Below are 144,179 nucleotides of genomic sequence, written 5' to 3'. Positions count from 1 at the left end.
TGTGTGTATATATATACATATATATAATACTGGAGTGGGTAGCCATTCCCTTCTCCAGGGGATCTTCCCAACCCAGGGATTGAACCCAGGTCTCCTGCATTGCAGGCAGATTCTTTACCAGCTAAGCCACCCGGGAAGCCCCAGAATACTGGAGTGGGTAGCCTATCCCTTCTCCAGCAGATCTTCCAGACTCAGGAATCAAACTGGGGTCTCCTGCATTGCAGGCAGATTCTTTACTCTGGTAGCAGAGCTACCCAGAGAAGCCCAGATATATATATAATGGAATATTACTCAAGTATAAAAAAGACAAAATAATGCCATTTGCAGCAATATGGAGGGACGTAGAGATTATCCCACTAAATGAAGTAAATTGGACAAATACAAATATATGAGATCACTTATATAATGGAATCTACAAAAATGATACAAATGAACTTGCTTACATAACAGAAAGAGACTCACAGACATAGAACACAAACTTATTTTTACCAAACAGGAGAGGCAGGTAGGAGGAAGGATAATCTAGGAGGCTGAGATAAACATATACATACTACTATACATAAAATAGACAATCAACAGAAAAAGAAAGTGAAAGTTGCTTAGTCTTGTCCCACTCTTTGTGACCCCATGAACTGTAGCATGCCAGGCTTCCCTGTCCTTCACCAACTCTCAGAGCTTGCTCAAACTCATGTCCATCGAGTCAGTGATGCCATACATCAGTTTCATCCTGCTGTCCCCTTCTCCTCCTGCCTTCAGTCTTTCCCAGTATAAGGTATAGTTCAGGCTGAGGCAGAAAAGAAGGAGAGATGACCTCAACGGAGGTAGGTTACCCATATTCAGGCAACGAGGGGTGACAGTCAGCCTAACGACCAGGCTGAGCATGAGAGGGATCAGGGAGGCTTCATGTTTAAAGGGACGTGTGTGGAAGTGATAAGGGAAACAGTAGTCAGGCGGGATGTTTGGGGTAATCTTTAGTTGTGATGGCATTTGTAGTTGAACAGGAGGTGGGAGGTTTTGGGCAGGGGGTGATAAGTCCTCTGGGCAGGGGGTGATAAGCCCCAGGTAGATGCAACAGGCCCAGAGCATCAGGGTGGGACTTAAATTTCGTTGTTTTTTTTTCCCCTCAGAAGTTAGATGATTCAGCAAGGGCCTTTGAGACCATTGTTTTCTTTTCTAGGCCCAAAGACTCCTTCACCAAGCATCAGGGTCTTTTATAATGAGTCAGTTCTTTGCATCAGGTGGCCAAAGTATTGGAGTTTCAGCTTCAGCATCAGTCCTTCCAATGAATATTCAGGACTGATTTCCTTTAGGATGGACTGGTTGGATGTCCTTGCAGTCCAAGGGAATCTCCAGAGTCTTCATACCACAGTTCAAAAGCATCAATTCTTTTGTGCTCGGCTTTCTTTATAGTCCAACTATACCGTCCATGGGAGAAGGCGATGGCACCCCACTCCAGTACTCTTGCCTGGAAAATCCCATGGATGGAGGAGCCTGGTAGGCTGCAGTCCATGGGGTTGCTAAGAGTCAGACACGACTGAGCAACTTCACTTTCACTTTTCACTTTCATGCACTGGAGAAGGAAATGGCAACCCACTCCAGTGTTCTTGCCTGGAGAAGCCCAGGGACAGGGGATCGTGGTGGGCTGCCGTCTATGGGGTCACACAGAGTCGGACACGACTGAAGCGACTTAGCAACAGCAGCAGCATACTGTCCATGAAGTTCTCCAGGCCAGAACACTGGAGTGGTAGCCTTTCCCTTATCCAGGGGATTCTTCCCAACCAGGGAGCGAATCCAGGTCTCCTGCATTGCAGGCAGATTCTTTACCAGCTGAGTCACAAGGAAAGCCCAAGAAAACTGGAGTGGATAGCCTGTCCCTTCTCCAGCAGATCTTCCTGACCCAGGAATCAAAGTGGGGTCTTTTGAATTGCAGGCTGATTCTTTACCAACTGAGCTATCAGGAAAGCCCAACTAGGACCTACTTTATAGCATGAGGAGCTCTACTTAGTATTTTGCAATAACCTATGTGGGAAAAGAATCTGAAAAGAAATATGTATTATATATAACTGAATCGCTGTGCTATATACACTAAAATTGACACAATATTGTAAATCAACTATACTTCAGTTAAAAAATATTTTTAATCTGAATTTTTGCAAAAGTCATTTTTAAAAAAGAAGAGACATGAATTTTCAGGTTGAAACTATTTATTATGTTCTTAGAAAAGTACAGAAAGATTACCAACATGAGTCATATCAGTAGAAAACTTTACCACCTTAGCTGTAAACGGAAGGATGTAAACATCTCCAGAGAGGGGGGAAAAAAAATGAGTCATTGAAAAAGATTGAATACAAGGATAGCCCCAAACTTCTAAACAGCAGCATAGAGAGCTAGAAAGCAAGGAGGGGGTGCTTTCCAAATTCCAGCGGAAAATTATTTCAACATTTGAATTTCATGACCAGTCAAACCATTAATCAATTATGAGTGAAAATAAGAGCTGAAAGATCAAACAAAGTACCTCCCTTACACTCTTGCTAGGAATACTACCGAGAGGATTCCAGACAAAAAAGGAATCAGTGAAAACGAGACATCTGACGCAGGAAGTGGGAGGTGGGGGACTCCAGGGGGAGCGGGGGAAGGCCCGGGGCAGTTGTGCAGCCTCGGGAGGCAGCAGGATGGGTCTGCTTCCAGAGAGCAGAACAGCGGGGGAGCGGTGTGCGGGAAACAGGCAAACCACAGCAAAACAAGCCCTGGCTCCTGGCATTTCCCATCACTGCACTGGGCAGTTTCTCATGATGCTGCTATCAGGCTCCCAGAACTTTGGCTTTGGTGCTCTTGAGTCGCTGAGTGGTGTCTGACATTTTTGCAACCCTATAAACTGTAGCCCACCAGACCCCTCAGTGCATGGGACCTCTCAGGCAAGCATACTGGAGTGAGCTGTCATTTCCTGACTCAGTGACTAAACAACAACAACCTTGGCTTACAAAACTCCTAACATTCCTGAATATTTAATCATTAGCTCTCTCAGCTGCTAGAAGCTGGTACCAGCACATTGCTGAACTGATAAATCACCAGTTTGTAATTGTGTGGAAAATAGTATGCAGAGGCATTAGACTGTCCTGTCAGATAGAACAGAATGAACTCAGTACAGAACTACAGAGAGTAAAGTGAAGTGAAAAATAAGCAATTATTAATTCCAAGAAATTTTATATATATATATATATATTTTTTTTAACTAGAGGATAATTGCTTTACAATATTGCCATGGTTTTTGCCATACCCCGTGTGAATCAGCAGTAGGTGTACATATGTCCCCTCCCTATTGAACTCCCCTTCTGCCTCCCTCCCCATCCCACTGCGCTAGGATTTCACAGAGCACTGGCAACGCTTTTTAAGTTATACAAGAGGAATGGTGCTTCCTTAGGAGCGCAGTGGGCTCAGTGTTCACAACAGAATGTTAACAGTAAAATAAGATCGAACAGAAATGACAACAGATAGGAAGAATGGGAGCAAGACGGCTATATATGCTACGTGCGTGTTTCCTGTCAGGCAACGGTTGGATAATGCTTTGTTGTTGCTGCTGTTTAGTCACTAAGTCGTGTCTGACTCTTTTGCAACCCCATGGACCATTGACCACCAGGCTCCTCTGTCCATGGGATTTTCCAGGCAAGAATACTAGAGTGGGTTGTCATATGCTTCTCCTGGGGATCTTTGCAACCCAAGGATTGACCCTGCATCTCTTGCATTGGCAGGCAGACTCCTTACCACTGAGCCACCTGGGAGGCCCTGGATAATGCTTAGAGGAATAAATAAATAGCAATGTAGCAATGTAAGCATTTTTATTGGTTCAGAGAAACAGTGTTGAAAGTGGTTACATTTGCAGAGTCCAATCTCACTTCCCTGGTGGCTCAGACGGTAAACCGTCTTCTTACAACGTGGGAGACCCAGGTTCGATCCCTGGGTTGGGAAGATCCTGGAGAAAGAAATGGCAACCCACTCCAGTATTCTTGCCTGGAGAATCCCATGGACAGAGGAGACTGGTGGGCTGTAGTTCATGGGGTTGCAAAGAGTCGGACATGACTGAGTGACTTCACTAACCTCATGTAGACAGGGAGGCTTTCTTAAAACCTCCTGCTTTTAAGCACTATTCACAGTAGCCAAGATGTGAAAACAGCCATATCTTTTATGTTCATTGACAGATGAATGGATAAAGAAGATGTGATATATATATATAGAATATTACTCATAAGGAGTAATAAGGAATGTTACTCAAGAAGGAGAAGTTTCCTTTGTGTACATATATAGAAGATGTGGTACAGACAAAGGAAGTGGTACAAAACCACTAGGCCAGACGGGTACGACTTAAATCAAATCCTTTATGAATATACAGTGGACGTGATGAATAGATTCAAAGGATTAGTTCTAGTTCTAGTAAAAAGCATGTCTGAAGAACTATGGACAGAGGTTCATAATATTGTGTAGCAGGCAGCAAACAAAGCCATCCCAAAGAAAAAGAAATACAAGAAGGCAGAGAAGTTGTCTGAGGAGGCTTTGCAAATAGCTAAGGAAAGAAGAGAAGTGAAAAGCAAGAGAGAAAGGGAAAGGTACCTCAATTAAATGCAGAGTTTCAGAGAATAGCAAGGAGAGACAAGACAATAAACAAAGCAAAGAAACAGGAGAAAAACAGAAAGGGTAAGAGATCTTGAAGAGATCTGTTCAAGAAAATTGGAAATATCAAAGGAACGCTTCATCCCAAGATGGGCACAATAAAGGACAGAAGTGCTAAAGACTTAACAGAAGCAGAAGAGATCAAGAAGGGATGGAAAGGATACACAGAAGAACTGTACAAAAAAAGATCTTAATGAGCAGGATAACCACGAGGGTGTAGTCTCTCACTCTGAGCCAGACATTCTGGAGTGTGAAGTCAAGGGGGCCTTAGGAAGTACTGCTGCCAATAAAGCTATCGGAGGTGATGGAATTCCAGCAGAGCTATTTAAAATCTTAAAAGATGATGCTATTAAAGTGCTACACTCACTATGTCAGCAAACTTGGAAAACCAGCAGTGGCCACACAACTGGAAAAGGTCAGTCCTCATCCCAATTCCCAAGAAGGGCGGTACTAAAGAATGCTCACAGCACTGAACAACTGCACTCATCTCCCAGGCTAGCGGGCTTCCCAGCTAGTGCTAGTGGTAAAGAACCTGCCTACCAATGCAGGAGACATAAGAGATACATGTTTGATCCCCGGGTCAGGAAGATCCCCTGAAAGAGGACATGGCCACCCACTCCAGTATTCTTGCTTAGCGAAGCCCACAGACAGAGGATCCTGGCAGTCCATAGGATCGAAAAAAGTAGGACACAACTGAGGCAACTTTGCATGCATCCATGCACATGCTAATAAAGTTATGTTCAAAATCCTCCAAGCTAGGCTTCAGCATTATGTAAACCAAGAAATTCCAGATATTCAAGTTGAGTTTAGAAAAGGCAGAGGAACCAGAAATCAAATTGCCAACATTCACTATATCATAGAGAAATCAAGGGAATTCCAGAAAAACATCTACCTCTGTTTCATTGACTATGCTAAAACCTTTGATTGTGTGGATCATAACGAACTGTGGGAAACTCTTAAAGAGATGGGAATACCAGACCATCTTACCTGTCTCCTGAGAAACCTGTATGTGGGTCAAGAAGCAACAGTTAGGAGATCCAAGATGGCAGAGGAGTAGGCAGATGTGCAGCACATCTCTCTCCACGGATGCATCAGGAATACACCTCCAGACACAGAAGATCTTGCAGAACACCATCTGAGAGCGGACAAGAGGACTTGACCATCAGAAAAGAGAATACAAAACCATGCAAAACTTGGCAAGACAAAGGAATGAGGACAAAGAAGAGGAGAGTGAGTAGGACTGGATCTGCACCTGTTGGGGGAGGTGAAGCAGGGGTCAGATCCCCACATTGGGGCATCTGTTTGGGATACAGGTGGAGCATTTGAGGCTGTTGGAGCATCAAGCAGCTGATCTGTGACAGTCTGAATGGAATCACACACTCAGTCTTAGCCGCAGCTATACATACCCTGGACAGGGACATGACTCCCCTAGAAAACTCAGTGGCTGGGAGTTGGAGCATAGAGATTAGAGAGCAATCCCGGGCAAGTTCTGCTGTTGACTGTGGGGAGATGGCCTGAGGGAGGCGACAGCAGTGGGAAATGCTTGTGAAGGAAAGCCAGGCAGCATGGAGGCAGGGCGATTCTGCTGAGTCACACACTGTGGGGGGGCCAGCACTCTAGTCTCTCTCTCCCCACGCGTCAGCACCTGGCAGCCAAAAGACCCCAGAGAGGGAGGTCCTTTAAGCACCTGAAGGGCCAAGCAATAGAGAAGAACTCCAGCCAGGGTGGACCTTTAAGTGTTTGATGTGCTGAACAAAAGAGGACCCCAGCTAGGGGGCCCTGTAAGTGCCTGAACAGGCCAAGCAACAGAGAAGGACCAGCCAAAGAGGCCCTCTGATTGCCAGCTTCCAGAGTCTAGTGGGTAAGCTGGTAAAGAATCTGTCTGCAATGCGGAAGAATTGGGTTTGATCCCTGGATGGGGAAGATCCCCTGGAGAAGGGAATGGCTACCCACTCCGGTATTCTGGCCTAGAGAATTCCATGGATGGTATAGTCCATGGGGTTGCAAAGAGTCAGATATGACTGAGCAACCTTCACAGAGGCTAGAAAAAGACTCAAATAGCTCCTGTGGCTGAGGCAGTTGGTGTCCCTGCACACTTGTCACCCTAGGGTAACTATGATCCAAGAAGCTCTGCCACCTTTATGCTCAGTCCTGCCTGGGGCAGAGCTGCCAGAAGCTAGAAAAAAACCATAATAGCACCATACCTAGTGTAACAATAGCCACCAGCATCCCTGTATATCTGGCATTGCCAGGGTCCCATGATCCGAGCTCCTATGACACCTCCATACTTGATCCCCCCTGAGATAGAGCAGCCAGAGGCTAGAAAAAACCCTAAGAGGATAATATCTCCTACTATCCTAGCCGCCAGCTCCCCTGAGTACCTGGTGCTGCCAGGACCCCTTTGATCCAAGCAGCTTCACCACCTTCACGCCTGGTCCTCCCAGGCACAAACCCAAGTCCTCCAGGGCAGCCTCAGGAGCAATCCCCTGTTGATGACTCACACATAGAAGTGGCAGTAAAACTACAGTTGATACCCAGGGGCAGTGTGACTAAGGAAGACAACCCAAAATATTTGAATAGTGGTACAGTTCAGTTCAGTTCAGTTGCTCAGTCATGTCTAACTCTGTGTGACCCTATGAACCACAGCACGCCAGGCCTCCCTGTCCATCACCAACTGTCGGAGTCCACCCAAACCCATGTCCATTGAATCGATGATGCCATCCAACCATCTCATCCTCTGTTGTCCCCTTCTCCTCCTGCCCTCAATCTTTCCCAGCTTCAGAGTCTTTCCAAATGAGTCAGCTCTTTGCATCAGGTGGCCAAAATATTGGAGTTTCAGCCTCAACATCAGTCCTTCCAATGAATACCCAGGACTGATCTCTTTTAGGATGGATTGGTTGGATTTCCTTGCAGTCCAAGACTCTCAAGAATCTTCTCCAACACCACAGTTCAAAAGCATCAATTCTTCAGCTCTCAGCCTTCTTCACAGTCCAACCCTCACATCCATACATGACCACAGGAAAAACCATAGCCTTGATTAGACGGACCTTTGTAGGCAAAGTAATGTCTCTGCTTTTTAATACGCTATTTAGGTTGGTCATAACTTTCCTACCAAGGAGTAAGCGTCTTTGAATTTCATGGCAGCAGTTGCCATCTGCAGTGATTTTGGAGCCCAGAAATATAAAGTCAGCCACTGTTTCCACTGTTTTCCCATCTATCTGCCATGAAGTGATGGGACCAGAGCCATGATCTTAGTTTTCTGAATGTTGAGCTTTAAGCCAACTTTTTCACTCTCCTCTTTCACTTTCATCAAGAGGCTCATGAGTTCTTCACTTTCTGCCATAAGGATGGTGTCATCTGCATATCTGAGGTTATTTATATTTCTCCTGGCAATCTTGATTCCAGCTTGTGCTTCGTCCAGCCCAGCGTGTCTCATGATGTACTCTGCATAGAAGTTAAATAAGCAGAGTGACAATATACAGCCTTGTTGTACTCCTTTTCCTATTTGGAACCAGTCTGTTGTTCCATGTCCAGTTCTAACTGTTGCTTCCTGACCTACATACAGGTTTCTCAAGAGGCAGGTCAGGTGGTCTGGTATTCCCATCACTTTCAGAATTTTCCACAGTCTGTTGTAATCCACACAGTCAAAGGCTTTGGCATAGTCATTAAAACAGAAATAGATATTTTTCTGGAACTCTCTTGGTTTTTCAATGGTCCATCAGATGTTGGCAATTTGATCTCTGGTTCCTCTGCCTTTTCTAAAACCAGCTTGAACATCTGGAAGTTCACGGTTCACATATTGCTGAAGTCTGGCTTGGAGAATGTTAAGCATTACTTTAGTAGGGTGTGAGACAAGTGCAATTGTGTGGTAGTTTGAGCATTCTTTGGCATTGCCTTTCTTTGGGATTGGATTGAAAACTGACCTTTTCCAGTCCTGTGGCCACTGCTGAGTTTTCCAAATTGGCTGGCATATTGAGTGCAGCACTTTCACAGCATCATCTTTCAGGATTTGAAAGAGCTCAACTGAAATTCTATCACCTCTACTAGCTTTGTTTGTAGTGATGCTTCTTAAGGCCCACTTGACTTCACATTCCAGGATGTCTGGCTCTAGGTGAGTGATCACACCATCATGATTATCTAGGTCGTGAGGATCTTTTTTATACAGTTCTTCTGTGTATTCTTGCCACCTCTTCTTAATATCGTCTGCTTCTGTTAGATCCCTACCATTTCTATCCTTTATTGAGCCTATCTTTGCATGAAATGTTCCCTTGGTATCTCTTATTTTCTTGAAGAGATCTCTAGTCTTTCCCATTCTATTGTTTTCCTCTATTTCTTTGCATTCATCTCTGAGGAAGGCTTTCTTATCTCTCCTTGCTATTCTTTGGAACTCTGCATTCAGATGCTTATATCTTTCCTTTTCTCCTTTGTTTTTTTCTTCCCTTCTTTTCACAGCTATTTGTAAGTCCTCCTCAGAGAGCCATTTGGCTTTTTTGCGTTTCTTTTCCATGGGGATGGTCTTGACCCCTGTCTCGTGTACAATGTCACAAACCTCTGTCCATAGTTCATCAGGCACTCTGTCTATCAGATCTAGTCCCTTAAATCTGTTTCTCACTTCCACTATATAGTCATAAGGGATTTGATTTAGGTCATACCTGAATGGTCTAGTGGTTTTCCCTACTTTCTTCAATTTCAGTCTGAATTTGGCAATTAGGAGTTCATGATCTGAGCCACAGTTAGCTCCCAGTCTTGTTTTTGATGACTGTATAGAGCTTCTCCATCCTTGGCTGCAAAAAATATAATCAATTTGATTTCAGTGTTGACCATCTGGTGATGTCCATGTGTAGAGTCTTCTCTACACATAGTTGGAAGAGGGTGGTTGCTATGACCAGTTTGTTCTCTTGGCAGAACTCTATTAGCCTTTGCCCTGGTTCATTCTTTACTCCAAGGCCAAATTTGCCTGTTACTCCAGGTGTTTCTTGACTTCCTGTTTTTGCATTCCAGTCCCCTATGATGAAAAGGACATCTTTTTTGGTTGTTAGCTCTAGAATATCTTGTAGGTCTTCATAGAACTGTTAAACTTCAGCTTCTTCAGCATTACTGGTCGGGACATAGACTTGAGTTACTGTGATATTGAATGGTTTGCCTTGGAAATGAACAGAGATCATTCTTTCGTTTTTGAGATTGCATCCAAGTACTGCATTTCCGACTCTTTTGTTGACTATAATGGCTATTTCATTTCTTCTAAGGGATTCCTGCCCGCAGTAGTAGACATAATGGTCATCTGAGTTAAATTCACCCATTCCAGTCCATCTTAGTTCTCAGATTCCTAGAATGTGGATGTTCACTCTTGCCATCTCTTGTTTGACCACTTCCAATTTGCCTTGATTCATGGACCTAACATTTCTGGTTCCTATGCAATATTGCTCTTTATAGCATTGAATCTTGCTTAGATTTGATGGTACAAATTGCAGATTAAATCCACACAATAATCTAGGCAGACTTTCTATCTATGGAATATGTAAAAAGATAATGAGAGTTCTGGAAAAAGAAAATGAACTAGCACTGGCAGATGTGGACATTAAAGGCAAGAATAAGCAGAAGTCAGTTCAGTTCAGTCACTCAGTCGTGTCCGACTATTTGCAATCTCATGGACTGCAACACAGCAGGCCTCTCTGTCCATCACCAACTCCCAGAGCTTGCTCAAACTCATGGCCATCAAGACAGTGATGCCATTCAACTATCTGACCCTTTGTTGTCCCCTTCTCCTCCTGCCTTTTATCTTTCCCAGCATCAGGGTCTTTGCCAATGAGTCAGTTCTTCCCATCAAGTGACCAAAGTATTGGAGTTTCAGCTTCAACATTAGTCCTTCCACTAAATATTCAGGATTGCTTTCCTTTAGGATTGACTGGTTTGATCTCTTTGCAGTCCAAGGGACTCTCAAGAGTCTTCTCCAACACCACAGTTCAAAAGCAACAATTCTTCAGCGCTCAGCTTTCTTTAAAGTCCAACCCTCACATCCATATATGGCTACTGGAAAAACCATAAGCTTGACTAGACGGACATTTGTTGGCAAAGTAATGTCTCTGGTTTTAAATATGCTGTCTAGGTTGACCATAGCTTTTCTTCCAAGGAGTAAGTGTCTTTTAATTTCATGGCTGCAGTCACCATCGGCAGTGATTTTGGAGCTCAAGAAAGTAAAGCGTCTCACTGTTTCCATTGTTTCCCCATCGATTCGCCATGAAGTGATGGGACGGGTTGCCACAATCTTAGTTTTCTGAATGCTGAGTTTTAAGCCAACATTTTCATTCTCCTCTTTCACTTTCATCAAGAGGCTCTTTAGTTCTTCTTCAGTTTTTGCCATAAGGGTGGTGTGATCTGCATATCCGAGGTTACTGATATTTCCCCTGGCAATCCTGATTCAGCTTGTGCTTCATCCAGTCCACCATTTCTCATGATGTACTCTGCATATAAGTTAAATAAGCAGGTTGACAATATACGGCCTTAACATACTTCTTTCCGATTTGGAACCATTCCATTGTTCCATGTCCCATTCTAACTGTTGCTTCTTGACCTGCATACAGATCTCTCAGGAGGCAGGTAAGGTGTTCTAGTATTCCTTTATCTTTCAGAATTTTCCAGTTTGTTGTGATCCACACAGTCAAAGGCCTTGGCATAGTCAATAAAGCAAAAGTAGATGTTTTTCTAGAATTCTCTTGCTTTTTTTGCTGATCCAATGAATGTTGTCAATTTGATCTCTGGTTCCTCTGCCTTTTCTAAATCCAGTTTGAACATCTGGAAGTTCACAGTTCATGTACTGTTGAAGCCTGGTTGGAGAATTTTGAGCATTACTTTACTAGCATGTGAGATGAGTGTAATTGTGTGGCAGTTTGAGCATTTTTTGGCATTGCCTCTCTTTGGGATTGGATTGAAAACTGACCTTTTCCAGTTCTGTGGCCACTGCTGAGTTTTCCAAATTTGCTGGAATATTAGGTGCAGCACTCTAACATCATCTTTTAGGCTTTGAAATAGCTCAGCTGGAATTCCATCACCTCCACTGGCTTTGTTCATAGTGATGCTTCCTAAGGCCCACTCACTTGACTTCACATTCCAGGATGTCTGGCTCTAGGTGAGTGATCACACCATCATGATTATCTGGATCATGAAGATTTTTTTGTCCAGTTCTTCTGTGTATTCATGCCACCTCTTCTTAATATCTTCTGCTTCTGTTAGGTCCCTACCATTTCTGTCCTTTATTGAGCTCATCTTTGCCTGACATGTTCCTTGGTATCTCTAATTTTCTTGAAGAGATCTCTAGTCTTTCCCATTCTATTGTTTTCCTCTATTTCTTTACACTGATCGCCGAGGAAAGCTTTCTTCTCTCTCCTTGCTATTCTTTGGAACACTGCATTCCAATGGATATATCTTTCTCTTTCTCCTTTGTCTTTAGCTTCTCTTCTTTTCTCAGGTATTTGCAAGGTCTCCCTAAGTCTTCATTCATTTTACCTTTTTCCAGTTTTTTTTACTTGGGGATGGTCTTGATCACTGCCTCCTGTACAATGTCATGAACCTCTCTGTCCATAGTTCTTCAGGCACTCTATCAGACCTAATTCCTTGAATCTATTTGTCACTTCTACTGTATAATCATATGGGATCTGATAAGGTCATACCTGAATTGCTTAGTGGTTTCCCCTACTTTCTTCAGTTTAAGTCTGAATTTTACAAGGAACTCATGATCTGAGCCACAGTCAGTTCCTGGTCTTGTTTTTGCTGACTGTATAGAGCTTCTCCATCTGAGGCTACAAAGAATATAATCAATCTGATTTCAGTATTGACCATCTGGTGATATCCATGTGCAAAATCGCCTCTTATGTTGTTGGAAGAGTTTTTTTTTTTTTTGACTAGTGCATTCTCTTGGTAAAACTCTGTTAGCTTTTTCCCTGCTTCATTTTGTACTCCAAGAGCAAATTTGCTGTTTCTCCAGATATCTCTTAAACTTCCCACTTTTGCATTCCAGTCCCCTATGATGAAAAGGACATCATTTTTCTTTTCTTTTCTTTTATGGTATTAGTTATATAATGTCTTGTAGGTCTTCATAGAACTGTTCAACTTCAGCTTCTCGAACATTAGTAGTTGGGGCATAGATTTGGATTACTGTGATATTGAATGTTTTGCCTTGGAAACTAACAGATCGTTCTGTCATTTTTGCGGTTGAACTAAAGCATTTTATTTTTGACTCTTTTGTTGACCGTGAGGGCTACTCCATTTCTTCTAAGGGATTCTTGCCCATAGTAGTAGATATAATGGTCATCTGAATTAGATTTGTCTGCTCACGTCCATTTTAGTTCACTGATTCCTAAAATATTGATGTTCACTCCTGAAAGTGACAGTCACTCAGTTATGTCTGACTCTTTGCGACTGCATGGACTATACAATCCAGGGAATGCTCCAGGGCATTCCCACTGGAGTGGGTAGACTTTCCTTTCTCTAGTGGATCTTCCCAACCCAGGAATTGAACCAGGTCTCCCTCATTGCAGGCTATCCATCTGAGCTATCCATCTCCTATTTGACCACTTTCAATTTACCTTGATTCATGGACCTAACATTCCTGGTTCCTATGCAATATCGTTCTTTACAGCATCAGACTTTACTTCCGTCACCAGTCATATCCACAACTGGGCACTGTTTTTGCTTTGGTTCCATCTCTTCATTCTTTGTGGAGCTATTTCTCTACTCTTCTCCAGTAGCATATTGGGCACCTACCGACCTGGAAAGTTTATCTTTCAGTGTCATATCTTTTGCCTTTTCATACTGTTCATGGGGTTCTCAGGGCTTCCCAGGTGGCCCAGTAGTAAAAAAGAATCCGCCTGCCAATGGAGGAGGCACAAGAGATACTGGTTCGATCCCTGGGTCCAGAAGATACCCTGGAGAAGGAAATGGCAACCCACTCCAATATTCTTGTCTAGAAAATTCCATGGACAGAGGAGCCTAGTGGGCTACACAAAAGAGTAAAACTCTTTTGGAGGAGTTCTACTCCTTGCAAAGAGTCAAACACGACTGAGTGACTGAGCACGCACATGGGGTTCTCAAGGCAAGAATGCTGACGTGGTTTTCCATTCCTTTCTCCAGCGGACCATATTTTGTCAGAATTCTCCACCATCTTGGGTGGCCCTATATGGCATAACTCATAGTTTCATTGGGTTAGACAAGGCTGTGATCCATGTGATCAGTTTGGTTAGTTTTCTGTGATTGTGGTTTTCATTCTGTCTGTCCTCTGATGGATAAGGATAAGAGGCTTGTGGAAGCTTCCTGATGGGAGGAACTGGCTGCGGGGGAATCTGGGTCTTGTTCTAATGGATGGGGCCATGTTCAGTAAATCTTTAATCCAGTTTCTGTTGATGGATGGGGCTCTGTTCCTTCCCTGTTGTTTGGCCTGGGGATGAACTATGGCAGGGGTAATGGCAACCTCCTTCTAAAGGGCTTATGCCAGCACTGCTGTAGTCGGTGCCCCTGACCCTGCGGCAGGCCACTGTCAACCCACGCCTCTGCCAGAGACTCCTGGACACTCACAGGCAAGTCTGGCTCAGTCTCTTGTGGGTTCACTGCTCCTTTCTCCTGGGTCCTGTTTCCCATAAGGTTTTGTTTGTGCCCTCCAGAAGACCGTTTCCTAGTCCTGTGGAAGTTCTGTAATCAAATCCTAGTGGCCTCCAAGGTCAAATTCCCTGGGGGTTCTCAGACCCTTTGCTGGATCCTCTGGTTGGGAAATCTGTTGTGGGTCCTAGAAATTTGAAAACATTCCAAGAACTTCTTTGGTATAATTGTGCTCCAATTTGTGGGTTGTGTGCTCGGTGGCTCTAATGTGGGGCTGATGGCAACCTCCTCCAAGAGGACTTACACCACACCCTGAGCCTCCCAGGTCTGCTGCAGCCACTGCTGACCCATGCCAATGTAGGAGACACTCAAACACTCAAAGGCAGGTCTGGCTCAGTCTCTGTGGGGTCTCTGGGTCCTGGTGTGCACAAGGTTTTGTTTGAGCCCTCTCAGCATCTCTGGCAGGTATGATGTTTGATTCTAAATGCAATTTCACCCCTCCTAGCCCCATCTTAATGGGGCTTCTCTTTTACCCTTGGATGTGGGGTATCTTTTTTTGGTGGGATCCAACGTTCTCCTGTTGATGGTTGTTCAGCAGCAAGTTGCAGTTTTGGAGTTCTTACAGGAGAAGATGAGCACACAACCTTCTACTTGGCCATTACTCCTCTACAGGGATGTGGGTCCCCTAGAAAGTGCAGTGGCTGGGAGCTGGAGTGTAGGGATTGTGGAGGAATCCTGGGGCAAGGGCTGCTGTTGACTGTGGAGAGATGGACGAAAGTGATGTGAGGGAAGAGATTGTGGTGGGAAATGCCTGTGGAGGAAATCCTGGCAGCATGGAAGCAAGGAGATACTGCTGAGTCATGTGTGGGGGATGGAGCCATCTCCATAATTAACAAGATAATGTCAATCATGGAGGGATGCTCAACATCACTAATCACTAGGGAAATGCAAATCAAAACCACAATGAGATATCATGACATACCCCCTATGAAGGCTAGTATCAAAATAAAGCATAAAACAATAGTTATTGGCAAGGATGTGTAAAAACTGAAATGTTTGTGCACTAATGTAGGAATGTAAAATGCTACAGCCAACGTGGAAAATAGTATGACGATTTCTAAAAAAAAAACAAAAAACACAAAAAAACTAACCGTAATTATACCCAAAACGGTTGAAAACAGGGACTCAAACAGGTATTTATGCACTCATGTTCATAGCAGCATTATTCACAATAGTCAAAAGGTGGAAGCAACCCAAGTGTCCATCAGTAACATCAAAAGATGAATGGATAAGCAAAATATACAATGGAATATTTAGTTCGGTTCAGTTCAGCTGCTAGTCGTGTCTGACTCTTTGAGACCCCATGGACTGTAGCACACCAGGCTTCCCTGTCCATCACCAACTCCCAGAGCTTGTTCAAACTTATGTCCATTGACTTGGTGATGCCATCCAACCATATTATCCTCTGTTGTCCCTTTCTACTTCTGCCTTCAATCTTTCCCAGCATCAGCATCTTTTCCAAGGAGACAGTTCTTCACATAAGGTGCCCAAAGTATTGGAGTTTCAGCTTCAGAGTCAGTCCTTCCAATGAATACTCAGGACTGATTTCCTTTAGGATGGACTGGTTTGACCTCCATGCAGTCCATGAATGGAATATTATTCAGCCTTAAAATAGAAGGAAATTCTGATGCATTCCTTATATTATGGATAAATTTTGTAGTCATTATGCTAGGTGAGATAAGCCAGACACAAAAGGACAAATACCTTATGGTCCCAGTTATGTGAGGTACTTAAGAGTAGTCAAATTCATAGAGACAGAAAGTAAGAGAAGCACTACTGCGGGAGGGGAGAAAGGGCAGTTATCTAATGGGTGCAGAGTTTCAGCTCAGGATGATAAAAATGTCCTGTAACACTATGTTTCATAGTTAACTGAAGATGATTTTTTATAATAGGCAAATATCATTTTGATCTTTGACATCAGAACATCAGCATCATCTCACACCAGGAAGCATAGCTATGTCCCTGAGGTTTTTACCACATTTTTAAAAGTAAGGGCACACATCCACTGGCTTCCTGGTGATAAAAATGCTAGCTTTTTTAAACATGTGCAATTTGATCAAGCATTTACAGGCAGATTCAGTAAAAGGATCTCCATGTGTGGAATACCTTGAAAATTTCAATATTTTTAGAGATTGCCCAAAATTCTCTTCTTTGGCCTCTTCTGATTGAATCACACCTTGGGAGTAAGGCTGAAAAGAACATATTAAAAAAAATTCTTTTTATTGTATTTTATTTTATTTTTTAACTTTACAATATTGTATTGGTTTTGCCAAATATCAACATGAATCCACCACAGGTATACACGTGTTCCCCATCCTGAACCCTCCTCCCTCCTCCCTCCCAATACCATCCCTCTGGGTCGTCCCAGTGCACCAGCCCCAAGCATCCAGTATCGTGCATCGAACCTGGACTGGCGACTCGCTTCATATATGATATTATACATGTTTCAATGCCATTCTCCCAAATCATCCCACCCTCTCCCTCTCCCACAGAGTTCAAAAGACTGTTCTATACATCGGTGTCTCTTTTGCTGTCTCGTATACAGGGTTATTGTTACCATCTTTCTAAATTCCATATATATGCGTTAGTATACTGTATTGGTGTTTTTCTTTCTGGCTTACTTCACTCTGTATAATAGGCTCCAGTTTCATCCACCTCATTAGAACTGATTCAAATGTATTCTTTTTAATGGCTGAGTAATACTCCATTGTGTATATGTACCACAGCTTTCTTATCCATTCATCTGCTGATGGGCATCTAGGTTGCTTCCATGTCCTGGCTATTATAAACAGTGCTGCGATGAACATTGGGGTACACGTGTCTCTTTCAATTCTGGTTTCCTCAGTGTGTATGCCCAGCAAAGAACATATATATTTTTTTTTTAAAGGAAGTATAACTTTACATTCCACCGTGTGAAAAGAGGGGTGTGATACTTGGCTACACGTAAAAAATGCAGTTTCATGTTTATCCCTTTAAAGGTGCGTTCTTAAACATGACCTGCTGAAGGTGCCTGTGTGTGCTCTGCCTGACCTGGAGAGACCAGCCTGCAGCCTTAGTCCCTGCACCCTGGCCTTCCACCCTGCACATTCCAGATCCACTGGAAGGCACTGGAGTTGAATAGAAAACCCTGGCATTCAGTGTTTTCTCAAGTGCCAGTCAGAATAAACCAAATTCCCTGATATACAACATTTCTTCTGGGCTGTGCACAGGGCACTCCTAAACCTCTCAGTCCCCTGGGTGAAAACTCCCGCCTGAATGAGAAGCACGGACTACTGTGAGCCTGGATGTCTCATGAGGAGCCTTTCTGCTTCTCTGTGCAACCTCTCCGCTAGCCATCCTGCAAAGGAGTCAGGGTAACTGCCCCCTCTTGGGTGGCCCCCTTGTTCCTTCCTTCTGCTCTGAGGGGTCCCCAAAAGTGGCCAGGTACAAAAATCAGAGACCCAACCTGACGCTGTAGAAAGATTTCTTTAAATAAGGATGTACTCCTTAAGTTAATAGTCCCATATTTTTGTGGGAAAAAAGTGTTTACAGATATGCTGTGTATGCTTACAGGTATTATAATCACCTTTTATAAATTATTTCCATACATTCTCAATCTATTATGTACTGCAGAATACTAAGCATGTTTCAGGAAAGTAATGGGGAGGGAATATACCTGGGGAGGTTTTTATTAATTCTCCCCCATACACCTCTCCCACACACACACAGCAGTGAGAGCGCTATAGTGTGATTTTAATTCCACTGTTTAAATGGCAATGGTGTTTATTTGATTCTCTTGAGACACGGGCCTAAAAGTCTGTGAGTTTTCATAGTTTTCACTCTGGTTTTCATAGTTAAGTGTAAGTGAGAAGCAACCCTCTGTATTCCCAGCACTAAGTATATTTTACACACATTTTTCATTTCTATCGAATCTCTAAAGCTTTGGAGGCAGTGACTGGTTGTGGGGTAGGGGTAGGGACCCAGGTCCATTAGATCAGTCACGTCAGGTGACACCTACACATTTCAAAACTAAGTTAGGTAACATCCTCAAATACTGCTTATAAAGTAGATATCTATCTAACTGGTTTCTATAGATGGACTACCTTATCTCTCACAAAAGACTGTGAAGTATATTCTGATTTTTTTTCCTTTTCTAGATGAGGAAAATTGAGGCCAGAGGAAGGTTATCAACAACAGCAGGTGGGAGAGCTGGGATCTGAGCCCAGGAGATAGACTATGGTATTCTGGCTGAGGAAAAGCTGGAAAAATATTAACTAATTTCCACTTAGAAGTTAAGCATGCTACTTTTATTTGTACATAGACAAACCAAGTTAACTCTCCAAAGTGGATTTGTTGTTGTTGTTCAGCCGCTCAGTCGTGTCTGACTCTTTTCGACCCCATGGACTTCCCTGGGTTCACCAGGGACAAGAGGCTTCCCTGTCCATCACCAACTCCCAGAGCTTGCTCAAACTCATGTCCATTGAGTCGGTGATGCCATCCAACCATTTCACCCTCTGTCGTCCCCTTCTCCTCCTGCCTTCAATCTTTTCCAGCATCAGAGTCTTTTCCAATGAGTCAGCTCTTTACATGATGTGGCCAAAGTACTGGAGTTTCAGCCTCAGAATCAGTCCTTCCAATGAATATTCAAGATTGATTTCCTTTAGGATGGACTGGGTGGATCTCCTTGCTGTCCAAGGGACTCTCAAGAGTCTCCTCCAACACCACAGTTCAAATGCATCAATTCTTCAGTGCTCAGCCTTCTTTATGGTCCAACTCTCACATCCATACATAACTACTGGAAACACCATAGCTTTGACTAGACACCTTTGCCAGCAAAATAATGTCTCTGCTTTTCAATACACTGTCTAGGTTTGCCATAGCTTTTCTTCCAAGGAATAAGCGTCTTTTAATTTCATGGTCAAAGTCACCATCTGCAGACCCTCCAGAGATGCTTGGAGGATGCAAACAAAACCTTGTGTGTACTAGGACCAAGGGAAAGGAGCAGTGACTGCCACAAGAGGCTAAGCCAGACCTGCCTGAGAGTGTTTTGAGTGTCTCCTGTGGAGGGACGAGTCAGCGGTGACCTGCACGGGGACAGGGGCTCTGGCTGCAGCAGACCAGGGAGGCGTGGCGTGTGGCATCAGTCCTCTTGAAGGAGGTCACTACTAGCTCCACCATAGAGCCTCCGAGCAGACAACCCACAAACGGGGGAATGATTTTACCAAAGAAGTTCATACACTGTTGTAAAAGTTCTAGGGCCCACAACAGATTTCCTAACCTGGGAATCCAGCAAAAGGACTCAGAACTCCCAGGGAAACAGACTCTTGGAGGGCACAGCAAAGCCTTGTGAGCACCAGGACCCAGAAAAAAAGGAGCAGTGACCCCACAAGAGACTGAGCCATACTTGCCTGAGCATCCAGGAGTCTCTGGCAGAGGTGTGGGTCAACAGTGGCCTGCTGTGGGGTCAGGGGAACTGACTACAACAGTCCTGGGAGCCTTGGCATGCTGGCATGAGGCCTTTTGAAGGAGGTTGACATTATTGCTGTTACCCCACCACAGTTTGGCCTCAGGTCAAACTACAGGGAGTGAACACAGCTCTCCCATTAGCAGAAAATTGGATTAAAGATTTACTGAGCATGGGCCTGACCACAGAGCAACACCCAGTTTTACCCACAGCCAGTCCCTCCCACCAGGAAGCTTTCACAATCCTCTTACCCTCACCCATCAGAGGGCAGACAGAATGAAAACCACAATCACAGAAAACTAACCAAACTGGTCATATGGACCACAACCTTGTCTAACCGAATGAAACTCTGAGCCATGCCGTGTAAGGGCACCAAGATGGATGGGTCATGGAGGAGAATTCTGACAAAATTGGTCCTCTGGAGAAGTGAATGGCAAAGCACTTTAGTATCCTTGCCTTGAAAACCCCATGAACAGTATGAAAAGACAAAAAGATAAGACACTGAAAGATGAACTCCCCAGGTCAGTAGGTACCCAATATGCTACTGGAGATCAGTGGAGAAATAACTCCAGAAGGAATGAAGAGGCTGAGCCAAAGCAGAAACAACACCCAGTTGTGGAAAGTAAATTAAAATAATTTAATCACTTTTTATACAATGGAATATTGCTCAGCCAAAAGAAGAATGAAATGATGCCATTTGCACCAGCGTGAATGGAACTAGACATATTCAGGCTAAGTGAAGTAAGTCAGACAGAGAAAGATCATTATCATATGATATACTTACATGTGGAATCTAAACATGATACAAGTGAACTTATTTACAAAACAGAAATAGGCCCATGGACACAGAGAATAAATTATGGTTACCAAAGGAGAAGGATAGAGGGGCAGATAAATTAGGAGTTTGGGAATACATGTACACTACTATATATAAAATAGATAAACCACAAGAACATAACTGTATAGAAGAGAGAACTATACTCAATATTTTGTAATAGCATAAATTGGAAAAGAATCAGAAAAATAATAGATATATATGTATAACTAAATCATTTTGCTGTACACCAGAAACTAATACAATATTATAAATCAGCTGTGTGTGTGTGTGTGTGTGTGTGTGTGTGTGTGTGTGTGTGTGTGTGTGTTAGTTGCTCAGTCATGCCAGACCCTTTGTGACCCACAGACTGTAGCCTGCTGGCCTCTGTTCATGGGATTTTTCAGGCACAAATACTGGAGTGAGTTTCCATTGCCTTCTCCAAGCTCTCTTTCCAACCCAGGAATTGAACCCACTTCTCCTGTGACTCCTGAATTGCAGGCAGATTCTTTATCCACTGAGCCATTGGGGAAGCCAATACAATGTTGCAAATCAAATATACTTCAATAAAAAAAGTTAATTTTATTTGTACATAGAACAAGTTTGTTTTCCGAAGTAGATAAAGTAAATTAAAATAATTTAAAGCAATACTTTAAAGGGTTCCTCAGTGGCTCCTGGTCACTAGAAAGACCAAACCATGCTTAGAAGCTTGGAATTTTTCTATCCTACACCCTCACTTCTCTAGAGAGGATAGAGGGGCTGGAAATGGAGTTAAAATTGATTCTGCCTACATGAGGAAGCCTCCATAAAAATTCCTAAAGTATGGTGTTTGGAGAACTTGTGGGTTGGTGAACATATCTGTGTACTGGGAGGGTAATGCACCCCTGGCTCAGAAGACAAAATCTCCTGTGCTCGGGACGCTCCCAGAACTCACTGGGAGTATTTCTTCATCAGGCTGTTTATCTGTATCCTTTCTCATGTGCTTTAATACACTGACATAAGCGAGTGTTCCCCCAAGTTCCATGAGCTGCTCACTCTAGCAAATTCATTAAATAAGGAGGGGGTTGTGGGAACTTCTGACTGTAGCCCAATGGGACAGAAGTTGTGGGCAACCTGGGAACCCACTGCTTGGGATTGGCACCTGAAATGGGGATGGTCTTGTTGAACTGAGCCCTTCACCCGTGGGCTCTGATGCTATCTCCTGGTATATGGGGTCATGTAGGATACCACATACTGAGTTAAGCTGTAGGACACTCAACTGGTGTTTCAAAGTTGCTTGGTGAGGGGAAACCCATATGTATGGTGACTGGAAGCCCCAGATGTGACATTATCTGCATGGGGGGTACAGGAGACATGCAGGAAGGAAAGGTTGGGTGTTTTCCTAACATGATAAGATGGGCTCCTTATTAATGTATTAAATAAGCTGGCACCCAGTTTAATAACTCCAGGAGTTCTGCAGAACTGATGTTTGTATCAATATTTCATGATAATTATACCAACCATGGCTGTAGTTGGGCTTCCCTGGTAACTCAGATGGTAAAGAATCCGCCTGCAGTGTGGAAGATCTGGATTCAATCCCCAGGTTGGGAAGATCCCCTGGAGGAGGGCATGGCAACCCACTCCAGCATTCTTGCCTGGAGAAGCCTCATGGACAGGGAAGCCTGGCAGGCTACAGTCCATGGAGTTGCAAAGAGTTGGACATGACTGAGCGACTAAGCACATAGCACACCAACCATAATGTAAATGGAAATAGCTAATTGTTATTGGGCAAAAAAATGGGGTTGCCAAATAAAATACAGTATTGCCAGTTAAATGTGAATTTCAGATAAAAAACAAATAATTTTTAAACATAAAATATGTCCCAAATATTGTATGGGATCTACTTTTACTTAAAAAAATTATTTTGTTTACAGAAGTCTACTGTATGGCACAGGAAACTATATTCAACTTCTTGTAATAACCTAAAATGGAAAAGAATCTGGAAAACATTCTTATATATATAAGAAACATATACATATTTGTAGAACTGAATCACTTTGCTGTATACCAGAAATAGATACAACATTGTAAATTAAATATACTTCAATTTTAAAAAAGACCAAAAGCCACATACACATGTTGCTTATCTGTAGTTCAGATTTAACCCCGCTCTGCTCCTCTCCACTGCCTTGGTGTCTGGGACTCTGTTGCTGGGACTGTAGGCCCCCCTCCTCCTGGGAATGAGGGCAGCCCTGGGAAAGCTGAACTTCCGGGTCTCTTCTGCCAACCACATTGCACCTCGCAGGAACTTGATGAGCCCACTGTCTTGTTTGGTGGCCTTCACCTTTGGCTCCCTCACTCAACTCAAAGGATGTGCACCTTCCTTTCCAACTAAAAACTGGGCAAGGGGCAGAGGGTTATGTTATTTATGTTTAAATAATTTCCCTGATAGCTCAGTTGGTACAAAATCTGCCTGCAATGCAGGAGACCCCAGTTCGATTCCTGGGTTAGGAAGATCTGCTGGAGAAGGGAAAGGCTACCTACTCCAGTATTCTGGCCTGGAGAATTCCATGGACTGTATAGCCCATGGGGTCACAAAGAGCTGGACACGACTGGGTGACTTTCACTTTCAACTTTTAAACAAAAGTATGTCCCAAATACTTACTGGGGTGGGTGCTCTTTTTCTCTCCTAGTCTGGCTCTCCCACGACTGGTCCTGGACCTGGGAAGAGGGCTACGGGAATCTTTAGGATGTATCCTAATCACCCTGCTGCCTTGCTCAAGAGGTGAAGTGCACTCTCCTAGGGATCCTGACCTCAAACAAAAGGGACTTCAAAGGTGCAGAACTTTAAGGTAAATCTGAAGACTTAATGTTTAGGTTTTGTAAAATGTCTCTGTTACATATATGTGATGCAAAAGAAAACTCGGCAGGCACATGAGGGAGGAATACTTTGCTGAGTTAGAGGAAGGATATATTCCTGAAGTCTTTTTTCCTGCCTTCCTCTCTGCCTCTCCTGTTACCCCAGGTCTTGTGAATGACAGAATTTAGTGTAAAGGCCACCCGTCACCCTTGGCATGCTAAGGTATAAAGGAAGAGAATTTAAAAGCATATCCTAAGAACACAATAATAAAACATCACTAGTGAACAAGATAACGATAGATTCACTATCACCCCATGAGTGTCCAAATGTATTACAAAGAAACACATTTATGGGAGTAAAATCACAACTGGCTGTTGAACAACCATCTACTGGAGGACACTGGAACCCACGAGAAAAAAGTTACCCCACGTCCAAAGGTGAACCACTAACTGGAGAACAATAATTCTAAAGAAGTTCTCCCACTGTAGTGAAGGTTAGGAACCCCAGGTCAGGCTTCCCAGCCTGGGGACCCAAAAAAGGGACTGGGCATCCCCAGGGAATTTGACCTTAAAGGCCAATGGGATTTGATTACAAGACTTCTGCAGGACTGGGGGAAACAGACTCCAGTCTTGGTGGGCACAAACAAACCCTTGTGCACACCAAGACTCAAGGAAAGGAGCAGTGTCTCCACAGGAGACTGAACCAAAACTACCTACTAGAGTTGGAGGGTCTCCTGTGGAGGCATGGGTTGGAAGGGGCTCACCATGGGGACAGAGGGACTGACAACAGCAGTCTGGGAAGGTTCCCTATGGTGTAAACCCTCTCAGAGGTTGCCATCAACCCAGCCATAGAGCCCACTGATACCAGGGCTGGGTCGCCTCAAGCCAAAACACTATTAGGGAGGAAGCGCAACCCCACCCATCAACAGATAATTGAATTAAAATTTTACTGAGAAAGCCCTTAGTTTGAACATTCTTTGGCATTGCCTTTCTTTGGGATTGGAATGAAAACTGACTTTTCCAGTCCTGGGGCCACTGCTGAGTTTTCCAAATTTGCTGGCATAAGGTGCAGCACTTTCACAACATCATCTTCTAGGATTTGAAATAGCTCAACTGGAATTTCATCACCTCCACTAGCTTTGTTTGTAGTGATGCTTCCTAAGGCCCACTTGACTTCCCACTGTAGGATGTCTGGCTCTAGGTGAGTCATCACATCATCATGGTTATCTGAGTCATGAAGATCTTTTTTGTATAGTTCTTCTGTGTGTTAGTGCCACTTTGTCTTAATATCTTCTGCTTCTGTTAGGTCCATACCATTTCTGTCCTTTATTGAGCCCATTTTTGCATGAAATGTTCCCTTGGTATCTCTAATTTTCTTGAAGAGATCTCTAGTCTTTCCCATTCTATTGTTTTCCTCTATTTCTTTGCATTTGTCTCTGAGGAAGTCTTTCTTATCTCTTCTTGCTATTCTTTGGAACTCTGAATTCAAATGGGTATATCTTTCCTTTGTTCCTTTGCCTTTAGCTTCTCTTCTTTTCTCAGGTATTTGTAAGGCCTCCTCAAAAACCATTTTGCCTTTTTGCATTTCTTTTTCTTGGGGATGGTCTTGATCACTGCCTCCTATACAATGACACGGAAACTCCGTCCAACAATATGTGAACCTGAACTTCCAGATGTTCAAGGTGGATTTAGAAATGGCAGAGGAAGCAGAGATCAAATTGAAAACATCTACTGGATCATCAAAAAAGCAAGTGAGTTCCAGAAAAACATCTACTTCTGCTTTATTGACTACGCCAAAGCCTTTGACTGTGTGGATTACAACAAACTGTGGAAAATTCTTAAGAGATGGGAATACCAGACCACATTACCTGCCTCCTGAGAAATCTGTATGCAGGTCAAGAAGCAACAGTTAGAACTGGACATGGAACAACAGACTGGTTCCAAATTGGGAAAGGAGTACGTCAAGGCTGAATATTGTCACCCTGCTTATTTAACTTATATGCAGAGTACATCATGTGAAATGATGCACTAGAAGAAGCACAATCTGGAATTGAGATTGCCTGGAGAAATATCAATAACCTCAGATATGCAGATGACACCACCCTTGTGACAGAACCTCTTGATGAAAGTGTAAGAGAGAAAAGTTGGCTTAAGGGATGGGATGGGGAGGGAGTTGGAAGGGGGATTCAGGATGGGGGAACACATGTACATCCATGGCTGATTCATGTCAATGTATGGCAAAAGACACCACAATATTGTAATTAGCCTCCAATTAAAATAAATTAAATAATTTTTTAAAAAAACTGACTTAAAACTCAACATTCAGAAAACTAAGATCATGGCATCTGGTCCCATCACTTCATGGCAACTCACTGGGGAAACAATGGAAACAGTGACAGATGTTATTTTGGGGGGCTCCAAAATCACTGCAGATGGTGATTGCAGCCATGAAATTACAAGATGCTTGCTGCTTGGAAGAAAAGCTATGACCAATCTAGACAGCATATTGAAAAGCAGAGACATTACTTTGTCAACAAAGGTCCATCTAGTCAAAGCTATGGTTTTTCCAGTGGTCATGTATGGATGTAAGAGTTGAACTATAAAGAAAGCTGAGCACCAAAGAATGATGCTTTTGAACTGTGGTGTTGGAGAAGACTCTATAGAATCCCTTGGACAGCAAGGAGATCAGACGAGTCAATCTTAAAGGAAATCAGTCCTGAATATTCATTGGAAGGACTGACGCTGAAGCTAAAACTCCAATACTTTGGCCACATGATATAAAGAGCTGACTCATTGGAAAAGACGCTGATGCTGGGAAAGATTGAAGGCAGGAGGAGAGGGGGACGATAGAGGATAAGATGGTTGAATCACATCACTGACTCAATGGGCATGAGTTTGAGTAAGCTCTGGAAGTTGGTGATGGACAGAGAAGACTGGCGTGCAGCAGTCCATGGGATCACAAAGAGTTGGACACAACTGAGCTACTGAACTGAAGACCTTGATGAATTACTCTTTGACTTAAGGGAATGTTGTGGCTCTTTTGTTCCTCTATCCAGACCACTAACACTTTATCCATCTAAGTGATAAGGCTGTGTGGTTTTTTTTACTATTTGTGTGTTCACTGAAACAGTGCTTTTAACCTCTCTTAAGAACTTTTCCTGTGCATTTACAACTTGGCTAACTGTTTAGCATAAGAGGTCTACTACTTCTTGGCCTATATTGGATTTTGGCATGCCTTCCTCAGTAAGCTTAATCATTTCTAGCTTTTGATTTGAAGTGAAACATGCAACTCTTCTTTCACTTGAACACTTAGAGGCCATTGTAAAGTTGTTAACTGGCCTAATTTCAATACTGTTGTGTCTTAGGAAATAAGGATGCCTGAGGAGAAGGAGAGAAATGGAAACAGCTGGTCAACAGAGCAGTCAGAACACACATAACATTTATTAATTAAATTTGCTGTCTTATGTGACTATATTTCAAGGTCCCTCCTACAAAAAAGAATTATAACTCTAACATCAAGATCACTGACCACAGATCACCATAATATATATAATTTTAAAAGATTTGAAATATTGCTAGAATTACCAAAAGTGACAGAGGCAAGAAGTGAGGAAATGCTATTGGAAAAAATGACATCTAAGACTTACTTGATACAGGGTTGTCACAAACCTTCAATTTGTAAAAAATGCACTTATCTATGAAACACAAAAAGCAAAGTGCAATAAAAGAAGACCTGCACATAAATCACTGAAGATCTGGTGGGAGCTAACAAGGTTCTCCTTAAGCTGATTGAGCCGACACCTTACTGTTTCAGAGGAGCCTCTGACTCAGAGACACTGTATGTCTTCATGCCAAGGCTATTTCACTTCCACAGAAAAGAAACGTCTAGCCTGTTTTCTTCTTTCTCTTTTTTATGTTCAGTCTTTCTCTTTATTGACTCCCTTTCCTCTGAAAATGTGCTTATCCCACTCATTCCCTCAAGCTCTTCTTGCCTCTTTCTCCTCTTACGTTATATTTCGAAAATCTTCCTTGGAGACAAACACTAAGTTTGCAAAGACAGCCCAACACAGTCCCCATTTACAGTGCAGCACAGAAGCCAGAGCCAGACGATGATGCCAGACGGGGTGGGGACGCCCATACAGATGGTCACACAGGCCTCCAGAGCCAGGCGATGATGCCAGACAGGATGGGAACACCCATTCAGATGGTCACACGGGCCTCTAGAGCCAGGCAATGATTCCAGATGGGGTGGGAACGCCCATACAGTTGGTCACACGGGTCCAGAGCCAGGCAATGATTCCAGACGGGGTGGGAACGCCCATGCAGATGGTCACACGGGTCCAGAGCCAGGTGATGATCCCAGACGGGGTGGGAACGCCCATGCAGATGGTCACACGGGTCCAGAGCCAGGCAATGATTCCAGACGGGGTGGGAACGCCCATAGAGGTGGTCACATGGGCCTCCAGAGCCAGGCGATGATTCCAGATGGGGTGGGAACGCCCATGCAGATGGTCACATGGGTCCAGAGCCAGGTGATGATCCCAGACGGGGTGGGAACACCCATAGAGGTGGTCACACGGGCCTCCAGAGCCAAGTGATGATTCCAGATGGGGTGGGAACACCATACAGACGGTCACACGGGCCTCCAGAGCCAAGTGATGATTCCAGATGGGGTGGGAACACCCATACAGACGGTCACACGGGCCTCCAGAGCCAGGCGATGATTCCAGATGGGGTGGGAACACCCATACAGACAGTCACACGGGACTCCAGAACCAGGTGATGATGCCAGACGGGGTGGAAATGCCCATACTGGTGGTCACACGGGCCTCCAGAGCCAGACGATGATTCCAGATGGGATGGGAACACCCATTCAGATGGTCACATGGGCCCCCAGAACCAGGCAATGATTCCAGATGCGGTGGGAACACCCATAGAGGTGGTCACACGGGCCTCCAGAGCCAAGTGATGATTCCAGACAGGTTGGGAATGCCTGTACAGATGGTCACACAGGCCTCCAGAGCCAGACGATGATTCCAGACGGGATGGGAACGCCCGTACAGATGGTCATACAGGCCTCCAGAGCCAGTTGTTGATTCCAGACGTGGTGGACATGCCCATACAGATGATCACATGGGCCCCTAGCACCAGGCCATGATTCTAGACAGGGTGGGAAAGCCCGTACAGACAGTCACACGGGCATCCAGAGCCAGGTGATGTTCCAGACATGGTGGGAAAGCCCATACAGACAGTCACACGGGCATCCAGAGTGAGGTGATGATTCCAGATGGGGTGAGATTGCCTGTACAGACGGTCACACAGGCCTCCAGAGTGAGGTGATGATGCCAGATGGGGTGGGAACACCCATACAGATGGTCACACGGGTCCAGAGCCAGGTAATGATGCTAGACGGGGTGGGAATGCCCATACAGACAGTCATACGGGCCTCCAGAATCAGGTGATGATTCCAGATGGGGTGGTAATGCCCGTACAGATGGTCACATGGGCCTCCAGAGCCAGGTGATGATTCCAGACATGGTGGAAACGCCTGTACAGGTGGTGACACAGGCCTCCAGAGCTAGATAATGCTCCAGATGGGGTGGGAATGCCCATCCAGGTGGTCACACGGGCCTCCAGAAGCAAGACCAGCTGAGGGAAACGGGTGCAAGTGGCCTGGAGAAGACCGTGTGAAGGAAAGTTCTAGAGAGAGGTGCTCTGCGAGGTGATTTGGGAGAGTAAGGAAGCAGGGACTCTCCAAGGAGTGAGAAGAGCCTCCTCAGAATCCTCTGAAGAACCTCAGGATTTTTGCTATGTCTGCCTCCAACCCTGCACTGAAATCACTCTTGCAAATATACCGAGAATTAATCATTGGCCAAGTGGAAGTTTTTTCAGGTCTATTTCTGCACACTCCCCAGCAGGCTGGAGGGTAGGCTGGGCCCTGCTTCCGAGAGGCCTTGCCCCCTCAGTGTCCTGGGTGCTCTTCCCTGCTCTCTTCTTGCCAGCTTGCTTCTGAGTCTCCTCAAGTGCAGTGCCCTCCTCCTCAGCCCCACCGACGGCCAGCCCTTCAGCCCCCACCAAGATGACTGGACTGACAGCGAGGTGCCTCACCCTCCAGGAGGGGCGTGAGGGCCTGGGCACCCCAGCCTGGCTTCTCCCATGACGCTCTGCTCCACCAACAACCTGTCCTGGAGCCTTTCACTCTGTCAACTCACAGGGCGAGGTGTTCACCGAATCCCATTCACTTTACCTCAGGAATGTCTCTCAAAGCCATCATTATTTCTCCACTTGGCATCACAGGAGATGTGGAGATTTCCTCCCTATCTGCTGTCACCATGACACCAGCAGAATTGTCTTTCTGAAACACAATTCTGGTGTCTCTTCCCTGTCTTAAAGGACATCCCACAGCAGAGTTCAATCTATGGAATGTGGTTGAGCAGGCCCTTTGAGCCATCCACATGGTTTCAGACACGTATGAAGGGCCGGGTAACCTCATGGTTTGGGAGACAGAATGTGAGGGGAAGGGATCAGGTCAGCTCAGCAGACCAGCCCCCAGGGAAAACCCGTGACGCATGCATCCCCCTCAGGTGTGACCACTCTGCCTCCTGACTGCATCCTGTTATCAGTGCTTCAGGCCGAGGTTCCGCCACTGAAGGAGACACTGCCCGCAGAGCCCATGCCAGTGAGGTAGATGTTACCAAAAGGGATACAAAAACCTTGTTGTTTTAAGCCCCTGCAATCCTCAAGATGTTACTCGGTATAGCCCAGCCTGTCCCAATAGACACATCAAAGAAAAAACAGAGCTGGACAGCAGTTAAATGGTAAAATTAGGTTTTACTCAGGAGCTATGGCAAGAAGGGAAAGGAGAAATCAGTACAGAACCAGGTGCACTTCTGAATATAGCACAGCCAAGGGCCTGTTGGGGTCAGAGGACGCAGTTACTAACAGGAGACAAGGGTAGGGAAATGCTAGCGAAACCAGGCTTATAGATCCTTGCTGAGGGCAGGCCAGATGAAGAAATCCTTGGGAGGTGCATGTGTGGGGTGGGGAGGTGAGGAATCTGGTGAGATTTCAAGTGTGACCAGGTGTTGAGGGTGGGAGATGCTGGCTTAACGGACCGATCAGTCACCTTACTGAAATCCGGCCCTTAGGATCATGCCAAAGGGAGGGCCTAGTTGAAGAAGAGCTCAGAGTTGCCGACGGGAGTTTGGCCAAGCAGAGGCTGTCAGTACGCCTTGTTCCCCACCAGTAACACTGGTCAGCCTTGCTCTGTTCTCCTCTGGTAACGTCCTTCTCCCTCTGCATGTCATTTCTCCCCTTGAAAGTCCCATGACAGTTGAGCCTCCTTGCAGTAACATCACCCCTTGTGCACACTTCACAGGGCACTTATCATTCTGAATTCCAGTGAGCTGCTTCCTGACTGTGTAACCCTGTCCCCGCAACCCTCGCCAAGAACCCTTCTCACTATCAGCCCTCGAAGGGCTTCCAAGTATAAGAAGTCCTCTTCATAAACACCATCTCAAAGCCTCTGCTCAAAAGTTTCTATTCCATCCAATTTTGCTGATCAACTTCTGAAGCCTTCCTCAATTAACTTCTGGAAATTTGTAGTCAGTCTAAAACTTGCCACCAAGTAAATTGTTTTTACTTTCAAACAAATTGAAAGTATTAAAAAAAAAAACCTGGGCTTACATAATGGATTGTTGAAGGGAGGAAACATGATGTACATACAGTTGTTTTCTTCACCGGAAGTTCTTTTTGGAAGCTTTCAAGGCTCTTGAGACACACGGCCTGACAGCTCTGTGAGGGGATGGAATGCATTTACTCCTTCTTGCTTCCAGGCAGCTAGCACAGGGCCCAAGGTAGAGCAGGTGCTCAGCTGACATTCTCTGAACTGAATTTAGTGGGTATGAAAAAAGTGCCTATGATAATAAAAGTCTTGCTTCCTTTTCACTCCTAACAGCTCTGTCCTGAGCAAAGTCTTTTTTATTCTTCAACTTCTGGAACCAAATACAGGGAGGGCACTCTCTATTTGTCTTGAAAATGGTGTATTGAGTGCCTTTGGGAGCTACAATAAAAGAAGGAAAAAGAGGGAAGGTGGGGGAGGGGGGGAAGGGAAAGGGGAAGAGGGAGTGAAGAGAGACAGAAGACGATGCTGACAATAATGCACAACAGAAAGCTGAGGGGAAAGTGTTAAGCATCACTGCCCAGGCCGACACATCTCACGGCCTGGGCTCTCATGTGCAGGGCCCTTATTGTCTACAGCCCTGTAGGGCCCTGGGAGCCAGTGCTCCCACCGCGGTGATGACGGGCACAGGCAGGGGCAGCCAGACAGCTGGCCCAAGACTGAGGCCCTGAGTGGGAGCCCGGGCAGCCTGACCCAGGGAGCGCACTCTGTGGGCTCTGACGCCTCCCCTGCTCCAGAAATGGGGCTATGGTTACCAGGTTCTGGCTTCCATCTGGGGGTTCCAGTCTGCAGTGGAGAGGCTGCTGTGAAGCCTCATCATGGTGGAAGTTGGCTCACCCACCCATCTCTGAGGAAGGAGAAAGGCTGGTGCCATGACTCCTTTGAACTTCCATGCCTGTAGCCAACCTCCCTCATCCCCCTGCCCCATCCCCACCCCCGCTGCAGGCCAGCCTGCTCCAGCTGGTCCTGGGGTGGCTGGTAGAACTTGTTCTAAACCCAGGGGCCAAGACTTGCGGTAATCCGTGGAACTAAGGAGAAGCAAGTGGTCACTCCCAAATTTTGCTTTTACTGAGGTATACTTTTCATACAATAAAATGAACAGATTTTAATGAACAGTTCTTTAATTTTTTGTAAAGATATAACCATACTCTGGAGGTCCCCACTTGCCTACCCTTATCACTGAACAAATTTCTGTCACTGAAGGTTAATATTGTCTATTCTTGAATCTCAGTTTGGTGTCTGACTTCTTATCAATGTAACATTTTGAGGTTTATCCATGTTGCTAATGTGTATCAATAATGCTATTCTTGTTGCTGGTTTGTGTTCCATCCCAGGATTCTGTCATCAGTTCTCTCAATGATGAACATTTAGGACTTTTCTGGTTTGAAGCTATGATAAACAACCTGGCTAGAAATATTCCTGTGCAGCTCTTATTAGGAGTGTATTTTTATTTCTCTTAGGTCAGTACCAATGTGGTGACACTGCTGAGAGATGGGGTGATAGGGTAAGAAACCATCAAACTGCTTTCCAGAGGGGTTGTACCATTTCACACTCTCACCAGTAGTGTGTTAGTTTCCAGGCTGATCTCAATCCTAACCAGATTTTGGAGTTATCAATCTTTTCAACTTTAGACATTGTAGTGGTGTGAAGTGGTATCTCATGATGTCATTGACATTTTACTGATATGTATGATATTGACCTCCTATTTGTGTGTTCAGTGGTTATTTGTTTACTACCTTGTATAAAGTATTTATTCAAGTCTTTTGCTTAATTTTCAAATGAGAAATTAAGTTCTTTATCATTGAGTTGTCATAGTTCTTTATATATTCTGGATAAAAGTTCTTTGTCAAATATGTATTATAAATATTTCATCTCCATCTGGGTCTTGTCTTCTTTGTGGCTCAGCTGGTAAAGAATCCGCCTGCAATGTGGGAGACCTGGGTTTGATCCCTGGGTTGGGAAGATCCCCTGGAGAAGGGAAAGGTTATCCACTCCAGTATTCTGGCGTGGAGACTTCCATGAATTGTATAGTCCATGGGGTCACAAATAGTTAGACACCATAGAAAAGAAATGCAAAAAAGCAAAATGGCTGTCTGGGGAGGCCTTACAAATAGCTGTGAAAAGAAGAGAAGTGAAAATCAAAGGAGAAAAGGAAGGATATAAACATCTGAATGCAGAGGTCCAAAGAATAGCAAGAAGAGATAAGAAAGCCTTCTTCAGTGATCAATGCAAAGAAATAGAGGAAAACAACAGAATGGGAAAAACTAGAGATCTCTTCAAGAAAATCAGAGATACCAAAGGAACATTTCATGCACAGATGAGCTCGATAAAGGACAGAAATGGTATGGACCTAACAGAAGCAGAAGATATTAAGAAGAGATGGCAAGAATACACAGAAGAACTGTACAAAAAAGATCTTCACGACCCAGATAATAACGATGGTGTGATCACTGATCTAGAGCCAGACATCCTGGAATGTGAAGTCAAGTGGGCCTTAGAAAGCATCACTGTGAACAAAGCTAGTGGAGGTGATGGCATTACAATTGAGCTATTCCAAATCCTGGAAGATGATGCTGTGAAAGTGCTGCACTCAATATGCCAGCAAATTTGGAAAACTCAGCAGTGGCCACAGGACTGGAAAAGGTCAGTTTTCATTCCAATCCCAAAGAAAGGCAATGCCAAAGAATGCTCAAACTACCGCACAATTGCACTCATCTCACATGCTAGTAAAGTAATGCTCAAAATTCTCCAAGCCAGGCTTCAGCAATACGTGAACCGTGAACTTCCTGATGTTCAAGCTGGTTTTAGAAAAGGCAGAGGAACCAGAGATCAAATTCCCAACATCCGCTGGATCATGGAAAAAGCAAGAGAGTTCCAGAAAAACATCTATTTCTGCTTTATTGACTATGCCAAAGCCTTTGACTGTGTGGATCACAATAAACCGTGGAAAATTCTGAAAGAGATGGGAACACCAGACCACCTGATCTGCCTCTTGAGAAATTTGTATGCAGGTCAGGAAGCAACAGTTAGAACTGGACATGGAACAACAGACTGGTTCCAAATAGGAAAAGGAGTTCGTCAAGGCTGTACATTGTCACCCTGCTTATTTAACTTCTATGCAGAGTACATCATGAGAAACGCTGGACTGGAAGAAACACAAGCTGGAATCAAGAATGCTGGGAGAAATATCAATAACCTCAGATATGCAGATGACACCACCCTTATGGCAGAAAGTGAAGAGGAACTCAAAAGCCTCTTGATGAAAGTGAAAGAGGAGAGTGAAAAAGTTGGCTTAAAGCTCAACATTCAGAAAACTAAGATCGTGGCAAGTGGTCCCATCACTTCATGGGAAACAGATGGGGAAACAGTGGAAACAGTGGCAGACTTTATTTTCAGGGGCTCCAAAATCACTGCAGATGGTGACTGCAGCCATGAAATTAAAAGACACTTACTCCTTGCAAGGAAAGTTATGACCAACCTAGATAGCATATTCAAAAGCAGAGACATTACTTTGCCAATAAAGGTTCATCTTGTCAAGGCTATGGTTTTTCCTGTGGTCGTGTATGGATGTGAGAGTTGGACTGTGAAGAAGGCTGAGCGCCGAAGAATTGATCTTTTGAACTGTGGTGTTGGAGAAGAGTCTTGAGAGTCCCTTGGACTGCAAGGAGATCCAACCAGTCCATTCTGAAGGAGATCAGCCCTGCGTGTTCTTTGGAAGGAATGATGCTAAAGCTGAAACTCCAGGACTTTGGGCACCTCATGCGAAGAGTTGACTCATTTGAAAAGACTGATGCTGGGAGGGATTGGGGCAAGAGGAGAAAGGGACGACAGAGGATGAGATGGCTGGATGGCATCACTGACTCGATGGATGTGAGTCTGAGTGAACTCTGGGAGTTGGTGATGGACAGGGAGGCCTGGCGTGCTGCGATTCATGGGGTCGCAAAGAGTCGGACACGACTGAGCGAGCGACTGATCTGATCTGATCTTATCTGAGCGACTTTTACTTCACAGTTACAGTTTTTGCCTCTTAGAAACATTCGTGCTTTCAAACAGGGGCAAGAGCAAGGGCCACTTTGCTTCTAGCCTCTAGCCCCTGTGATCCAGTGGCTTGGACTCTTGGTTTCCATCCAGGTTACCAAGGTTTAATTTCTAGGCAGGGAACCAAGATCTCTCTTCAGGACTGCTCACTGCTCTCCCTCTGAGATTACTCCCACTGGACTGGTAAACTCAGACAGTCTGGAGTTAAGTGGGGAGGATTCCCCTGGGAGGAGGGGTTTGGTGGGGAGAGAAGGCCCTGTGGCAGACAGAGCATATTCTTGGCTATTTTATCTCTAATACACAGAGATGACAAGATCTGAGAGACACTTGCAGAAATCACAAGGAACTCTAGAAACTAGACTGAATCCCAGAGGGAAGGGGGAGTTCATTTGACATCAATGGTCTGCCACAAATGATGGACTTGATTTCTCCTGAATGCCATATTCCTTGAACTAAAGTGTTGAATAAACAAGTCCCCATTCAAGATTATTGAGATTGAGGACAGTGAGATTCAGTTTTTGATTTTGTTTTTAGTTTGGGAAACACAGAGAGAACTTCACAGGAATATACCCACAAGACTACTGTGTTGAGACCTGTCCCTGACTGCGGGTTCAGAAGGCCTTTTGGCTTTGACCACTGGGACCTGGAGAGGATGGAGCTCAGGAGAGTTCTCCAAAAGAACGCTGCCATGGGTCCATCTCAGTGTTTCAGGAAAAGGTCCACAGGCCAAACGGAAGAGGAGCTAAGGACTGCAGTGTCTTCATGGTGAGCTGTGGACAGCTTGTGGCATCTTCTTTGTCTCATCATCATCCGTAACTTTCCGTACGATCACTGAACCTTGCTGTTGGTTTGCAGATCTCTTTTCTCCAAGGCTTGCATTTGATTGGAAGGAAAAAGCTAGGGTGGATAAACATCTTCATATTCCTTCTTGGGCTTTTGCAGATGAACACATGTGTATCAAGAAAGGCCATCACTCCCTTCTCCCTGACCTTTCCTGGGTGGGCCTTCTCTCTCTGAGAGGAGAGATGGTTTAGGACAGAAGCCATTTCCTGAGAGGCACTGTAGAAAAAACAAGTCCTTTGAGTCCTTGCTTTGATTCCTGCAAGTGGTGTGATTTTGTGTGAGTTACTTAACACAGATGTCATGATGTATTCCCATCCATAAATCAGAAGTAATTATATCTTTACCTGTTCAGGAGAATTACTATAAGGATGAAATGAAATAATTTGGAGATGGACTGTTTCGTGGGACCCACACAGAAATCACTACCAAATCCATTCACCTAGCAATCTATCTGTCCCCCTTCTTTCTTATGTGTATGTGTATATCCATCCATCCATCTGTCCATCAGACTCTCCATCTCTCTACTCACCACTTAGCTCTCAATATCAGGGAGACAGCAGACTCCAAGCTCTGGGATGACATATCAGCTATCTAATGGCATCACTGAATCAATGGACACAAGTTTGAGTAAACTCTGGGAGTTGGTGACAGACAAGGAGGCCTGGCGTGCTGCAGTCCACGGGGTTGCAAAGAGTTAGACACGACTGAGCGACTGAACTGAACTGAACTGAATGGCATAAAACTGCCACCCATGGTCAGAGGACTTAACGAAAAGTGGAAGCAATATGATTAATAAACTGTTTGGCAGGTATCAAGGAAAAAGTTGCCTCAGTGGTTTTCAGACCTAGGGTGTTTTAGTGGCTCTGGGGATTTGCAGAAGCACCACTTTTCAGTGTGTCTGCTGATCTACAAATCCAGGAGACTGTGTTTCCTCTAGGCTTGGCTGAAGAGTTTACTCCCAGCTGTGGAAGGAGTAGGTGGGGCAACAATTCTATGCCTGATGTTGAACTGGGGAGAACCACTGCTAAAAAGGCCTTCATGGCAATTTTTAAAAGATGACAAACCCACAGGCACATTAACAATCACCATATATCACAACTTTTCTGCAATACTTTCATAATTTATGCTAAAAAATAATCCTCTGAAAGAGAGCACTTGTTCAGTGGCAAAGTTCGTTAATAGTTAACTGTCTCCCTCCATGTAACAGTGACGTTGCTGCAGGGGCCTGAAGCCTAAGGCTGTCCTCACCTTGCTCTTTCTCTGCCCACGTCTCTCCCCTACCTACTTGGAATACTCTTCTCTTCCATGCACACAGCAGAGCTGTGTACTGTTCCTTAGAACCAGCTGCTTCTCTCTTACTCCTCTTCCCATGGGAGGTAAAACTCTTACCTTCCAGAGTCCATCCCTTGCCCTGTTTCATCTGCTGAACTGTCCTGTTTGATCTTGTGTCCAGTCAAGAGCTCCATCACAGGACTTCTGCATCAGGTAAGGTCAGATGCTGCCCAGGAAGTGATTCTTCCTCAGTCCTGATTGCCTGTTACAATCACCTGGGGGCTAAAAATATCCATCTGCCCAGGTGCCCTGCAAATTCCAGACAGGGCCTACTAAGTTCTAGAGACCCTGTCCTATTCAGCCCTTCCGTCTTTGTGCTTACCCAAGCACAAAGTTTGGCAGGTATCAAGGAAAAAGTTGCCTCAGTGGTTTTCAGACCTAGGTGTTTTAGTGGCTCTGGGGATTTGCAGAAGCACCAATACATCATGACATCTGTGTTAAGTAACTCACACAAAATCACACCACTTGCAGGAATCAAAGCAAGGACTCAAAGGACTTTTTTTTCTACAGTTTGGTAGAAACTTTGGCAACTGGTTTCTGCCAACAAGACAAACATGTCCAACATGAAAATGAGGTTGCATTCATTTTCGTTTTCAAATTAAGGAGAAAAAATAAAGTGAGTAGAAAGAATTTTCTCAAATTTAAAAATCTTCCTAGAAGTTTTCTTAAAACTCTCAAGAAACTGCTTATGTGAATTAGAATATGTTGTTGTTCAGTCGCCAAGTCGTGTCTGACTCTTTGCAACCCCTCAACTGCAGCACACCAGGCCTCCCTGTTCCTCACTATCTCCCGGAGTTTCCCCAAGTTCAGGTCCACTGAGTCAGTGATGCCATCCAACCATCTCATCGTCCATCACCCTCTTCTCCTTCTGCCTTCAATCTTTCCCAGTCAGGGTCTTTTCCAATAAGTCGGCTCTTCACGTCAGGTGGCCAAACTTTTGGAGCTTCAGCTTCAGCATCAGTCCTTCCAATGAATATTCAGTGTTGATTTCCTTTAGGATTGACTGATTTGATCTCCTAGCCATCCAAGGGACTCACAAGAGTCTTCTCCAACACCACAGTTCAAAAGCATCAATTCTTCAGCACTCAGCCTTCTTTATGGTCCAATTCTCACATCTGTACATGACTACTGGAAAGATCATAGCCTTGACTATGGCCCTTTGTCAGCAAAATGATGTCTTGGCTTTTTAATATGCAGTCTAGGTTTGTCACAGCTTTCCTTCCAAGAAGCAATTATCTTCTAATTTCAAGGCTGCAGTCACCATTTGCATTTATTTTAGAACCCAAGAAGAGGAATTAGAATATAGCTAAATATATTGGTTGATTTTGCTTGCATTATGTTTTATTATTTTACATGAGATATTAAAACTCTTCATGATATTAGAACCCCATATGCTCAGTCGATGGAACACATTTGCAATGATGCTGACACTTGCTTCTAGATGGGATACTGGTCAGGGTCCTCTAAAGAAATAGACCCAACAGGATGAAAGGAGGGGTGGGGAGAGAGAGAAAAAGAAATCCACAGGGCAGGCCTAGAGATGCAGGGAAGGGTTGATGCTGCAGTTCATGTCCAAAGACCTTCTGAAGGTTGAACTATTTCCGGCTTAAGGATGGTCAGCCTGATCTTTCTTGAGGCCTCAACTGATTGGACAAGGCCTACTCACTCCAAAGAGGGACATCTACTTTATTCAAAGTCTACTAATTTAAATGGAGAAGGAAATGGCAACCCACTCCAGCATTCTTGCCTGGAGAATCTCATGGACAGAGGAGCCTGGAAGTCTGCAGTCCATAGGATCACAAAAAGCTGGACATGATTTAAATGCTAACCTTATCTAAAAAACACCTTCACGGCAACATCTAGACTGGTGTTTTGATCAAATGTCTGGGTATCATGGCCCAACCAAGTTGACACATAAACATGCGTGTGCCTCATACATTACACTCCAAGAAGCTGCCTCTGAATGGGGGAGGAGGGGGGAATGTGTGGAAAGCTGCCACCTAAGCTGTGGAGCCCAGGAGAGACCAGAAGAGCTGGAAAGGTGCTGTTGTGGGGTGGGGGGGCGGGGTGGGAAAGGAAGGCTGGCCACTGCCTTGCCTTGGAGGGGGTGCTCAGCAACACCAAGGGGCTGCCTTCCCACACACAGAAGGTGGGCTGTGAGGCGCCTCCCAAGAGAGTGGAGGCAGCTCCACCAGCATGGGGTCCCCTGGAATCATCACCACACATTTGCAGGTGGTGGTACTGTGATTTTCATCCTCATCTTACAGGTAAGTTTGCTGAAGCACAAAGCGAACCCACCACCCAGGTGCACACAGGAGTCACATGAAGACCCAGGACCAGGGTGAGGGCTCCTGCTCCAGAGTCAGAGATGCTTTCCCTCTTCACCATTCAGCCTCCCTCTGCATGAGAGTGAAAAGAGCCCTAAGAACTCAAGGCTGACATGATTGAGACCTTGGAGGAAGGAAGTAACAGCTGCATTCTTTTCTCAATCAGCCCTAGTATCTCAGCAAAGGAAAGAGAGCTGCCTCTCCAAGCCCAAGACAAAGGCGCCCACTTCTGTGCTTGTTGGCATTGAGGGGAGGTTCATTTGTCCTGTATCACTTGACAGATTGTGGCTTCAGCGAGAAGCTACTGATTCCTCCATACCTGGCGACTCCCCATCACTGGAAATTTCCCAGCAATGGTTTCCCTTTCTTGCAGAGGTCCATTTCTTCTTCTCCAAGTCTAGACACCAGTTGTCCCAAGTGAGCACATCTTGGGGAGGACACATGTGGTGGCAGCAAGCTGAAGGGAGGCTTCATGGAGACTCAAGGAAGTGGGAGCTTGTGTCCCAGCCAGCGCAGCTTCTCTGCAAACAGCAAGTGCCAGGGGAATACCAAAAAATGCTCTTCACTTTGACAGACCAGCCTGTCTTGTGTTTGCTCAGGGGCTCTCTTGGGTCAGCAGGCCTGGTACTCTCCTTGACACCCATACACATGCATAGGGAAAGTCCATTGAAATTGGTGTTCTAAAGGCTCTTGACCTTTGGCCTCCGCAGAGGTTTGGATGTAATTGGAGGGAACGGGTGCAGCCTGGTCACCGGGATTATAGGTGCAGCCCCAATGAGAAGTGCACCCCATGGGAGTGCAGCATCACTGTCCTGAGAGCTTGTCAGCCACTCGGGTGGAACTCTGTGACCACCCAGACCTCCTGGATCATCATCTGCCTTTCCGCCCGTGGTGAGTTTGCATGTGGAGTTTGAGAAATGCAGCTCTAAAGAGGAGCAATCCTGCTGCTTCTTCAGAAACAGGCGGTGATGAGGGGGAGCTCAAAGCAGGCGCACACGTAGGTTTCAGGAAGCCAGGGAGCAAAGCAACACAGTAAGTCTCCTCCATCCTCTGCCTGCACCCTGGGGCCGTGGACCTGCTGGGAGGAGAGCCAGGGCCCAAGGGTGGGCATGGGACACCTGTGGGTGCTCAGGCAGTGTCTGGACCGGCGCCAGCTCAGGGTGCCCCTGACAGCTCATCCCCTCCCTCAGCCCTTCCCCTGCTTTGGGTGAAGGGTACGTTTTCATTAATTTGTCAACGATCATACACACTAAATAGAGATTCCTAAATATGCTGCTGACCTCTCCAGTTGGTATCCAGATGTAATGATTAAATGACCACTACAGCAGTGCTTCAAGTGGGGGTGTTCTCAGAGGGCTCAGGTGGCAATGAGGGGAAAGGTGGGGTCAGGAATGGCTGTTGGCTTGTGGCAACACTGGTAGGGAAGAGGCTCCCATGCTGGCTGCAGGTGTGTGACCCTGGGGCCGGCTGGCACTCACTAGGCTGGGCCTTAGCTCGAAGAGATGTCCCTGAGCTGACTCTGCCCTAGCCTCCTCCCTGCCCTGATGCTGTGAGTCTTCCTTCTTGAGACCACTGGAAGGGGAACCATCGATGCTGGCAACAGTGTCCAATCTGCAGAGGCCACGGTCCTGCCGGGACTGTTCTCAGGTGGGGGACGGGACTTGTGGCTCTGGGAGCCTGAACTTCGGCCCCTCTCGGAGGACAAGTTATCCTGAAGGAGGACAAACAGGACTTTCAAGAGGGAGGGACATACCCAGAGACCCCGCAACCACACCTGCCTTCTGGATTTGGTGGCCTCCTGGGAATGCCAGACCAGGGTCACAGGAAAGAGGCAACACGTGCCTTTCCCTAGGTCCTGTGGTCTGGGTGATGGGATTGAGGCCATTCGGGGACTCGGGACTCAGCTACAGATGCCAGCCTCCCCAGGCAGCACAGGAGACTAGGAGGCCTGCCCACCTCCAGCAGGGGCTGCAGAGCCTCAGGAGGATGTGCCACAAGAAAGACTGTGCACCCTGGGATCTGTGCCCACCCTCCCTGTGGCCACCTTCTAGAACGTCAGGCCGTCAGTGAGAGACTCAACCCCACCCACCTGTGTGAGGAGAAGGCAGCCTTTCTGGATGGCCAAAGAAAAAAAATGAAAGAGTGTTTTGGCATATGCACTGTCTCGGCCACGCCCTGTCTCACACATATGCACAACCACATGAACACATATGCTCACCCACATTGACACACTCACCACGAGTCACCCAGATGGCTACATTGAGAAACCACATGGCATCCGGTGCACACGTGCTTCTTGAGGCCCCCTGTGGCAGTCAGTGAATGGCATTCTTGGAAGAACACAAAGGCGATGACTGGGGTCTCCAGAGGCTCTGTGCTAACCCCATAAGAGACCACAGAACTGGGCCCTGTGTGCATGGAAGCTGAGGGTCTGCCTAAGGGGGTGGTTCTGGCCCTACAGGGCTCAGGCTCCTTAACTGATTCAAGCTGACAGAGATGGGTGGGGGAGAATGCAGAGCAAGACCCTTCCTCCCAGAAGTGCCCCGAGGCCCTGCCAGGGAGGGTTCTGAGTGCCTGGCGAGGGCTGGCCTGAGTCTGCTTCCCAGGAGTTCCAGTACTCAGCTTTGAAAAAGGTGGCTCCTGGGTTAGGTTCCGTGGTGGACAAATTCTGAAAACAGTAGCCACTCAACTCCCACGACTCTTCTAGGGTCACAGGGTGTACTCAGGAAAAATGTAAAAGATTTTGTAATTAGAATGTTGGATTCCTACTGCAAAAACAACCCAAACAAGATCCATGCAATCTTTGTGCTAGAGCCGGTCTCCCTCCTGAACCATGAAGCCCAGCTACAGTCACAAAGATGAAAGTGTGGGAGCGGCCAGAACTGTCAGCAATCAGACACCTGCCCCTTCACGGGCGGAAGTCCCTCCCTTGGGCAGCCCTGCCTCCCAAACCATCCTTCTCAGCTTGGCACCCAAAATGTATACTTAGGGAAATTGGTGGTGACTTAAAAAAATCTTCTGCTGCCTTCTTGGTTGATCTCATATGGACACCCTATCAGGCATAGCAAGGGCTTGTGTGACCCCACAGTCTGCTGCCCCATTGGTTCCTTGCAAGGTGGTGGGTGTGTAGCTTGTCCTGCTCCTGGACTGCAAAGCTCAGCTTCCCCTCCAGGACCCGCCCATTGTGTGCACTTGTGTGAAGCAGGGATTCATAGATGAGCATCAGGATAGCAGATGTGTTGCTCTACATTTTTCCAACAGAGCTGTCCTTTAACCAGGATCTCTGCTGCTGCTGCTAAGTCGATTCAGTCGTGTCGGACTCTGTGTGACCCCATAGACAGCAGCCCACCAGGCTCCCCCATCCCTGGGATTCTCCAGGCAAGAACACTGGAGTGGGTTGCCATTTCCTTCTCCAATGCATGAAAGTGAAAAGAGAAAGTGAAGTCTCTCGGTCGTGTCTGACTCTTAACGACCCCATGGACTGCAGCCCACCAGGCTCTTCCATCCATGGGATTTTCCAGGCAAAAGTACTGGAGTTGGGTGCCATTGCCTTCTCTGAACCAGGATCTCTACACTGGGCCAATAGTGAGATCCAGAATTCAAGGAAGGATATTGTCTTTTGCATCGGAGCATCAAATGCTATTACATCGTCACTATTAATGACCAGAAAAGCTAAAATAAGCTCACTGCAAGCCTTCTAATATATAAGGCCCCCATGCCTGCCTGATTGTCACTTCCTTGGTGACCAATGGGGTCACACTGGAGCCCTTGTTATGTATGGTAGATTTTCTAGGTGGCGCTAGTGGTAGAGAACCCACCTGCTAATGCAGGAGACTAAGAGAAATACATTCCTTCCCTCAGTTGGGAAGATCCTTTGGAGGAGGGGATGCAACCCATCCAATATTCTTGCCTGGAGAACCCCATGGACAGAGGAGCCTGGTCCATTGGGTCGCACAGAGTTGGACACAACTGAAGTGACTTAGCACACATGCATGCAGAATTTTTCTAAAAGGAGTTTTGTACTCATTATGGAAACTCAGAAATTTAGATTTTACCTATTCTTGAGCTTTTGAGCTAAAAAGAGGGGGAAAAGGTCAAGGAAAGACATCGTGTTTTGCTTTGGAGCGCCAAGCACTATTACGTTGTCACTATTATGGACCAGAAAAGCTAAGATAAGCGCACTGGAAGCCTTCTAATCTATTTATACGGCCCTTCCTGCCTGCCTGATTGTCACTTCCTATTATTTCAAAGTCACCTTTGGTCTCGGTTTGTATAATACCAAGAGCTGTATAATACCATCCTGCCCAGGAACTTTTATTTAGTTCTTGATACTGTCCAAGATACTGTGGCTTTTATGAACCATGCTGACAGCTTTAGCCTTCCAAAGGAGCACAGATTTAAAAGGAGCCTGAGACACAAAGGGGGCGTGCCGTCACAGCCCTTTCCTTTGCTAGAGCCGCAGGGGTGGGGCCTGGGGGCAGGCTCCATCCCCACTGCTGTTCCCTGGCCTTCCTCTCACCCTGGCATCCCTCCTGACAGCCACAGGGCAGCAAGGCCAGTCCCAGTGGATTTTCACAAAGAAGGAAAAGGAGCCCCACGTGCAGCCTTGACCTGTTTCCCCTCCCCCTTCCCCATCCCCAAACAGACAGGTCTGCAGAGAAGCCAGGTGCCCCTAGTACCTCCATGCCCAGAACCCCAAGCCAAAGCTGACCCCAGGATCCTGAGGTCACACTGGGCCACGTGGTCTCCTCTTTCTTCCTGCGACCTGCCTGGTAACCTCACTTGAGCTGAGTCCTGTCTGAATCTCAGCCATCTGAGCCTGCAGGTCATGCAGGGCCCATGGGTCAGGGTCTCCATCACCTCTGGCCTCCATTCCCCCACCCACATCTTCTCTCCCATCCTCTTCCCAGGGGCCTAGTTCTCCTCTGACATTTTACAGAAAGGCTTATAATTTTATATTTTGCATTTAATAAGTTTTGTTTTCCTCCTTTCGTTAGCACTAATTAATTTTATCTTCACAAAAACATCATCTGTGAGGTAACATGCAAGCAGGGATTCTTACCCCCATTTCACAGACTGGGACCTGAAACCAGAAAAAAAGGCAAACATGCTAAGACCACACAATGAGGAGGAGCCAGGAGCTCCAGAGTTTCAGGGGACTTCAGAGCAGCTAATATGCAAGGCTTTCCTCAGCCTGCACTGCTTTTGTCATGAATGTAATGCCCACTCATTCTGAATTCAGAATATCTTGGTTGTTCTGTATTTTCTCAATTGGCAAGTGTCTAGGGAAAGTGCACACACTTTTTGTTTCTTTTCATTTAAAAAAACCTCCTTATAAAAGGTTACGAATCCCTGAGAAGGGCCAAAGTAGGGTGTACATTCTGCCACTTGTACACAAGATAATTTTCAGGGCATGTTTGCATGCCCAGTCGCTCAGTCACGCCTGACTCTTTGTGACCCTATGGACCATAACCCATCAGGCTCCTCTCTCCATGAAATTTCCTAGGCAAGAATACTGGAGTAGGTTGCCATTTCCTGCTCCAGAGGATCTTTCAGACCTAGGGATTGAACCGGCATCTCCCGTGTCTCCTGCATTGCAGGTAGATTCTTTACCACTTGAGCCATTGGGGATGACCTTTCAGGGCTATACCAACATTTTTATTTGAATGTGCCAGCCTGCATTTATGACTCCATTATGACCATTTATGTCTATTTATTACATTTGTGGTAGGAGGGGTGCAATCATGATAAAATCAAACCTCATATCCACTGGGTGGGCAACCCATAAACTGGAGAACAATAATACCAAAGAAGTCCTTGCACTGTTGTGAAGATTCTAGGCCCTGGGGATCCGGCAAAGGGACTGGAAATCCCCAGGGAATCTGACTTTGAAGGACAGTGGGATTTGATTACAGCACTTATGCAAGACTGGGGGAAACATAGACTCTTGGAAGACACAAACAAAATCTGTGCGCACCAGGACCCAGGAGAAAGGAGCAGTGACCGACCCTACATGAGATTGAGGCAGACTTGCCTGTGAGTATTTGAAGGTCTCCTGCAGAGGCGTGGGTGGAAGCGGCCCGCTGTGGGGACAGGAGGCGTGTGTCCTTTTTGGAGGTCACCAGTGGCCCTACTATAGAGACTGCAGACTCTAGGACTGGGTCACCTCAGGCCAAACAACTAACAGGGAAGGAGCACAGCACCACTCATTAGTAGACAATTGGATTAAAAATTTACTGAGCCTGATCCAGCCCGCTAGAGCAAGACCCAGTTTTCCCCACAGCCAGTCCCTCCCATCAGGAAGCTTCCGCAAGCCTCTCATCCATCAAAGGGCAGGCAGAAGAAGCAAGAACTATAATCCCATTTATGACAGTAGTATTAAAGTTGGGGGGAGAATATTCAATAAAAGTAGGTTGATATAAAGAAAAGGCTGGTAGGTATGAGAAATGGAGTATTTCTTGCTGTATCAGTAAGCAAGGATGTCACAGTTATCAGCGATGCTAGCCCTCCTGTGATCCAGCCGCTCTTGCCTGCAGCCACTCCCTACAGTGAGCACTGAGGATCTCAGGAAGTGAAGAAGCACAGGAGGCTGGCTACAGACAGCCAAAGAGCATATAAAAGGAATGATTTCTGTGAGTCCAGACTCTTGCATCTTCCCATACATAGAAAAGGGCTAAATTCCTTCACTTCAGAAATCTAGTTTTCTTTAATTCACAAAAATACTTTCGACGTTCAGACAACCTGCCCTTTGTTGCAAACTTCTGTATTTATAATCTGACTCCTCCCTTCCACCTCCTTGTAGCAGTTTTCTCAAGGTCACGTGAGATGCTGTCTCCTAGACTTGAAGCCCTAAAAATTCCCACCAAATAAAATATAACTCTCAACTTTTAGGTTGTGACTAATATTTTTTAGGTCAACAAGTGTTCTGGGAGAGTGCTAATTGCAGGAGTAAAGGATGTTTGTCCAAACCAAGCTGTCTGAGCTAGGCAGTCAGGATGTTGAAGACAGAATCACTGATGAATGAATGAAATCCATTACAAACCATCAGGTGGGAGGCGTCTCTGCAAAGGTGTCCATGTGAGGTTAACACAACCGTTAGGGCCTGAGAAGGTCCCTACCCTGTGATTCTTGAAGTCCCTCCAAGAAGAGCCCCATGAGGACAATGCAGCAGAGAAGCCCTGGGGCAGTTCTGCCAGTTATTCCTCTCCTCCCAGGATCCTCTCTCCACAGGCCCCTGGGACTGCCTCCTGCAGCGGTGGCAAGACACTCACCCCATGTCACCACGTGAGGGCCACATCAAGGGGAAAACCTCTCTCTCCTGAAGGGTACGCCATTTTCACCATTATTAGGCTGTGAAATCCAAAATTCATTCTGAAGAGTTGTAGGCTTCAGAGTGATTCAAAGTTTGAATGCAGATCTCCAACAGTTGTTCCAGTGGATTTCATTCATGTGGACAACTTGATGCTGGTTGGGCCAGAGGAAGGACTAAAGTAAGCAGAAATAATAAAAGCAGCTCTACCTGTACACACCCACAGACCCCTGCCTACAGGAGCAGGTGCAAAGAGTTACAAAGTAGCCCAAAGTAGCAGAGCTGTAAGGACCAACCTGGTGAAAATCTGTGCCCCATAGTTAATAGAGTGCAGCCCAGAGGAGCAGCAGGTGGACCAGCTGAGGAGATGCACAAAAATCCCAACAGAAGATTCTTGTGCTGCCTGCTGGGTTCCCAAGTGACTGCAGCAGGCTTACAGTTTACAAAAAAAAAAAAAAACAAAAAACAGGCTAGCTTTTTAAATTCTTCCTTTCTTGCTTTGTAACAATGAAAATATGAGGTGGAGCTTTGTTATGAGTTGACTTTCTCCCTGTCTCTATTTATGTATAGAAATCTTACTGCCAATACCTGAGAATCTTGTCTACAGTGACCCAGGGTGATTAGCAAAGATGAGGTAACACTTGAGTGGGGTGGGCCCCTCAACCAATATGACTGTTAACAATAAAGAACACCACACAAAGAGAAAGAGAAAATGCACACAAAGGGAAGGAGATGGAGAGAGACACAGGGAGAAGAGGCTGTGGGCAGACCAAGGTCTCAGAAAGAACCAACCCTGGTTATAACTTGATCTCAGACTCCTGGCCTCCAGAACTGTGTGGCAGTATCCTTCTGCTGTTTAAGCCTGCCCGTCTGTGGCAGCTCTAGGCCACAAGTATATGCTTCTTGTAAATTCTTTATGATACACATGAATAAAAGAATTTTTTTAATTTAAAACAGAAAACAAGTACAATAAAAAAATTGCCTTTCCCACATCCTCAGAAATGCAGATGACCCCACCCTAATGACAGAAGGCAAAGAGGAACTAAAGAGCCTCTTGATGAAGGTGAAAGAGGAGGGTGAAAAAGCTGGCTTAAAACTCCACATTCAAAAAATGAAGATCATGACATCCAGTCCCATCACTTCATGGCAAATAGATGGGAAAACAATAGATCCAGTGAAAGACTTTATTTTCTTGGGCTCCAAAATCACTGCAGACAGTGACTGCAGCCATGAAATTAAAAGACGCTTGCTTCTTGGAAGGAAAGCTATGACAAACCTAGATAGTGTATTAAAAAGCAGAGACATCACTTGGCCAACAAAGGTCTGTACAGTCAAAGCTATTGTTTTTCCGGTAGTTGTGTAGAGATGTGAGAGTAGGACCGTAAAGGAGGCTGAGTGCTGAAGAATTGATGCTTTTGAATCGTGGTGCTGGAGAAGACTCCTGAGAGTCACTTGGACAGCAAGGAAATCAAACCAGTCAATGATAAAGGAAACCAACCCTGAATATTCATTGGAAGGACTGATGCTAAAGCTGAAGCTCTGATACTTTGGCCACCTGATGTGAAGAGACAACTCATTGGAACTGACCCTGATGCTGGGGAAGATTGAGGGCAGGAGGAGAAGGGGGCAAGAGAGCATGAGATGGTTGAAAGGCATCATGACTCAATGGACATGAGTTTGAGTAAACTCCGGGAGATAGTGAAGGACAAGGAAGCCTGGTACGCTGCAGTCCATGGAGTCACAAAGAGTTGGACATGACTGAGCAACTGAACAACAACAACAATAACAGGACTCAAGGATACATTTCTATCATATAATCTAAAATTAAAATAAAATTCTTTCCAAAACACCCCTGACTGAGAAACTTTATCCTGGTATATGCTATGCAAAAATGGATTAGACAGAGTGTCTCTTTCGAGAGTTTATTCAGGTATAATTGGTGTACAATAAGCTTCACACATATAAAGTATACAAACTGTAAAATTTGTAAACCATGAAAGTTCAGCACAACCAGGACAGTGAACAGAACCATCTCTTCCAGAAGTTTCTTCTGTCACCTCTGCAATCCTATTCTTGTTCCCTTCCTTCCTCTCCTCCAGTCCAAAGAAACCAGTGATCTGCTTTCTATATTTTCTAGAATTTTATATAAGTGGAATTATGGCATGACATTTTTATATTCTCTTTACTTCTCTCAGCTTAATTATTTTGAGATTTTTTTTTCTCCCATGAGCTTACATGTATCAGTAATTCATTCCTGTTTATTGTTGAGTAGTAGTCTACTGTGTGGATATGACTTTATTCATTCATTTCTTGACAGGCATTTGCAACATTTCTAGTTTTAGGCTATCCAAATGTACTGCTGTGAACATTTGTGCGTTAAGTCTTTGCAAGGACAAAGGTTTCTTCTCTCTTGGTTAAGTACCTAGGGGTGGAATGGCTGGCTCATATGGCATATGTTTAACTTTTTGGGAGATCACCAGATGACTTTACAAAATGCTATAACTTGTTATGTGTCCACCAGCAGTGCATGAGTGTTCTGGTTGCCCACACACTTGCCAGTGCTTGTAGGGTCCACTCTGTTCTCGTACGTGTGCAATGGTGTCTCACTGCACAGCGCAGGAACTTTGGTGTGAGCCATTCCCCAGAGCCTTATGATGGAGACCCTGTGTGGAACCAGGATCACAGGTAAATGTTGGACCTACCTTTGCTAACGAGTGAGGGAACAGTGAAGATTGTGCTAAAAAGCGTGATGCCTTTCCTTCTGACACACAAAATAAATTCTAGGTGGATTACATCTGCAGCAAGGTCCTACCATATAACACAGGGAACTATATTCAGTATTCTGTAACAAACCATAATGGAAGAGAATATTAAAAAAAAATATATATATATATATATATATATATATAAAACTAAGTCACTTTGCAATAGAGCTGAAATAACACAGCTTTGTAAATCAACTATACTTAAATAAATTTTTTTAAAAAATTAAAAATTTCAGGTAAAAAGTACTACTGTTTGTTCCATAGCAAAAATACACAAATGTGTGAAGAGAAAATGCTCCAACCCACACCCTTGCCCACCTACTCCCAGGCTCCTTCCGTCTCCCCTCTGGGCCCAAAGTCATGTCCTGGGCTCCAGTCACGCAGGGCTGCTGGCCATCCCTGGGGATGAGCCCTTGCACACGTCAGCAGCTTTGCCGTATGTCTCTGCCAAGAAGTGCTTCCCTGTATTACCCACCTCCAACAACTTCTCTCACTCTGAAGGATCCACAGTGAATAGGTTCCTCATCCCTGTGAACCAGCTGTTAACTCCCAACCTGTGTGTTCTTACAGTTACCTGTGTGTTCTTACAGTTACCTGTCACATTGCTTGAAATGAGCAGGTTATAGAGGTTGGCCTCCATGCATCTGTGTGTCTCTGCTGGGCGTCGAATTTGCATTTTGGAGGACTGTGTTCCTGGTACCCAGCACAAAGCAGGAACCAACCAGTGTGTGCCTAATAAAAGGAGGAAGCATGTGCTCGTGTTTAAAACATACAGGACATTGTAGTGGGTAGCCATCCAACCCTGAGTGAGTTTAGCTCACTACCACAACCCTCCCTATCACAAGACTAGACCCCCTGACTGGGCACTCCTGGCTCCACCTCCCCTCAGGAAATTCATGGGTTGCTGTTGAGATCCCCAGGCCCTTGACTGATTCTTTAAGATTCATGCCTCCCTAGAGTTGGCAGCTTTGCTATACAGCCCCAGTGGGCTTTGATATTACTGTGTACTTTTAATTAAACATTACCTAATGCCATGACATAAGAGTGGAAAAAGAGAGTGGTAGTTTCTATGAAAAACAATTCCAAAGCTTTGGAAAGACTCAGTAATTGTAAATCATGAAAAAAAAAATAATGTTTCATTATATGTGCATGGTAGAACTTTAAAGATGGGAGAGGGAGTAAAAATCCATAGGAATCTGCGTTTAGAGTCGTGTGCAAATGTCTTAGTTTCTCACATCACTTTAAATAAGCTGAAATTGGTCTGTATAGTCTCTATACAGATAATGTGTTATGGCTGTGTGTGCTTTAGACAGGAAATGTGGATTGAAAATTATCAAATCAGATGATCAGCATGTACATCTACATATTTAAATTTCAAGCTAAAATAAAATGTTATATGTATATATATATATATATATTATTGTTGCTTCTTCAGTTGCTAAGTTGTGTCTGACTCTTTGCCAACCCATGAATTGCAGGACACCAGGCTTCCCCATCCTTGACTATATATTAACATATATATGTAACATATATATGTGTGTATATATATACATATATATATATATATATATATATGGCTTCCCAGGTGGTACTAGTGGTAAAAAACCTGCCTGCCAATGCAGGTGGAGAAGGAAATGGCAACCCACTCTAGTATTCTTGCCTGGAGAATCCCATGGACAGAGGAGCCTGGCAGGCCTTGGTCCATAGGGTCCCAGAGAGTCAGACACAACTGAAGTGACTAAGCACACACACCAATGCAGGAGACTCAAGAGATGTGAGTTTGATCCCTGGGTTGGGAAGATCCCCTAGAGGAGGAAATGGCACCCCACTCCAGTATTCTTGCCTGGAGAATCCCATGGACAGAGGAGCCTGGTGGTCTACAGGGTAGGGTCGCACAGAGTTGGACATGACCAAAGCAATTTAGCACATATGCATGCATATATGTATATATGCACATGTATGTGTTATGTGTGTGTATATATATATATATACACATACATATGTACATACGCTTCCATATATACACATTTATATGCATATATGTATATGTATATTTGTGTTGGCATGAGTGTACAGGTGTTTTATATATATATACACACATACATACACTTACATATATATACATTTATATACATGTGTATATATATCAGAGAAGGCAATGGCAACCCACTCCAGTACTCTTGCCTGGAAAATCCCATGGACGGAGGAGCCTGGTAGGCTGCACTCTATGGGGTTGCTAAGAGTTGGATTCAACTGAGTGACACACTTTCACTTTTCACTTTCCTGCATTGGAGAAGGAAATGGCAACCCACTCCAGTGTTCTTGCCTGGAGAATCCCAGGGATGGCGGAGCCTGGTGGGCTGCCATCTATGGGGTTGCACAGAGTCAGACACGACTGAGAGATGCAGCAGCAGCAGTATATATGTATGTTTGTGTGGGCATGAGTGTACACACACACACACACACACGTATAATGATTTTCTACTTTAATATATGATTAAATGATTTTGGCTCTTTACTTACAAGCTACTTGTCTTATATGTGTTAGATAAGAGAGTTTCTATTAAATACATAATTTATATAAATAAATACACAATATATAAATATAGATTTTAAATATGTGTATACATTAAACATTATACTTCTGTGTAAATACATTTTGTATACAGAATACTTTTTTGCATATGGATAAGTAGTATATAAATTGAACACTTGTTTTGCTTTTAATTTTTATTTTGCTTTGGAGTATTGTTGATTAACAATGTTTTGTTGGTTCCAAGTGTACAGCAAAGTGATTTCAGTTATACATATAAATGCACCTATTCTTTTTCAATATTTTGTATTTTTATGTTTGTAAACCCATGACTGATTCATATCAACGTATGGCAAAAACCACTACAATATTGTAATTAGCCTCCAACTAAAACAAATAAATTAAAAAAGAAAAAGTATTTCCTCCTCATTTCTAGGACAGATGGCTATAGCTGCTGGGTTCCCAGGAAGCCAGCTCTGAGGTGGAGTCGGATAGGGAAAAGCTTTGGGAGCATCACCTGTGCAGGAGAGACAGGAATCTGGATCAGGAGAGGAGGAGCTGGAATGAGAAGAAGCTGAGCAGCGCAGCGGTCCTGGGTGCTCTGGGCTTGTAGAGGTCATTGTCATCCCAATGGGGAGGAGGTGGCAGGGCCCAGACCTGCAGCAGGACGTGGGCTGTGCAGCGGGATGAGGCCTTTGGGGAGTCACCGAGCTGGGAGGCCCTGCTGCCAAGGGGCTGAAGGCTAGAAGCTGACTGCCCTCAGCCCCCCTGAGGTCGGGCAGTGAGCCTCGATGCAGGGATTCCAGGCAGTGCAGCCCAGGATCCTCCGCAGGAGTGGTTGGCTTTGTTCTAGAATGAGTTTCCTCCATCACATGGAGGGGATTCCAAAGTACTTACCAGAATGTGCCTGCATTCTGAATCACTTCAGTCATGTCCCACTCTTTGCGACCCTATGAACTGATCCTGCCAGGCTCCTCTGTCCACGGGGATTCTCCAGGCAGGAACACTGGAGTGGGTTGCCATGCCCTCCTCCAGGGGATCTTCCCGACCAGGGAGGGAACCCACATTTCCTGCATTGCCGGTGAATTCTTTACCGCTGAGCCACCAAGGAAGCCCGCTTACCAGAGCACTTGGATGGAAAACTGGTCCTTTCCTTATTTTCATGCCATTTCTCTTTTTCTTCATCTCAAAATGTCACAGAGGACAGATCCAGTCACCAGTGGTGAGCACGCTATAGGGGAGAACTTCCTTTTTACAAAGGAGCTGAAGAATATTTGGACTGAAACCTCACAGTACCAGCACACACAGTGACACACACACAAACACATACACTCAGGCAATGCGAAGTGGCTCTGCCCTGCTAATGACACACAGATTCTTACATGGAGCTGGGAGGAGGGAAATTCTAGCCTCCTAGCTCTTCATCCTACTCAAGGATTCCATGAGTCCACAGTCTTAGGGAGGGGTGGCTGCTCCACTGTTGGGTGGGAGACAAAAACTCTACAACCATGACGACAGGTTACAAGTGTTGAAAGCCTGGTAATAGGCCTGGATGGAAATTCTGGTTGCATGAGACAAGTTTCTTTTCCTCTCTGAGCCTTTCTTTCTGTTTCCCAGCTCTATACAGTGAACAGTGAGATCATTCATACTAAAGTGCATGCTGCCCGGTGAAAGCCAAGTTTAGAAAAGCAGTTGCTATACTGTCAGCTACTGTTTGTCTTCAAATATGCTCAAATACATAAATATGTGTGTGCAGAAAACCAAAGTGAACAGTGGTTATTACTGGGTGGGGAGATTATAGGTAAATTTTTTCACATAAATTCTTTCCCATGAATTTTTTCAAGAGATATTACATTGGTATTCAGAAAGAAAAATAATTTTTAAAAATAATTAAGGTTAAAAATCATACTGTTTTCTGCCATGGGTGAAGTCAACAGAAGAGTCAGTTTTGTGGCCTGACTCCCCCACCTCAGGAAGGAGAAAGTATCATGAAGGCAGTTTTACCAGGAGGTCTCAGAGAGGCCGGATTACTTGCCTTAGCTCTGGAACAGTGGCTAACATGCTGTAGGAGACAGGGCTAATGTTTTCAGGCCCCAAATCATCAGGTGAACCCATACTTTTCCCCCAGCTCATGTATAAGTTTTAGCACCCAATTACTTCTCCTTTAAGAAGAAACGAATAAAATTTAGTCAAAGAATGGTACCACTTACCCAGCACAGAGGAGGTCCACCTGCTACTGCCATTGGAATGGTCTGGCCCCAGAAGAGCTCTCTGGTCATTGTGTGACCTCAGCCATACTCTCGGAGGCTGCCTAGGAGAAGTGCTGGGTGTTCAGATGGGGCTGCCAAGCTGTGTTTGGAACTCCCTGTGAATCCTGAGATAATGAGGAACATGAGGTTTCATACCTCGACATTTGGACAAGCTTGTCTTGAAGACCACCTCTGTGCTGAACCTATGCAACTTTGCAAAATGCATTCTGTAGCTTGGATTGGAAGCTGCAGACTCACTCCTGGTGAGGTTGCCCTCATGTCTCTGGTTGTCCCCACCTTCCTCCTTGTTGTTGCTTTTCAGAAGCAGCTAAGTTGTGTCTAACTCTGTGCCCCATGGACTGTAGCACACCAGGCTCCTCTGTCCTCCAAGTTCTTGCCTGGAGAATCTTCCTCCCTAGGCAATTCATAATCATGTCACCTCACCTTTCCTTCTGTTTTTCTTTTAAAAATTTGAGGTCATTTTTCTCTCTTCCAATTTCCTTTTTTTTTTTTTAATTTAACAAAGCATATTTCTTGTAAAAAGTGACATAGTAAACAAAAGAAAAAATCATAAAGCAAAAGTTAATGGTTCACTGTCACTTACATGCCCTCATCATTTCATCCTGAAGTTTAAGGTATTCTCAAAGTTGTCGTGTCATCCCTAGGAGTCAGACAGTATAACCACCTAGGCTGACACATTTTTATTTCATTCATTAACATTTTGTTCCTTTATGATGATGATCCTCTGTTAACTTCTGGTTGTTCAGAGAGGGAATCATCATACAGCAGCATCCCCTCATAGGCCACGGTCTAGCTGCTCACACTCCATGTTTCAGATTTGTGCCACTCAGGACACCTGGAGTGACACTGATTCTGAAGTGGAAGAGAAGCTCTGCACCAAGCTGCAGAGGGCAGTGGTTGGCCGGAGGTGGGGGTTGGGGGAAGAGTGGGCACTCCCGTTTGCTCCACAACTGTTCATAGATGCAGGTTGTGAGTCTGTGGAGACCGTAAGACCATTCACCCGGTATCCTCATTCATATTTATGAAGTCTTCTTAGAAATAGTTTTCTCTGAAACTTCAGCAATGTAAGTTTGAAGGGTTTTCTTAAAGTCATACCACCTTGGGGAGGGAAAGAAGGAAATTAAGAGAACTAAACTGTGTCCAGACTATGCTTATCTCAAACTATCTTAACCGTTAGAATCTCACATCTCCCCCCTTGTCCCTTGCCTTACACTGGAGGCCTCACCCTACTGCTTAGTCAGTTAAACAGGCAGGGAAGATGGCTGATGTTGTGAGCCTGCAGTCTGCCTCTCAGTCACTGCTGGACGAGGCTGAGGCTCAAAGACACCTTCCTGCAGTGCTGGCACTTTCCAGAGTCATCACTTCCTTGGGGGCAGCAGTTCATGTCATCAGCCATGAGTCTGAGGCCACAGAGGTGACCCAGTGATCCAGAGTGCCAGACAGGTCATGCAGAGCTGGCACAAGGCCACAGACAACACCGAGTAACACCAGATGGGCAAAGCAAATACTGCTTCTGTTGAAGCCAAGTTTCGCATGCATGTCCCAGGCTTTATGGTCATTTTACCCCAGAGTTGAACTCAGCTGTTCTCCACTCCACCCTCAGTCTCTGAGCCACACTGGACCTGAAACCAAAGACATGTACACCCACTTGTACCCACCCCACACTGTCCCTCAACTGCGGGTTTCCTTTCCCACAGACCCAAGCTCCGCTTCCTTCTGCCGGAGCTCCGGCTCTGGGCTTTCCTCTCCAGTCTCCCATCCCTGTTCTCTATAGAGAGATGCCTTCCTTCTTCTTGTCTGTCCCCTTCTCAGACGTCGGAGGAGCCAGTGATGAAGAGTGTCAGGAAAGAGGGCAGCCAGGTTGGAAGGAACAGATGATGGGTAGGAGAAGTTAGGATGAAAGAAGGAAGGATGCAGGGCATGTCCTGGGACACAGCAAATGATGCTCCCCAGGCCTGTTCAGAGGTATCCATGTGCCCTGAAGCCCCAGTTTTATGCTTCCTTGATTAAGTTCCTGACAGTTGACTCACAAAAGCGTTTGTTGGATTCAATTCTAAGCAAAGTAAAAGTGAGAGAAGCCTTTTTTTGCAATATAATCACAGTGAAGCAGATGACCAATGGTGAGTACAGGGAAGTGCTGAATCATCCATTTCCCCCATGAGCTCAAATGTAAACCCATGGAAGCAACCCAAGTGTTCATGGATAGGTAAATGAGTAAATAAGAGGCGGTACATATGTACAATGGAATACTACTTGGCCATAAAAAAAAATGCAATGCTGCCATTTGTAGCAACATGGACGGACCCAGAGATTATCATACAAGTGAAGTGAGTCAGTCAGAGAAAGACAAATATATCACTTGCTGCTAAGTCACTTCAGTCGTGTCCGACTCTGTGCGACCCCGTAGACGGCAGCCCACCAGGCTTCCCCGTCCCTGGGATTCTCCAGGCAAGAACACTGGAGTGGCTTGCCATTTCCTTCTCCAGTGCATGAAAGTGAAAAGTGAAAGTGAAGTCGCTCAGTCGTATCAGACTCTTAGCGACCCCATGGACTGCAGCTTACCAGGCTCCTCCGTCCATGGGATTTTCCAGACAAGAGTACTGGAGTGGGGTGCCATTGCCTTCTCTGATATATCACTTAGTGGGATCTAAAAAATAATGCAAATAAGTTTATTTACAAAACAGAAACAAACTCACAGACATAGAAAACAAACATGGTTACCAAGGGGGAAAGTGAGGGGGGGAAGGACAAATTATGAGTTTAAAAATAACAGACACATTAATAGATACACTAAAGTGAAGTGAAGTGAAAGTCACTCGGTCGTGTCCTGTTCCTTGCGACCCCACGGACTGTACAGTCCATGGAATTCTCCAGGCCAGAATGCTGGAGTGGGTAGCCTTTCCCCTCTCCAGGGGATCTTCCCAACCCAGGGATTGAATCCAGGTCTCCAGCGTTGCAGGCAGATTCTTTACCAGCTGAGCCACAAGGGAAGCCCAATATATACATGTGAAGTGAAGTGAAAGTCGATCAGTTGAGAAATACACTGCTGCTGCTGCTGCTGCTGCTAAGTCACTTCAGTCGTGTACAACTCTGTGTGACCCCATAGACAGCAGCCCACCAGGCTCCCCTGTCCCTGGGATTCTCCAGGCAAGAACACTGGAGTGGGTTGCCATTGCCTTCTCCAATGCATGAAAGTAAAAAGTGAAAGTGAAGTCGCTCAGTTGTGTCCGACTTTTCCCAACCCCATGGACTGCAGCCTACCAGGCTCCACCACCCATGGGATTTTCCAGGCAAGAGTATTGGAGTGGGTTGCCATTGCCTTCTCCGAGAGATACACTATTATATTTATAATAGATAAACAACAAGATCTTACTGTGTAACACAGGGAACAATATTTTGTAATAATAATGAAAGAGAATATACATATATATATATATATGCGCACGCGCACACACACACACACACACACACACACACACACACATAACTGAATCACTTTGCTGTATACCTGAAACTAACATAATATAATAAATCACCTATTTGTTGCTGTTATTCAGTCACTTAAGTTGTGTTCGACTCTTTGTGATCCCATGGACTGTAGCACTCCAGTCTCCTCTGTCCTCCACTATCTCCCAGAGTTTGTTCAAATTTATGTCCACTAAGTCAGTGATACTATCTAAGTATCTCATCCTCTGTTATCCCGTTCTCCTTTTCCTTCAATCTTTCCCAGAATCAGGGTCCTTTCCAATCAGTCAGCTCTTCAAATCAGATGGACAAAGTCTTGGAGCTCCAGCTTCAGCATCAGTTATTCCAATAAATATTCAGGGTTGATTTCCTTTAGGATTGACTGGTTTGATCTCCTTGCTGTTCAAGGGACTCTCAAGAGTCTTCTCCAGCACCACAGTTTGAAAGCATCAGTTCTTTGGCACTCAGTTTTCTTTATGGCCCAACTCTCACCAAGTATACATGACTACTGACTATACAGACCTTTGTCGACAAAGTGATGTCTCTGCTTTTTAATATGCTGTCTAGGTCATGACAACCCACTCCAGAATTCTTGCCTGGAGAGTTCTATGGACAGAGTCTGGGAGGCTACAGTCCACAGGGTCACAAAGAGTTGGACACGATTGAGCACGCATGTGTTGATGAGGCAGCAACAATTGTGGGAGCTCACCAGGGACTGTCTGAGGAACTTCCAAGGAACAAAGGTCTTTTAATCATCTATAGTTAAATTTTAAAAAGACATTTAAAAAAATATGTAAACACAGACTCCAAATGATTTCTGCTGTGCCCTTCACAGCTAGACCCTCAGTGAGCCCCTGTCCAGCACCTTCAGTCCTATAGACCATCTTGTCCCCTTCCCAGGTCTGGACATTGTCCCTTTTTACACTTTGCTTGTTGTGAGTTACCAGCCCCTTGTTTCCTAGTAGGTATCCCTGTGACTACTTGCCCAAGGCGGTTCACACAGAACTTGTAGTCAGAATCCTGTAAGACTATTTCCCTGGAAGCAGCTTCAAGAAGAATCCAGGCATGAAGGGAAACATTTCCACTTAGCAGCACCTTCCAATGAGACATCATCCACCACAGCTGCTCTCAGCTGTGAACTGTGAACTCCCAACAGCACAAAGTATTTGCTCTAATGCTGTGCTAGGAGTCCTAACCAAACTCGTGCTTGGCTTGCAACTGCAATAGGTTGGTCCTTGAAAGTGACTTCAGCTGCCATGTTGAGTCTTTGCTCAAGAAAACACAATGCTGCCAAACTCGAAAACACTCATTGTCTCAACCCCCATTGCCAAACAACTTTCAATACTTCTTCACTTAACCCTTTCTGCAATTTCCCATTTACTCAGAGTCCCAAGTCTCCTTCCTCAGACTCAGCAGTCTCAGTCTGTTGCTGACAGGTGAACAGGAAGCTTGTGGGCACCAATAGCTGGTGAGTGTCTGCCGCCAACACACAGGCCAGGATGGAGAGAACTTGGCTTCAGAGTGGGCAGGACCCCTAGGAGCTGGGCAGCATTCTCAGGGTGGCCCCAGGCCCAAGTTAGTGAAAGGCAGACAAGCATTCAGGTCCCAGACATCGAAGTATCTTCTTCAACACTCATGGGGGCTGGTGGTGCCTCTGAGGGGGAGCTGGCTGTGGCCGAGACTCTCTGGAAAGAAGAGAAGACAGACTGACAAGCCCAATGTCTATGCCACTGAACCCACACCCAGGCACAGAACAGCTTGGCCTTGCTGCCAGCCTGGGCCCTGGTCAGGGCAATCTGATCATGGTCTTGGCAGATTTACCACCTCAGAAAATCACTCTTTCCTCTTTAAATTTTAAAAAATGTTTTATTTTTCCCATGGCTTTTTTAGAATATATTTTTTATTTTTAAATTGTGGCAAAATACATATATAATAAAGTTTACCACCGGAATCATTTTAAAGTGTATGCTGTAATGAGTTTAAGGACATTCACACTGTTGTACAGCCATCCCCTCCAGCCATCTCTCAAAAGTTTTCATCTTCTCTGATTGAAATTCATCCCCATTGAACACAAATTCCATTCTTTGCTCTCCCAGCCCTTGGTAACCACTAGCAGGTTTTTGCTTCTGTGAATGTGACTATTCTAGTGACCTCACATGAGTACAATCAAATGCATATAAATTTTTGATCCCTAAATAAAAGAAGTAGGGGAGTGCTTATGCTTAGGGCCAAAGAACCTAAATGGGCAGAGTGCTGGGTAGACGTAACAGTCCCTTTCTCAGTACTGTATTTCATATGCCTAAGATACATGCTTGCTCATATGCACCTGTAAGTCTGACTGTCTCAGACTGAGAAGCCTACAAGGCTTGTCACTGTGATCGCTACATTCCCAAGTCCTAGTAAAGAGCCTGGCACACAGCAGGGGACATAGAATGGTGCATTTCCTAAGCTCTTGAACACAGACATACTTTCCCCAGACACATCCAGCTTCCACCAAGTTCTCCACACGCTTCTTGTCCATAGACGGGCTTTCTGCACAGAACAGAAAAACACTTTGTCTTCTCTTGCTACATTGCCTCGTGAGATTTGCTGTGGACTACTAGATGAGGCATTTCTCATGCCTGCTGCCTGGTCCCATCTCTGCCCTAAGCCCACAGGGAAGCATAAATAACTCTCCTTCTAAGCTGGAATGTTTCCAAATAACCACAGACAGATTAGAGAAAGGCAGGAGTGCCTGTTAAGGAAATGAACTTGGTGTGAGAGAATAAGCTTCAGAGCATGCAGGGAGCCCATCTGAACAGTGACGGGGAGGGCCATGTCTGCTCATCCCACATGGCTGATGGGCATTAGGCTGCACTTTGGGGATGACTTTCAAATCATCAGCTGTTAATTTCAACCTAAAGAGGTTCAGGAAAATGCCTGGAATAGTCAGCTCAAGTCGCAACTCACTTCCACTGGAGATGGACCTTACAGTCAACATGTCCAAGTCCTCATGTTCCTGCAAGGAAGGGTCTGGTGCTGTCACTGATCGTGACACTCGAGTGCAGAGAAGGTGGTCAGAAAGTCTAGGGCTGGACTGTGGGTTCTCCACTTGACACAAAGGAAAAAGCAAATTTGGAGGAGGATGGTTGTTAAACCATGTGGCAAGGCCAAGGTCTCAAATCTCAGAAAAGTATTGCACCTAAATGTTCATTGACAGATAAATGGATAAAGTTGGGCTTCTTTCATAGCTCAGTCCGTAAAGAATCTGCCTGCAATGCAAGAGACCCAGGTTCAATTCCTGGGTTGGGAAGACCCCTGGAGAAGGAAATGACAACCCACCCCAGTATTCTTGCCTGAAAAACCCATGGACAGAGGAGCCTGGCGGGCTACAGTCCATGGGGTCGCAAGAGTCAGACACGACTTAGCTACTAAACCACCACCATAAAAAAGAATGAGATGATGCCATTTGCAGAAACATGGATGGGCCTGGAATGATTATACTAAGGGAAATAAGTCAGTGAAAGACATATATCATATGATATCACTTATATGTGGAATCTAAAAAAATACAAATGAACTTATATACAAAATAGAAACAGATTCACAGTCATAGAAAACAAACTTATGGTTACCAAAGGAGACAGGTGGGTGGGAGGGTTAAATTAGTAATTTGGGAATAATATATATGTATATATTTGTTGCTGTTGTTGTTCAGTTGCTCAGTAGTGTGCAACTCTTTGTGACCACATGAAGTGCAGCATGCCAGGCTTCCTTGTCCTTCACCATCTCCCTGAGTTTGCTCAAACTCATGTCCATTGAATCTGTGATGCCATCAAACTGTTTCATCCTCTGTCACCCCCTTCTTTTCTTGCCCTCAATCTTTCTCAGCATCAGGGTCTTTTCCAATGAGTCAGCTCAAAACAACAGGTGGCCAAAGTATTGGAGCTTCAGCTTCAGCTCCAGTTCTTCAAATGAATATTCAGGGTTGATTTCCCTTAGAATTAACTGGTTTGATCTCCTTGCAGTCCGAGGGACTCTCAAGAGTCTTCTCCAACACCACAGTTCAAAAGCATCAATTCTGCAGCACTCAGCCTTCTTTAGGGTCTGACTCTCACATCCTTACATGACTACTGGAAAAACTAGCTTTGACTATATGGACCTTTGTCAGCTGAGTTATGTCTCTGCTTTTTAATATGCTGTCTAGTTTGGTCATAGCTTTTCTTCCAAGAAGCAAGTGTCTTTTAAATTATGGCTGCAGTTATCATCCACATTGATTTTGGAGATCAAAAAAATTAAATCTGACACTGTATCCACATTTTCCCCATCTATTTGCCATGAAGTGATACGACTGGATGCTATGATCTTTGTTTTTGAATGTTGAGTTTTAAGCCAGCTTTTTCACTCTCCTTTCACTTTCATCAAGAGGCTCTTTAGTTATTCTTCACTTTCTGCCATAAGAGTGGTGTTGGCATCTGCATATCTGAGGTTATTGATATTTCTTCCTGCAATCTTGATTCCAGCTTGTGCTTCATCCAGCCCAGCATTTTGCATGATGTACTCTGCATATAAGTTAAAAAAGCAGGGTGACAATATAGAGCCTTGACATACTCCTTTCTCAATTTTGACCCAGTCCCTTTTTCCATGTCCAGATCTAACTGTTGCTTCTTGACCTGCATACCGATTTCTCAGGAGGCAGGTAAGGTGGTCTGGTATCCCCATCTCTTGAAGACTTTTCCACAATCTGTTGTGATCCACACAGTCTGTTGGCCACCTGATGTGAAGAACTGACTGATTTGAAAAGACCCTGATGCTGGGAAAGATTGAAGGCGGGAGAAGGGGATGACAGAAGATGAGATGCTTGGATGGCATCACTGGCTCAATGGACATGAGCCTGAGTAAACTCTTGGATTTGGTGATGGACAAAGAAGTCTGGTGTGCTGCAGTCCATGGGTCACAAAGAGTCGAACGTGACTGCACAACTGAACTGAAGAGTTCATGATGAAAGTGAAAGTGAAAGTCGCTCAGCTGTGTCCAACTCTTTGTGATCCCCATGGACTGAATTCTCCAGAATACTGGCATGAGTAGCCTTTCCCTTCTCCAGGAGATCTACAAAAGATAAACAGATCTCTCTGACCTATGTCCATCATGGCACAACAGGTCCACCCACATTTAATACAGGCTCTGCTTCCCTTTTTTCAGCTCTTCTCAGCTGAGAAGCTTCCAAATTGGAAAAGGACTATGTCAAGGTTGCATATTGTCACCCTGCTTATTTAACTTACATGCAGAGTACATCATGCAAAATGCCAGGCTGGTTGAAGCACAAGCTGGAATCAAGATTGCCTGGAGAAATATCAATAACCTTAGATATGCAGATCACACCACCCTTATGGCAGAAAGTAAAGAGGAACTAAACAGCCTCTTGATGAAAGTTAAAGAGGAGAGTAAAAATGTTGGCTTAAAACAAAACATTCAAAAAACAAAGATCATAGCAACCAGTCTCATCACTTCATGGCAAATAGATGGGGAAATAGTAACAGACTTTATTTTCTTGGGCTCCAAAATCACTGCAGATGGTGACTGCAGACATGAATTTAAAAGATGCTTGCTCCTTGGAAGAAAAGCTATGACTAACCTAGACAGCATATTAAGAACTGAGACATTGCTTTGCCAACAAAGGTCCATCTAGTCAAAGCTATGGTTTTTCCAGTAGTCATGTATGGATGTGAGAATTGGACTATAAAAAAGCTGAGTGCTGAAGAACTGATGCTTTTGAACTGTTGTTTTGGAGAAGACTCTTGAGAGTCCCTTGGACTGCAAGAAGATCCAATCAGTCCATCCTAAAGGAGATCAGTCCTGGATATTCATTGGAAGGATTGATGTTGAAGCTGAAACTCCAATACTTTGGCCATCTAATGCAAAAAGCTGACTCCTTGGAAAAGACCCTGCTGCTGGGAAAGAATGAAGGTGGGAGAAGAAGAGGATGACAGGGATGGCTGGATGGCATCACCAATTCGATGGACATGAGTTTGAATAAATTCCAGGAGTTGGTGATAGACAGGGAAGCCTGGCTTGCTACAGTTTGTGGAATCACAAAGAGTTGGACACGACTGAGTGACTGAACTGAACTGCTTTACTTTGGCTATGTCCATTGAAGTTCAAGGCCTCACGAGGCTAACAAAGTCTTTCAGGTGTTTTACAAGTTCCAAAAAGTGATGAAATGATGAAAGGGTATTTATTTTGGGATTTCCTGACATTCGCAAAAAAAAAAAAAAAAAACATTTTGAATGTAGACTTCAGTACTTCTAAAACTAGCAACATAACATTTCCTTTAAAATGTCAACAAACTTTCAAAAAACACTGCAGTCCTGGCCTGTCTGATCTACAGTAAGCTCCAAAGTGAGTTGAGAAGATATATACAAAAGCTATCTATCTATTGGCTTGTCAAGGACTTACTGGCCAAAGCAAAATTACAGAGATGACATCCCTACAGAAGTCTTGTGTAGAGAAAAATTTCTTCATGGATTCTGTGGAAGAGACCCTGATTCAAGGATTTAAGTGCAGGTAGTGTTTTGGGAAGTTGATGCAGAAAAGACTGCTAGAGGGTGGGGAAGTCAAAAGGGAGGAAATACAGTCTCCAGGGTAGAGGGTGGGAGAGTGGGGAGTGGGGTATAATCAAGCAAATAATCACAGGGACAGCTGGAGCTTATCTCAGTAGGGATCTCTACCCACAGTGGTAAAGACACCTCAAAGTTATTCCAACCAAGGGGTGAGGAAGCATTGTAAATTATTACCATAAATTTTAACGTTCATCTTTATCCTGTGCAAGGCTTTAAATGCAAATATCAGCATTTAACTCATACAGAATCATCAAAATTATGCAATTTGTATTTGGTAGTTCACAACACATTTATATCTCTTATCAGAATGGTGGCCACATAAAACTAACTCATCTGGGTTTATTTCATCCATTCCTTCCACCCTCCACTGGCTACCTTTGGCTCACTGATGAATAAAGACGGCCCTAAAGGAGAGATGGGTTGGCATATCTTTCCATTTCCTTCTGTCTCTTCACTGTCAGCATAACCAATTGGCTAATATGGGAAGTAGCAAGAGTAAGAAAGGATGAGATAGGGTTGGCTCCTGAATCTGCTCTCTGTAGAAGAAGCAAGTTGTGATGTGATCAGAAAATGTGACCTCCTGGACTGTTGACACCTCTTTACCCAGTCAGGGATGTGACACACTTAACCTTGTACTTACTCTCTCCCAGCATCCTGGATCCCTAAATTCTGGGCTCGTGGGCCATTGGGAAAGCTTTGTGGAAACTGGGGAAGCAAGGAACGACAGTGGGGATCACATACCCCATGGGAATTTCCTCTGCTCAGGCCTCATCACTTTCGCTTACAAAAGCCCAAGGATAGAGCTACTCTAATCTCATGACAAGGACAGAAAAGCATTGAACCCGGAGCAGGGTCCTTCTGAATGTGAGAACCCCTGGAAGGCTGGTCTTGGCTAGCCCTCCTGTGGTACATCCATGCCGTGCCAGAGGGATGATGAGAGAAAGCCTTGGGCAGAGATGCAGATGTCTGCCACCTTCACTTAATGTGCAAAGGTAGGTGCTAGAGCAGGTGCAGGGTGATGGGCAGTCTCCAAAGACATCTCTGAGCTTTAAACAGAAGAGCATTGTACTTCAGGGTTTGTTTGCTGAGTATGCTGGACTCACCATTTCCTGCAATGTAGATGAGAGTCAGGAGATTTGTCACAGGGATATTTTTTATGTGTCAGCCCCATCAAAATGAAGATCACATGTTTCCCTCATCAATTTACCCTTTCCCATAGTTTTAAAAATCGAGGTATGGTATATTTCCAATATAGTATTAGTTTCGGGTATAAAATATAGTGATTCAAAATTTTTTAAAGATTATACTTCACTTACAGTTATTATAAAATACTGGCTATATTTGCTGTACTATACATCACCTCCTTATAGCTTGTTTATTTTACTTTTAAAAATTATCTGTATTTAATATTGAGGTATAGTTGATATACAGTATTATATAAGTTTCAGGTGTATAGCATAGCTATTTATGATTTTTTTCTTTTTTAAATTATTTATTTTTAACTGAAGGATACTTGTTTTTCAGAATTTTGTTGTTTTCTGTCAACAAAACAGAAAGGTTTTTTAGAGGTTATACTCTATTTATAGTGCTTATAAAATATTGGCTTTATTCTCTGTTCAGTTCAGTTCAGTTCAGTCGCTCAATTGTGTCCGAGTCTTTGCGACCCCATGAATCGCAGCACACCAGGCCTCCCTGTCCATCATCAACTCCCGGAGTTCACTCACTCACGTCCATCGAGTCAGTGATGCCATCCAGCCATCTCATCCTCTTACGTCCCCTTCTCCTCCTGCATGTACTCTGCATATAAGTTAAATAAGCAGGGTGACAATATACAGCCTTGACGTACTCCTTTTCCTATTTGGAACCAGTCTGTTGTCCCATGTCCAGTTCTAACTGTTGCTTCCTGACCTGCATACAGATTTCTCAAGAGGCAGATCAGGTGATCTGGTATTCCCATCTCTTTCAGAATACAATAAATCCTTATGACTTACTTTTTTAAATTGGAAGATAGGTGCTTTACAATATTGTACCAGTTTCTGCTGTACAACACAAATCAACCATAAGTACATATGTATATATCCCCTCCCTCTTTAGTCTGCCTCCCTCCCACTCCCGTCTCACCCCTCTAGGTCATCACAGAGTGTCAGGCTGGGCTCCCTGTGTTATATAGCAGCTTACCATTAGCTATCTGTTTCACATATGGTGGTGTATATGTCAATGCTACTTTCTCGATTTGTCCCACCCTTTCCTTCTCCTGTTGTGTCCATAAGACCATCCTCCTCTACATCTGTGTCTCTATTTCTGCCATGCATATAGTTTCATCAGTACCATTTTTTCTAGATTCCATATATACACATTAACATATGATATTTGTTTTTCTCTTTTTGACTTATTTCACTCTGTATAACAGGTTCTAGGTTCATCTACCTCATTTCAATTGACTCAAATTCATTCTGTTTTATGGCTGAGTAATATTCCATTGTATATATATACCACAATTTCTTTATGCACTCATTTGCTGATGGACACGTAGGATGGTTCCAAGTTCTGGCTATTGTAAATAGTGCTGCAGTGAACACTGGGGTACTGTGTTTTTTGAATAGTGGTTTTCTCAGGGTACATGCCCAGTAGAGGGATTGCTGGGTCATATAGTAGCTTTGTTCCTAGCTTTTAAAGAAGCCTCCATATAGTTTTCCATGGTGGTTGTATCATTGTTCATTCCCACCAACAGTGCAAGAGGGTTCCCTTTTCTCTATATCCTCTGCAGCAATTATTGTAGATTTTTAAATGATGGCCATTCTGACTGGTGTGAGATGATACCTCATTGTAGTTTTGATTTGCATTTCTATAATAATGAACAATGCTGAGCATCTTTTCATATGTTTGTTGGTCAGCTGTATGTCTTCTCCGGAGAAATGTCTGTTTAGGTCTTCCACCCATTTTTTGAATGGGTTGTTTGTTTTTCTTATATTGAGCTGCATGAGCTGCTTGTATAATTTGGAGATTAATCCTTTGTAAGTTGCTTCATTTGTAATTATTTTCTCACATTCTGAGGGCTATCTATTCATTTTGCTTATAGCTTCCTTTGCTGTGCAAAAGATTTTAAATTTAATTAAAATATGTTTGCTATTTCAGTTTAAATAAAACTATTTGTTATTTTTGCTTTTATTTCCATTACTCTAGGACGTGGGTCATAGAGGATATTGCTGTGATCTACATTGAAAGAGTGTTCTGCCTATGTTTTCCTCGAAGAATTTTATAGTTTCTGTTCTTATACTTAGGTCTTTAATCCATTTTGAGCTTTGCGTGTGTGTGTGTGTGTGTGTGTATGGTGTTGGGAAGTTCTCTAATTCATTCTTTTACACGTAACCATCTAGTTTTCCAAGCATCACTTTTTGAAGAGGTTGTTTTTTCTCCATTGTGTATCTTGCCTCCTTTGTCAAAGGTAAGGTGCCCACAGGTACTTGGGTTTATTTCTGGACTTTCTATCTTGTCCCATTGATCTATATTTCTGTTCTTGTGCCAGTAATATATTGTCTTGATGACAGTGACTTTGAAGTATAATCTGAAGTCAGGAAAATCGATTCCTCCAGCTCCACATTTCTTTCTCAAAATTGCTTTGGTGATTCAGGGTCTTTTGTTGCCATACAAATTACAAAATATTTTGTTGTAGTTCTGTGAAAAATATCATTGGTAGTTTGATGGGGATTGCACTGAATTTGTAGAATGCTTTGGGTAGTATAGCCATTTTCACAATATTAATTTTTCCAGTTCAAGAACATGGTATATCTTTCCACCTGTTTGTGTCATCTTTGATTTTTCTCATCAGTGTCTTATACTTTCATGCATACAGACATTTTGTCTCTTTAGGTAGGTTGAAGGAGACCAGCCCTGGGATTTCTTTGGAAGGAATGATGCTAAAGTTGAAACTCCAGTACTTTGGGCACCTCATGTGAAGAGTTGACGCATTGGAAAAGACTCTGATGCTGGGAGGGGTTGGGGGCAAGAGGAGAAGGGGACGACAGAGGATGAGATGGCTGGATGGCATCACTGACTCGATGGACGTGAGTCTCAGTGAACTCCGGGAGTTGGTTATTGGCAGGGAGGCCTGGTATGCTGCAATTCATGGGGTTGCAGAGTCGGACACGACTGAGCGACTGATCTGATCTGATCTGATCTGATTCATAGGTATTTTATTCTTTTTGTTGCAATGGTGAGTGGGATGGTTTCTTTAATTTTATTATCTGATTTTTGTTGTTGTTGTTAGTCTGTAGGAGTGCAAGGAATTTCTGTGTATTAATTTTGTATCCTGTGACCTTTCTAAATTCACTGATTTGCTCTAGTAATTTTCTGGTGGCATCTTTAGGGTTTGCTATGTAGACCATCTGTTGTTTTCCTCTATTTCTTTGCATTGATTGCTTAAGAAGGCTTTCTTATCTCTTCTTGCTATTCTTTGGAACTCTGCATTCAGATGTTTATATCTTTCCTTTTCTCCTTTGCTTTTCACTTCTCTTTTCACAGCTATTTGTAAGGCCTCCCCAGACAGCCATTTTGCTTTTTTGCATTTCTTTTTATGCAAAGAAATAGAGGAAAACAACAGAATGGGAAAGACTAGAGATCTCTTCAAGAAAATCAGAGATACCAAAGGAACATTTAATGCAAAGATGGGCTTGATAAAGGACAGAAATGGTATGGACCTAACAGAAGCAGAAGATATTAAGAAGCGATGGCAAGAATACACAGAAGAACTGTACAAAAAAGAGCTTCACGACCCAGATAATCATGATGGTGTGATCACTGACCTAGAGCTAGACATCCTGGAATGTGAAGTCTTAGAAAGCATCACTATGCACAAAGCTAGTGGAGGTGATAGAATTCCAGTTGAGCTATTCCAAATCCTGAAAGATGATGCTGTGAAAGTGCTGCACTCAATATGCCAGCAAATTTGGAAAACTCAGCAGTGGCCACAGGACTGGAAAAGGTCAGTTTTCATTCCAACCCCAAAGAAAGGTAATGCCAAAGAAAGCTCAAACTACCGCACAATTGCACTCATCTCACATGCTACTAAAGTAATGCTCAAAATTCTCCAAGCCAGGCTTCAGCAATACATGAACTGTGAACTTCCTGATGTTCAAGCTGGTTTTAGAAAAGGCAGAGGAACCAGAGATCAAATTGCCAACATCTGCTGGATCATGGAAAAAGCAAGAGATTTCCAGAAAAACATCTATTTCTGCTTTCTTGACTATGCCAAAGCCTTTGACTGTGTGGATCACAATAAACTGTGGAAAATTCTTCAAGAGATGGGAATACCAGACCACCTGATCTGCCTCTTGAGAAATTTGTATGCAGGTCAGGAAGCAACAGTTAGAACTGGACATGGGACAACAGACTGGTTCCAAATAGGAAAAGGAGTACGTCAAGGCTGTATATTGTCACCCTGCTTATTTAACTTATATGCAGAGTACATCATGAGAAAGCCTTGGCTGGAAGAAGCACAAGCTGGAATCAAGATTGCCAGGAGAAATATCAATAACCTCAGATATGCAGATGACACCACCCTTATGGCAGAAAGTGAAGAGGAACTCAAAAGCCTCTTGATGAAAGTGAAAGTGGAGAGTGAAAAGGTTGGCTTAAAGCTCAACATTCAGAAAACGAAGATCATGGCATCTGGTCCCATCACTTCATGGGAAATAGATGGGGAAACAGTGGAAACAGTGGCAGCCTTTATTTTTCTGGGCTCCAAAATCACTGCAGATGGTGACTGCAGCCATGAAATTAAAAGACGCTTACTCCTTGGAAGGAAAGTTATGACCAACCTAGATAGCGTATTCAAAAGCAGAGACGTTACTTTGCCAACAAAGATCCATCTAGTCAAGGCTATGGTTTTTCCTGTGGTCATGTATGGATGTGAGAGTTGGACTGTGAAGAAGGCTGAATGCCGAAGAATTGATGCTTTTGAACTGTGGTGTTGGAGAAGAGTCTTGAGAGTCCCTTGGACTGCAAGGAGATCCAACCAGTCGATTCTGCAGATCAGCCCTGGGATTTCTTTGGAAGGAATGATGCTGAAGCTGAAACTCCAGTACTTTGGCCACCTCATGCGAAGAGTTGACTCATTGGAAAAGACTCTGATGCTGGGAGGGATTGGGGGCAAGAGGAGAAGGGGACGACAGAGGATGAGATGGCTGGATGGCATCACTGACTCGATGGATGTGAGTCTCGGTGAACTCCGGGAGTTGGTGATGGACAGGGAGGCCTGGCGTGCTGGGAGTCATGTAGTGGCAAAGAGTCGGACACGACTGAGCAACTGATCTGATCTGATGTAGAGTATCATGTTATCTGCAAACAGTGAAGGTTTTATTTCCTCTTTTCCAGTCTGGGTTCCTTGTATTTCTGTGTCTTCTCTGCTTGCCATGGCTAGACCTTCCAAACTTATATTGAATAACAGTGGCAAGAGTGGCACTCTCATCTTGTTCCTGATCTTAGTGGAAATGTTTCCGTTTTCCACTATCTAGAATAATGTTTTCTGTGGATTTGTCATGTATGGTTTTTACTATGTTGAGGTGGGCTCCTTCTGTGCCTACTTTTGGAGACTTTTTTTAAAAATCACAAATGGGTATTCAACTTTGTCAAAAGCTTTTTCAGCATTTTTGTTGCAATAGTGAGATTATCATATGATTTTTATTTTTCAATTCATTAATAGTATATTAATAAATCACAAGCATTGATTTGTGTATTTTGAAGAATCCTTGAATTCCTGGAATAAACCCAATTAATTATGTTTATTGACCAGTTTAATGTGTTATTGAATTCTGCTTGTCAGAATTTTGTTGAGCATTTTTCCATCTACATTCATCAGTGATATTGGTCTGTAATTTTTTTGTGGCATCTTTGTCTGGTTTTGGTATCATGATGGTGGCTTCATAGAATAAGTTTGGGAGTGTTCCTCCTTTTACAAGTTTTTGTAAGAGCAGGATAGGTGTTAGCGCTCCTGTAAACGTTTGATAGAATTCACCTGTGAAGCCATCTGGTCTTGGGCTTTTGTTTGTTGGAAGATTTTTGATGACAGTTTGACTTCAGTGCTTGTGGTTGATCTGTACATATTTTCTATTTCTTCCTGGTTTAGTCTTGAAGGTTGTACTTCTATAAGAATTTGTCCATTTCTTCCAGGTTGTCCTTTTTATTCTCATATAGTTGCTCATAATAGTCTTTTATGATCCTTTTATTTCTGCATGGTTTGCTGTAACTTCTTTTTGTTTTCTAATATTATTGATTTTAGTCTTTTCCCTTTTTTGTTGAGTTTTACTAATGCTTTGTCAATTTTATTTATCTTCTCAAAATAACAGCTCTTAGTATTAATGGTCTTTACTAGTGTTTTCTTCATTCCTTTTTCATTTATTTCTGCTCTGATTTTTAATGATTTCTTTCCTTCTGCTAACTTTGAGGTTTTTTTTCCTTCTTTATCTAGTTGTTTTACATGTAAAGTTGGGTTGCTTTATGCTTTTTTCTTTCTTGAGGTATAATTGTATTGTTACAAACTGCCCTCTTAGGACTGCTTTTGCTGCATCACATAGGCTTTGAGAATAATGATCAATTGGAAAGAAATAGAGGAAAACAATAGAATAGGAAAGACTAGAGACCTCTTCAAGAAAATTAGAGATACCAGGGGAACACTTCATGCAAAACTGGGCAAAATAAAGGACAGAAATGGTACAGACCTAACAGAAGCAGAAGATATTAAGAGATGGCAAGAATACACAGAAGAACTATACAGAAAAGATCTTCATGACCCAGATACTCACGATGGTGTGATCACTCACTTACAACCATACATCCTGGGATGCAAAGTCAAGTGGGCCTTAGGAAGCATCACTACGAACAAAGCTAGTGGAGGTGATGAAATTCCAGTTGAGCTACTTCAAATCCTGAAAGATGATGCTGTGAAAGTGCTGTACTCAATATGCCAGTAAATTTGGAAAACTCAGCAGTGGCCAAAGGACTGGAAAAGGTCAGTTTTCATTCCAATCCCAAAGAAAGGCAATGCCAAAAATGTTCACACTACTTCACGATTGTCCTGGTCTCACACGCTAGTAAAGTAATGCACAAAATTCTCCAAGCCAGGCTTCAACAGTACGTGAACTAAGAACTTCCAAATGTTCAAGCTGGATTTAGAAATGGCAGAGGAACTAGAGATCCAATTGCTGACATCCACTGGATCATCAAAAAAGCAAAAGAGGTCCATAAAAAACATCTACTTCTGCATTATTGACTATGCCGAAGACTTTGACTGTGTGGATCACAACAAACTGTGGAGAATTCTTCAAGAGATGGGAATACCAGACTCCTGAGAAAGGTACTGAGAAAGGTACCGAGGCATATCTGCCTCCTGAGAAATCTGAATGTGGGTCAAGAAGCAACAGAACTGGACATGGAACAATGGACTTGTTCCAGGTTAGGAAAGGGGTACGTCAAGGTTGTATATTGTCACCCTGCTTATTTAACTTATATGCAGAGTACATCATGCGAAATGCCAGGCTGAATGAAGCACAAGCTGGAATCAAGATTGCCAGGAGAAATATCAATAACCTCAGATATGGAGATCATACCATCCTTATGACAGAAATTGACGAGGAACTAAAGAGTCTCTTGATGAAAGTGAAAGAGGAGAGTGAAAATGTTGGCTTAAAATTCAACATTCAAAAACCTAAGATTATGGCATCTGGTCCCATCGTTTCATGGCAAATAGACAGGGAAACAATGAAAACAGTGACAGACTTCTTTTGTGGGGTAAGGGAGCTCTAAAATCACTGCAGATGGTGACTGAAGCCCTGAAATTAAAAGACACTTGCTCCTTGGAAGAAAAGCTGTGACCAATGGAGATAGCATATTAAAAAGCAGAAACATTACTTTGCCAACAAAGGTCTGTCTAGTCAAAGCTCTGGTTTTTCCAGCAGTTATGTAAGTATTTGAGAGTTGAACTATAAAGAAAGCTGAGCACCAAAGAATTGATGTTTTTGAGCTGTGATGCTGGAGAAGACTCTTGAGAGTCCCCTGGACTGCAAGGAGATCAAACCAGTCACTCCTAAAGGAAATCAGTCCTGAATATTCATTGGAAAGACTGATATTGAAGCTGAAACTCCAATACTTTGTCTACCTGATATGAAGAACTGACTCTTTGGAAATGACACTGATCCTGGAAAATATTGAAGGCAAGAGGACAAGGGGACAACAGAGGATGAGATGGTTGGATGGCATCACTGACTCGATGGACATGAGTTTGAGTAAACTGGGAGCTGGTGGTGGACAGGGAGGCCTGACATGCTGCAGTCCATGGGGTCACAAAGAGTCAGACATGACTGAGTGACTGAACTGAACTGATAGGTTTTGGGTCATCATGTTTTGTTGTCATTTGTTTATAGGTATGTTTTTATTTCCCCTTTGGTTTCTTCAGTAACCTGTTGGTTATTTAGAAGCATATTGCTAATCTCCATGTGTTTGTGTTTTTCATAGATTTTTTCCCCTGTAATTGATATCTAATCTCATAGCATTGTGGTCAGAAAAGATGTTGGATATGATTTGGATTTTCTTAAATTTACTGGGATTTGATTTGTGTCCCAAGAGGTGATCTATCTTGGGGATTGTTCCATGTGCACTTGAGAAAAAAGTGTATTCTGCTCCTTTTGGATGGAATGTCTTGTAGATATCAATTAAATTTATTTGGTCTAATGTGTTATTAGGGCTTGCACTTCCTTGTCAATTTTCTGTCTGGATGATTTGTCCATTGGTGTAAGTGGGGTGTTAAAGTTCCCCACTATTATTGTGTTACTGTCAAATCCCCTTTTTGTAGCTGTTGATGTTTGCCTTATGTATTGAGGTGCTTCTATGTTCAGTTCAGTTCAGTTGCTCAGTCGTGTCCGACTCCTTGCAACCCCATGAATCACAGCACGCCAGGCCTCCTTGTCCATCACCAACTCCCGGAGTTCACTCAGACTCACGTCCATTGAGTCAGTGATGCCATCCAGCCATCTCATTCTCTGTCATCTCCTTCTCCTCCTGCCCCCAATTCCTCCCAGCATCAGGGTCTTTTCCAATGAGTCAGCTCTTTGTATGAGGTGGCCAAAGTATTGGAGTTTAAGCTTCAGTATCAGTCCTTCCAATGAACACCCAGGGCTGATCTCCTTTAGGATGGACTGGTTGGATCTCCTTGCAGTCCAAGGGACTCTCAAGAGTCTTCTCCAACACCACGGTCAAAAGCATCAATTCTTCAGCACTCAGCTTTCTTCACAGTCCAACTCTCATATCCATACATGACCACTGGAAAAACCATAGTCTTGACTAGACAGACTTCTGTTGGCAAAGGAATATCTCTGCTTTTTAATATGCTATCTAGGTAGGTCATAACTTTCCTTCCAAGGAGTAACCGTCTTTTAATTTCATGGCTGCAATCACCATCTGCAGTGAAATAAAGTCTGACACTGTTTCCACGGTTTCCCCATCTATTTCCCATGCAGTGATGGGACCAGATGCCATGATCTTCGTTTTCTGAATGTTGAGCTTTAAGCCAACTTTTTCACTCTCGTCTTTCACTTTCATCAAGAGGCTTTTTAGTTCCTCTTCACTTTCTGCCATAAGGGTGGTGTCATCTGCATATCTGAAGTTATTGATATTTCTCCCAGCAATTTTGATTCCAGCTTGTGCTTCTTCCAGTCCAGAGTTTATCATGATGTACTCTGCATATAAGTTAAATAAGCAGGGTGACAATATACAGCCTTGACAATATACCACACAATTGCACTCATCTCACATGCTAGTAAAGTAATGCTCAAAATTCTCCAAGCCAGGCTTCAGCAGTACGTGAACTGTTAAATTTCAGATGTTCAAGCTGGTTTTAGAAAAGGCAGAGGAACCTGAGATCAAATTGCCAACATCTGCTGGATCATGGAAAAAGCAAGAGAGTTCCAGAAAAACATCTATTTCTGCTTTATTGACTATGCCAAAGCCTTTGTGTGGATCACAATAAACTGGAAAATTCTGAAAGAGATGGGAATACCAGACCACCTGACCTGCCTCTTGAGAAATCTGTATGCAGGTCAGGAAGCAACAGTTAGAACTGGACATGGAACAACAGACTGGTTCCAAATAGGAAAAGGAGTACGTCAGGGCTGTATATTGTCACCCTGCTTATTTAACTTATATATGCTTCTATGTTGGGTGTATGTATATTTTTAATTGCTATATCTTCTTCTTGGATTGATCCTTTGATCATTATGTAGTGTTCTTCATTGTCTCTTGTAACAGTATTTACTTTAAAGTCTGATATAAGTATTGCTACTCCAATTTTTTCTGAATTCCATTTGCATGGAATACCTGTTTCCAATGCCTCACTTTCAGTCTGTATGTGCCACTAGGTCTGAAGTGGGTCTCTGTGCACAGTGTATGTATGGGTCTTGTTTTTGTATTCATTTAGTCAGTTTTGTCATTTGGTTGGGGCATTTGGTCCATTTACATTTAAGGTAATTCTTGATATATATGATCCTATTATCATTTTTAAGTCTTTTCCTTTTCTTCTGTTTCCTTTTCTTTTCCTTCTCTTATGTTCCTTAACATTTGTTATAAGGCTGGTTTGGTGATGCTGAATTCTCTTTCACTTGTCTGTAAGGCTTTTGATTTCTCCATTGAATCTGAATGAGATCCTTGCTTGGTAAATAATCTTGCTTGTAGGATTTTTCCTTTCATCACTTTAAGCATATCCTGCCACTCACTTCTATCCTGCAGCATTTCTTCTAATAGATCAGCTGCTAACCTTATGTGGATTCCCTTGCATGTTATTTGTTGCTCTTCCCTCGCTGCTTTTAATATTTTTATATGTGTATAAGTTTTGTTAGTTTGATTATTAAGTGTCTTGGCATATTTCTCCTTGGGTTTATCTTGTGTGGGACTTTCTGGACTTGTGTGGCTATTTACTTTCCCATCTTAGGGAGGTTTTCAAGTATAATCTCCTCAAATATTTTCTTATACCCTTTCATTTTGTCTTCTTCTTCTGGAACCCCTATAACTTGAATGTTGGTGTGCTTAATGTTGTCCCAATGGTCTCTGAGACTGTCTTCACTTTTTTTCATTCTTTTCTATTTATTCTACTCTGCTTCACTTATTTTCACTATTCTGTCTTCCATCTCACTTACCCATTCTTCTGCTTCGGTTATTCTGCTATTGGTTCCAGCTACTGTATTTTTTATTTCAGTTGTTGTGCTGTTCATCAATGATTATTTGTTCTTTAGTTTCATACATCGCAGAAGATGAGATGGTTGGATGACATCACCAACTCAATGGACATGAGTTTGAGTAAATCCAGGAGTTGGTGATGGACAGGGAGGCCTGGTGTGCTGCAGTCCATGGGATCACAAAGAGTCAGACTCAACAGAGTGACTGAACTGACTGACTGAGTCCTTGTGAGTCCTTGTTAGACATTTTTTGTATCTTCTTAATCTGTGCCTCCATTTTATTTATTTGTGCCTCCATTCTATTTCTGAGATTTTGGTTCATTTTTACTATCATTACTGTAAATTCTTTTTCAGGTAGACTGCCCATTTCCTCTTCATTTGTTTGGTCTCATGGATTTTTACCTTTTTCCTTCACCTGCTGCATATTTCTTTATCTTCTCATCTTGTTTAACTTACTGTTTGGGGTCTCCTTTCTGCAGGCTTCAGGGTAATAGCTCCTCTTACTTGTGGTGTTTGCCCCTAGTGAGCCTTGTGCAAGCTTCCTGGTGGGGAGAAGTCATGCCTGTGTTCCCGTGGGTAGACCTGGATCTTGTCTCTTTGTTGGGCAGTGCTGCATCCAGTGGTGTGCTTTGGGTTGGGCTGTCTATGAGCTTAGTATAGCTTTAGGCAGACTTTTTGCTAATGGGCAGGGTTGCATTCCTATTTTGCTAGTTGTTTGGTATGAGGCATCCAGCACTAGAGCTTGCTGGCTGTTGGTTGGAGCTAGGTCTTAGTATTGAGATACAGGCTTCTGGGAGAGTTCTTACCAATTAACATTCTGTGCAGTTGGGAGTTCTCTGGTGCTTCAACATTCTGGACTCAGGTCTTCCACCTTGGAGGCTCATGACTAACCCCTGGCTAGAGCACCAAGACCTTGCAAGCCACACAGCACAAAAGAAAAGGAGGAAGGGGGAAAAAAAAAAACAAGTAAATAAACAAACAAAAAAAGTGGAGAGAGAAAACCCCAGGCAAATGGTAAAAGAAAAACTAAACAGCCAAAAACACACAAAGAAATACACTCAGAAAAAGTAAGAAGAGAAAAAAAAATAAGAAAGAAAGAAAGAAAAAAGAGGAAACAAAAAAGAAGAGAGCGATCAAATCAATAAGACAGCCCAGAAAGGGAAACAAAACTAAAAGCAACTAGCAAAAACAAAAAATAAAGAGGAAATCAAACACAGAAAACAAACTAAAAAAGGGCAAAGAAAACATAAAGCAAGCAAAAATACAATGAAAAGGAAAAAATCTAAAAACAAAAGAGAGATGGAAACAAAAGGAAAAGTTACCAAACATCAAAGAAGTACAGTAAAAATAGGAAAATATAAAATATAGTTAAAATAAGATTCAAACAAAAGAAAAAAGAAAAACATGGGAAAAAGGGAATATAACCAAAAAGTACAGTAGAAATAGTAAAAGTAAAATTAAAATATATTTTAAAATTACAGCATAAGAAATAAAATGGAAATAAAATAAATATTAAAAGAATAATAAAAAGAACATCAGTAGAATGGAAGCATATATAGAGAGAGAGTAGTAGGAAGAAGAATATTTTCCTGTAGCCTCAGCTGTCAATGCCCTTACCTCCACAGTGAGCCTTACCCAGTGTGCCTACCCAGGAAGTCCTTCAGTATTTCTAGGAAGGTCTCTGGACCTGCTGTGCACAACGTGGGGCCAGCTCAGGCTCTGATCTGGCCTTATGCCAGCATGTGCTTGACTCCAAAATCTGCAATTGCCCCCAAAGTTCATAGCCTCAAATGTGAGAACACACATTTTCTAGGGTTGGGAAGATCCCCTGGAGGAGGAGGCATGGCAACCCACTCCAGTATTCTTGCCTGGAGAATCCCATGGACAGAGGAGCTTGACTGGCTGCATTCCATGGGGTCACAAAGAGCTGGACATGACAGGCTGAGCGACCAAGCACACAGCTCACAGATGTAGTTTACTAAGCCAATTGCAGAAATTTAACCTGTTGCTCCCGCAGCTGCACACGAGACTCTTCCTCTTCACTGGTCACACTTCTGGAACTCAGTTTCAGTTTTGGATCTGCCTCTGTTTGTGTGCTGTCCTCTGATGGCTGTTCTCTACCTAGATGAGAAGGTGAAAGCTGTGGTTGCCTGGGGCTCAGTGGCTCATTCAGGCCAGGCAGAGTGGGTGATATGGAAGTCCCAGTCGGAACATGTGGCGAGTGCCTGTGGTGGCAGAGGCTGTCAGGGAGTTGCTACAGCTTGAGGTGGGTCACGTGTTCTCCTGGGGGAGTCGTACCTGGGCCATAGGATGCATGGCAGTGCCAGGCTGCAGGCTTCTGGGAAGCTATGGGTGGTGACCTGTGCTTGCTCACACGTTTGTAGAAGCCGAGGCAGGTCTCCTGCCCACCTCTGAACTTGGAGATAGCAGCCAAAGTTTGTACCGCCTCTGGAGCCTATGTAGATGGTGCCCTCCCGTCTGTGAGCGCACGGAGTTAGAGGTTCCTGGGCTGGCCCACCCTTTCCATGCACCCCACGACAATGATCTCTTGCCTCTCCAGCAAGCCCAGCTTTTCCTTGGACTCCCTCAGGTGTGTTATATTAGCACCCCCAGGCTGTCTTCACAGCAGTCAATCCCCATCATCTCCCTGGGGTCTGACCTCCAAGGTCTATGCCTCAGCACCCAGCCCCCACCACCCCGGCGGGCATGCAAACAAATGTCTCATGCTGAGGGGTGTTGGTTAGCACCAACATCTAAGCAGAATTTTCTCTGCTTTGCTCTCCACATGCCTGTTGCTTCACTCCTCTGAGGCTCTGAAACTTCCCCCTGTCCCCACCAGTGAGGGGATTCACTTGTGTGCAAAAAATTTTCCTCCTTCACAGCTCCCTCCTAGAGGCACAGGTTCTGTCTGGATTCCTTTCTCTCTCTCTCTCTCTCTCTCTCTTTTATTTTATTTTTTTAAATTTCTTTACCCTACCCTGTTATGTGGAGATCATCTTACCATTTTGGCAGTCTGAGGTCTTCTGCCAGCATTCAGGGGGTGTTCTGTAGGAGCTGTTCCACATGCAGAAGTATTTTTGATGCATTTGTAGGAAGGAAGGGGATCTTCATGTCTTCTCTGCCATCCTGAGGGCCTCACTTTTGTTTATTTTATATATTGTAGTTTACATCTGTATGTTTCTATGTGACATGTGAGGTTGCAACAAGCTGACAGCTGCTTGTGAGGTGCCTGCAGCACTCACAGAAGAGAGACAGAGTTGGGCAGAAGAGAGAAAGGGACAGCCTCTGTATGGGAGGAACACAGAAGCAGAGGAGCAGACGGAGGTCAGAGGGACAGAATCTGCTTGTTTCCCAGAATCTATCCAGCTTAATTGGAAAGCAGAGCCTACATAGGGATGAACGGAGGTGGCTGGAGAATGTTCTCTCTGTGCTGATTACAAGGGTTGGAGAGGCATTGGTGAATTGGGCTGACTGCAAGGAGAGTGAATATGTTGATAGCTTCTGGGTAAGCAATTTGATCACATGTATTTAGAACTTTAATAATGTTTATACCCTCTGCCCAGGAATTACTCTCTTAGGAGTTTATTCTAATAAACATTTATTCAAATACATTTACTTGGGAAAATTATACACAGTTCAATAAGGAAAAATCTTCCAAGTTTCCAGATGAAGCGGTGCTGTGCAGCTAAAAGATTATTTTGCTTTGGAATAATAATTACAAACCTGGTAAAGAGTTAGACAGGTACACGTTCCCATGTGTCCATCAGAATCCTGATCTGTACCTGTGACCTGGGAGAATTACTGCGGGGATGCCTTTCACTGTCACTCTACTATAATGTAGCGACTGCACAGAGATGACCATGAAACTTTACATGCTTTTTTAACTGGGACTCTCTGGGAAACTGGCTCTGATTATATATAGCATCTGCCAATTTCTGTGGTGTAAATACTTCCCCTGTGGCCTATATCAAGCTACAACAGGAGGTCCCTGAAGATGGGTTTGGGCTGAGATGAGCACAGTCAGTCTCCTGAACCATCCAAGAAAACTCAGCCCACTTCTGGGGAAAACTGACACTATGTGGTGAGGACTCCACAAGGACTGTCTTTGTGTTTGGAGGTAGCTTTTTGCTCTTCCCAGTTTTGCAGGGGCCGGGGGCAGGCAGTATGACACCCACTAGGGACCATCCCTAGAGAGGGAAACCCCTGCATTTGAGGCAGTCAGGGGTTGGAGGTTCCTGCTGCTCTTTGGGGAGGGGGTGCCTCTGTGCTTGATTTCCTTGTGGGTCCAGGAGGTGCTCCTCCTTCATATGCCCCACCTCAGGGCAACAGGGCCAGCTCTGATCGCTGGCCTTGCTCCTATCCTCCCAGTCTTCCAAAGATAGCAGGGACAGGCTGACTCCTTGGGGACATTTAACAGTATACAGAACAGGAAACCGGTCCTAATGGAGAGGAAGGACAAGGAATCACAGAGCAGGGGGAAGCTGCAGGAAACACTGGGTGTTCTTGTGCCATCCTGTTGGACAGAAGTGGGATGTAGATGGCCAGGCCCAGGAATCTAAGTTATTGACAAACTTCACCATCCTGTGTTTTCAAGGGATGCAGCCACACCATGAATATGAACTAAGAGGAAACCAGAGTGACCACGTCCTTGTCTGTCCTGGTCTGTCATCCCCACTGGCTTCTGCTTCTGAGCTGCAGTCACAAAGCTCATCACAGCCTGAGCCATGAGCAGAGCACACCTGGATGGGGATCCTTCTTGGTGTGGCCAAAGTGTCTGAAGGTATTTCCAAACTCAGATTGTATTTTCACACTGCTATGATCTGAATTTTTTCTCTCCTCAAAGTTCATATGCTAAATCCAAATGCTCAAGGATGATAGCATTTGAAGGTGGTATCTTTGGGAGGTGATTAAACTATAAGGATGGAGCCTTCAGGGATGGGATTGGATTTTTATAAAAGAGGCTCCAGAGAGATGTCTCAGCCCCTCCATGTGAGGATACAGCAAGAAGGTGCAGATTATGAACCAGGATGCAGCCTCTCAGCAGACCAAGATCCCACCCACACCTTAATCTTGGACTCCCAGCCTCCAGAACCATGAGAAATAAACTTCTGTTGTTTATCAGTCATCCACTCTGTGTCATTTTGTTATAAAGCCCAAAGGGATTAAGACACAGACATTCATTTCCTCACAGGATATTTAAGCACCTACTAGGTGCTAGGCACAACTGTGGACACTTAGGATACCCCAGTTAACAGTAACAACAAAAAATAAATAAAAATTCCTACCTGTGAAGATCTATTTTTTGCAAAGAGAAGACAGACGATCAATGATGTGCTGTGTTGAAGGTGGTCAGTGCTTGAGAAATAATAGAAGCAGGGCAAGGGGATGGAAGTACAGTCTGCCCTTGGAGTCTGTGGGTTCCTGTCTGCATATTCAATCAACTTTGGATCAAAAGTATTCTGGAAAAAAAAAAAAAACTAACTGCCAGAAAGTTCCAAAAAGCAAAACTGGCCACATGTAGCAGTTATTTGCATTATATTTACAACTATTTACATAGTATTTACATTGTATCAGATGTTATAAGTAGTTATGTTGTTGCCATTCAGTCATAAGTTCAATTCAGTTCAGTGCAGTGGATCAGTTGTGTCTGACTCTTTGCCACCCCATGAATTGCAGCAGCCAGGCCTCTCTGTCCATCACCAACTCCCGGAGTTCACTCAAACTCCTGTCCATCAAATCGGTGATGCCATCCAGCCATCTCATCCTCTGTCGTCCCCTTCTCCTCCTGCCCCCAATCTCTCCCAGGATCAGGGTCTTTTCCAATGAGTCAACCCTTCACATGAGGTGGCCAGAGTACTGGAGTTTCAGCTTCAGCATCAGTCCTTCCAATGAACACCCAAGACTGAACTCCTTTAGGATGGACTGATTGGATCTCCTTACGGTCCAAGTGATTCTCAAAAGTCTTCTCCAACACCACAGTTCAAAAGCATCAATTCTTCATCTCCAACTCTGAGATCCCATGGACTGCAGAAAGCCAAGCTTCCCTGTCCTTCACTGTCTCCCAGAGTTTGCTCAGATTCAGGTCCATTGAGTCTATGACGCTATCTAACCATCTCATCCTCTGCTACCACCTTCCCCTTTTGCATTTAATCTTTCCCAGCATGAGGGTCTTTTCCAGTGAGTTGCCTCTTTGCATCAGGTGGCCAAAGGATTATTCAGGACTGATTTCCTTTAGGATTGACTGGTTTGATCTCCTTGAAGTCCAAGGGATTAAGAGTCTTCTCTGCACCACAATTCAAAGGCATCAGTTATTCCCCATTCAGCCTTCTTTATGATCCAACTCTCACATCCATACCTAACTACTGAAAAAAACACATAACTTTGACTAAACTAACCTTTCTCAGCAAAGTGATGTCTCTGCTTTTTAATATGCTGTCTAGGTTTGCCATAGCTTTCCTTCCAAGGAGCAAGCATATTTTAATTTCATGACTGCAGTCAGAGTTGCAGTGACTTTGGAACCCAAGAAAATAAAATCTGGTGCTGTTTCCATCTTTTCTCCTTCTATTTGCTGTGAAGTGATGGGACAGAAAGCCATGATCTTAGTTTTTTGAATGTAGAGTTTTAAGCCAGCTCTATCACTCTCCTCTTTCACCTTTACCAAGAAGTTCTTTAGTTCCTCTTCACTTTCTGCCATTAAAGTGGTATCATCTGCATATCTGAGATTGTTGATATTTCTCCCGGCAATCTTGATACCAGCTTGAGCTTCATCCAGCCTAGCATTTCATTTGATGTACTCTGCATACAAGTTTGGAGAAGGCAATGGCACCCCACTCCAGTACTCTTGCCTGGAAAATCCCATGGATGGAAGAGCCTGGTGGGCTGCAGTCCATGGGGTCTCTAAGAGTCGGACATGACTGAGCGACTTCACTTTCACTTTTCACTTTCATGCCTTGGAGAAGGCAATGGCAACCCACTCCAGTGTTCTTGCCTGGAGAATCCCAGGGGCAGGAGAGCCTGGTGGGCTGACATCTAAGGGGTCACACAGAGTCAGACATGACTGAAGTGACTTAGTAGCAGCAGCAGCAGCATATAAGTTAAATAAGCATGGTGACAATATACAGCACTGATATACCCTTTTCCCAATTTTGAACCAGTCCATTGTTCCATGTACAGTTCTGTTACTTCCTGACCTGCATGCAGGTTTCTCAGGAAACAGATTAGGTGGTCTGGTATTCCCATCTCTTTAGGAATTTTCCACAGTTTGTTGTGATCCACACAGTTAAAGGCTTTAGCATAGTCAATGAAGCAGAAGTAGATTTTTTTTCTTGAATTCTCTTGCTTTATGATCCAATGAATGTTGGCAATTTGATCTCTGGTTCCTCTGCTTTTTATAAACCCAACTTGTACATCTGGGATTTCTCGGTTCACGTACTGTTGAAGACTAGCTCAAAAGATTTTGAGCATAGCCCTGCTAGCATGTGAAATGAGTGCCATTGTATGGTAGTTTGAACATTCTTTTGCATTGCCCTTTTTGGGGATAGGAATGAAAACTGACCTTTTTAACCTTTTCCAGTCCCGTGGCCACTGATGAGTTTTCCAAATTTGCTGGCATATTGAGTACAGCATCATCATTTAGGATTTGAAATAGCTCAACTAGAACTCTATTACCTCCAGTAGTTTTGTTCATAGTAATGCTTCCTTAAGGCCCACTTGACTTCACACTCTGGGATGTCTGGCTTTAGGTTAGTAACTACACCATTGTGGTTATATGGGTTATTAAGACTTTTTTGTATAGTTCTTCTGTGTATTGTTACCCTCTTCTGAATCTCTTCCACTTCTGTTAAGTCCTTACTGTTTCTGTCCTTTATTGTGCCCATCCTAGATAAGTAATCTGGAGACAGTTTATAATATATGGTAGGATGTGCACAGATTACATGCAAATATCATATCATTTTATAAAAGGAGTTTGAACATGCATGGATTTTAGCATCTTTAGGAGTGAAGGTGGGTGAGACGGTTCTGTGGGTACTGAGAGATGACTGTACTTGATGGGCACCAGGGAGGAAATCCAAAACTCTCCCTTAATTTTCCCATCAACCAGCCACATAATTTAGTGAAGTAATGTGTTGGTCCAGTCAGTCTCCAGCACAGAGCCCACTGGGTCCTGTTCCCACATTCACACTCCCATGGCTGCATCCAAGTCTCACTGCTGTGGAAACTAAGTCCTCTCTAAGGGATTTACCAGCATGTCCCAATGGCACAGGTCACTAGGTCCCTGCGAGACACACTCCCTTCCTTGGTGAATGAGACAGAAATCCTGATCCTGACGGGGCTACATTTGTGGTGGAAAAATGCAAACTGTTCCAAACATGGGAGGAAGGGTTGGAGACAGCTGAAGGTTCTGGAGTGTGTGGAAGGGTATGTGGAGGGGAGGAAGGTCAAGGGAAATGCTACAGAGGAAGATGAGCCTTCCTCAGGTAGACAAGGGAGACAAGGAGCTTCCAGAAAAGGAAATACTCGAACACTTTCTCCATTCTTATCTGATCACCTGCAGATAGTCAGGTCCCCATTTACCTTGTCCACTCCCTCCTTAGTCCCTATGGGATGAGGACACAGTCAGTGCTAGGTAAATACTTATTATGAGGAAGAAGAGAAGGGAAAAACACAAGGAAACACTCCAGCTGGGAGACAGGCTAGTCTGGTAGAGCTGAGGTGGGAAAACCAAGGAAAGAGGTGAAATTAGAAATTCAGAGGAGGCAGAGGCAAGAGAAGACCTGGTGTGCTGCAGTACATGGGGTCACAGAGAGTCGGACACAACTGAGTGACTGAACTGAACTGAACTGAACTGAGAGGCAAGAGTCTGGTGTGACATAGTGAGGAACTAGGCTTCATTCTGAAGGGGTGATGGGAACTCTTAGAGTATTTTAAGAAGGAGAGAACACATGATTGGTGTTACATATTAGAAAAATTGCCCTGGAAGTGGTAGGCCAGATGGACATGGAGCAGAAAGGGTAGTTGGAGGGTTGGACTGGATATGTGCCTTCAGACCAGTTTAGAAAACTTGGGAAAGCTGGAGTGGCACGGTGCATCGAGCAGGGTGGTCAGGCCAGGTAGGCAGGGGTGGAGGGAGGGCAGGGCAGAAAGAAGGCGTGTCATGTTGCTTAAAGATGCATTATGTTTCTTCAAGAATCAAGACTGCACATTGAAAATATTTTTTTCATCCATCCTAATTGGCATTTCTCCAGTTACATTTTTTTTCAGGTCAGAAATTTGTGGTAAATTAAAGGAAAACACCAACTTAGTGTATGCAAAAAGTCCCCAACAGTGTAACAGAACTGTGTTAGATCAGTCCTGGTGAAACTGCAGAGATCTAGCCTACACTCTGCTTTGCACCCTCCCTCTCAGGCACTGCCCAAGAAGGGTGCCCCTCTGTGCTGACCATGGTGAAGGCTCAGTCCACTATAGGTTTTAATGACAGGGCTCTGGGTTAGCATCTCTTCCCATTCAGACTTGGAGTGAGAGTAGCCCTACCTTTACATACTCTAAATTCTCTTTTTGTGGTTGTTTTTCTGAGCTTCAAAATTTAACATGGGAACTTGCTTGTGAGCTTCATTTCTCTTGCTCAAATTGGATTTCTGTTCATGAAGTTCCTTTTTATATCAACAAACAGATTCCTCAGGAGGCCAAAAACAAACCTGGACTTGACTACCTAGCAATATTATGTTGACTATATGATGGTAAACGTAATCAATTTTCCTCCCAAATTTTTATTATGAAAAATTTAAACATAAAGAAGAATTGAAGGACTACTACAGTGAACATTCACATATCCACCAACAATATTCAATATTCCACACTTTGTCATGTGAACTTCTCTACCTAACCTAGCTGCACTCTTTTTGGACCTATTATAAAGTACGTTACACTACTTTACCTCTTCAGCATGCATCTCTTGGGGAAAAAAATAATTCTCCATGACTACAACAGCATCAGTTCAGTTCAGTTCAGTCACTCAGTCGTGTCCAACTCTTTGCAACCTCGTGGACTGCAGCATGCCAGGCTTCCTTGACTATCACCAACTTCCAGAACTTGCTCAAACTCATGTCCATGGAGTTGCTGATGCCATCCAACCATCTCATCCTCTGTTGTCCCCTTCTCCTCCTGCCTTCAATCTTGCCCAGCTTCAGTATCTTTTCTAAGAAGTCAGTTCTTCACATCAGGTGGGTAAAGGATTGGAGCTTCAGCTTCAACATCAGTCCTTCCAATGAATATTCAGGACTGATTTCTTTTAGGATGGATTGGTTGGATCTCCTTGCAGTTCAAGGAACTCTCAAGTCTTCTCCAACACCACAGTTCAAAAGCATCAATTCTTCAGCACTCAGCCTTCTTTATAGTCCAACTCTCACATCCATACATGACTACTGGAAAAACCATAGCTTTGATTAGACAGACCTTTGTTGGCAAAGTAATGTCTGCTTTTTAATATGCTGTCTAGGTTGGTCATAACTTTTCTTCCAAGGAGCAAGTGTCTTTCAATTTCATAGCTGCAGTCACCATCTGCAGTGATTTAGGAGATCCCCCCAACAACAACAAAAAAGATCTCTACTGTTTCCAATGTTTCCCCATCTATTTGCCATGAAATGATGGGACCAGATGCCATGATCTTAGTTTTTTTAATGTTGAGTTTTGAGTCAGCTTTTTCACTCTCCTCTTTCACTTTCATTAAGAGTTCCTCTTCACTTTCTGGCATAAAAGTAGTGTCATCTGCATATCTGAGATTATAGATATTTCTCCTGGCAATCTTGATTCCAGCTTGTGCTTCATTCAGCCTGGCATTTCAAATGATGTACTCTGCTCATAAGTTAAATAACTGCTACTGCTACTGCTAAGTCACTTCAGTCGTGTCCGACTCTGTGCGACCCCATAGACGGCAGCTCACCATTCTCCCCTGTCCCTGGGATTCTCCAGGCAAGAACACTGGAGTGGGTTGCCCTTTCCTTCTCGAATGCATGAAAGTGAAAAGTGAAAGTAAAGTCACTCAGTCATGTCTGACTTTTAGCGACCCCATGGACTGCAGCCCACCAGGCTCCTCCATCCATGGGATTTTCCAGGCAAGAGTACTGGAGTGGGGTGCCATTGCCTTCTCCAAAGTTAAATAAGCAGGGTGACAATATACAGCCTTGAAGTACTCCTTTCCCAGTTTGGAACCAATCTGTTGTTCCATGTTAAGTTCTAACTGTTCCTTCTTGACCTACATACAGATTTATCAGGAGGCAAGTAAGGTTGAAGTATTCCTTCAACAGCATAATTACACTTAACTTCAATTACACTTAACTTCAATTCCCTAATATCATCTAATATCTTCTACATATTAGCATTTACCAGTTGTCTCTAAAATGTTTTCTAATTAATGTATTTCTTTTAAATGGAGGCTAATTACTTTGCAATATTGTGGTGGTTTTGCCACACATTGACATGAATCAGCCATGGCTGTACAAGTGTCCCCCATCCCGAAACTCATCCCACCTCCCTCCCTACTCCACCCCTCTGGGTTTTCTCAGAGCACTGGCTTTCAGTGCCCTGTTTCATGCATCAAACTTTGACTGGTTATCTATTTCACATATGGTAATATACATGTTTCAATGTTATTCTCTCAAATCATCCCACCCTTGCCTTCTCCCACAGAGTCTAAAAGCCTTTTCTTTACATCTGTCTCTTTTGCTGTCTCGCATATAGGGTCATCCTTACCATCTTTTGAAATTCCCTATATATGCATTAATATACTGTATTGGTGTTTTTCTTTCTGACTTACTTCACTCTGTATAATAGGTTCTAGTTTCATCCATCTCATTAGAACTGATTCAAGTGAGTTCTTTTTAATAGCTGGGTAATATTCCATTGTGTATATGTACCACAGCTTTCTTATCCATTCCTCTGCCAATGGGCATCCAGGTTGCTTCCATGTCCAAGCTATTGTAAACAGTGCTGCCATGAACATTGGGGTACACGTGCCTCTTTCAATTCTGGTTTCCTTAGTGTGTATGCCCACCAGTGGGATTGCTGGGTCATATGGCAGTTCTATTTCCATTTTTTTAAGGAATCTCCACACTGTTCTCCATAGTGACTATACTAGTTTGCAGTCCCACCAACAGTGTAAGAGGGTTCCCTTTTCTCCACACCCTCTCCAGCATTTATTGTTTGTAGACTTTTTGATAGCAGCTATTCTGACTGGGGTGAGATGGTACCTCATTGTGATTTTGATTTGCATTTCTCTGATAATGAGTGATGTTGAGCATCTTTTCATGTGTTTGTTAGCCATCTATACGTCTTCTTTAAAGAAATGTCTGTTTAGTTCTTTGGCCCATTTTTTGATTGGGTCATTTATTTTTCTGATATTGAGCTCCATGAGATGTTTGCATATTTTTGAGATTAATTCTTTGTCAGTTGCTTCATTTGCTATTATTTTCTCCCATTTTGAATGCTGTCTTTTCACCTTGCTTATACTTTCCTTCATCATGCAAAAACTTTTAAGTTTAATTAGGTCCCATTTGTTTATTTTTGGTTTTATTTCCATTACTCTGGGAGGTGGGTCATAAAGAATCTTGCTGTGATGTATGTCAGAGAGTGTTTTGCCTATGTTTTCCTCTAGGAGTTTTATAGTTTCTGGTCTTACATTTAGATCTTTAATCCATTTTGAGTTTATTTTTGTGTATGGTGCTAGAAAGCGTTCTAGTTTCATTCTTTTACAGGTGGTTGACCAGTTTTCTCAGCACCACTTATTAAAGAGATTGTCTTTTCTTCATTGCATATTTTCCCCTCCTTTGTCAAAGATAAGGTGTCTATAGGTGCATGGATTTATCTCTGGGCTTTCTATTTTGTTCCATTGATCTATATTTCTGTCTTTGTAGCAGTACCATAGTGTCTTGATGACTGTAGCTTTGTAGTGTAGTGTGAAGTCTGACACGTTGATTCCTCTAGTTCAATTCTTCTTTCTCAATATTTCTTTGGCTATTCAAGGTTTTATGTATTTCCATACAAATTGTGAAATTATTTGTTCCAGTTCTGTGAAAAATACCATTGGTAGCTTAATAAGGATTGCATTGAATCTATGGATTGCTTTGGGTAGTATACTCATTTTCACTATATTGATTCTTCTGATCCATGAACATGGTATATAAAAGACAATAAAAGTTGTCCATTTTATTGGCATATAGTTGCTGATAGTAGTTTCTTATGATCCTTTGTATTTCTGTGTTGTCTGTTGTGATTTCTCCTTTTTCATTTCTAATTTTGTTGACTTGATTCTTCTCTCTTTTTTTGTTGATGAGTCGGCTAATAGTTTGCCTATTTTCTTTATCTTCTCAAAGAACCAGCTTTTAGTTTTGCTGATTTTTGCTACAGTCTCCTTTGTTTCTTTTTCATTTATTTCTGCTCTATGTTCTGCTCCATCTATTCGTGTCACCTTTGATTTCTCTCATCAGTGTTTTATTGTTCTCTGTATATAGGTCTTTTGTTTCTTTTGGTACATTTAGTCCTAAGTATTTTATTCTTTTTGTTGCAATGGCAAATGGGATTGTTTCCTTAATTTCTCTTTCTGTTTTCTCATTGTTAGTGTATAGGAATGCAAGGGATTTCTGTGTGTTAATTTTATATCCTGCAACTTTACTATATTCATTGATTAGTTCTAGTAATTTTCTGGTAGTGTCTTTAGGGTTTTCTATGCAAAGGATCATGTCATCTGCAAACAGGGAGAGTTTTACTTCTTCTTTTCCAATCTGGATTCCCTTTATTTCTTTTCCTTCTCTGATTGATGTTGCTAAAACTTTCAAAACTATGTTGGATAGTAGTAGTGAGTGGGCACCCTTGTCTTGTTCCTCACTTTAGGGGAAATGCTTTCAAGTTTTCACCATGGAGGATAATGTTTGCTGTGGGTTTATCATATATGGCTTTTATTATGCTGAGGTATGTTCCTTCTACACCTGCTGTCTGGAGAGTTTTTATCATAAATGGGTATTGAATTTTGTCCAAGGCTTTCTCTTCATCTATTGAGATAATCATATGGTTTTTATCTTTCAATTTGTTAATGTGGTGTATCACATTGATTGATTTGTGAATATTGAAGAATCTTTGCATGCCTGGGATAAAGCTTACTTGTTAATGATGTATGATCTTTTTAATATGATGTTGGATTCTGTTTGCTAGAATTTTGTTGAGGATTTTTGCATCTATGTTCATCAGTGATATTGGCTTGTAGTTTTCTTTTTTTGTGGCATCTTTATCTGGTTTTGGTATTAGGGTGATAGTGGCCTCATAGAATGAATTTGGCAGTTTACCTTCCTCTACAATTTTCTGGAAGAGTTTGAGTAGGATAGGTGTTAGCTCTTCTCTAAATTTTTGGTAGAATTCACCTCTGAAGCCATCTGGTCCTGGGCTTTTGTTTGTTGAAAGATTTTTGATTACAGTTTCAACTCCTGTGCTTATGATGGGTCTGTTAATACTTTCTATTTCTTTCTGGTTCAGTTTTGAAAGGTTATGCTTTTCTAAGAATTCGTCCATTTCTTTGAAGTTGTCCATTTTATTGGCATATAGTTGCTGATAGTAGTTTCTTACCATCCTTTGTATTTCTGTGTTGTCTGTTGTGGTTTCTCCTTTTTCTTTTCTAATTTTGTTGATTTGATTCTTCTCCCCTTTTTTCTTTATGAGTCTGGCTAATGGTTTGTCTATTTTCTTTATCTTCTCAAAGAACCAGCTTTTAGTTTTGCTGATTTTTGCTATAGTTTCCTTTGTTTCTTTTTCATTTGTTTCTGCTCTAATTTTTATGATTTCTTTCCTTCTACTAACCCTGAGGTTCTTCATTTCCTCTTTTCCTAGTTGGTTTAGGTTATTTATTTGTTTTCTCTCTTGTTTCTTGAGGTAAACTTGTATTGCTATGAATCCTCCCCTTAGCACTGCTTTTACTGAGTCCCATAGGCTTTGGATAGAGAAGGAAATGGCAACCCACTCCAGTATTCTTGCCTGGAGAATCCTAGGGACAGAGGAGCCTGGTGCCATCTATGGGGTCTCACAGAGTTGGACACGACTGAAGTGACTTAGCAGCAGCAGCAGCAGCACAGGTTTTGGGTTGTCATGTTTTCATTTTCATTTGTTTCTATGCAAATTTTTATTTCATTTCTGATTTCTTCCATGATTTGTTGGTTATTGAGAATTGTGTGGTATAGCCTCCATATGATTGTATTTTTAATAGTTTTTTTCTCCCGTTGCTGACATCTAATCTTACTGCATTGTGATCAGAAAAGATTCTTGAAATGATTTCAATTTTTTTGAATTTACTAAGGCTAGATTTATGGCCCAGGATGTGATCTATCCTGGAGAATGTTCCATGTGCACTTGAGAAAAGGGTGAAATTCATTGTTTTTTTTTGGGGGGGTGGGGATGACCTATAGATATCAATTAGGTCTAACTAGTCTATTGTATCATTTAAAGTTTGTGTTTCCTTGCTAATTTTCTGTTTGCTTCATCTATCCATAGGCCCAAGTGGGGTATTAAAGTCTCCCACTATTATTGTGTTACTGTTAATTTCCCCTTTCATACTTGTTAGCGTTTGCCTATGTATTGAGGTGCTCCTATGTTGGATGCATATGTATTTATAATTGTTATATCCTCTTCTTGGATTGATCCTTTGGTCATTATGTAGTGTCCTCCTTTGTCTCTTTTCATGGTCTTTACTTCAAAGTCTCTTTTATCTGATATGAGTATTGCTACTCCTGCTTTGTCTTGGTCTGCATTTGCATGAAATATGTTTTTCCAACTCTTCACTTTCAGTCTGCTATGTCTCTTGGTTTGAGGTGGGTCTCCTGTAGACAGCATATATAAGGGTCTTGTTTTTATATCCATTCAGCCAGTCTTCATCTTTTGATTGGGCTTTCAACCCATTTACATTTAAGGTAATTATTGATAAGTATAATCCCATTGCCATTTACTTTGTTGTTTTGGGTTTGAGTTTATAAAACTTTTTTTGTGTTTCCTGTCTGGAGAAGATCCTTTAGCATTTGTTGAAGAGCTGGTTTCATGATTGCTGAATTATCTCAGCTTTTGTTTGTCTTTAAAGCTTTTGGCTTCTTCATATTTGAGTGAGATCCTTGCTGGGTATAGTAATCTGGGTTGTAGGCTTTTCCCTTTCATCACTTTAAGTATGTCCTGCCATTCCCTTCTGGCTTCTTTTAATAGAAGAGCTTCTATTGAAAAATGAGCTGTTATCCGTATGGGAATCCCCTTGTATGTTATTTGCTGCTTTTAACATTTGCTCTTTGTGTTTGATCTTCATTAGTTTGATTAATGCATGTCTTGGGGTGTTTCACCTTGGGTTTAATCCTGTCTCAGACCCTCTGGGTTTCTTGGACTTGGGTGGCTGTTTCCTTCCCCATTTTAGGGAAGTTTCCAACTATTATATCCTCAAGTATTTTCTCATGCCCGTTCTTTATGTCTTCTTCTGGGACTCCTATGATTCGAATGTTGGGACATTTAACATTGTCCCAGAGGTCTCTGAGGTTGCCCTCATTTCTTTTAATTCTTTTTTTCCCCTCTCTGCTTCATTTATTTCCATCATTCTATCTTCCACCTCACTTAACCTATCTTCTGCCTCAGTTATTCTACTGTTGTTTCCCTCCAGAGTGCTTTTGATCTCAGTTATTGCATTATTCATTATTGACTGACTTTTCTTTATTTCTTCTAGGTCCTTGTTAAATATTTCTTGCATCTTCTCAATCCTTGTCTCTAATCTATTTATCTGTAACTCCATTTTGTTTGCAAGATTTTGGATCATCTGTACTATCATTATTCTGAATTCTTTTTCAGGTAGACTCCCTATCCCCTCCTCTTTGGTTTGGTTTGGTGGGCATTTATCATGTTCTTTTACCTGCCAAATATTTCTCTGACATTTCATTTTGTTTAGATTTCTGTATCTGGGGTGTCCTTTCTTTGGCTGGAAGTTCATGGTTCCTCTTTATTGTGGAGCCTGCTCCCTGTAGCTGGGGTTGGACAAAGTTTCCTGGTTAGGGGAGCTTGCATCTGTGTTCTGGTGGGTGGAGCTGGATCTCTTCTCTGAATTGCAATGAAATGTCCAGTAGTGAGTTTTGGGGTGTCTATAGCTTTGGCATGGCTTTGGGCAGCCTTTCTTTTAATGCTCAGGGTTGTGTTCCTGCTCTGCTGGAGAATTAGCTTGGTATGTCTTGCTATGGAACTTGTTGGCTCCTGGATGGAGCTTGGTTTCAGTGTAGGTATGGAGGCTTTTGGGTGAGCTTTTGTCTATTCATGTTCCCTGGAATCAGGTGTTCTCTGATGTTCTCAAGTTTTGGAATTAAGCCTTCTGCCTCTGGCTTTCAGTCTTATTCTTACAGTAGCCTCAAGGCTTATCCATCCATACAGCACAGATGATAAAACTTCTAGGTTAAAGGTGAAACAATTCTCCACAGTGAGGGCCACCCAGGGAGGTTCACAGAGTTACATGGAGAAGAGAAGAGGGAGGAAGGAGATAGAGGTGATCAGGAGAAGAGGGGGAGTCAAAAGAGGAGAGCCCAATCTAGCCAGTGATAAGTTTCCTAAGTGTTCCCCACAGCCTGGAACACCCAGTGAGATTCACGAAGTTAAGTAGAGAAGAGAAGGGGGAGAGAGGAGATAGAGGTGACTTGGGGAAGAAAAGGGAGAGTCAATAGGGGAGAGAGCAATCAAACAAATAATCATACCCCTAAGTGAAAATGGATACTGAAGATTAAATTCTTAAAGGTACAAAATTGATAACAAATACCAAAAAGCAAAGATTAAAAATCTAGAGTAGAGTTTAGGCTCTCAAAAATACAATATTAAAAATACAAAACAAAACCAACCACAAAAATTGTAAAAAAAAAAAAAAAATATATATATATATATATATATATATATATATGAAATTTACATTAAAAATAGGGTCATTTTTGGGGAGAAGCGAGGCCTATGGAGAGCTGCTGCCTGTGTGGTTGCCAGCAGGACCTGCTGGGTTTCACACGTGCCTGTCTTCCATTCATTCATCCTTTCTATTCTGTGTGCATGCCTCAGAGAATGCAAATGGGTCTAGATCTGTCTGTTCTTCTGAGTCTTTACCGTCTGGAAGATCTCACAGACACAGTTTATTGAAAATAGAAACAACTTTTCAAGTTAATTTTCCATTTGATTTTCTCTTTATCTCTTCTACTGGCTTCCCTCCCAATTTAGGAAAACACCCCTACTCCAAATCCCCCGCCTACATAGAAGAGAAAACAGAATCTAATCAGGAGGTTGCTAACCCAGAACACTATATTAAACACCCTTTACAGAACAGATGGGCACTCTGGTTTTTAAAAAATGATAAAAGCAAAACTTGGCAAGCAAACCTTTGATTAATCTCTAAGTTTGATATTGTTGATGACTTTTGGGCTCTGTACAACCACATCCAGTTGTCTAGTAATTTAATGCCTGGCTGTGACTACTCACTTTTAAAGGATGGTATTGAGTCTATGTGGGAAGATGAGAAAAACAAACGAGGAGGATGACAGCTAATTACTCTGAACAAACAGCAGAGACGAAGTGACCTCGATTGTTTTTGGCTAGAGACACTGCTGTGCCTTATTGGAGAATCTTTTGATGGCTACAGTGATGATGTATGTAGAGTTATTGTTAATGTTAGAGCTAAAGGTGATAAAATAGCAATATAGACTACTGAATGTGAAAACAGAGAAGCTGCTATACACGTAGAGAAGGTGCACAAGGAAAGGTTAGGACTTCCTCCAAAGACAGTGATTGGTTATCAGTCCTATGCAGGCACTCAGAGTGGCTCCACCATTAAAAATAGGTTTGTCATTTAAGAAGACACCTTCTAAGTATTCTCATAGGAGACTGCCTCAAGCAATTGAAATTTTGGAACCGAACCAAATCCTCTTCAAAAGAAGCGTGGACTGCATTTAAATTTGATTTCCATCTAAATGTGGCTAAGATATAAGAGAAGTCTCATTTGCCTTTGTCTTATACTTCTGTGTACATATTTTCTTCTTCTTCTTCTTCTTTTTTTTTTTTTTTTTGAGTGTCCATTATCCCAATCAAAGAATTAAGTACACATCATCCCCAGAATCCATAAATGTGTTCCTGTTCCACTCTGTAATAGCTTAATAGAATTAACCATTACAAACACATTTGACCCATCTACACTATTAAAAAAAAAAGAGAGAAAGAAAAAGAGCTTTCATTTCTATTCCTGACAAGACAATGATTTTGTTTATGTTCTATTGTATGCAGGAGCATATTTTGCTGATTTGAAAGAGTATGATGCATACAGTTTTCTGGCAATTTTCTTTGTTTATTTTTACAGCATTATCTTTGCTATACTCTTGCTGATGGTTGCTAGATTTTAATTTATTTTTTTCCCACTTGATAAGATTAGTGATTCTGATTTCAGTTTTTCATTTGTTTTGCTTTAGTTTTTCTTTCTCATGTAATATTGGTGAAGGATCCAGGAATATGACACAAAGGTGGAATAAACATCAATTTTGTGCATTCTTTGGTAATTTTCTTTTGTAACTTAACTACAACACTTTACTAAAAATTTATGCATTTCATTCAAATCAGTGATCTATGTTTTTGTGATTTCCCTAACTTAATTGTGGATTATAAAAAGAAAGTAACATCATAATTCATTCCTAATTAGAATTAGTATGTCTGTTTTTGTATCTTTATGCTGTATTTTAACACTTTGTATTATTTAGGTTATTTTGTTTTGGTTAAAAAATTGGGTCAAGTAGAAAGGCAGTCCCATTCATATTAAGACAGTGTACAAAACTGTAAATAAAATGTGTACAGTGAATTTTCTTTTGGCAAATGGAATTGTCCTTTTATTTCTCCATCTCTGTAGCAAGAATTTGTACTTATTATTGCAAGACAGTCTCTATTGTGTCTTCCACATGAGCAGCATAAGTTTGGAGCATAAGTTTGCTTATTTAGTTTATTTTAATTTTTAATAAATTGAATAGGGAGCATCATAAAAAATAGTCTTTTTTTGCAAAGTAATAGGTTATAAATATGAAAATTAAAGGAGTAATAAAGAACTTAAATTTTTAAAAAATTAAAAAGTGATAATAGTAAAAATATATCTAGGAATTTCTCTGGAGCTGTATTGGGCAGTATGGGATCAATTCAGTTTGACAGTTCCTTGTTCCAGCTTGTGCTTGTTTTCAAGCATAGGCTCCTTCCAATGCTTAGTCAATGTTAATGACGGGGTTTTAATCTGTCGCACCTGTCACTTCCAGAGCAGTTCCTTCTTTACTTTGGATCCTCTTTTTTTTTTTTTTTTTGTTCAAGTTTTATATTTTCATATTTTTTAAATAATTTTTAACATTTTTAAATTTCAGGTATACACATGCTCCCCATCCTGAACCCTCCTCCCTCCCCCCTCCCCATACCATCCCCCTGGGATCCTCTTTTTGCAAGTCTCTTCAGTGTCTAATTTCCGCCCTGACACAAGGGGGCAAAGGTGGTCACTTATTTAGGCTCACTTGTTCAGCCGTGCTGTGGGAAGGGAGAAACACTGCAAACAAATATCACTGGCATGTGTGGGGAGTGCTCGCAGTGTCTTGGCCACAGTGGGTTTGCTCCCACTCACAGGGCATGTGCTTTCCCAGTCTACAGTGCTCAGTCTCCAGGTTGTTCTGCAGGGGAACTGTCCAAAGTGGGCCCTGGGTTTCGTGCACTTCCCAGGTCTAAGCCACTTAGGTTCAGGTTCTTGGGTACTCCACAAGGGCACAGACTCAGTTGGGCCTGCGTTTTGTGCCCTTCCCAGGTCCAAGCAGCTCCGGTGACCAGGTGCTTGGTGAGCGCACTGTCGCATGTGGTCTCTGCATCTTAATCACCTCCCCAGTCCCAGCCACTTTGTTTCCAGGGTGCTCCACGAGAGCACTGCCTCAGATGTGCTGTGTGTCTCCTCTGGGGAGCTGATCTCAGGCTGTGACCCTACTGGCAGATGTCAACCGTCCAGGAAGATGTGGTTAGCAACTGGGAGCCTGCTCACAGTGTGGTGGAGGATGCCAGTCTCTGTGGCCAAGATTGCAGCAGCCCCTTGCCTTCTAGCTCTGGGTGTCGCTCTCCTACCTCTCAGCCTCCAGCAGGGGTGGGAGGGGGAGTGGGAGAGGGGCCTGTATGCAGCTGGTTAGCTCTTCTTTGGTATTGGAGCAATCCTTTGTTCTGTGAGCAGGCCGGTGTGCACGTTAGAGCCTTTCGCAGGAAAGTTCTCTTTCATTTCTCTCTGGCAATTCCACAGTTTGGGTTGCCGTCTCCCATTAGCTCCCTCAGATTGTCCTCAGGGCACTCAGGCCCGGTCCTTATCCTAAGCACTGATTATGCAGCCCATGCCTCTCTGTCTAGCCCCCAGTCCCAGGTGGCATACACAGGCGTCTGGGCTACTTCTCCACTGGCCCTTGTGGTTAGGCGTGTATTCTGTAGTTTTTTTCTTCTCCCAGTTACGTTGCTCTCTGAGAGTCCAAAACTCCCCACAGACCTGCCTGTGAAAGGGTTTCCTGCTGTTTGGAAACTTCTCCTCCTTCAGGACTCCCTTCCCAGGACAGGTCTCTGTCCTTAACTCTTTTGTCTCTCTTTTTGTCTTTTATATTTTGTCCTACCTCCTTTTGAAGAGATTGGTCTGCCTTTCTGGGTGCCTGGTGTCCTCTCCAGCGTTCAGAAGTTGTTTTGTGTAAGTTGCTCAGCATTCAAATGATCTTTTGATGAATTCACAAGGGAGAAAGTGGTCTCCCCTATTCCTCCACCATCTTGGGACCACCCCCTCTCTGAAATGTTTTTTATAGCTCAATTAAAAAAAAAATGTAGATGCAACCAAGATTGACATGTTGTATTTGGTGACTGCATCTTCTCAGTCCTTTTTGATCATGATATTTGGAAGAGACTAGGACAATTGCCTCATGAAATGTCCAAGTTCTGGATTTGATGGTGATGTCATTTTTTGCATCATTTGACACTCTCCTATAAACTAGATGTCAAAACAAAGCTGCACTTGGATTTAGTGTAGACAGTTTCATCAAGAATACTTTAACTTGACTAAAATATTTCCCTTTTTAAAACTGTGCCAAATTGGGTTTGATAGCCCCAAGAATACAATGAGGTCATGTTGTAGCCATGTTGAAGATCTTCCATACTCCTCCATCTGTGTCTGGGTGTCAGAACTATGGTAAGTTACTTCACTGAAAAATCCATGAACATCACCACTGTTTTAGGTGGTGGAACAGTGTAGATATGGATTCCAAGATGTTTTTTAATCAAAATAACCCTGAAGCTTCAGTTTAGCACTTTAGCTTCTTAAGTTTTCTTTAGCAATGACATTCACATTGTCATGTAACAATCACCAACATCCATCTGTCTTCCAGCTTCTCAGCTTCCCAAACTAAAACTCTGTATTCATTAATGTACAACTCCCCATTTTCTTCTCACTCCCCAGCCCATGGCAACCATTCTTCTTTCTATCTCTGTGGGTTTGTTTTCTCTAGCTACTTTGTATAAATGGAATCATACAATATTTGTCCTTTTGTGACTGGCTACTTTTCACTTAGCATAAAGTTCTCAGAGCTAATCCATGCTGTAGCATGTGCCATTCTATTTTAAGACTGAATACTATTCCATTGTATGTATAGACCACATTTTGTTTATCCATTTATCTTTTGATGAACTTTTGAATTATTTTCTTTTGGCTATTGTGAGTAATGCTACTATGAACATAAACATGCAAATGTGTTTGAGTTCCTGCTTTTAAAGCTTTGTGGTATATACCTAGAAGTGGAATTGATGGATTTCATGGTAATTTTATGTTTTTTTTTAAACTTATTGATAACATAACCTTTAAGTATGGCAAGTAAAAGTATGATGAAATTTCTATACATAATATTAAAGAAGTCACAAGGACAATTTACACATTTCAGTTAAGGTCACATTTTCCTCAGGTAAATAGAATCTGTGAAGCAGCTTCTTGATCCCAGTTTCTGAGACCAGCATCTCAGTGAATGGTGCATAATCTTCATTAGGACCCATGTAAATGCTTCAAAGTGGGCCAATCTGCAGGGGATAGTCCAGGCAGATGGACAGTGAATTATAAGAACCAATAGAACAGATGACAAAAACATTCATCAAAGCTGCCAGATCCAGCAATGTACAAATTCCAGAGATGTTATTAATAGGATGAAAAGAGGTAAACTTTAGATACTGGTTCAGATATGCTAACTAAGGGGGAAATCACACCGACTTTGAGAAAGCAACTCTCTACATTGTACTGGCCATTTTATTTTATTTTATTTTTTATTGATGGCAACAGAGAACTCAACATGTCAGAAACTGGGCCAGTCTCTCTTTTTTTAAATTCTTTTTTGGTTTTTACTCAGACTAGTCTGAGGGAATTTACTCTTTTATGTTGTTGAAAAAAGGATTTCTGGAGGAGGAGAAGAAACTGAAATCTGAAGGAGGAAAAAAATAACAAAGAAAATAAAAGAAATGGAGATGAGCCAGCATCTAATAAGTAAATGGATAGCTTTGCACGTATGTATATGTCCTGTAAGTATCTCCTTCTCTGGAATCAGTGGGTTCCAATGCCAGCAGACACTCTGAAAGCTGTCACCGAACTCTGCAGTAGGAAGGTAGGGAACGATCAGCCAGGCCTCCACATGATCTAGGGGAAGTCCTAAAACCCAGGGACAGGACAGGGAAGGCCAGCAGCCTGCCTCTGCAAATAGGAGAAAATGAATTATTCACTCTGGAAAATAGAGTCATCCAGAGATCATGAACTCCTTAATGCAAAATTCAAACTTAAATTGAAGACAGTAGGGGAAACCACTGGATCATTCAGGTATGACCTAAATCAAATCCCTTATGACTATACAAAGGAAATGACAAATAGACTCAAGGGACTAGATCTGATAGAGTGTCAGAAAAACTATGGATGGAGGTTCATAACAGTGTACCAGAGGTGGTGACCAAATCCATCTCCAAGAAAAAGAAATGCAAAAAGGCAAAGTGGTTGACTAAAAAAGGGCTTACAAATAGCTGAGAAAAGAAGAGAAGCAAAAGGCAAAGGAGAAGAGGAAAGACATACCCATCTGAATGCAGAGTTCCAGAGAATAGCAGGAAGAGATAAGAAAGCCTTCCTAAGTGAACAATGCAAAGAAATAAAGGAAAACAATAGAATGGGAAAGACTAGAGATCTCTTCAAGAAAATTAGAAATACCAAGGGAACATTTTATGTGAAGATGGGCACAATAAAGGACAGAAATGTCATGGATCTAACAGAAGCAGAAGATATTAAGAAAAGAGAGCAAAAATACACAGAACTATACAAAAAAGATCTTAATGACCCAGATAACCACGATGGTGTTATCACTTACCTAGAACCAGACATCCTAGAGTGTGAAGTCAAGTGGGCCTTAGGAAGCATTAGTAAAAACAAAGCTAGTGGAGGTGATGGAATTCCAGCTGAGCTATTTCAAATCCCAAAAGATGATGCTCTTAAAGTGCTGTACTCAATATGCCAGCAAATTTGGAAAACTGAGCAGTAGCCACAGGACTGCAAAATGTCAGTTTTCATTCCAATCCTAAAGAAGAGCAATGTACTCTGGAAGATAGTGAAGGACAGAGAAGCCTGGTGTGCTGTAATCCATGGGGTCACAAAGAGTCAGACATAACTTGGGGACTGAACAACAAGAGATACTTTGCTCACCCAGCTTAGGATCTGAGAATCTGAAGTTAATATGTTCTCCAGACAGAGTGCTTAGGGAGCTGTTGACCTGTATACCATCCCAACAGAACTCTGATTCTCCATGGACAGCAGCAATCACCAAGCAGGACCTGGGTGGCTGAGAAGGAGGACTACAAACAGAAGCCACATCAGCATGAGAGGGCTTTCCTCCTGAGGCAAGACTAGATCACAAACACCAACATGGCCTTCTTCCACTGTTTTAATTTTCACTCCATTGCTTACCACGTGGATAATAGCTGGAGTCACACAGAGGAGCTTCTGTTCACACAGATGCTGCACCATCCATAAGCCCTTCACATGCCACTTTTTTGGCCGTATAGAATCAGCAGCAAAGACCAGATGGGGCCCTGCATCTCTTTTCAACAAAATTAGACACATTTTTGCCTTACTTTTCCTGCTCTTCTTGACCCCTGGCTGTCAGTGCTCTCTTTCAGTCCTGGGGACCATCATAGCATGGAAATTCAGGTCTAGGGAACAAGGCTGAGTGTCTGATGCTGGGGTCCATGGTGCCCAGGATACTGGTGGGGACAGATGGGGCTTGACTCAGTTCCATTCTCATCGTGCTTCCTCCCTCCTCAGCAGCTGCTGATAACACTCCCTTAAGCTCTCCTGAGAGACAACTGGCTACACTGCGGGCCCATGTCTCTCACCTCACTCTGGTCCTAGGCACAGATGCACTGGACAAAAAGCCCTTCTGGAGAGGTCATCCGCATGACTTTTTATATCAAATGTTACAGCATCTCCTGAAGAGGGCCTTAGTGTAGAAAATGAGGTGCACAATTGGGCACATGATAATTGCATGCATAGTCCATGTAAACTGTCCTTGATGTTCTCCCAGCGACCACTCAGGTCACATGTAGCACTGGGCTCCTTTTTGCGAAGTTCAGGCCTAGAAACAAGTGATCTCTGATTTGTTCCTTCTATGTATCTGTTCATTCCCTCACATCTCTATCTGAGAAATGATTGCTGGGCTCTGAGACTCTGCCTTGCTTCTGCAGTCTCTCTCAGCTTTGGATAATGAGATTTGGATGTATTGGAAGACTTTCTTTAAAAATATCTGCAGTACCTCCCTACAAATCATGGTCCATTAACCTGTAACTGCTTTTGGAACATCCCAAGGCTCACACAGAAGCTTTATTTTCTAAGGTGCTTAAACTTATGTGATCAAAAAGATCTATACAGACAAAGAGTGCTCAGTTGCTAATGTGTGTCCTACTCTTTGCAGCCTCATGGACTGTAGCTCACTAGGTTCCTCTGCCCATGGAATTTTCCAGGCAAGAATACAGGAGTAGGGCCATTTCATACTCCAGGGGATCTTCCTGACCTAGGGATCAAACCCACATCTCTTGCATCTCCTGCATTGGCAGGCTGATTCTTTATCACCATACCACCTGGGAAGCCCATACACAAAAGAAGAAGATGCTAATGCTAACATGACTTTTTTGATTCAGCATCCATAGTCAGAACTGACATTTATACCCCAAATTATTATAAATGCTTCTGTTTAATTTTTCCCAACTATGGAAGTAATAAATTGTTCTAGCAATGATAAACTGAGCAATTCAGACCAGCTCTTGTTCTAGGAAAAGCTAAACTATCTGGATTATGCTAAAATATATCATCTTAAAAGCATCCAAAAGTTACATATATGTGGGCATGCTGTCACTTCAGTTGTGTCCAACTGTTTGTGACCCTATGGACTGTAGCCCACCAGCCTCTGTCCAGGGGATTCTCCAGGGAAGAATGCTGGAGTTGGTGGCCATGCCCCCCTCCAGAGTATCTTCCAACCCAGGGATCGAACCCAGATCTCTTATGTCTCCCACATTGACGGGAAGGTCCTTCACTACTAGTGCCACCTGGGAAGCTCCATCCAAGAGCTAACTAGAGAGTAAAGAACTACTCAGACCACACTTTAAAAGAAGACAAAAAAACAGAAAAGGTAAGCCAAAGACTCAGAGGTATTTTCCCCTGGGAATCTTCTCTATACACAAACAGCAAGAAAACTGATTTTTAGGTCAGAAGGAATTCAAGTCAAAACTCCAAGCCTCCTAAAATAGGACTGCAAATAGACCACATTGACATAGAGTCAGGGCTCTAAAGGCCAACACTTCCAGGGTGAGAGTGAAGTGGACATAAATAAACCTGTGCCTAGACTTGCAGCTTGCCTTTGATCTCTCTATGTGCCAAAGGAACCTCAGGCTTTGAATAGGATATAAGGAGTCCTAGCTGAGTGGTACATCCAAATCCTGACATATAAATTGGTGGTGCATACAGAAATTGGAGTACTGTCTTACTATTAAAAGAGATTATGCTGGGGAGTAAACTCCAGGATATATTTTTTAAGAGAAAAGAAAGATGGAAAAAATCTGTTGCATGTAGCATGCTTCATTTATCTGGTCAGGGTAGAGGTAAAATATACACATATTACATGTAATATATAGGTATGTATGTATATGTGAGCTTATATTTTTGAATACAAAATAAACAATAGATTGTTCTCAGTTTAGTGTGTTTTACAAATTTGACTTTGGGGTTATATGTTTTCTACAATTGAGCTATTTCAAATCCTGAAAGATGATGCTGTGAAAGTGCTGCACTCAATATGCTAGCAAATTTGGAAAACTCAGCAGTGGCCACAGGACTGGAAAAGGTCAGTTTTCATTCCAATCCCAAAGAAAGGCAATGCCAAAGAATGCTCAAACTACCGCACAATTGCACTCATCTCACACACTAGTAAAGTAATGCTCAAAATTCTCCAAGCCAGGCGTCAACTGTACATGAACCGTGGACTTCCAGATGTTCAAGCTGGATTTAGAAAAGGCAGAGGAAAGAGAGATTCTATTGCCAACATCTGTTGGCTCATCAAAAAAGTAAGACAATTCCAGAAAAACTTCTGCTCTATTGACTATGCCAAAGCCTTTGACTGTGTGGATCACAACAAACTGTAGAAAGTTCTTAAAGAGACAGGAATACCAAGCCACCTTACCTGCCTCTTGAGAAATCTGTATGCAGGTCAAGAAGCAACAGTTAGAATCAGATATGGAACAACAGACTGGTTCCAAATTGGGAAAGGAGTACGTCAAGGTTGTATATTGTCATACTGCTTATTTAACTTATATGCAGAGTATATCATGCAAAATGCCAGGCTGGATGAAGCACAAGCTTGAATCAAGGTTGCTGGGAGAAATACCAATAACTTCAGATATGCAGATGACACCAATCTTATGCAGAAAGTGAAGAATATCTAAAGAGCCTCTTTAATTCATTTTGAGTTTATTTTTGTGTATGGTGTTAGAAAGTGTTCTAGTTTCATTCTTTTACAAGTGGTTGACCAGTTTTCCCAGCACCACTTGTTAAAGAGATTGTCTTTTCTCCATTGTATATTCTTGCCTCCTTTGTCAAAGATAAGGTGTCCATAGGTGCATGGGTTTATCTCTGGGCTTTCTATTTTGTTCCATTGATCTATATTTCTGTCTTTGTGCCAGTACCATACTGTCTTGATGACTGTGGCTTTGTAGTAGAGCCTGAAGTCAGGCAGCTTGATTCCTCCAGTTCCATTCTTCTTTCTCAAGATTGCTTTGGCTATTCAAGGTTTTTTGTATTTCCATACAAATTGTGAAATTATTTGTTCTAGCTCTGTGAAAAATATCACTGGTAGTTTGATAGGGATTACATTGAATCTATAGATTGCTTTGGGTAGTATACTCATTTTCACTATATTGATTCTTCTGATCCATGAAAATGGTATATTTCTCCATCTATTAGTGTCTTCTTTGATTTCTTTCATCAGTGTTTTATAGTTTTCTATATATAGGTCTTTAGTTTCTTTAGGTAGATATATTCCTAAGTATTTTATTCTTTTTGTTGCAACTCAAAATGGACTAAAGATCTAAACATAAGACCAGAAACTATAAAACTCTTAGAGGAGAACATAGGCAAAACACTCTCCGACTTACATCACAGCAGGATCCTCTATGACCCACCTCCCAGAATATTGGAAATAAAAGCAAAAATAAACAAATGGGATCTAATTAAAGTTAAAAGCTTCTGCACAACAAAAGAAACTATAAGCAAGGTGAAAAGACAGCCTTCAAAATGGGAGAAAATAATAGCAAATGAAGCAACTGACAAACAACTAATCTCAAAAATATACAAGCAACTCCTGCAGCTCAATTCCAGAAAAATAAATGGCTCAATCAAAAAATGGGCCAAAGAACTAAATAGACATTTCTCCAAAGAAGACATACAGATGGCTAACAAATGCATGAAAAGATGCTCAACATCACTCATTATCAGAGAAATGCAAATCAAAACCACAATGAGGTACCATTTCACACCAGTCAGAAAGGCTGCAATCCAAAAGTCTACAAGCAATAAATGCTGGAGAGGATGTGGAGAAAAGGGAACCCTCTTACGCTGTTGGTGGGAATGCAAACTAGTGCAGTCACTATGGAGGACAGTGTGGAGATTCCTTAAAAAAGTGGAAATAGAACTGCCATATGACCCAGCAATCCCACTGCTGGGCATACACACTCAGGAAACCAGAATTGAAAGAGACACGTGTACCCCAATGTTCATCGCAGCACTGTTAATAATAGCCAGGACATGGAAGCAACCTAGATGTCCATCAGCAAACGAATGGATAAGAAAGCTGTGATACATATACACAATGGAGTATTACTCAGCCATTAAAAAGAATACATTTGAATCAGTTCTAATGAGGTGGGTGAAACTGGAGCCTATTATACAGCATGAAGTAAGCCAGAAATAAAAATACAAATACAGTATACTAACACATATATATGGAATTTAGAAAGATGGTAACGACAACCCTGTATGCAAGACAGCAAAAGAGACACAGATGTATAGAACAGTCTTTCGGACTCTGTGGGAGAGGGAGGGAGGGGATGATTTGGGAGAATGGCATTAAAGCATGTATAATATCATATAAGAAATGAATCGCTAGTCCAGGTTCGATGCTGGATACAGGAAGCTTGGGGCTGGTGCACTGGGATGAACCAGAGGGATGGTATGAGGAGGGAGGTGGGAGGGGGGTTCAGGATGCAGAACACGTGTACACCCATGGCAGATGCATGTTGATATATGGCCAAATCAATACAATATTGTAAAGTAAAAGGGGGGAGGGAGGAGGGTTCAAGATGGGGAACACGTGTATACCTGTGGCAGATTCATGTTGATATATGGCAAAACCAATACAATATTGTAAAGTTAAAAAATAAAAAAAAATATTTCAACAACAAAAAATAATAATAAAAAAGAAAGGGAATAAATTAATTAATTAAAAAATAATAAAGAGCCTCTGATGAAAGTGAAAGAGGAGAGTGAAAAAATTGGCTTAAAGGTCAAAATTCAAAAAATACATCATGGCATCCAATCCAATCACTTCATGGCAAATAGATGGGGAAACAATGGAAACAGTGACAGACTTTATTTTGGGGGAGCTCCAAAATCACTGCAGATGGTGACTGCAGCCATGAAATTAAAAGATGCTTGCTCCTTGGAAGAAAAGCTAGGACCAACCGTGATAGCATATTAAAAAGCAGAGACATTACTTCACCAACAAAAGTTTTTCTAATCAAAGGTATGGCTTTTCCAGTAGTCATGTATGGATGTGAGATCTGGACTGTAAAGAAAGCTGAGCAGCAAAGAATTTATGCTTTTGAATGGTGGTGTTGGAGAAGACTCTTGAGAGTCCCTTGGATTGCAAGGAGATCCAACCAGTCAATCCTAAAGGAAATCAGTCCTGAATATTCATTGGAAGGACTGATGTTGAAGCTGAAACTCCAATACTTTGGCCACCTGATGAGAAGAGCTGACTCATTTGAAAAGACCTGATGCCGGTAAAGATTGAAGGCAGAAGAAGGGGACGACAGAGGATGAGATGGTTAGATGGCATCACTGATTCAATGGACATGAATTGGGTAAACTCCGGGAGTTGGTGATGGACTGGGAGGCCGGCGAGCTGTAGTTCATGGGATCGCAAAGAGTCAGACACAACTGAGCCACTGAACTGAACTGAACTGAAGAAGGAAGTGTATTACATGAGCAGAAAGCAAGGAAACTTTCAGCCTCCTAGGGTCATGCCAAAAAGACTCAGAGTCTGTCTGAAGAGGCTTCCAATGGACAAGATAAGAGAACTGTAGCCTCAAGAAAGCTAATAATGCTACAGGCTAAAAACAAATCAAATTCATTAAATCCATTAAATCATAAGGATAATAATAGTAGCAACAATAACAAAATTCTGGGCTCATTTTGTTGATGCCTGGAGGCCAGTTCATTCTTTTGGAATAAAGGGAAAGAATGAAAGCTTTTATTCTGCTTTTCCTATTCAAATTGTACATAAGGGCATGCAATCAATAAATAAGAAATTAAAAGAAAAAGAAGCATATTTGATTTACAAAATAGTGTTAGTTTCAGGTGTATAGCAAAGTAATTCAGTTTTTTATATATATGTGAATATATATATATTCTTTTTCAGATTCTTCTCCTTTATAGGTTACTTTATGATAGTGAATGTAATTCTATGTGCTATACAGTAAATCCTTCCTTTTTATGTTTAGTAGTGTGTATCTGTCAATCACATACTCCTAATTTATTCATCCCTTTCCTTCTTTGACCTTTGGTAAGACCATCCCCATGGAAAAGAAATGCAAAAAAGCAAAATGGCTGTCTTAGGAGGCCTTACAAATAGCTGTGAAAAGAAGGGAAGTGAAAAGCAAAGGAGAAAAGGAAAGATATAAGCATCTGAATGCAGAGTTCCAAAGAATAGCAAGAAGAGGTAAGAAAGCCTTCCTCAGTGACCAATGCAAAGAAATAGAGGAAAACAACAGAATGGGAAAGACTAGAGATCTTTTCAGGAAAATTAGAGATACCAAGGGAACATTTCATGCAAAGATGGGCTCAATAAAGGACAGAAATGGTATGGACCTAACAGAAGCAGAAGATATTAAGAAGAGGTGGCAAGAATACACAGAAGAACTGTACAAAAAAGATCTTCATGACCAAGATAATCATAATGGTGTGATCACTCATCTAGAGCCAGACATCCTGGAATGTGAAATCAAGTGGGCCTTAGAAAGCATCACTACAAACAAAGCTAGTGGAGGTGATGGCATTCCAGTTGAGCTATTTCAAATCCTGAAAGATGATGCTGTGAAAGTGCTGCACTCAATATGCCAGCAAATTTGGAAAACTCAGCAGTGGCCACAGGACTGGAAAAGGTCAGTTCTCATTCCGATCCCAAAGAAAGGCAATGCCAAAGAATGCTCAAACTACCACACAATTCCACTCATCTCACACGCTAGTAAAGTAATGCTCTAATTCTCCAAGCCAGGCTTCAGCAATACATGAACCATGAACTTCCAGATGTTCAAGCTGGTTTTAAAAAAAGCAGAGGAACCAGAGATCAAATTGCCAACATCTGCTGGATCATGGAAAAAGCAAGAGAGTTCCAGAAAAGCATCTATTTCTGCTTTATTGACTATGCCAAAGCCTTTGACTATGTGGATCACAATAAACTGTGGAAAATTCTGAAAGAGATGGGAATACCAGACCACCTGATCTGCCTCTTGAGAAACCTGTATGCAGGTCAGGAAGCAACAGTTAGAACTGGACATGGAACAATAGACTGGTTCCAAATAGGAAAAGGAGTCCATCAAGGCTGTATATTGTCACCCTGCTTATTTAACTTCTATGCAGAGTACATCATGAGAAATGCTAGACTGGAGGAAGAACAAACTGGAATCAAGATTGCCAGGAGAAATATCAATAACCTCAGATATGCAGATGACACCACCCTTATGGCAGAAAGTGAAGAGGAACTCAAAAGCCTCTTGATGAAAGTGAAAGTGGAGAGTGAAAAAGTTGGCTTAAATCTCAGCATTCAGAAAACTAAGATCATGGCATCTGGTCCCATCACTACATGGGAAATAGATGGGGAAACAGTGTCAGACTTTATCTTTTTGGGCTCCAAAATCACTGCAGATGGTGACTGCAGCCATGAAATTAAAAGACGCTTACTTCTTGGAAGGAAAGTTATGACCAACCTAGATAGCATATTGAAAAGCAGAGACATTACTTTGCCAACAAAGGTCCGTCTAGTCAAGGCTATGGTTTTTCCTGTGGTCATGTATGGATGTGAGGGTTGGACTGTGAAGAAAGCTGAGCACCGAAGAATTGATACTTTTGAACTGTGGTGTTGGAGAAGACTCTTGAGAGTCCCCTTGGAGTGCAAGGAGATCCAACCAGTCCATTCTGAAGGAGATCAGCCCTGGGATTTCTTTGGAAGGAATGATGCTAAAGCTGAAACTCCAGTACTTTGGCCACCTCATGCGAAGAGTTGACTCATTGGAAAAGACTCTGATGCTGGGAGGGATTGGGGGCAGGAGGAGAAGGGGACAGCAGAGGATGAGATGGCTGGATGGCATCACTGACTGGATGGACGTGAGTCTGAGTGAACTCCGGGAGATGGTGATGGACAGGGAGGCCTGGCGTGCTGCGATTCATGGGGTCGCAAAGAGTGGGACACGACTGAGCAACTGAACTAAACTGAACTGAACTGAACCATAAGTTTGTTTTCTATGTCTGTGCATCTGTTTCTGTTTTGTGAATAAGTTCACTTGAATTATTTTTTAGATTCTACAGATAAGTAATATATTTGTCTTTTACTGTCTGACTTACTTCACTTAGTGTGATAATTCTATTTCCATCCATATTGCTGATGACAGTATTTCATTCTTTTTTATGGCTGACTAACATTCTATTGTGCCCTGGTGGCTCTGTGGTAAAAATTTGCTTGCCATTGCAGGATAGGCAGGTTCAGTCCCTAGGTCAGGAAGATTCCCTGGAGAAGGAAATGGCAACCCACTCTGGTACAGTTGCCTGGGAAATCCCATGGACAGATGAGTTTGGAGGGCTGCAGTCCATGTAGTTGCGAAACAGTCGACATGACTTATCAACTAAAAAGCAACAACAATTCTGTTTCATTAATCATTATGTCTATTTCTATGACAATACCATGTTGTTTTGATTACTGTAGCTTTTTAACGTTGTCTGAAGTCTGGAATGGTTATGCCTCCAGCTTTATATTTTTGTTTTGTTTTGTTTGTTTTTTCCTGATTGCTTTGGCAAGTCTGGTTCAAAACTGGGAAAGGAGTAGGTCAAGGCTGTACATTACCACCTCCTTGTTTAACTTATCTGCAGAGTATATCATGCAATATGCCATGCTGGGTAAGTCAAAGGCTGGAATCAAGATTGCTGGGAGAAATATCAATAACCTCAGATATGAAGATGACACCAATCTTATAGCAGAAAGCAAAGAGTAACTAAAGGCCCCCTTGATGAAGATGAAAGAGAAGAGTGAAAAACTGGCTTAAAACTCAACATTTAAAAAACAAAGATCATGGCATCTGATCATATCACTTCATGGCCAATAGATGGGGAAACAATGGAAACAGTGACAGACAATTTTTGGGGGCTCCAAAATCACTGTGGATGGTGATGGGAGCCATGAAATTAAAAGACATTTATTTGCTCCTTGAAAGAAAAGATAAGACAAATCTAGACAGTGTATTAAAAAGCAAATGTATCATTTTGCCAACAAAGGTTCATATAGTCAAAGCTATGGTTTTTCTAGTAGTCATGTATGGATATGAGAGTTGGGCCATAAAGAAGGCTGAGTACCAAAGAATTGATGCTTTCAAATCATGGTCCCAGAGAAGACTCTTGAGAGTCCCTTGGGCTGCAAAGAGATCAAACCAGTCAATCCTAAAGGAAGTCAATCCTGAATATACATTAGAAGGACTGATGCTGAAGCTGAAGGTCCAATACTTTGGCCACCTGATGCAATGAGATGACTCATTGGAAACACCCTGGTGCTGGGAAAGATTGAGAGCAAGAGGAGAAGGGGATGATAGAGGATGTGATGTTTGGATGGCATCATCAACTCAAGGGACATGAGTTTGAGCAAACTCTGAGAGATAATGAAGGGCAGGGAAGGCTGGCATGCTGCAGTCCATGGTGTCACAAAGAGTCAGACAACAACTGAGCAACTGAACAACAACAATGACATGTTTAAGGAGATTCATATGGGTGCCAAGTTGACAATGGGTGAAATTGTGATGAATAATTTTGTGTCAACTTAGATGGATCATACTACTCAGATATTTGATCAAACAGCTGGATGTTTCTCTGAAGGCCCTTTTAGGATGAAACTGACATTTAAATTGATAGACTTTGAGTAAAACAGATTACACGCCATAATGTTCGTGGACCTCATCCAGTCAATCGAAGCCTTAATAAAACAAAGACTGACTTCTCCTGAGCAGGAAGAAATTCTGCCAGATGACTGTCTTTGGGTTTGGATTGCAACCCTGCAATTTTTGGACTTACCAAGCTTCACAATCACATGAGTCAATTCCTTAAAATAAACATCTTTATATGTGTGTGAATGTGTGCACACACACATCCTGTTGGTTATGTTTCTCTGGAGAATTTCCTAATACACTAGAAACTCTCACTGAAAGAAATGAAAAGATTGAATAAATGGAGAACTATTCCAAATTCATAAGGTTGAGAAGATCAGATTGTTAGGATTTCAAGTTTTGCCATATTGCTTGATGAATTCAAATAAATCCTACTTGCTTTTGTTCTTGTGAAGAAAATAGACAAACTAATTTAAAAATATATGTGAAAATGCAAAGGAACTAGAAGAAACAGCACAGTTAAAGAAGAAAAGCAAATTCAAAAATTTCAAGACTTTTTTAAATTTAAATTTATTTATTTTAATTAGAGGCTAATTACTTTACAATATTGTATTGGTTTTGCCATACATCAACATGATGTTACAGGCATTCAGATAGAGAGGTAGTGGAGGGAAGATGGATAGAGAAAAGCATAACCCATACACGGTCCAAAAATAGACACAAACATGACTTATGCCAAACGTGCACTCATTGCTAGTCAGTCAGAAGCAGATGGTGTTTCTAATAAATAAATCAATTAGCTATCTGTTTGAGAAAAATAAACCTCAACTCCTATCTCACATTTTAAACAAAAGTTAAGTCAAGATGGATCATTTATCTCAGCATAAAAACTAAAAAAATCTAAATTTTAGGAGAAAGTATAGTAGAATTTCATAATGCTATAATAGGTTAAGACTTTAAAAATATGATATAGAAAGCACAAACCACAAAAGAAAAATCTGGCAATTTGGACTCTCAAAATGAAGACCTTTTGTTCAACAAAGGACATCATTAAGAAAAGGAAAAGTCAAGACAAATGGAAGAATATATCTGCAATAAATAAACATGATAAAAGACTCATCTAGAATATATAAATAATTCCTATGAATAAATAATAAAAATATGAACAACTCAAGTAAAAATGGGCAAAAAACTTGAACATGCAGTTTACAAGAGTATATCCAAATGCCCAATAATCATATAAATCAATGTTCATCATCATTATTCATCAGGCTTCCCTCATAGTTCAGTTGGTAAAGAATCCACCTGCAATGCAGGAGACCCCAGTTTGATTCCTGAGTCAGGAAGATCCACTGGAGAAGGAATAGGCTACCTACTCCAGAATTCTTGGGCTTCCCTTGTGGCTCAGATGGTAAAGAATCCGCCTGCAGTGCGGAAGACCTGGGTTCAATCCTTGGATTGGGAAGATCCCCTGGAGAAGTAAAAGGCTACCCACTTCAGTATTCTGGCCTGGAGAATTCCATGGACTGTATAGTCAGTCCATGGGGTTGCAAAGAGTTGGACACGACTAGGCGACATTCACTTTCACTTTCACTATCATTACTCATCAGTGAAATGCAAAGTTTGGCAATACCAAGTATTGGTGAAGATTTGAGGCAAGTTAGACTTTCATACTTTGATGAAAAATAAGCTGGGTCAATAACTTGAAAATTTTGTCACAGAACACCAGGTTGAACTCCCTGCATCATACAGCAAACTCCCACTGGGTATCTGTTTTACATATGGTGATGTACATGTTTCAGTGCTACTCTTCAGTTTGTCCCACCCTCTCCTTCTCCTGCTGTGTCCACAGGTCAGTTCTCTATGTTTATGTCTCTATTGCTGCCCTGCAGCACCATTTTCCTAGGTTCCATATACATGTGTTATTATATTTGTTTTTCTCTTTCTGACTTACTTCACTCTGTATAACAGGCTCTAGGTTCATCCACCTTAGTTCAACTGACTCAAATTCATTCCCTTTTATAGCTAAGTAATATCCCTTTGTGTGTGTGTGTGTGTGTGTGTGTGTGTGTGTGTGTGTATGTATACACATACCACAATGTCTTTATCCATTCATCTGTTGATGGGCATCTAGGTTGCTTCCAAGTCCTGGATATTGTAAACAGTGCTGCAATGAACATGTGTAAAAGTATCTTATATCTTAACTGAAGTAATTGCTATCATTTTCACTCAAGGAAAATTTTCCTTGAGGAAATTTTTCAAGATGTCTAGAGCTCAGGTGTGCATCCATTTCTGGCTTCTCCAGCAAGAAGAAAAACACAGCTATGTGGGGCTGACAGCAGCCACAATCCAGCTTTGTCTTCAGGTCACAGTGACAAGTTTCAAACAAAAGCCTGGCATCCAGAAATGGACAGCTTTGGCCATGAAAGTATGAGCATAATCCTAAGTATTCCAAGACAGATCTTGCTGGCACCCACATTGGCCTATTCTGAGGAATCTTTTAAATAAGACTCCTGGCAACAGGCCCCTGTTGTTCAGTCGCTCAGTTGTGTCTGACTCTTTGATACCCCATGACTGTAGCACGCCAGGCTTCCCTGTCCTTCACCATCTCCCAGAGCTTGCTCAAACTCATGTCTTTTGAGCTGGTGATGCCACCCAACCATCCCATCCTTTGTCGTCCCCTTCTCCTCCTGCCGTCTATGTTTCCCAGCACCAGCGTCTTTTCAATAAGTCAACTCTTCACATCAGGGGGCCAAAGTATTAGAGCTTCAGCATCAGTCCTTCTAATGAATATTCAGGGTTGATTTCCTTTAGGATTGACTGGTTTGACCTCCTTGAAGTCCAAGGGATTCTAAAGAGTCTTCTCCAACACCACAGTTCAAAAGCATTAATTTTTCAGGGCTCAGCTTTCTTTATGGTCCAACTCTCACATCCATACATGACTATTGATTGGAAAAGCTATAGCTTTGACTAGATGTACCTTTGTCAGCAAAGTGATGTCTCTGCCTTTTAATACACTGTCTAGGTTTGTCATAGCTTTTCTTCCAAGGAGCAAGCATCTTTTAATTTCAAGGCTGCAGTCACTGTCACCAGTGATTTTGGAGCCCAAGTAAATGATCTTTCACTGTTCCTATTGTTTCCTCATCTATATGCCATGTAGTGATGGGATAGGATATCATGATCTTTGTTTTTTGAATGTTGAGTTTTAAGCCAACTTTTTCATTCTTCGCTTTCACCTTCATCAAGAGGCTCTTTAGTTTCTCCTTGCTTTCTGCCATAAAGGTGGTGTTATCTGCATATCTGAGGTTATTAATATTTCTCCCGGCAATCTTGATTTCAGCTTGTAATTCATCCAGCCTGGCATTTTGCATGATGTACTCTGCATATAAATTAAATAAACAGGGTGACATTATACAGCCTTGACATGCTCCTTTCCCGATTTGGAACCAGTGTGTTGTTCCATGTTTGGTTCTAACTGTTGCTTCTTGACCTGCATACAGGTTTCTCAGAGAGCAGATAATGTAGTCTGGTATTCCCATTTCTTTTAAGACTATTCCACAGTTTGTTGTGATCCACACAAAGGCTTTAGCATAGTCAGTGAAGCAGAAGTGGATGTTTTTCTGAAATTCTCTTGCTTTTTTCTATGATCCAACAGATGTTGGCAATTTGATCTCTGGTACTTCTGCCTTTCTAAATCCAGCTTAAACATCTGAAAGTTCTCAGTTCACATACTGTTGAAATCTAGCATGGAGGATTTTGAGCATGACCTTGCTAGCATGAGCAATGAGTGCAATTGTGTGGTAGGCCCATGTGCCTCAGAAATATACCATGGGTCCTCAAAGCAGTCACTGGCCCCATCTCTCTGAATGCTATATGTTGGTATTCTCAGTAATTCAGTTATTCTTCAAATTATTCTTTACATGAGCAGCCAATGAATCCAATTTCCTAAATAAAGATTTAAAGGTGTCCCTCCTTATGAAGACATAATGACTGTAGGCTTGGTTGAGTGTGTGCTATCCACAGGGTTCAGTTCTAGCCAACAACAATGATTTTCTGTACAAGTGGCATACTATATTCACAATGCTGCCAAGAAAATATGCAATAGAGAGCAGGCAAAAATCACCTTTTGGAATTCTCCCATATATCTGCTTTTCCCCGCTATCTTCAGAATACATGTATGCATGTGCAAACCTGGCTTAAAAGGAGCAAGATTTTGTGATGTGCTTTCCAGATGGTGTATCAAGTAATGGTTATGTAGTGGAATTTAGGACCATGGAAAGAACTCTTATGTCTCCAGCATTACTCATTTAATTCCTATCAGGTTCAGCTGTCCCCACACTGGCACTGCCTCATGTATGTTACCCTCACGTTCCCCTTAGTCTGGATAGCCTGCCAGTTCGATGACTGGAAATGAGCTTGCAAACTTCAGTCTCCTCCACAGAGCTGACAACTCACATAGAAACACACAGGGCACTGATTTAAGAGCTCTCGTGTGTCCTTCTAGAATTCCCACTCCCTAGTCAAAGCTATGGTTTTTCCAGTAGTCATGTATGGATGTGAGAGTTGGACTATAAAGAAAGCTGAGCACCAAAGAATCGATGCTTTTGAACTGTGGTGTTGGAGAAGACTCTTAAAAGTCTCTTGGACTGCAAGGATATCCAACCAGTCAATCCTGAAGAAAATCAGTCCTGAATATTCATTGGAAGGACTGATGCTGAAACTGAAACTCCAGTACTTTGGCCACCTAATGTGAAGAACTGACTCTTAGGAAGAGACCCTGATGCTGGGAAAGATTGAAGATGGGAGGAGAAGTGGATGACAGAGGATGAGATGGTTGGATGGCATCACCAATTCGATGGACATGAGTTTGAGCAAGTTCCAGGAGTTGGTGATGGACAAGGAGGCCTGACATGCTGCAGTCTGTGGCATCGCAGAGTTGGACACGACTGAATGACTGAACTGAACCACATCTTAATTTTTTAGCTCAATCCACTTGGGTCAATTTGCATTTATTTCAGCATTGTGCATATGGAGTTTCTGATATCTCCTTCTTATCTACTGTTATATTGGTATTTTATTTTATTTCTAATTTTTTTTCTGATTTTATTTTATTTTTAAACTTTACATAATTGTATTAGTTTTGCCAAATATCAAAATGAATCCACCACAGGTATACATGTGTTCCCCATCCTGAACCCTCCTCCCTCCTCCCTCCCCATACCATCCCTCTGGGTCGTCCCAGTGCACTAGCCCCAAGCATCCAGTATCGTGCATCGAACCTGGACTGGCAACTCGTTTCTTACATGATATTTTACATGTTTCAATGCCATTCTCCCAAATCTTCCCACCCTCTACACTACAGTATATTGGTATTTTAAAAGAAAGTATTTAAAAAATTAGTTTTGTTATTAATGATGATATGGCTTATATATTTATTTATTAGTCTGTATAAACTACAGACAAGAGACATTAAGCTGAGCCACTTGTGAGAAGAAATCTGGCTGGCCACTTCCTGCCAGGACGCTGCTGACCCCAGGGCAGGAAGGGTATGCAAGAGAATTTGCCTTGTCCATGGTGTAGGTAAAGTTATGGTCCCAGAAACATGAACAAGCCATTCAAGGGTCACAGCTGAATGGTTCCAAGGTTGCCCCAGAGTCAGGCACACTGGACAGGTGTCCAGCCAGGTGTGCCATGTGTGAAATCTGAGGCTGAATGAATCCGAGCCCTGGATCTTGTTCCTGGGCTGGAATCATGTGAGCCTATAGGGCAGAGTCCCAGTGATGGATGCTATTCCAACACCTGCCACTCCCCTTCTCGGCTCACATCTGTGTCCCTGAGTTCAATCCCTCATCGTGGAGATGAAACAACGATAATTAACCAACACTGCATATTTTCTAAGTTAAGAGACATTATTTTTTAGATCAGCTTCAAGTTCACCATATAACTGAGGGGAAGATACAGAAATTTCTGTACACATATACCTTTTACTCACACACATGTATAGTGTCTCACATTAACAGCATCCCCCACCACTTGCTACAATCCATGAATCAACAGTATCACATAATTATCACTCAAAGTCCATAGTTTACATTAGGGTTTACTCTTGTGGAGTACATCCTATGGGTTCAACAAATATATGATTCCATGTATCCACCATCATAGTATCCTACAAAGCAGTTTCATTGTCCTAAAAATTCTCTATGCTCCATCTATTTATCTCTCCCCCCAACTCCTGGCAATCACTGATCTTCCTTACTCTCTCCATAGTTTGCCTTTAACAAAATGTCATAGAGCTGTAATCATTTAAAGTTTTTTCAAACTGGCTTCTTTCACTTAGTAAAATGCATTCAAGTCTCCATGCTTTTTCACTGCTTGATAGCTCATTTGTTTTCAGCACTGAATAATATTACATTATCTGAATGTATTTGGGCTTCCCAAGTGGCATAGTGGTAAAGAACCTGCCTTCCAATGCAGGAGATGTAAGAAATGTGGGTTCAGTCCCTGAGTGGGGAAGATGCCTGAAGGAGGGCATGGCATCCAAATTCAGTATTCTTGCCTGGAGAATCCCATGGACAGAGGAGCCTGGTGAGCTATGGTCCACAGGGTCCCAAAGAGTCAGACATGACTGAAGAGACTTAGCATGCATGCATGCATCAGTTTACTTATCTCTTCATCTACTGAAGGACATCTTGGTTGCCTTCAAGTTTTGGACAATTATGAATAAAACTTATATAAACATTCAGTTGTGGGTTTTTGTGTGGACATAGGTTTTCAGCTCCTTTGAGTAAATATCAAGGAGCACAATTGCTAGATTGTACAGTATGAGGATGTCTAGTTTTATTTTTAAAAATTCCCCAAACTGCCTTCCAAAGTGGTTGTATAAGTTTGCATTCCAATTTACGAGCATTTTTAACATATAGAGAATTCTCAGATATATTGTCTCATCCAATCATTAAGATAAACTCATCAGGTGATACAATTAACCCAAATGCATGACTGGAAATGGTGGCTGTGAGAGTCAGGAAATCCCCCCAGGGCCACACAAACAGGATGAGCAAACTCTCTGTGAAGCAAGTCTTAATATAAGTTAAGCTTGATGTAAGTTACGAGGTGAGAGACCTTACAAAAATGGAGGGTTGATCAGAATCTAAGGAAAATGATGCAACAAGACCCATAATGCAAGGAAGAATTAAAGAATAAGCATACAGAGACAAACAGCACAATTACTGAAATTAAAAATACTCTAGAAGGAATCAATAGCAGAATATCTGAGGCAGAAGAATGAATCAATGCGTGGAAGATAAAATAGTGGAAATAACATCTGAAGAGTAGAATAAAGTAAAAAGAATGAAAAGAACTGAGGACAGTCTCAGAGACCTCTGGGACAATAGCAAATACACTAACATTGAATTATAGAGATCCCAGAAGAAGAAGAGAAAAAGAAAGAGTATGAGAAAATTTTTTAAGAGATTATAGTCGAAAATTTCTCCAACATGGAAAAGGAAATAGTCAATCAAGCCCAAGAGGCACAAAGAGTACCATACAGGGTAAACCCGATGATAAACATGCCAGTTCAGTTCAGTCACTAAGTCGTGTCCGACTCTTTGTGACCCCATGAATCGCAGCACACCAGGCCTCCCTGTCCATCACCATCTCCCGGAGTTCACACAAACTCACGTCCATCGAGTCGGTGATGCCATCCAGCCATCTCATCCTCTGTTGTCCCCTTCTCCTCCTGCCCCCAATCCCTCCCAGCATCAGAGTCTTTTCCAATGAATCAACTCTTCGCATGAGGTGGCCAAAGTACTGGAGTTTCAGCTTTAGCATCATTCCTTCCAAAGAACACCCAGGACTGATCTCCTTTAGAATGGACTGGTTGGATCTCCTTGCAGTCCAAGGGACTCTCAAGAGTCTTCTCCAACACCACACTTCAAAAGCATCAATTCTTTGGCACTCAGCTTTCTTCACAGTCCAACTCTTACATCCATACATGACCACAGGAAAAACCATAGCTTTGACTAGACGAACCTTTATTGGCAAAGTAATGTCTCTGCTTTTGAATATCCTATCTAGGTTGGTCATAACTTTCCTTGCAAGGAGTAAGTGTCTTTTAATTTCATGGCTGCAGTCACCATCTGCAGTGATTTTGGAGCCCAAAAAGATAAAGTCTGACACTGTTTCCCCATCTATTTCCCATGTAGTGATTGGGCCAGATGCCATGATCTTCGTTTTCTGAATGTTGGGCACATACTAATCAAACTAACAAAGACTAAACACTAAGAAAGAATATTAAAAGCAGCAAGAGATAAGCAACAAGTAACATAAAAGGGAAACCTCATATGCTTAACAGCTGGTCTTTCAGCAGAAATTCTGCAGGCCAGAAGGGAATGGCAGGATATATTTTAAGTACTGAAAGGAAAAATCTACAACCAAGATTACTGTACCTGGCAAGGATCTCATTCAAAATTGATGGAGAAATAAAAAGCTTTTCAGATGAGCAAACATTAAGAGAATTCAGTGCCACCAAACCAGCTTTACAACAAAGGGCTTATATAGTCAAGAAATACAAGAGAAGAAAAAATATCTACAAAATCAACCTCAAACAGTTAAGAAAATGGCAATAGGAACATATATATCAATAATTATTTTAAATATAAATGGATTAAATGCTCCAACCAAAAGACACAGACTGGCTGAATGGATACAAAAGCAAGACCCATATATATGTTGTCTACAAGAAGCCCACTTCAGACCTAAAAACACCTATAGACTGAAAGTGAGAGGATGGAAAAATATATTCCATGCAAATGGGAAGCAAAAGTAAGCTGGAATAGCAATCCTCATAGCAGACAAAATAGACCTTAAAATAAAAAAGATTACAAGAGATACGGGAGGACACTGCATAATGATCAAGGGATCAATCCAAGCAGAAGACATAACAATTGTAAATATCTATGCACCCAACATAAAAGCACCTCAATACATAAAACAAACACTAACAGACATCAAAGGAGAAATTGACAGTAACACATTGATAGTAGACTTTAACACCTCACTCACACCAATGGACAGATCATCAAAACAAAATTAATAAGGAAACATAAGTCTTAAATGATACGTTAGATGAGATGGATCTCAGTGATATTTTCAGGATATTACATTCAAATGCAGAAGAATACACCTTCTTCTCAAGTGCACATGGAACATTCTCAAGGCTAGACCACATCTTTGGTCACAAATCAAATCTCAGTAAATTTAAGAAAATTGAAATCATATCAAGTATCTTCTCTGACCACAATGCTATGAGACTAGATATCAATTACAAGAAGAAAAAAAAAAAAACTATAAGAAACACAAACACATGGAGATTAAACAACAGGTTTCTAAATAACCAACAGGTTACTGAAGAAATCAAGAAACAAATGACAATGAAAACACAACAACTCAAAACGTATGGGATGCTGCAAAAGCAGTTCTAAGAGAGAAGTTTATAACAATACAACCCTACCTCAAGAAACAAGAAAAACATCAAATAGAAAATCTAACTTTTCACCTAAAACCACTGGAAAAAAAGAACAAAAAAGCTGTACAATCAGTAGAAGGAAAGAAATAAATATCTGAGCATAAATAAATGAAAAAGAAAGGAAAGAAACAATAGTAAATATTAATAAAACTAAAAGCTGTTTCTTTAAGAAGATTAACAAAATTGACATGCCTTTAGCCAGGCTCATCAAGAAAAAAAGAGAGAAGAATCAAATCAACAAAATTAGAAATGAAAAAGGAGGTTACAACAGACAATGCATAAATACAAAGGATTATAAGAGGCTATTATGAACAACTATATGGCAATAAAATGGATAATATGGAAGAAATGGAAAGATTCTTAGGAAAGTTCAATCTTCCAAGACTGAACCAGGAAGAAATAGAAATTATGAACAACCCAATTACAAGCACTGAAATTGAAGCTGTGATCAAAAATCTCCCAGAAAACCAAGGCCCCGGACCAGATGGCTTCATAGGAGAATTCTATCAAACATTTACAGAAAAGCTAATGCCTATCCTTTTAAAACTCTTTCAAAAAATTGCAGAGGAAGGAACATTTCCAACCTCATTTTACAAGGACACCATCACCCTGATACCAAAACCAGACAAAGACAACACAAACATACACAAAAGAAAACTACAGACCAATATCACTAATGAACATAGATGCAAAAATCCTCAACAAAAATTTAGCAAACAGAATTCAGCAACACATTAAAAAGCTTATACACCATGATCAAGTTGGGTTTATTCCAGGAATCAAGAGTTCTTCAATATACTTGAATAAATCAATGTGATACACCATATTAACAAATTAAAAGATAAAAACTATATTATAAACTCAATAGATGCAGAAAAGGCCTTTGACAAAATTCAACACCCATTTATGATTAAAACTCTTCAAAAAATGGGCATAGAAGTAACCTACCTCAACATAATAAAGGCCATATATGATAAGCCTACAGCAAACATTATTCTCAATGGTGAAAAACTGAAAGCATTCCCCTTAAGAACAAGACAAGGGTGTCCACTTTCACCATTACTATTCAACATAGTTCTGGAAGTCCTAGCTACAGCAATCAGAGAAGAAAAGGAAATAAAAGGAATCCAGATCAGAAAAGAAGAAGTAAAGCTCTTACTGTTTGCAGATGACATGATACAGTACATAGATAACCTTAAAGATAGTATCAGAAAATTACTAGAGCTAATTAGTGAATTTAGCAAAGTTGCAGGATAAAAAATCAATACACAAAAATCACTTGTATTTCTATATACTAACTATGAAAAATCAGAAAGAGAAATCAAGGAGTAAATCACAATTTTAGTTTATTTATTTATTTTTTAATTTAAATTTATTTAATTGGAGGCTAATTACTTTACAATATTGTATTGGTTTTGTCATACATCAACATGAATCCGCCATGAGTGTCACATTTACCATTGCAACAAAAATAACTAAATATCTAGGAATAAACTTACCTAAGGAGACAAAACAATTGTACACAGAAAATTATAAGACACTAATGAAACAAATCAAAGATGACATAAACAGATGGAGAGCTATTCCATGCTCCTGGAGAGGAAGAATCAATATTGTTAAAATGACTATTCTACCAAATGCAATATACAGATTCCATGTGATCCCTATCAAATTACCAATAGCATTTTTCACAGAACTAGAACGAAAAATTTCACAATTCATATGGAAACACAAAAGCTCCTGAATAGCCAAAGCATTCTTGATAAAGAAGGGAGCTGGAGGAATCAACCTTCCTGACTTCAGATTATACTACAAAGCTACAGTCATCAAGACAGTATGTTACTGGCACAAAAACAGAAATATAGACAAATGGGATAAGATAGAAAGCCTAGAAACAAACCCATGCACCTATCAATTCAGTTCAGTTCAGTTCAGTCGCTCAGTCGTGTCCGACTCTTTGAGACCTCATGAATTGCAGCACGCCAGGCCTCCCTGTCCATCACAAACTCCCAGAGTTTACTCAAACTTATGTCCATCAAGTCGGGGATGCCATCCAACCATCTCATCTTCTGTCATCCCCTTTTCTTCTTGCCCTCGATCCTTCCCAGCACCAGGGTCTTCTCAAATGAGTCAGCTCTTCGCATCAGGTGGCCAAAGTATTGGAGTTTCAGCTTCAACTTCAGTCCTTCCAGTGAACACCCAGAACTTATCTCCCTTAGGATGGACTGGTTGGATCTCCTTAGAGTCCAAGGGACTCTCAAGAGTCTTCTCCAACACCACAGTTCAAAAGAATCAATTCTTTGGTGCTCAGCTTTCTTTATAGTCCAACTCTCACATCCATACATGACTACTGGAAAAACCATAGCCTTGACTAGATGGACCTTTGTTGACAAAGTAATGTCTCTGCTTTTCAATATGCTCTCTAGGTTGGTCATAACTTTTCCTTCCGAGGAGTAAGTGTCTTTTAATTTCATGGCTGCAATCACCATCTGCAGTGATTTTGGAGCCCCCCCAAAATAAAATCTCTCACTGTTTCCATTGTTTCCCCATCTATTTCTCACGAAGTGATGGAACTGGATGCCATGCATGATCTTAGTTTTCTGAATGTTGAGCTTTAAGCCAACTTTTCCACTCTCCTTTTTCACTTTCATCAAGAGGCTCTTTAGTTCTTCTTCACTTTCTGCCATAAGGGTGGTGTCATCTGCATATCTGAGGTTATTGATATTTCTCCTGACAATCTTGATTCCAGCTTGTGCTTCTTCCAGCCCACCATTTCTCATGATGTACTCTGCATATAAGTTAAATAAGCAGGGTGACAATATACAGCCTTGACGTACTCCTTTTCCTATTTGGAACCAGCCTGTTGTTCCATGTCCAGTTCTAACCGCTGCTTCCTGACCTGCATACAGGTTTCTCAAGAGGCACATCAGGTGGTCTGGTATTCCCATCTATTTCAGAATTTTCCACAGTTTATTGTGATCCACACTGTCAAAGGTTTTGACATAGTCAATAAAGCAGAAATAGATGTTTTTTCTGGAATTCTCTTGCTTTTCCCATGATCCAGAGGATATTGGCAATTTGATCTCTGGTTCCTCTGCCTTTTCTAAAACCAGCTTGAACATCTGGAAGTTCATGGTTCATGTACTGCTGAAGCCTGGCTTGGAGAATTTTAAGTATCACTTTACTAGCACGTGAGATGAGTGCAATTGTGTGGTAGTTTGAGCATTCTTTGGCATTGTCTTTCTTTGGGATTGAAATGAAAATTGACCTTTTCCAGTCCTGTGATCACTGTTAAGTTTTCCAAATTTGCTGGCATAGTGAGTGCAGCACTTTCACAGCAACATCTTTTAGGATTTGAAATAGCTCAACTAGAATTCCATCACCTCCACTAGCTTTGTTCACAGTGAGGCTTTCTAAGGCCCACTTGACTTCACACTCCAGGATGTCTGGCTCTAGGTCAGTGATCACACCATCGTGATTATCTTGGTTGTGAAGATCTTTTTTGTACAGTTCTTCTGTGTATTCTTGCCACCTCTTCTTAATATATTCTGCTTCTGTTAGGTCCCTACCATTTCTTTCCTTTATCGAGCCCATCTTTGCATGTTCCCTTGGTATCTCTAATTTTCTTGAAGAGATCTCTAGTCTTTCCCATTCTATTGTTTTCCTCTATTTCTTTTCATTGATTGCTGAGGAAGACTTGCTTATCTCTCCTTGATTTTCTTTGGAACTCTGCATTCAAATAGGTATATCTTTCCTTTTCTCCTTTGTTTTTCACTTCCCTTCTTTCTACCGCTATTTGTAAGGCCTCCTCAGACAGCCATTTGGCTTTTTTGTGTTTCTTTTTATTGGGGATGGTCTTGATTCCTGTCTCCTGTACAATGTCATGAACCTCCATCCATAGTTCATCAGGCACTCTGTCTATCAGATCTAGTTCCTTAAATCTATTTCTCAATTCCACTGTATAGTCATAAGGGATTTGATTTAGGTCATACCTGAATGGTCTAGTTGTTTTCTCCACTTTCTTCAGTTTCAGTCTGAATTTGGCAATAAGGAGTTCATGATCTGAGCCACAGTCAGCTCCTGGTCTTGTTTTTGCTGACTGTATAGAGCTTCTCCATCTTTGGCTGCAAAGGATATAATCAATCTGATTTCACTATTGACCATCTGGTGATGTCCATGTATAGAGTCTTCTCTACGCATAGTTGGAAGAGGGTGTTTGCTATGACCAGTGCGTTCTCTTGGCTGAACTCTATTAGCCTTTGCCCTGCTTCAATCTGTACTCCAAGGCCAAATTTGCCAGTTACTCCAGGTGTTTCTTGACTTCCTACTTTTGCATTCCAGTCCCCTATAATGAAAAGGGCATCTTTCTTGGGTGTTAGTTCTAGAACGTCTTGTAGGTCTTCATAGAACTGTTCAACTTCAGCTTCTTCAGGGTTACTGGTCAGAGCATAGACTTGGATTACTGTGATATTGAATGGTTTGCCTTGGAAACGAACAGAAACCATTCTGTCGTTTATGAGATTGCATCCAAGTACTGCATTTTGGACTCTTTGTTGACTATGATGGCTACTCCATTTCTTCTAAGGGATTCCTGCCCACAGTCATAGATATAATGGTCATTCACCCATTCTAGTCTGTCTTAGTTCAAGATTCCTAAAATGTCGACCACTTCCAATTTGCCTTGATTTATGGACCTAATATTCCAGGTTCCTATGCAATATTGCTCTTACAGAATCGGAATTTACTTTCATCACCAGTCACATCCATAGCTGGGCATTGCCTTGCTTTGGCTCCATCTCTTCATTCTTTCTGGAACTATTTCCCCACTCCTCTCCAGTAGCATATTGAGCATCTACTGACCTGGAGAGTTCATCTTTCAGCGTCCTATCTTTTTGCCTTTTCATACTGTTCATGGGGTTCTCAAGGCAAGAATACTGAAATAGTTTGCCATTCCCTTCTCCAGTGGAACACATTCTGTCAGGCCTCTCCACCATGACCCGTCCATCTTAGGTGGCCCCACATGCCATGGCTTAGTTTCACTGAGTTAGACAAGGCTTTGGTCTGTGTGATCAGATTAGCTAGTTGTCTGTGATAGTGGAGGACGGTACGGAGATTCTTTAAAAAACTAGGACTAAAACCACCATATGACCCTACAATTCCACTCCTAGGCATACACTCTGAGGAAACCAAAATTGAAAAAGACACATATATCCTCTTGTTCATTGTAGTGCTATTTACAATAGCTAGAGCATGGAAGTAACCTGGATGTCCATCAACAGATGAAAGGATAAAGAAGTTGTGGTACATATACACAATGGAATATTTTTCAGCCATAAAAAGCAATGAATTTCAGTCAGTTCTGATGAGGTGGATGAACCTAGAACCTGTTATACAGAATGAAGTAAATCAGAATGAGAAAGATAAATATCATATTCTAACACATATATATGGAATCTAGAAAAATGGTACTGAGAAATTTATTTATAGGAGAGCAATGGAGAAAGAGACATAGAGAACAGACTTATGGACAGAGAATAGACTTATGGACAGAGAATAGACTTATGGACATGGGGAGAGGGGAAGAGATGGTGAGATGCATGCAAAGAGTAACATGGAAACTTACATTACCCTATGTGAAATTGATAGTCAATGAGATTTTGCTGTATGGCTAAGGAAACTCAAACAGGGGCTCTGTATCAATCTAGAGGGGTCAGATGGGGTGGGAGATGGGAGGTAGTTTCAAAAAGGGAGGGTATATATGTATACCTATGGTTGATTCAAGTTAAGGTTTGACAGAAAACAACAAAATTCTGTAAAGCAATTATCCTTCAATAAAAAAATAAATGTAAAAAATGTCACCTCACAGAAATCAAAATCCCAAACTGGTATCATTTACAGGAGAGAATCCAAGTTCTGCATCATAAGATGCAGAAACCATACACTGAAAATTCAATATATCCACGAGCCTGGAACTCATGAAATTTGAAGGGCAAACATAGGACCATCCTGTTGGGACACTTCTGAATCCCAAGGCCATAGGTCACACAAAGAAAATCCTCTCCATTCAAGATAACACTCAGGGAGCAAGCAGCAAGGGAATCGGTTGTTTGTTCTCACCGTCCCACCCCCCTCCTGTAGCAGGGGCCCCAGTAAACACTTGCTTAAAAAAAAAAACTTTCCTGGCGTCAAGAACCACACAGTATAAAATCCAAACACATTACCCCCTAATAGAATTTTACCCATCACATTAGTAGTTTCCGCATTTTCACAAAGCAGCATATTAAAAGGGGGTGAATGGTATCTTTTAATTTTGCCAATAAGAACTTAATTTTTAAAAAATATCCTTTAGTGTCACCACCATTTGATTAGAGAAAGAATATTTTACCACCAAAAAAGTAAGGAGGACATAATCTCAACATGATTATATTTTGTTTCTGCAATTCCATTGTCCTGGTTTGTCTGTTTTGACAGGGGCCCATGAACACTTCATCAGTGCTGGGCACCACACAGGGACTGGCACCTGGGGACTATTGCTTTGGAGTTTTGTTTTTAATTAAAAGACACACACACACATATATATGCTTGCTTGCAAAGTTGCTTCAATCACTCTTTGTGATCCCATGGACTGTAGCCCACCAGACTCCTCTGTCCATGGGATTCTCCAGGCAAGAATACTGGAGTGGGTTGTATGCCCTCCTCCAGGGGATCGTCCTGACCCATTTCTCTTATGCCTCCTGCCTTGGCAGGTGGGTTCTTTACCACTAGTGCCACATGGTAAGCCTATATATACATATGTATGTGTATATATATATGTACATATACATACATATATATACACACATATATAGCACATGTGTATGCAAATATATATGTGTGTATGTGTATATAACACACACACACACACACACACACACACACACACACACACATATAACCGTCTATCTTCAGATGGCAGTAAAAGGACCAGGGGTCAAGTAGTTTTCCTTGCTCAAGGCCACATTCTAACTATGGGCAGTCTGCCTGGATCTCAGCACACTGCCTCACACACTATGTATGTTGGATGCCCACTGCATAGCCTGCTGTATGCATACTCATGAGCCCACGCACGTCCCTGACACATGGAGGCAGCAGCCCCACAGACCTCTGTGCTCCTGTGCACATTCCTGTCTAGACATGGAAAACGCAGCAGGTGCCTGAGACTTTTCTGCAGGCCAGACAGCCCCCAGTGCTGGTGCACCTCCTGCTGAGGCAGCAGAATCATCATGCTCCCTGCGTCCTCCTCATGAGTGCAAAGCACAACCCGCCACTACCTTTGGAGGCACACACTTCCTATTGGAAGAAAATCTGAAATGATCCAGGGAAAGGGTGCAAAGATGGCTGGGTGGGAAGATGCCCTATTCTAGAATCCCCTTGCCACTGCAATTCTTTCTTCCAAGCCGGCTGTTTTTCACCAGCTTTCCCAGCCCACAGGAAAAGACAGGGAGAAACAGGAAATCCAAACTGCCAACAAGGACTGGGGAGAAGGAGGGTTACTCAGATCCTTGGCAGGAGCTGAGCTCAGCCAGGAAAGTGGAAACATAGCCAGTGCCCTCGTGATTCAAGGGAGCATTGGTAGCAATAGAGAGTGGGGACTTGGGGGACAACTGGCTATTCCAGCAATCTGGCAGCTGGGATCAGAAGCTCCTGGAGCTAGAAGGGATAGGGAGGACACAGAAGCAGCTTGAGGAACCCAAGCTGACCAGTCCTGGGCAGGTCAGGCACGGTCCCAGTCCTGAGCCCAGTGCCCTCTCCAAGCTGCCTCCTTGGGGGATGTGTTCACTCCAGCTCCCTCGTGAGGCTGTCCTTAAGTGACATCCCACAACTCACAGTCCTGATCCCTGAGTCTAAATGTGTACAAGCAGCCCCTAGAAAGAGTCTTATTTTCCAGGATTTGGGAAGCACTGTTCCACCTCCTTGTAACACATCACTAGATATATTTCTTATTCTTATGGTTTTTGACAGATATTTTATTTTCTCTGCTTTGGCACCTTAATCAGTGATTTTTGACTCTTTTTCTGCTCCAATTTAGTTTGAGGAACTAAATGGGATGGGACTCTACAAAAGAGTAGGTATATGTTTATGCATAACTGATTCACTTTGCTGTGCAGCAGAAGCTAACATAATATTGTAAAGCAACTATATTCTGATAAAAATTTATTTCAGAAACAATGAGGAAGAAGGTAGCCTTCTCCCCCTCCCCAGTTTTCCTTTGATTATAAAACCGTAGCTCACTAAGTTTTCAGGGTAGCATTCTCCTGCCAACCCACTTGTAAACCTCGAAATGCATCCTATTCTAATAAGTCACTTTTTCTCTATCACTTTGAAAAGTGAAAAGTGTTAGTCACTCAGTCTTTTCTGGCTTTTTGTGACCCCATGACTTTGTCTCTCACTAAATTCTTTCTAGGCTGACACATAAAGAACCAGAGCTCCTCACAGTCCCTTGAAACCCATTTCCTGGGTTTCACATCCAGGGCAGTATCTAGAAATTCTGAAACTCTTGGTCCCCTTTCATCAGGGGTCTCCAGGAGAGGGTCTGTTCTGACAGAGAAGGGTCCTCTTTCCTGGACTGCCCTAGACAACAGGGCTGCCCCATCTCCTTGAGCCCACCAAGTTTGGAGTATTTATTTGCAACCTTAATAAAGGCAAGACAAACTGAAAAAGAAACTGGTTTTATGAATGACAAATTTCGTTTCTCACAAGCTGACTCTTCTCCAGCATGACTCTTCCTGAGCATCTTCTGAGATCTCACACAGGCACCACTCCCTTGGAGAAGGCTTCAGGAACTCCCCAATACCACCCCCCCACCACCACCCAACGCCCTCTGTCTGTGCTGCTGGGAGGCTGAGGTCTAACAGTTGTTTACACATCAGCAGCCCTTAGAGACTGAACACCATAAGCATAGTGGTGGGACAGAGCAAGGTCATTCATTCTGCATTCACTCCTGTGTCTGGCATACAGCAGAAGCCTCTAACTAAATATTGGCAGATGGCTAACTTTCTTGTGCCTTTTACATCTCCATAAGTATTATATCTCTTATGATAAATCAAAACAAGCAATATGTGGCTTCCTACCATACATGCATGCATGTGTACCAAGTAACTTCAGTTGTGTCCAACACTCTGCATCCCTATGGACTGTAGCCTGCCAGGCTCCTCTGTCCCTGGGATTCTCCATGCAAGAATACCAGAGTGGGTTGCCATGCTCTCCTCCAGGTGATCTTCCCTACCCAGGGATTGAACCCACATCTCTTACGTCTCCTGCATTGGCAAGCAGATTCTTTACAAGTAGTCCCATGGGGGAAACCCTCTACCATGCATAAAGTGAAGTCATTCAGTCGTGTCTGACTCTTTGCCACCCCATGCACTATATTCTGCCAGGTTCTCTCTCCGTGGGATTTTCCAGGTAAGAACACTGGAGTGGGTTGCCATTTCCTTCTCCAGGGGAACTTCCTGACCCAGGGATTGAAACCAGGTCTCCTGCACTACAGGCAGACTCTTTACCAACTTCATGGAGGTGGATCAGAACACCAAGTGATGGCTATGTTCCAGCCTTTCAGCTGCAGGCTTTGAGAAAATAAGTGAAGACCAACCAAATGAGAAAAGCATAGCAAAGGAGTCAGTGAGTCACCATCATCTGAGTTTGCCAGAGACTCAAAGGCAGGCAGAAGAGGAGAAGAGATTTATAGTGGAAAACAGAGAGGGCTTCAGGGGTGCCTTATTGGCCTGGGGGGACTGGGGGTGGGTTCACTGGAAGTGGGGTGTACTGTGTGATTGCGTAGGGGTACATATTTGGTTTTCTCTGGATGGTTCTGAATTGGAATTGGGGACAAAAATTAGGGAAACCGCCAGTTATTAATCAAGGCCTGGCCAATTTTAGTTGATTGTTACAGAAGTTGTTCACCTTCCTGGGTTGTCACAGTAACTAGAGATGGCAGTCTGGACTCCAGCAAGTCTGACTGAGAGCAGGCTGCTTCTTGGGCTGGTCCCAGTCCACCAGGGCCTTGGTTAGTTAAGCTGCGGGTCCGAGTTTTATTTTTACTATATGATCCGGTCTTTGTCCCTTTCTATTTTCAGTTTCTCAGTTTGGAATCACTAATATGAACATGCTGCTCAGAGCCACAGAATTAGGTAGCTGAAAGAAAACCTAGAATCCTCTGCTGCAGCCCCAATTGTTGTGTGAATACACACATACACACACACACACACACACACACACACACACCTCTGTCTCCATGATTCAGGGGGATGTTCTCTCAGCAGCCTCTGTTCCAAAAATTACATAAAATCCCCACACATCCGGGAATGTCCTCAAAGGCAGACAAGCTATCCTAAATGAAAGTTACTCCTCCACCCCCACACGCTTTCTTAAAGAGGGGACAGAATTCAGCACTTCTTGGACTGTATTCTCTCACCCCACTCTGCATCCACTCCATTTAAATCCCACGGTCTTTTCCTGGAGTGCTGTGTGTGTTTAAACTGTGGGGATGGTGGGGAGTGACTTCTCAGAAGTCAGACGGGGCTCTTTTTGGTCTTCTGGTATCTGTCTTTCCAGACAAATTTCGAAATCCATAAATACAAGAGCTACGAATTAGCTTGTGAAACCCATAATCGAAGGCTGCGGATTTCGGGCACTAACACGGCCAAGGCTGGTCCGCGCTCGGCCCTCTACTGGCTCAAGCCAGTCCAGATGCAGTAGCTGGGCCGACACCGCGTGGTCCCTGCGTCCTTGGTGTTCCCAGGCGCCGGCCCCCGGCGCTGCTATTTTCCGCCTCTCAGCGCTGCGGTCCGCGCGGCGGTGCCGGAGATGCCGCCCGAGCGTGTCCCACCAGCCCCACAGGGACGCAGACCCTCCCCGCCCAGAGAAGGCTTTCCGTAGCTCTGTCCGCTCCCTCGGGCCCCAGTGAACGTGCAAGCTGCCTAAGAGGGTCAGTATTGTCATTTCATTTTAAAGAGATTTTATCGGACTCAGAGGGAGGGGCGCCGGGGAGTAGAAGGGCTCTCTCCCACGGGAGCCCTGCCCGAGCTGCAGGGCTGGGTTTTCCCAGGAAGGGTCAGCTCTAGGAGTCTCGCCCTCCCCAGCCGAGGGACTCCGTTTGCCACACTAACGATCTCGCTCCTACAGGCAGGGGTCTATCGGCCACCTGGAGGCGCCCTTGATAGGTGGAAGCCGTCCCCTCCCCTCGCCCTCTGGCCTCCTGGGGCTCCCCCTACTGTGTCCGAAGGCGTCCCCCCAGCACTCAGATGGGGGGCCAAGCTCTGCCCCTGCCTGACCTGGAGGCCCACACACCACATTTTTGGCTATGATCTGCTGTGGAAACTTAACTGTCCAAGTCAAATATCATCGATCGGGCAAACAAGACTGAATAGTATCATGTCCTCTAAGGTCATTTGGAAATGTTGTGTGAATTTGCTACCCTTTTGCATGATCCAACAAGTGATAGTTTGGGGGCATAGATTGAGATGGCCTATAAATTAAAATGTTTTATAGGTATATAATTTTTGGCCACACCCTCCCCAGCTTGTAACATTTTAGTTCCCCAACAAGGGATGGGAGGGCACTCTCCGCAGTGAAAGCACAAGAGTCCTAACCGATGGACTGTAAGGGAATTTCCTAAAGAGTTCTGTACTGTATTTCCAACAAGCCAGATTTTATTTTTAGGTATTATGTTACTAGATCTAGGGACCTAGAAAGCAGAGGAAAGTTGTATGTTGGTGGGGGGTTGGCAGGAGGGTTACAGTTACAGAATGCAGGGTTGGTAACAGCCAGCAGATAAAGATGCCAAGGAGCCTTTGCTCCTACTTCCAGCTGTGTATGAGGCCAGACTGGGTGGAGGGCTCTGGCAGAACTTGGAGATAATGTGGCAAACCATTTTGTACTTTCTATTCTCCAGAAATTTAATGACTAAAAGGAAAGACTGATGCAGGGATATTTGGTCTCCAGATGCATGAGTGTTGGAAACACATGGGCAATAATTCTGTTAAAGACAGATGATCTTGATGTGTGAAAACACAGACTGTCAAGCTGGGTACATAATTTGTATAGCACAGTCCAGTGGTTAAGAATCCGTTTGCCAATGCAGGGGACTTGGGAATATTCCTGGTCCCGGAAGATTCCATGTGCTGCAGACCAGCTAAGCCCAGAAAGCCACAACTACTGAAGCCCGTGTGCCCTAGAGCCCTGTTCTGCAACAAGAAAAGCCGCTGCAATGAGAAGTCCACGCACCACAATTAGAGAGTAGCCCCTGCTTGCCACAACTAGAGAAAGCCTACGTGCAGTGAGACCCAGCCAAAAATTAATTAAGAAATCTGCGCCGCCCAATACAGAGTGAAAGAGGTAGAGAACCACCCTCCCCTCATCAAAAATTATTAAGAATTTCAAGATGGTGACAGGAAAGCTTTAAACCTATGGTGGACCTTGTGTGACTACCCACATCACAGCCTGTAAAAACTACCCTAGAAGGTATGGAAATGCTAGAAATGCAAAGAATTCACCAGTGTGGCCACAGGGTACTGTGCTATGCTTAGCAGGTATCAAGAAGCAGTTGTGTTCAGAGAAATATTCTAGCAGCTCTAAGGAGAGACGTAAAGTAAAATTTATGGAAAATAAGACTTACGGAAAGTAAGATTTATTTCAAGGTATATTCACCAGGGAAATATGGTTCTGCTGAGATGTCCAGTTGAGGGTAACATCACCTGTCTTTTTCCTAGTAGTCCCGGGGAGACTACATGTATGTGTATGGCCGAGTCCCTTTGCTGTTCACCTGAAACTGTCACAACATTTTTAATCAGCTGTGTGCTGTGCTGTGCTTAGTCGCTCAGTCATGTCTGACTCTCTGTGACCCCATGGACTGTAGCCCACCAGGCTCTTCTGTCCTTAGGGGTTCTCCAGGCTATACCCGAATACAAAATGAAAAGTTTATAAATGAAAAAAAAAAAAAAAAAGAATAGAGGACACACACCAAACCACTGAAATACTTTTATCTGTTGCTTTATTTTTTTAATATTTCAAAAGAACATATTTTATAATTCTAAAATATTAAAGAGCCTTTTTCCAAAAAAAAAAGTGAGGTATGGCAAGAAGAGAGGGATGAGACTGCCACTGTGAGTGGATGTGAAGAAGCCTTCCCTATAAACTTATTCCTACCTAGAAGCTTCCAGAACTTTCTTATACCTCCAAATGCTGTTGTTCTGTTCTGATGGTAGCAGTTTTTCAATAAGCTGATAGAAGGAGCTAACATGGGTGCATTCTAATGCTTATTCCCAAAAGAGCAATGGAACTTGCTATATAGTCTCTGGTCTTTCATCCAGTATGTTAAAGATGGATTCTGAAATACCCTATTGCATTTTGTTTATACTGATACAAAAGGCCCGTTTCTGCACATCAATTATATGTAGAAAGCAACTTGGCTTTAAAAAGTATCTGGGCCATTGCTTTTCCCATAATCAAAAACATAAGAATAAGAATTTAGTTTAAAAGAATGAAAAAATGCCAATTACAGGAACATGGATGAAAAGTTTATTAGTATGATAGACATTATCATACTAAGTGGATCAAGCCAGGAGGAGAAAGACAAATATTATATGTAAAATCTAAAATATGACACAAATGAAGTTCTTTACAAAACAAAAATCAACTTATAGACAGAAAACAAACTTATGGCTACCAAAGGGGAAAGAAAAAGGATAAATAAATTAGGTTTGAATTAACATATAAACACTACTATATATAAAGTAGATAGCAAACAAGGACCTATTGTACAGCATGAGAAAATGTACTCAATATTTTTTAATTGCCTATAATGAAAATTAATCTGAATATATATATATATGCATTACTGAACCACTTTGCTGTACACCTGAAACTAACATGATATTGTAAATCAACTATACTTCAATTTAAAAAATAAAAAAATTTTGTTTAAGAAGAAATTGGCAAATACTGGCTCTTATAAGTGTATGAAAAAATTATGCAAATTATTTTAATACCTCTAAAATAGCTAAGCTAAACCTCTGGGCTAAAAGCTTCCTGTAGATCACTCATCACAGCCGATGGAGGAAAGTCCGAATACCTATTTCCCTCCACAGCATTTACTGAGCAGTCGTTTATGAAGGTTCCTGAGAAATGATGAATTCTCACTTAGCTACTCACTTCTGGAAGACTTCTGGATTTTGCTGAGTGGACAAAAAATTTGAAAGGTATTTATGAAGGTCTGTTTTAGAAAACATTATAAAGATGAAAAACTTATTTGTTTATGTCAAATGTCTTTGTGAGGTTCATTGTTCAATACAAACATCCAAGTGGACAAAGGTGGTTACCCACCATCAATTTCCAGGCTGTTCTTGAGACTCTCTTGCTTCTGACAATAAAATATTCTTGATTTCATGCTTTATTTCACCTGATACTTCCTGGCTCAGACTTTGTGTTAGTTTAGAGAGGAAAGAGGCAAAGTAGTAACGGAATGAGAGGCTAGAGGGTCATGGAATTAAAGGTCATGGATCTGAAAGGAAGAAAGTATCCAGATTTGAAATCTGCCTGTGATGCAGAAGATCAGGGTTCAATCCCTGGGTTGGGAAGTTCCTCTGGAGAAGGAAATGGCAACCCACTCCAGTATTCTTGCCTGGACAATTCCATCGAGAAGCCTGGTGGGCTACAGTCCTTGGGGTCACAAAGAGTCAGACACGACTGAGCAACTAGCACACAAAAAGGACAAGAAACAATCATAATAATGGCAATTAAGCTATAATACTTACTCTGTCAAGCATTTTTTAACAACATTATTATCCCCATTTTACAAATGAGGAGATTGAGGCAAAGATAGGTTAAGTAACTTGCTTAAAGTCATGGGCAAGTAAGTGGGAGGCCAGGAGGTACAGCTGGGCATTCTAATCTAAACCACCCACTGCCCCCACCACCAATCTGGGATCACAGCACAAAGACCAAGAGTTCTAGAATGCCGTGAATGAAGAAAGGGATTTGTTTCCAACCCAGTTGAAATGTCAAAGACTGAGGATTTTAGTCCCAGACGGAATTTTTAAATGTCAGTACTTGATTACTTCTGGTCCCACCAAAGCAGAGCAACCCATTGCTGCCAAGTCTTCCCTTCACAACTGTAAATCCCTGGATATAAACCAACAAACGCACCTGGGAAGACTGGCAAGTGGGAGGAGAAGTGTTGCTGCCTCCCAGCATCCTGGTAGGGCTGCAGAGCCTCCCCTGAGCCACTGCAAGCACAGACACAGAGAGCCTTGAGCACACTGGCCCTCCAAGCCGGGAAGGCTGAGCTAAGGATGGAAAATCATTTGGCACTATCCATCCTCCATCAGCCAAGTGCCAAGGGAGAGAACTGCTCCTTCCCTGGCTTCAGTTGGTCTCTTACCTACTCCCTGCACCATGGAGCAGGTGACAATCCCCCTGTCATGGGGCTGAATGGTGAGCTCACACTCTTACCAGAGACACAGGTGGACACCAATTTCCCTCACCAAAATCTCTTCAGAATAAGCTCTTTTCTGGTGACTTAGTAAAGAATCTGCCTGCAAAACAGGAGACCTGGGTTTGATCCCTGGGTCAGGAAGATCCCCTGGAGAAGGGAATGGCAGCCCACTCTAGTATTTGTGCCTGGAGAATCCCATGGACAGAGGAGCCTGGTGAGCTGCAGTTTATGGGGTCACAAAAAGTCGGACACAACTGAGTGACTGGCACCCCAACAGTGTGAGTCAGCCCTCTGCTTCCCTCCCCTCAGGCCAGCAGGGACTGAGCTTATACCACCAGTTCTTCAACTTGGAGGCAATGTGCTGGTGTGTCATACAATGTTTCCCCCAGAAGGGGTCAACAGCAGAAGGAAGGCCGAACTTTCACCTACATCCCCACAGGGAGGCAAGTGAGTCAGTGTGCTCCACTTTTGTAGTGAAGCATTGGCAGGGCTCAGTGGAAAGATGAATACATACACCCAGGAGGATGTTGCACCTCTGTGTTGCACCTCTACAGGCAAGATACCTGCTAAAAAGATGATCATGTAGGATCAAGTCTCATAATATAATATCCTAGAAGGCTAGGATACAAGTGAAAGTCATGCATCAAACTAAGAACTGGGAAGATAGCAACATGAATGAGAAAAGGCAATCAACAGACCAAAGCCAAACGTTGAAGTTCTCTGACAAGGATTTTAAAGCAAACATCATGAAGATGTTTTAACAAGCATTTACTGATTCTCTTGAAACAAATTGAAAGAAATGGAAAATTACAGAAAAGAAATAGTTATCTTAAAAGTATCAGGTGCAAATTACAGAACTGAAAAAATATAATAACTAAAATAAAAACCTACCTGGATAAATTTAATAGCAGAGTGGAGATTGAACTCAGGCCATGGCAGGAGAGTGCTGAGTACTAGCCACTGGACCTCCAAGACCAGTAGCCAGTGACAAGGCCTTGACCTATCAGCTTTTTAGAAATAAATTCTCATTAAGAGACAGAAAGCAGTGAAACAAGTCAAGTGCTTATTAGGAGGAAAAGAGTACATGTGAATAGGCACATATAGGTGGACTCAGAGGGAATCGTGCCCTCATGGCTGTTTGAATCATTTATGTGAGGCATTTCTTCCAGGATTCCCTTGGCCAATCATCTTGCTTTACCTGACAAGATCCATTTTCAAATCAAGGCATTGTTGACTGGTTCCCCAAGGTTTGACATAGATATTTTTTGGATGGGGGGCATTTGTCAGTCTCCCATGCCTACAGATTCAAGAAGTTGAATGAACCTCAAGTAAGATAAAGCCAAAGACATGCCAAGACACATCATAATTAAATGTCTGAAAACCTAAGACAAAGAGAAATCTTCAAAGCTTCAAAGCAAATGACATGTTGCTTTTAAGGGAAAACAATTTGAATAACAATGGATTTCTCCTCTGAAGTCATAGAAGCCAAAGTGAAGAATTCAATGTATGAAAGCCAGAAATGTAAAACAGCAGGGCTGTTCTTGCTTTTGTCAGAGTAGATGCCACGTTCCACCTGCTCACCTACCCAGTTCTTACCTCCCACCAGCAAAAAACGTCACCAAGACCTCTTTACAAAACATAAGATTTAGTCAAGCACTTTTACACAAGTATCCAAAAATATAACATTTCAAACCATCTCCATTTCTTTTTTCAAGATCTGCTGTTCCAAGCGACTTTCATTCATACTTTAATATACTAGCTCTGTCTCATGCGTAGTGTCATACACAGTGAACATGGAATTGATAGAAACAACACACTGGACAATGAGCATAGTGCTTCTCAGACTTTAATTAGCAAAGCGGTTCCTGAGTCTCTGCTAAATCAGCGGGTCAGGATGGTGGTGGAACTGAGAGCTGAGTCTGATTTACTTTTTTTGAACAATCTGCCTTTTATTTAAATGTAGTATTAGAGTTTTATTTTATTTACTTTATTTTGTATTTTTAAACCCAGTGAAGTGAGAAACATATACAAGTTAGGAATAATCCAAAATTAAAGCAGAAAGCCACAAGTGGAAAAATAAAAGTGATCTTTCTTTGATATTAACTATATAATATAAACCTATCAACTCCATATACAAAGTTTTACCAACAACAAAAAAGACTATATATATTTTTTCTAAAATTTATACCCTTAGTTCATTACTTGAATGTCAACAATTAAATTAAAATTTCTTGAGAAGTTGTTATCATGATATTTTTAATTCCATAATATTGGTATCTTTGATTTTTTCTTGCATAATTTTCTAATTTTATAATGCAATGTTGCTTGTTTCTATACTTTTAGCTTTACTGAGATATAATTGGCAAATACAGTTATAAGATATTTAAAATATACATTGTGATTTTTCAGTGCATGTATGCATTATGAAAGGATTCATCTCATCTGCTTAGTTGACACATCCATCACTATATATCTTTGGTGAGAACATTTAATTCTATTCCCTTGGGGAATTTCAATTATACAATACAGTGTTATCAACTATAGTTGCTCAGAACTTATTCATTGTGTAGCTAAAATTTGTACCCTGTTGCAAAAGCAGTATAAACATCTCATGTACCATTAACCCAGTTTCCCCAAATGGTCATATCTTACATGATTACAGTGTAAAAAAAGTCCAAGAATTTGACATTGATATGATGTGAGCATATAATCCATGTCATTTTATTGCATATGTGCATTTCCATAACCATTATCACATACAAGAGACAGAATTTTTCCATTACTACCAAGATGATTTTTTTTCTATATTTCCTCACCTGTAGTTTGTTTGCTTTCTCTATAATTTGCTCTCGTTTCAAGAATGTGATATATTAATAAATGGTGTTATATGGTGTGTAACCTTTTGATGTTGGCTTTTTTCACTCAGCACAATGTGCTTGATATATATCCAAGTTATTATATCAATAATTCATTCCATTTATTGCTAAGTAGTATTCCATAGTATGGACTTACTCTAATTTGTTTAGCTATTCACCCACTAGAAATATTTTGATTGTTGCCAAATTGGGGCTATTACAATATAGTAATATTGCTAAGAACAATTATGTGCAGATTTTTGTGTAAATATGTCTTCAGTCCTCTGAGATAAATCCTAAGCATTGTGTGGTAGTATATATCAATTTTTTAAAGAAATTGTCAAAGTGTTTTCCATAGTAGTTGTACTATCTTGCATTTCTACCAGCAACATATGAGAAATTCAGTTTCTCTGCATAAATTGCAGGGTTTGGTATTGTCACTTTTTTTTTCTTACTTTAGATGTTCTACTAGGTATGTATGTGCATGCATGCTAAGCTGCTTCAGTTGTGTCCAGCTCTTTGCTACCCTATGGACTATAGCTCACCAGGCTCTTCTGTCCATGGGACTCACCAGGCAAGAATACTGCAGTGGGTTGCTATGCCCTCCTCCAGGGATCTTCCCAACCAAGGATCAAACCCACCTCTCCTGTGTCTCCTGCATTGGCAGACAGGTTCTTTACCACTACTGCCACCTGGGAAGCCCAATAAGTATGTATTTGATATCTAATTGTCATCTAAATTTTCATTTCCCTAATAGCTTATGATGAAAGTGAGAGTTGCTCAGCCGTGTCTGACTCTTTGTGACCCCCATGGACTGAATTCTCCAAGCCAGAATACTGGAGTGGGTAAACTTTCCCTTCCTCAGGGGATCTTCCCAACCCAGGGATCGAAACCAGGTCTGCTGCATTGCAGGCAGATTCTTTACCAGCTGATCCACAAGGGGAGCCCAAGAATGCTGGAGTGGGTAGCCTATTCCTACTCCAGCGGATCTTTCTGACCCAGGAATTGAACTGGGGTCTCCTGTATTGCGGGCGGATTCTTTACCAGCTGAGCAATCAGGGAAGCTCCTAATAGTTTATGATGTTGAACATCTTATGTGCTTATTTGCCATCTATATATAATCAGAATATCTTTTTAAGTGAAACGTCTCTTCAGGTCTTTTGTTCATTTCCTGACTGGTTTCTTTATCTTTAAGTATTGCATTTTAAATATTCCAGATATGATTCTCTTGTCATATACATGATTTGGGAATACATTCTCCAGTCTTTACTTCATCTTCTCATATTTTTAACAAGGTATTTCCCAGATTTAAAAAATAAGTAAATTTTAAGAATTTCTATTCATCAGTTTATGTTTGCAATACCCTACAACTTCACTGAACTCAGTTCTAGGACTGTTTAGTATATTCTCTGAGATTTACAATATAAACAATGTCTTACACAAGTAGAACAGTTTTATTTCTCCCTTTCTGATGTGCATAGCTTTAATTTCTTACTCTTGCTTTATTGAGCTGGCTAGAACTTTGAGTACTATGTTGAACAGCAGTGGCAAGAGTGAACATCTTTGCTTTGTTCTCAACCTTAGAAAAAGAATTCAGTGTTCATCATTAAAGATGATATTAGTTGCAACATTTTGTAGATGATTTTTAATAAGTTGAAGAAGTTCCCCTCTATTCCTATATTTCTGAGGATTTGTAACAAAAAAGTGTATTGAATTTTGTCAGATGCTTTTTTGCCTGATACGACATGATCATGTGATTTTTCTTCTTTAGCTTATTGATATGATAATTTTCAAATATTGAACAAACCTTGCATCACTGGAATAACTCCCTCTTGGTTATGCCTTATAATGCTTTTATACATTGCTGAAATACATTTGAAAATTTTAAAAGAATTTTTATGTCTATATTCATGAAGGATATAGGCCCATAACTTTCTTTTTGAGCTGTGTTTGCTTGGTTTTGGTAGCAAGACAACACTGGCTTTATAAAATAAGCTAGCAAAGTTTCTAAAAAATATTGTGTAGAATTGGTATTATTTCTTCATCAAGTTTTCAGTAGAATTCTGCAGTGAAATAATCTGTACCTAGAAATTTGTTTTGGGGACGTTTAAAATTATGAGAAAAAGCAAGAGAATTCCAGAAAAACATCTACTTCTGCTTTATTGATTACTCTAAAGCCTTTGACTGTGTAGATCACAGCAAACCATGGAAAATTCTTCAAGAGATAGGAATACCAGACCACCTTACCTGCCTCCTGAGAAATCTGTATGCAGGTCAAGAAGCAACAATTAGAACTGGACATGGAACAACAGACTGTTTTCCATGTCCTATTTGGACATGTCCAACAACAGGTTCCAAATAGGAAAAGGAGTACATCAAGACTGTATATTGTCACCTGCTTATTTAACTTATATGCAGAGTACATCATGTGAAATGCCAGGCTGGATGAAGCACAAGCTGGAATCAAGATTACTGGGAGAAATATTAATAACCTCAGGTAGGCAGATGACACCACCCTTATGGCAGAAATTGAAGAAGAACTAAAGAGCCTCTTGATGAAAGGGAAAGAGGAGAGTGAAAAAGCTGGCTTAAAACTCAACATTCAAAAAACAAAGATCATGGCATCAGGTCCCATCACCTCATGGCAAATAGACGGCGAAAGAGTGACAGTCTTTATTTTCTTGGGCTCCAAAATCACTGTAGATGGTGACTGCAGCCATGAAATTAAAAGATGCTTGCTCCTTGGAAGAAAAGCTATGACCAACGGAGACAGCATATTAAAAAGAAGAGACATTACTTTGTCAACAAAGGTCCGTCTAGTCAAGGCTATGGTTTTTCCAGTAGTCATGTATGGATGTGAGAGTTGGACTATAAAGAAAGCTAAGTGCCAAAGGATTGATGTTTTTGAACTGTGGTGCTGGAGAAGACTTGAGAGTCCCTTGGACTGCAAGGAGATCCAACCAGTTCATCCTAAAGGAAACCAGTCCTGAATATTCATTGGAAGGACTGATGCTGAAGCTGAAGCTCCAATACTTTGGCCACCTGATGCGAAGAACTGACTCCTTGGGAAAGACCCTGATGCTGGGAGGGACTGGGGGAAGGAGCAGAAGGGGACGACAGAGGGTGAGATGGTTGGATGGCATCAACGACTCGATGCACATGGGTTTGGGCAAATTCCAGGAGGTAGTGATGGAGAGAGAAGCCTGGGATGCTGCAGTCTACAGGGTCACAAAGAGTCAGACACGACTGAGCAACTGAACTGAACTGAAAATTATGCTTATTTTTCTTAATAGCAATGCTGCTGCTGCTAAGTCGCCTCAGTCATGTCCGATTCTGTACACCTCCATAAATGGCAGCCCACCAGGCTCCTCTGTCCCTCAGATTCTCAAGGCAAGAATCCTGGAGTGGATTTCCATTTCCTCCTCCAATGCATGCATCCATGCTAAGTCACTTCAGTCATGTCTGACTCTGTAATAAGGCTATTCAAATAATTACTTCACTTTGGGTAAGTTGTGGTAGTTTCATACAGTCTGTATCAGATTTTGGTTCTTTTGGTTTTCCCAGTTTTTCTGTTTTAATTTTATTGATATCTTTTTTTATCTTTATTATTTTCTACTTCTGCTTAAGTTTAGTTCAGTTGCTCAGTCGTGTCCTGCTCTTTGCGACCTCATGAACCACAGCACGCCAGACTACCCTGCCCATCATCAACTCCTGGAGTCCACCCAAACCCATGTCCATTGAATCAGTGATGCCATCCAACCATCTCATCCTCTGTTGTCCCCTTCTCCTCCTGCCCTCAACCCTTCCCAGAATCAGGGTCTTTTCAAATGAGTCACCTCTTTGATACTCACCAAAGTATCAAAGGTGGCCAAAGTATTGGAGTTTCAGCTTCAACATCAGTCCTTCCAATGAACACCCAGGACTGGTCTCCTTTAGGATGGACTGGTTGGATCTCTTGCAGCCCAAGGGACTCTCAAGAGTCTTCTCCAACACCACAGTTCAAAAGCATCAGTTCTTCAGCACGCAGCCTTCTTTATAGTCCAACTCTCACATCCATACATGACTACTGGAAAAACCATAGCCTTGACTAGATGGACCTTTGTTGGCAAAGTAATGTCTCTTCTTTTTAATATGCTGTCTAGGTTGGTCATAACTTTCCTTCCAAGGAGTCAGTTCAGTTCAGTTCAGTCGCTCAGTCATGTATGACTCTTTGTGACCCCAGGAATTGCAGCACACCAGGCCTCCCTGTCCATTACCATCTCCTGGAGTTCACTCAAACTCACGTCCATCGAGTCAGTGATGCCATCCAGCTATCTCATCCTCTGTCGTCCCCTTTTCCTCCTGCCCCCAATCCCTCCCAGCATCAGAGTCTTTTCCAATGAGTCAACTCTTCACATGAGGTGGCCAAAGTACTGGAGTTTCAACTTTAGCATCATTCCTTCCAAAGAACACGCAGGGCTGATCTCCTTCAGAATGGACTGGTTGGATCTCCTTGCAGTCCAAGGGACTCTCA

At 42.5% G+C, this 144,179-nt stretch overlaps 1 pseudogene; it reads left to right on the top strand.

Annotated features, from left to right (window-relative positions):
• Positions 1 to 29,863: 29,863 nt before the first annotated feature.
• Positions 29,864 to 95,663, top strand: LOC100140958 (eukaryotic translation initiation factor 4E-like; annotated as a pseudogene).
• Positions 95,664 to 144,179: the final 48,516 nt, after the last annotated feature.

Source organism: Bos taurus, chromosome 21 (genome assembly GCF_002263795.3).
Source record: "Bos taurus isolate L1 Dominette 01449 registration number 42190680 breed Hereford chromosome 21, ARS-UCD2.0, whole genome shotgun sequence".
Lineage (NCBI taxonomy): Eukaryota > Metazoa > Chordata > Mammalia > Artiodactyla > Bovidae > Bos > Bos taurus.
The sequence above is the reverse complement of the archived record's forward strand: the minus strand, read 5'-3'. Positions and strand labels throughout refer to the sequence as shown.